Genomic DNA, 144179 nt, shown 5'->3' on the forward strand with positions numbered 1-144179 from the left:
CTGCATAGTAACTTACGTGAAAAAAAACTACCATCAGTCCTGCTCCTTGAAGACAGAAATCTGTGTTAAAGCAAAGCCACCTTCACAATTCATTTTAGCTGTCATCCTTGTTAGTAGTGTCAGCAGTGAAATAGAGGCCTGCATGGACATAGGGACTGAACTATCTCAGAACAAGTATCTTTGGATCCTGGTTCGTGCATATGGGTGAAGGAGGCCTATGGTGGTAACTTGGAGATTAATCCATCTCATTGTCAAAACAGTCACATTAGTGCAAAACACTAATGCTCTTTTATGAAAGGGAAGATGGAACAATATTGCTAATTTACAAACATATTTTGATGTGTAAATTTTTCATTCACTTAACTATTAAAGCTATGTATGACCACAGCACCTGGAAATAGATCTGAGAAAACTTTAGGACTTTTCATCACAGAAGCCATCAATAAGCAACTGCACTTAGTACACAGGAGGTCATAATTACATGTATGCCAGATGATAAGTTTCTAAAGACAATTTAAAGTTCTGGAATTTAATATTAAGTAGCATTTGAGACACATAAGAATCTTTGTTACTAGTCCCTGAGGATTGAAAACAAGTATGTATGTGCTAGTAGCTTTCAATAACAACTGCATTTGGTAAGCTGTCAGGATGCCTTTGATACCAGCACTGTTACTTATGTTCAAGATAGTGATAGTGCTTGTGCCTGGGCCTTCTGCCTCGGGGAACCATTCTGTCTTAGAACTACTGGTCCATGTCTACAAGACCTTTGGGGTGGAAGCAATGGCTGTGGCCTTCTTGTTAACACAATCTTACTTCATAACTTTGTGGCTTTATCTGATTTGTCAGTTGAGAATAAGAGTATCATTAAACATTGTCTCTTTTTGGTTTTGGTTTCTTCTGACTCTAGATTTGCAAAAATGATTCCCTTCAAACTTCTGCAAAGCACTGTTGCCTGAAGTGTTAAAAACTGCATGCCACATAATCAATTGTCACGTATAGTTGTGTCACCTCAAGTCAGTAACCTACTGAATTTCATACACTAAGTAGACTTGCACTGTTCTAGGACTTCAAATATGAAGCTTCCAGCAAAAAGTCTAAGAACATTGTTGTTGACATTCCTCTGAGCCAGAACTGAACTGATGTTTTACAAGGCATTGTGGTAGCGAAGAGACTGTCTTCTTGAACAGCATATAAAACTGACTTTTTGCTTATCCATGACAAGGAATAATTCCTTGGAGCTCTTCACCAAAAAAGATGACATCAATCATGTTTTCCCACACCAAATATAGAATGGGAATTTCCTCTCTGCTTTCCTCAGCTATGACTGAACTATCCAAGACAATAGTTTCTACTTTCTGTTTTGTAGTACATAGTGCTCTGCTCTGTACACAATTAAACAGGTGCTTAGTTTCAGTCTAGAGGTAATAAATTCCTGCTTTTGTAGATAATTAAGAAGAGATAATTGCCTGTGTCCCCTTTGCTTAATTTAAAAAAAAAAATCATTAGTTGCTAAATAGATTTTAGGTATTTAGAAAGGTGCCACTTACATGAAATAAACTATTTATTAAAGGGGAATATAATATAATACTACAGAAAACTCCTTGCTCGGTGGAACTGACACTCCTGCAAGGACAGGCTTTTCAACAGGATGATAATTATCATTATTAGTTTCTTCTTTTTCTGTTCTATTAAACCGTTCTTATCTCAACCCATGAGTTTCACTTCTTTTCCCAATTTTCTCCCCCATCGCACTAGGTGGGGGGGGAGTGAGTGAGTGGCTACGTGGCGCTTAGTTGCTGGCTGGGGTTAAACCACGACAGCAATGGTGAGAAAAATATAAGTAGTAATAATAGTCTGATAATCAATTTCAGCACATAGAGGTTGCTTGATGTTAGACCTTTAATCAGAAATTCCATTTCCTTTTTGCAGTATTACACCACAAAGTTAGTCTCTGTTTCAGTGAGGTTGGGGATGATGTTTTCCCTCTTAGACCTTTCCAGTTACCCAATATAATTATACATAAAAGCAGATTGCTTTGTAATTTACAAAGAAGACTTTATACTGCATTTCTAGCTGTTGGCATTACTTGGTCTCTCTTAAATGACCTCACCTATTAGATGACACGCTTGTAAGCTGGTCACATGCATTATCAGTTTTCCTGTTTTTCCAATGATCATGATGTTTTGTTTAATATGGTAAATTTAAACAAATCCTTTAGAAGCAGTTCTCTATCAAGTTAAAGGGCCTCAATACATGGCCTACTGGTCAGATAAAAAAAACCCAGTTCCCTATTAATCCATCCTCAACTTGGTATTGGAGCCATCTGAGACTGGGGAGATGGCTTGCTTGTGTGTCACTCACAAAAGCTCCAAAAAATATTTTAAGAAAAAAAGAAAACAGAACAGAACACAAATCTAACCAAAGTCCCTTTTCACCTTTTCTTCTCCTGACTGTCTTATGCCTATGTTTTTTTTTTAATTTATTTTACAAAGTAATCTCATTTTCTTAAGAGGAGAAAGCTCCAATCTTGAACCAGAAGCTTCCCTAACTGTTACTTTTACTTCAAAAAGGACATGAAGCTGCTGCTGTTTCCCATTTTATAAATGTCAAGCATTTTAAGATTCACCTAACTCACTGAAGAATTTGCAAAGCCATTTTATTCTGATACTTTTTTCTCCGTTAAGTGATTCACTTAGCAATAGAATCTGGTTTTCTAGGCAAAAGAAATGCAACATGATTTTTCATTAGGTATAAAAGCATCTGGTTTCCTTATTTATCAAATATACATGGAAAACTAAACAGTATTCACACCAGTGAATAACATTTTCTTTAATCTATAAAAAGGAACACAAACAAACAGGTGCTAAAAACTAAGCAAATAATTTTGTACCTCTTTTTGCAAAATGGACTCATAGTTGGTAGGCAATTCTTTACATCACATAAAACTATAATCTAGCAGTGGTGGTCTTTTTAGTACTGCATGGTGAACTAAGGAGAAATGCAAAAGAAAATTAAAAAAAAAAGGAAACACACAGTTCACTCAATGTGTCAGTATATGTATAACCCATGCAGATATTTTTATTGCTACTTTTTTTGTCCTGCTTGTATATATTTATTCTGTGTTATTTTTTCTTTTAGAACTCTTAATTTGTATAATTTTTATTATTATACTACAAATAGTTAGGCAACAGAATTCTCGTACAAGATCCATATTTACATTAATATCCATGTAGCAAACTTAATTGAGCAACAGAAGAGCTGTTATTCCATTATTGATGTCTTTGCTGCATCATGAAGGCAGCAATTTAGCACTAAGCTAAAAATAGAAAAATACAGTGGATGGAACTGGCTGGTCTTGTGTTTTTAATATTCCCTTCAGGGTAAAGTATGACATAACCTAATTACAGTGGTAGAGATTTCACTGCAGGGAAAACTGTTGTTATTCCATTTGACAATCAAGTAATTATCTTCTCTACTGGATGCTTTACTGGATGTTACTAATTAAGTCATCTACAAGAATTTATTTAAAATTTAGGAAATGGTGCTACTCTTACAAAAAGTTGGCCTTCAATAATGCCAATAATTTTTACAAAACCAATTTGGGGGGCGGTTTTTCACAGTTACCTGTCAGAGTGATTACTTAAGCAGAAAGCAGACGTTCTTTCTGACTACAGCCCTGCTCATTTCAGGACATGGACTCAGCCTGCATCCCTTCATTTTCCTTGGGGCCGTAGGGCTTCTGCTTAGTGCTGGCAGCAAGTTCTTAAGAACAGTAACAAAAGTGATGACAGAGCTGTATAAGTAGCAGGGTTAGTGGGAAAATAATGGGACTCAAAATTTCATATTATTGTCCAGGTGCTTCAGGAAAGGGGAAGAGAGGTAGCACAGTATCTGTCCTTATGAGAGGATGTGCAAGCAACCCTGTCCTAACCCTAGTTCAGAAGTTCAAAACATGTAATTACATACTCCATCCTCAGCTTTTTTTTTTTTTTTTTTATTTCTTTTCAGTTTTCCCTTTTATACCTATAGGATTTGCACATTTTTTCCTGATTATATAACTTGTAAGAAAAGCCAACCATCTGATCACATGAAAAGGTATAGTAGGCCAAATTTCTCAGTCTTTTTCATGAAATGCAGAACTTTCCACTCATGAACTTCATTTTATTTGGACTTCTTATTACGAGTTAATAGTTAAAACCAGTGGATTATAATTTTCATTTAGGTTACCAATGCTGTCCTCATCCATAATGTCCTATTGTCCCCAAGAATGGATTTACCTTGCAGAGAATAATTTTTAAAAGATTACATCCAGCCTAATATTAAAAATAACAGAATTTGCCACTTATTTTCCTGTACTGGTATCCTGAATCTCTACTGGTACAAAATTAGAAAGAATCTTTATAAAACTATCAGCTGCATCTTAGCAAAAAATTATCTCCATATTTAAACATATTTTAACACACATTTCTTAATTTTATTTTTCCTTAACAGTATTTGCTTATCTTTAAACTATCTTTTGTGTGGTCACATTGATGGAAATATACATTATCAAAACGTTCATTATATAGAATTAATGAAAAAATGAAAGGATTAAAGAGAAACATTACCATATTTGAAAATTAAGCTGCCTGAAACATTTCTACACCTATTTTCTCAGTGTCAGAGAGCTAAAAAAAGGAAACATGATTCCCTGAAACTAAATGCTGGAAAGGGTTCTCCTAAATTCTTGAGACATGTCCACAGAAGTTATCAATTATTTCTCATCTATACATGCTACTTATACACATGGCATATAGATGCATTTTGTTGTACAAATATAAAACACTTTAAGCCATATGAAAATATGTAGTCACATATTCACACTTTAGGCATTTCCTGTTATTGTAGCAAAATCTACATTACAGCTTGTAAGAAGTTGTCTAACGTTAGGTGTATTTAAAGTTGTAGGTAATGACTATTTCTGTTTTTATCACTGTTCTGCTTAAATCTAGTCAACACAAATTATACCTGGGCTGAGTCTGCAGTATTTGGAGTACTTGAGTGTACCATTCCTTTGATAGTTAGATTACACTTGTCTTGCTACTTCAGTGTAAATGTAATTTGCAGGTCTTGCTGCTTGTTTCTGGTAAGTGTTGTGACTTGAAGACGAAAATATGCCGTGCTGGCTTGTTGGTTCTACTTGAAAAAGACATAGAACTGTCACTGCCAAGAAAGAAGAAAATGTTTCATCATCCCCATTAAACTCCAAGGGCTTAGGAGATCTGCTGTGTTTATAAAGTTTCAAGTACTTTTTGTTCAGCAACTATGTACAACTTCAAAGCAAGGATAATACTGGTTCTTATTTAAAAAGAAATGATATAGCATTGGACAATCTTTATATCAAACCACAGAGATTTTTCTCAGACACAGTAGAATCTTTTTTAATCTCATATTAACAAAAAAAAAGCTAAATATACCACCTGTAAAAGAAGTGGTGAAAATAAATGTATTATGATTCAATTTCTTCTTCCTAACAACAAACAGGCTTTACCTTCCTCAACTTTTTAGAAAATAGCTTTGAACTTCATACACAGGAGAGAATCTAGGAAGGCACTAGAAAGAAAGCATCCACTCAAAGGCCTATCAAGTTAAACCAGAGATGCTCATGTCAGACTGCTGCTGCTGCTACTGAATCTGTAGCTAGTGAATCTATTTCTTTCATGTATGTGTTCTGTCATCAAAAATAAATAAAAGCAACACAAAAAACTCTGTGCTCATCTGCTCTGAATTGCCTAATTCACTAATGAAGGGAATTTTCACAGCAGCTCCCATTAGTATCACTTTATTTAAGATCTGTCCTATTTCTATTCAAAACCATAAATATGGCTGTATGTGGAGTAGTTTAGTAACTAATTGAATCTCATTTTTATTCCCCCACTAACATGTTTGTGGATATAAAAATGACACCAATTAACTTCAGTAGTGGGCTGGAATACAAATATTCCACTACAGGCATTGTAGATGGAGCCCTCATCATGCAAGTTAACAGACCCTGGAAAAAAATTCTAAGGTAGAAAACCATTTAATTTCATGGGAAACTTAAAGTTGTTTTAACCCTTACATTGAGATCCCAAATACTCTTTGTTCTTATAAGAAAGCTAAAATAGTACTAAATAATATCTAGTATCTATTTGTGCTGAAGTGGTGAAAGGTGATTTCAATGTGAGTATCAAGACAGAAAAACCAAATCATCGCCTACTGCCTTAAAGAAGTACTTTTCACGTGGAACACATTGTGATCATCCAGTTTGAGGACTTCATATAGCAGTGGTAACTATCCCAAGTGCAACAAATCCAGGTCCCTAATCCATTGTGTACTAACTCCTGTAAGGTAACCACCATCTCAGTCACTGCTTGGGATTGAATCTTCAACTCAATAGCTGAAAGCAGAAGCCTTTTCTGATAAACTGGAAAAGGCAGCTGACAACAGTAACAAAATTATTTGCTCAGTAGTAAATTATTTTATGGATAAGATTAATGGCTCACAAACCATGTGTGTTGTAATCACACATTCAGCAGAAGTGAATATTTGTGGTGGTGATAGGGGAACAGAAACTGATAATGAGTTATTCCAAACCTTTCTCTCCCATACCATGATACTGTCAGGCAGTATACTGCCAGTGTATATATCTTTAGTTCATTCTTGAAATTTATAGAAGTTAACGTCTTTTTTATCTAAGCAAATTCTGCTAAAATGAGCTATATCATCTTGATATAACAAAGTAACCTAGAATCCAGTGGAATTCTCTATTTACTTATCTATTTTTCTTCCAATATATAAAATGGACAACACTGAATTTAGTGACAGCCATGCTTGGCCAAATGCATGTTTAAGGGGAGGCTTAATATTAATTACTTCTACTTCTAACACATTTGTTTATCACTCATGTAACACTTATGTAGTGATAGCTATTGTACTATTTGTATGATAAAGCACTTTCTATCTTATATTTCTAAATATGTGTGTTATATGTCAAGGGTATGCTAGCACTGCTCTACCTTATTTTGCAGCAGTAAGGAGTTTTTAGATAAAAAGAGATTAAATGCTTCCTACTGCTTCAGTTGTGTAAATTCATGTGGTCAATATTACCCTTTCTTAATAGTATGCAATTTAGACACATTTTCTGCGGCTTCCCAAGGTTAATCTGTAACTGTGGAACATGGATAAATGACAGTGTCCAAGTAATTTCATTTCAGCCACTGAATGGCTTTGGAATATAACACAAAAGGCTCTGCTTACTTATTTATGACCCATCTATTTCCACATTTTGAAAAATTAAGTAAAAGCGTTGTTTAAGATATCACTCCACTCTCAAACATCACAAAATCAAAAATATATACTGGGGTCATCAGAGTAAATCAAGTAGTAAAAAATACAGAAATATATGGTGCTTTATTTCAAATACAGTTGTTCTTTTTTTTTTCTTTTTAACAAAAAATATAGTTTTAAACATGTACTTCTACAAGTGATATTAAAAAATGAGAAAAAGAATTTGGTGAGAATTCAGAGGGAATTCCCCTCCTCCCCCCGCCAGGGTTTTCAAACTTTTCCCCTTATCGTGGTTTAACCCCAGCCAGCAACTAAGCACCACGCAGCCGCTCACTCCCTCCCCGCCCCCCCCCCCCCCCCCAGTGGGATGGGGGAGAATATCAGGAAAAGAAGTAAAACTTGTGGGTTGAGATAAGAACAGTTTAATAGAACAGAAAAGAAGAAACTAATAATGATAATGATAATGATAATGATAATGTTAACGCTAATCAAATGACAACAGTAATAATCAAAGGATTGGAATGTACAAATGATGCGCAGGGCAATTGCTCACCACCCGCCGACTGACACCCCGCCAGTCCCCGAGCGGCGAATCCCTGCCCCTTCCCAGTTCCTGAACTAGATGGGGCGTCCCATGGTATGGAATACACCTTTGGCCAGTTTGGGTCAGCTACCCTGGCTGTGTCACGTGCCAACTTCTTGTGCCCCTCCAGCTTTCTCGCTGGCTGGGCATGAGAAGCTGCAAAATCCTTGACTATAGTCTAAACATGAATTAGCAACAACTGAAAACATCAGTGTTATCAATATTCTTCGCATACTGAACTCAAATCATAGCACCATACCAGCTACTAGGAAGACAATTAACTCTATCCCAGCTGAAACTAGGACACCCCTCCATCATTAGCTAGCAATTCTTGCAAGCAAGTCCTAATTAGATTTTAGGTAATCATCGTTTCTGCATGCTTCATAACAGAAGTCTAATGAAACTAGAGACAAAACCCTCAAAAAATCTAGGCAAACAACTATTGTATTACTTAGGTGGCCTTTTTTGCCTGTTCTCGTTACTTTTTTTGTCATATCTTAATTCTTCTGTAAGGACATAGGAACTTTTAAATGATCTGATATGAAAAGAAAAACGTATAAAGTATATACTTTATATATACGTCTAAGCATGAAGAATGTTGTAAAAAAACCCCTCTCCTAAGCAAGCAGATCTCCTTAGATAAAATGAATGATAAATATGCTGTACTTTGTTTTAGGAAAAGATGATGACAAGTCTTTCATTGACATTGTCTAGGAGCAATATTAGAACAAAGAAGAAGCCTTGCTTTTCCACAAATGGTGAAAATAGACAGTGGAATACACTGCCAAGGAATCATGCAGAAGCTAAAAGTGCTTTTACCAAAAACCTGAACAATATAGTCACTTTCATCCTATTGAGATATATGAGCATTGCTGTTATCATGAAACCTTGGGCTTAAAAACTCCTTAAACTGTTCACTGCTATAAACTATACCACGGAATATTAGCTCTTTCCTTCAATACCTGCTTTCTGATTGCCATCAGCAATAATATACTGGACTGCTCTGCATTACAGTGCTAGTTTTCTTTTCTTAACCTGCCGTTAGCCAGATCAAAGTCTGGCTTCTCCCCATGGGGAGGGAGCCAGGAGCTGAGGGGGAATGCAAGGCAGCCAGGGTGATGCCCTCATCCAACAAAGAGCCAGGGCACTGAGGCAACAACTCAGGGTCAGAATTAGGCCCAGAGACAGTGGCCAGGACCAGCCTCAGTGCAGTGATAGCACTGATAGTGGTAAGTCCACTGGGGCAATGCACGTCCAAGGCCAAGGGGTCATGCCATGTACGTGGGTCTGGGTTGGGTCAGGATTCAGGTGGTATGAGCCTGAGCACAGACACGGCTGCTAAGCAGCTGCAACGTAGCTCAGGCAGGGGCAGCAGGGCCAGCCCCTGCTGAAAAGCAGCTTCCCAGGGAAGAAGGGCAGCCCAAGCTTCTGGCTTCTTATGAGCAGTGGAGTTGACCTCCAACTCATCCCATTGAGCCCCTTATGTCAACCCACTGAAGTTGTAGAGGAGTAAAAAGGACTCAGTGTGCTGACACCTCCTCTAAATATTGAGGCAGTCCTTTTCCCTTTTTTTTCCTACCTAACACAGCTATTAACCAAGTTATGTTTTACTAGTGAGTGGCTTTTCATAGATCTATATTTATAAAGGGGGTGTGAAAAGAGGCAGTGAAGTTAATCATTATTTTAATGACCTGAAGAGGTTGCCTACCTTTTTCATCAAGCAGGTGGCCTTTCTTTTCCATAAAGGTATCATTACAACTGAACACATTTGAGTTCAGGGGATTTAATGCAATATTCCTTACAGTCCATAATAAAACTATCACCCATAATTAAAATCAATGAATAATATTTCATTAGAAAACAATTGTCAAAAATCACATTAAAAAAAAAGAAAAGGAAAAGAACTGATAAAATATGATTAAGTTCATGCATATGAAGAGAGAAAGACATCCTAAGCCCATTGAGAAAATCAGAAGAGCTTAGACTACATTTATTAAGAATTTGCATTTTAGAACACTAGCCTTTCTGAACTAAGCATATTTTTATATAAACTACATAAAAATAATAATCCAGTGTTTTTAATTTTTTTCCTCATTTTTAAGGGCTTATGCATCAGGAAAGACCATACATTTTATGTAAGGATTCTGTCATGGTTTAAACCCCAGCTGGCAACTAAGCACCACACAGCCACTTGCTCAGTCCCCCCTGATAGGATCGGGGAGAGAGTCAGAAGAGTAAAAATGAGAAAACTTGTGACTTGAGATAAAGACAGTTTAATAGCTAAAGCAAAAGTCATGCATGCAAGCAAAGCAAAACAAGGAATTCATTGACTACTTCCCATCGGCAGGCAGGTGTTGAGCCATTGCCAGGAAAGCAGGGCTCCATCACGCGTAATGGTCACTTGGGAAGACAAACGCCACCACTCCAAACATCCCCCTTCCTTCTTTCCCCAGCTTTATATGCTGAGCTTGACATCATATGGTGTGTAATATCCCCTTGGTCAGGTAAGGTCAGCTGTCCAGGCTGTGTCCCCTCCCATCTTCCTCTGCATCTCCAACCTCCTTGCTGTTGGGGTAGGGTGAGAAGCAGAAAAGGCCTTGACTATTGCTGAATGCTGCTCAGCAATAATGCAAACATCCCTGAATTATTAACACTGTTTTCAGCACTGTTTTCAGCACAAATCCAAAACATAGCCCCATACTAGCTACAATGAAGAAAATTAACTCTATCTCAGTCAAACCGGCACAGATACAATAAGCAGTGATAGAAAAAGTGGAATTTAAAAAACCCCAAGCCCCACCCATGCCTTACATTTTTTTATACTCCGTGTCCATCTTTACCTGAACTACTGGAAGTCAAACAGTTATCAATAAATAGATTCACATTTAAAACAATCATACTTTTTTCCAGCAAAGGTGTGATTTCATTCTTTTCTATGAAAACTAGCTAATAGTTTAAATTATTTATATAATACTACTGCATAGACCTAAGAAATTCTGAATATGAGATTTGTACATCACAACCCTGTATTCAAAAAGCTGTTCTAGTGAGCTAGAAAAATCTCTCAAACAGCCTTCACAGGAAAGTGTCAGAGAAGCTAAGTAGAACTGTCTTTTCCAGGAAAATCCTGTTTCTGAGTGAGGACTTCCAATATAGGTGCAACATGACTCTCAGGTTAAAGTCTTTTTACCTGATTTACAACCTCTCTTTTAATAACCTATTATGCATATGATACATACTGTAGTGCAAGAAATTACATTCAGGCTAAAATTATAGTACCTAGTAACTTTCACTTAAGTGAAATTTAATTTAAATGAATTACATTAATTTCTTTTAAGAAATACTAATGTCACCAATACCTCCATTCTCATTTCACTTTTACCAGGTTTGCACTGAATTTGCAAACCTTTTCTCTGGTAAAAAATCATGAAAGTTGGCTTTTCCTTCACACTGAAATGCATTTGATGTTCAAATGTACTCCCTCCATCAGCTAAGTTATGCCGGCCACTGACTGTAATGTTATTTCATAACTTAAGAATCACTCTCTGTTCAACTCATATGTTATATACTTGGTAACCTGGTAGAACAAAAATAAAATGATGTTTATAGCTTTCTTGTGATTACTGAAATAATTACCTCACAAGTGTAGACCTGGTTTCAACATTGAGTTATGTCACAAGGGATCACCAGAAGGCTTTTCTGTATTACTTCAATGTTACATATAATCATTATGAACTTGTGCTTCTAGGCATTCTCTAGATCCCAAATATTAAGACTCAGAGTTAAATCAGATGCCCAGAGTGAGTTTCAGAATAATAATTTGCAAATATCAGAATAAACAAATGGAAGGTAAGATTCTCACTCATTTTAGGGAACGTGGTAGCTGAGATTCTGATACTAATTCCAGTACTGATGCTAGAACAAATTTACAGGAGGTGGTCTGGAAATGAAAAAGGACTTAGTGGAAGAAAGAAGTGAAAATGAAGAAACTAATATATTATACTTCAAGTTAGAACATGCTAGGAATGGAAGAGTATGTGACAAAAAAAGGATTTTTTTTTTTTCTCCTAGAGATGGAGGTCAAGAGTATGCCAAGCTAATGAAAAATGTTATATTCCTCATGAACTGGACTTATATGTATAGTTTGGGATGTTTGTTGTTTAGAGACATTCACAGATAAGGGATGCCTCTTGAAAGATGAATTTACTACAGGGATAGAGGTTGGTGTCGTGGTCAAACAAATAAAAAAATCTCAGACAAAATGTTTACATTTTGAAAGTTTTAAAAAAGTTAAGAAGTTTTGAATTTACTTGCATGTTCTCTGTGTCAAACTAATATATCACAAAACATAAACAGATTTCATAAAAATAGACCATGAAAAGGTGACATAGGACAATGAAAGTGTAGAAAGAAACAGTAAAATAGTAATTCTGAAAGAAACAGTAAACAAAAAAGAGATATAGGGAAAGGACTGTATCTTACATTAGCTAGGAATCTGAGACTGTTACTGCTGGGCAGCGCTTACACAGAGTGAAGGCCTTTTCTGCGTCTCACCCCACCCCACCAGCGAGGAGGCTGGGGGGGCACAAGAAGCTGGGAGCGACACAGCTGGGACAGCTGACCCCAACTGACAAAAAGGATATTCCAGACCATATGATGTCATGTTTAGCAATAAAACTGGAAGAAGAAGAAGGGGGGGGGGGGGAGCGATATTTGGAGTGATGGCATTTGTCTTCCCAAGTAACCGTTACGTATGATGGAGCCCTGCTTTCCTGGTGATGACTGACCACCTGCCTGCTGATGGGAAGTAGTGAATGAATTCCTTGTTTTGCTTTGTTTGCACACACAGCTTTTTATTTATCTATTTAACTGTCTTTATCTCAACCCATGAGTTTTCTCACTTTTACCCTTTTGATTGTCTTCCCCATCCCACCAGGGGGAAAGTGAGTGAGCGGCTGTGTGAGGCTCAGCTGGTGGCTGAGGTTAATCCACAGCATTTGTGAAAGTCTTTTTTTTGTTTTCTGTACATCTATTGAACTGACTTCTGTTTTGCTTTTTCTTTCCTCTGCATATGTTTATTTTTTTACTTTTTCACTCTATAAAAACCACTAACAAAGCATACCAGACCAATTTAAATCTTCCCTTCAAAGATACTATTTCTTACATCAAGTCCAAGCAAAGAGAAAGATGGTAAAAACTGTTAAGAGAGCACATCAGTGGATTTCATTCTTCACTCAACTTCTGTGCCTTCAAAGGAAATTTAATACATAGAATTCCAGAGAAATAAAAAAATGAGTTCTTACATGCTTCACCTGGATTTGCTGTGCTTTTCTGTCACTGTGTCTTAATTCACCACCACATCAAGCCTTTTGTGCCATAACGGAAGTCTGTTACGGGATAGATACTGTTTCCTCATATGTTGCTTTTTAAAGTTCTGCGTGTTTGAGGCACTTAGGGGACTCCATATACTCTCATTTTCTGAGAGGAGTCAGGAGAAAGTTAGTGGAAATTAGTTAAAAAGAAATGAGTGTCCAAATCCCAAACCTTTATTTTAATATTTATGAAAGATTTTAAAATCCACCTTTAATTTACTAGGTTTTGTAAGAATTTTGAATTTTCTCATGATATATCTTTTTTGTCATTTTACAGAAAGGTCTGGCATAACTTCTATCAAATGCTGCAAAAATAATAAGATGATGCAGATAAACTAAGACCATATATTTAATATCAACCTCATTGTTAAAAAGATCACAGAATCACACAGCCATGAACTTACACATATTTTAAATTGAAGTTTTAGATAAATCACAAACAGATTTATCACCAGCAGAAATTAGAGTTCTTTCCTTGTTTGGGGTTTGTGTGGTGGGGTTTTGGTAGCAGGGGAGAGGCTGCAGGGGTGGCTCCTGTGAGAAGCTGCTGGAAGCTTCACTGGCTCCAAGTCAGACACACTGCTGGCCAAGGCCGAGCCCATCAGCAACAGTGGCAGTTATCCTCTGGGATAACATATTTAAGAAGGGGAACCTGCAGCAAAGAGGGAAGTGGAATGTGAGAGAAACCCCTCTGCATGCACCAAGATCAGTGAAGAAGGAGGGGAGGAGATGCGCCAGAGGAGGGGATGCCCCTGCAGCCCGTAGTGAGACGGCAGGCTGCACCCCCCCAGACCATGGAGGAGAGCAGGGAAGCAGATGCCCACCTGCAGCCAGGGGAGGACCCCGCGCCAGAGCAGGTGGGTGCCCCCAAAGATGTCTGTGACTCTGTGGGAAAGCCCGTGCTGGAGTAGTCTGTGCCTGAAGGACTGCAGCCCGCAGGAAGGGACCCACACTGGAGCACTTCATGGAGGACTATGTCCCGTGGGAGGGACCCCATGCTGGAGCAAGGGAACAGTGAGGAGTCCTCCCTCTGAGGAGGAAGGAGCAGCAGAGACAATGTGTGATGAACTGACCCCAACTCCCATTCCCCATCCCCCTGTGCTGCTTGGCGGGGAGGAGGTAGATAAAATCAGGAGTGGAGTTGAGCCCAGGAAGGAGAGAGGGGTGGGGGGATGGTGTTTTAAGAATTGGTTTTATTTCTCATTATCCTTGTTTTGATTTGATCTGTAGTAGTAAATTAAATTGATTTTGTTTTTTTCCCCAAGTTGAGTTTGTCTTTTGCTCATGACCACAACTGGTGAGCGATCTCTCCCTGTCCTTGTCTCAACCCACAAGCATTTCTTTTTATTTTCTCCTCATCATCCCACTGGGGTTAGGGAGGAGTGAATGAGAGGCTTTGTGGTGCTTTGTTGCTGGCTGGGCTTAAACCATGACAGCCCTCCATGAACAATTTTTTTCTAAAGTCTTCCAGGACCATTCTGGCCTGGCTTAGTCTACGTATTTGTGACTTGGGGGTGCATTCTGTGTCTGGGGTTCTCCATTGTCAGAACAGCTGACAAAGGAGATGTCAATGAGAAGCAAGTGTAAAGCATAGTACTTTACTGAAATTAATAATGTTTTCCAGTTACAAGGTTTAAAAGACAGGAGGGAGTTTTTATTTTTTTTAATTATTATTATTTTTAATGATGCTAGCACTAAAATTAACTGGACATATTTGATGAGACTTTAAAATTTCCTAATTATCACAGCCATACAAACTTCTTTCTTATGTCTTTTACTTCCATTTCAATATGTACTAAAGTTTTACTTCTACTTTCAGGTTCTGTTATTTTGTTGAGATTTTGATATTTTTTTTTGCCTATTTGTGATAAATTATATTTAGTAAGAGTCAGGCATCATTTAAATGTTGTTGGTTTGGTTTTTCTTTTTTTTTTTGAGAACTTTCTGAGTTTTTCCTGTTCTTCTGTAGTGTTATGCCCATGGCCTACAAGAACATCTTTCCCCCAGCTTTTCTGCCTCATTAGTGTACTCATGAGATCTGGTTCATTCTTTGTTAAAGTTTTCCGGTCATGTTGATTTTTGTGTGTGTGTTAATGACTTCATTTTGTGTATATTTCCTGCAAGATATATTGATAATTTTCTTCTTTAACAAATGAATTCTCTAATTTGCTATAGCTTTTTTATTATTATTATTTTTTTAATTCTTGCTTTTTGTTATCCTCTCATCTAGTTCAGCCAGAACTTTCTTGGAGACATCCTGAGTAAATATCAAAATCTTGTCTCTATCCATTGTATCTTGCAAACTTTAAAAGAAAAATATTTTTTCTCTGATGATAATTATAGTATCTGATGATACCAGGCTGAGTGGTGTTGCTGACATGCCTGAGGGACAGGATGCCATTCAGAGGGACCTGGACTCTTAAGAAGTGGGCCCATGTGAACCCCATGAGGTTCAACAATGCCAAGTGCAAGGTTCTGCACCTGGGTCAGGGCAACCCCTGGTATCCATACAGGCTGGGGGATGAAGGAACTGGGAGCAGCCCTGCGGAGATGGACTTGGGGGTACTGGTTAATGAAAAGCCTGACATGAGCAGACAATGTGCAGTCTCAGCCCAGAAAGCCAACCATATCCTGGGCTGCATCAAAAGAAGCATGGGCAGTGGGTCAAGGCAAGTAACTACTAAACACTACTCCATACTCATGAAACATCATCTGGAGTACTGCATCCAGCTCTAGAGTCCTCAACACAGCAAAGACATGGACCTGTTGGAACAGGTCCACAGGAGGGCCATGAAAATGATCAGACGGCTGGAACACCTCTCCTTGAGGAAAGGCTGAGAGTGTTGGGGTTTTTTAGCCTCAAGAAGAGAAGGCTCCAGGGGGATCTTATTGTGGCCTTTCAATACTTAAAGGGAGCTTATACGAAAGATGGGAACTAACTTTTTAGTAAGGCCTGTAGCAATAGGATAAGGGATAATGGTTTTAAACTAAAGAGGATAAATTAAGACTAGATATAAGGAAGAAATTTTTTATGATGAGGGTAGTGAAACACTGGAACAGGTTGCCCACAGAGGTGATAGATGACCCATTCGAGGAAACATTCAAGGTCAGGTTGGACAGAGCTCTGAGCAACCTGATCCAGTTGAAGATATCCCTGCTCATTGGAGGGGTTGGACTAGATGACCTTTAAAGGTCCCTTCCAACCCAATATATTCTATGATCTATGATCATATGATTTGATTCTATGATTTTATAATAGTAGAACAGGACAAACTACTCAATGAAACTTACGCAAGGCTGCAATCTAGAGATATTTTCCTGCCACAGTTAGAGGATCCACATAATTTTTGGGTTAACTGAACAAGGCCACAATGGTTAAATGTTAGTTTTGTGTAAGTACAAATAACTTAATGAGAAGCCAAGCCTGAAAATGTTCTGCATGCAGGAATCCTGTTTCAGTAATATTTTTGTTCCTAGTGTGTTTCTCAAAATTCCCAGGAAGGCATGTCTTGTGCCTTTTTCTGCTGTTTAAAAAAAGGAACAAAATAAATTAAGCTAATAAGAAACTGCCTTAAGGTTGGGCTAGTGATCACTCTCTTCTTTGATGTTCTTTTCATGGGGTATGGCCAAACTACATTTGCACCATCTTCTGTATCTGTTGGAGAAATTTTGAAGAGCCAGTCTTCCTCTGTCTTCAAATAAATGTCATGCACATATAATAGAATGGAATCTCCAACTTAATATTTGGGAAGCTATTTCTATATATGAGTTGAAAGGCATTAATATAAGAATAAAGCATACCATTTCAAAATTCACCCCCATGCTTCTTCAGTGTTTAAATTTTTTACTCCCTCTGACAGCAGTTTTCTTACACCATTGTAATATTTCAACATGATGGAGCAATTTCACTTCCAAATCCTTAAAATTATTTTAATTTTTGCTTCAGTATTAAGAAAAAGAAACTGTTTCTTAGGAAAAAAAAAAAATCAACCAGGTACACTCTGTTGGGGTTGGAAACTAATTTTGATAAATCTTGGAACATTTGTCACACAATAATAGAAAAGTAATTATACTTTTCTGTAATGGGCTCAGTTAACAGTGTAAATGATACCCATTAAGGTCCATAAGGAGACTTTCATGCTGATCTGATCTGATACAGATTATATAATTGTGTCACTTTTATTTACCTTTTATGCTTCCAACCTATATTTATATTTGAAGAAGATACTGCTGTAGATTGTTAAAAATTAGTGAAGCAAACATGAAGGGATGAAATACTTCTGACTGGTATTGAGCAATAATCTAGTACTTCAAGGTCAGACATGACAAAAGTCAATGGCACTGTATGATTATCTTTATCATTGATCTACTAATACAAAAGGAACCCTGACCTTAGATCTCTCTCTGAAAACCAAAAGATACTTTTTTCCCAAAGATGTATTGAAGTTTAGACGTTTCACTCTGATGTGAGATTAAAGATACCTGAATGGCTTAGGTATACTGAAAACCTTGCTAAAAGAAATAGATTCTAGATGCCAGTAAAGTCAAAGTGGCAGGTGCTGCTCTAGTCTATTAGTGAAAAATGACCTGTGATGAAAGCAGGAACTAGTTATTCCTTTTTTTAAAGCTATTCAGGGTATAATTTTAATACTGATTCCTAGACTTGCTACTGTATACTTCCGCCAAGTCTACTACTGCAGATGACAGGTGACCTTCACAAATTACTCATATTTTTCACTCTTTTTCTTTGTGAAAAAATTTCATTGCCCTTCCTTCCTGTTGAAAGTGTAAGATTTTGAAGTAGTCCTAAGGAAGCACATTTGTAAATGAATACACTCTGTGCATATGGGGAAAAAGCCTACAAAAAAAATCTTTTTCTCAAAACCAAAAATAGTTACCTCTAAAAAAGTCCCTTCCCTGATCTGAAAATCCCTCAAAAAGCCATGGACTTTAACTTCACTCTGATTTTAAATATACAAAATTTTCAACAGTTTCAAAAGTAGAAGATAATAAAAGTGAATGTATATTATAATATAAAATCTTACCTTTGCATTTTTGCTTTTCAGACAGACATAACTTTCAGCCCTGTGAGTAAGTCCCACTAGTTTCAGTGTGGCACTGTCTCTGGTGTACCTAATGAGGTATGGAGGCAACCTGGATTCAGTGGCCTCCTCTACTGCAAATACCACACTATCTTATGAAAGCAAATGAGGAACTGACTGTCTCCTGATGCCAAAGACTGCCAAACTCCAAATTCAGGGTGGAGCCTGGGGAACCATTTACAAGTTATGAGGGTTGTCCCACCCCAGTCCCAATCCAGGTGATTCCTAGAGAGGGTAAGGACTAGCACTAATACAGAGTACAGCCTTACATGAAGCCCTTAATCTTTTTTAGTTTAAAATATGAGCATTTTTAAACTGAACAGTAGTACCTTCTCCCTTTATCTGCCATGTCTACTTATCCCCATGCATTTTGACATGGTTGTATGGTGCTTCACACAACAGGATTCCTAATTGGTTTCAGTGGGGATACAGAGACATAGTGCAGTAAAGCAGCATAGAAATACACAAGCTATGAAGAAAAATCTGCCTCCCCAAAGCCACAGATGCTTGGTCCTGTATATGGGTGAAAGTCAGAACAGTGCTTTTTAGGCCTGCTACCAAATTAACAAGACCTAAATAAAGGCAGAGCCTATTAGCTTGGGCTGGCAGCTGAATTAACAGTGTCACATTTCCAGTTTGAACAATGGGAAGAAACCAGCTATTTCAGTATTTGATGGCCAAGAACTTAAGAGAATTCTGCACTGCATGAAGCTGACATATCTTGAACATTTCCATAACAAAGTGTTAAAAGCATTACATAATCATGTAAGCTTAGAAATATACTTTTTACTGACAACCTTATGATAACACTTTCCACTGGATATTTACTTTTCATTGTTTCAATTTATTTCTGGGAAGAAAATCAGTCATCTTGTCAAAATTTTTTTTTTTTTTTTTTTTGAAATGTTAGCCCATCTGTGTATCTGAGAAGTATAAATTTTCTGGTATGACTTGGAGAAAGGTAAGTATAGTACCAAATCCTGTATCAGCATTAATGTAATTTTTTTAAATGTACATTTCTTTCTACCCACATGTTTTCTAGGGAGACAAAATTCTGTTCAGAAGTTAAAGCCACTTTAAAATTATTATTGTCTAATTGTTATTCTGCCACTTATTGTGGCATCTTCTTTTACCAGAGAATTTGTTTGCCCTGGTATGTAAGAATTCATGGAAGCCTATTTTAAACTATTTAAACAGTTTGGCTAACATTAGAATATTTTGTTTTGTTTTGACAAGGGACTTACTCCCTTTAGGCCTGAAATGACTTTCATATTGTTTGGCTCTTTCTCCCACTTTCATGTAAAACATGTGTAATGCCCCATTTTTTTTAAATTCAATTTTAAAATAAGGAATGAAACAGAAAACCTAGTATTTTGAAGAGAACAGAAAACAATTAGAATGACTAGATGGATTTTATTCTTTTCAACATTTTCTTTATTTGATTGAAGTTTTCCTTTTTTTCATACACATGCAAGCTTTCTTCCTTACACTTGTTTCTCATACTGAACTCTTGATTATATGGCTAAGTTACAAGAAACAGAGGAACTGTTACAACAGGAAAGGTTACAACAAATAGAAATGAAGACTTTCAGAGGCTTACTGAAAACAGAAGCTTGTTTCCTTTCTACTATCTGTGCAAGTATATAAAACCATGGGGAATCATGTACAGTAAATTTGAGTAGAATTTCTTTTATAGTGACCTTACATCAGTGCAACTCATTTTTTGCAGTGGGATTTTTTTCTACCTATTTATGAAGAGTGTGTTCCAGTTTTGGGGTTTCATTATATAAGACAAGTTTGCACCTTCTGAAGGTTTGTATTAATCAAAACTGTCTAATTCAGCAGAGAGGAAGAATATAAAATTAAGTAATAAATAGAACTGTCTGCTATTTTTTAAAAGATATGTTTCTAGCAAAAATTGGTGACTGGCCTAATTGTCATGCTTATATCCATTTTTACCCTTATTCTTCTATGTAAGTGAAACTAGCACCAAATTCTATGCCAATAAATTTCATGGGCAAGTCTGATTAGAAAAACAATTTTACCAAATTTTGCACAATTAAGTTTTGCTACATGAGAACAGTATTCCTGTTTCTAAATGGTTAAAATGAATTCCATATAATTTAAGATACTTCAATGTTTTTTTAAATTAAGCCTCTTAACTGACTGAAGTAAAAGTTCCCAAACAGGTCAATAAGTAAGGAATACATCATACTCAGAACTTGTTAAATTATTCATGTAAGTCAGAGCAAAAACTATACCTTGTTTTTTAAAGATCCTGGTGGATTACCAGCAGAAAGGCTGATGTATCTGTATAGATTCTCAGTGAATGATCAGTGCCACAAAGCTGAAGTTGTTAGTAATTTAATCTGACCTCTTCCCCTCAAGAACATAATGTTAAGAGCAAAAAGACAGCAGTGGTGTGTTAATAGATCCAATCAATAAGAATCCTGGTTTTAGGTTGTTCAGTCATAAAAAATGTGAACAGCAGGTCAAAATGTACTAAATTCAGTTTCCAACAAATGGATTGAATTTTACAAGAAATCTTTCCAATTCATAATATTACAGAAAAAATGTTGACATTAATTGGTCAACAATAAATGATGTGATGGGTAGACAGAAGATTTTAAATTCAAAGAAACAGTATATATCTGTATGTCTGTTAGATCAAAGATTAGCATAAAAACTAACCAAGATTCTGGGTATATCCTTCTCCCTTGCAATTCACCTTTAATGTCAGTGACAATTTACTTTTTCTGTTACTCTATCCTGGCAAAGTCTTTCTCATACTGTTTGTAAAAATTCATGAAGAATCTGGTCTTCCTGGCAAGGTAAGATCTGATTATTTTGATGTCACCTGGAAGAATTTCTTTACGTAGTAATAGAGCAGGTAGTGCAAAAGAATGACAGACAAAGGTGGATGCTCTTTCTCTCTCTTCCTCTTCAACATCTGCAGGAAGGCCTGAAAATTGACATAATTCAAAATGCACACTGCCAAGAATGTATTTTCTAACAAGGGTGAATTCCATATAGTTATTTAAATACTGTGGCATTTCACAAGATATATTTGCATAGGTCAGCAACTTTTTCAGGTAAGATAGGAGACTAGCTGGAGTAATTTTGTTCTCTTGTTTCATTTAAAAGACATTACACATATACGTATGCATGCAGTGTTGCATAAGATTATTTTTTTTTGCCTTTACGTGCCTGGTACTTACCAGATGGTTTTGCCTAATGTGTATGGAGAATGAAATAGTACTCATTTATCTTAAGCTATTAAAAAGTACTGAAAAATATTACATGAGACAAGACTAATGTTATGTTTTAATTGCAAATACTAGGGACAGGTCTTAGATTTCATTCACAGTATGCAGAGTGACAGGATGCTTGTAATATGGACTGTAAGTGCCACCACTGTATCAATTCTTTAACGATATCTTTAACAGTGATCTCACATATGGCACTGTAAAACCCAGAAGCCCACATAAAAGAAGTGAGAAATGTTAACTCTCTACATGTAGCTAAGCCTGTCATGAAAAGATAGTTCCATACTGCATGTGACAATCCAGTCCTGAGGGGATCAGATGCTCTGCATTTTCCAGACCCTACATGCCTGTAAGTTACACCATGCCATAGTAATCAAAAACCCCATGGAACAAACATTGTTTCTGCTGCATTCAGGTTCTACAGTCAATCAAGCTCTACATCATCTCAGGCTGAGTCCATGAATACAAGACAATCTTGCATCCTGAAAACAAGGCCAAGATTTCACTGTGTTTTTTAGCCGACAATATGAGTACTAACATATAAAAACCTATTTTGTGTCAAAAGGACATTAAAGCTAATCAAAAGGATACTAAAACAAAATAAAATGGATTGTAGCACCTCTTTCAAGCTCCAGAATCAAAGAAGGTTTCACTGGCTTCTTGATTGTTTTTAAGTTCTTCTTCCAAGAAGATTAAAAAAAAAATCCAAAAAGTGCATATCGGTTGCAGTACCTAAACTTACATATGCTCTTGACAACTGATCATGTTCAAAAGCTATCCCAAACTCCATTCCTCTGGACATATGCAACAAACCGCACTAAAACACAGAAATGGACCACTCAAAGGTTCGTATGCTTAACCTTTTCTCCAAAACCCCCAGAACTATTGATTTTAAAGCTAGAATGCTATTAGACTAAAATTATGGGGCAGAACTGGTAGTCAAGGTAATGACAAACCTACTACCGAGTTTCATTTTCAGAGTCTTATGATCACTGATAATTATAATAATCCTTGATTATAGCCTCTGCTGAATCAGCTGACAAAATGTAACACATTATAAAAGTGCAGATCACTGTTACTTACTAAGCCTCACAGAGGATGAGAAGGGTGGCAAGTCACTCATTTTTAATGACCTCTTTGAAGAAAGAAGAAACACCAAAAAAAAGAAAAAAACAAAACCAAAACCCCAGAGAAACTGAGTTGCTCTTAAATGGATTGACCACACTCTCACTAATTAACTCTCCTTAAGCCCCTCATTTATTTCTATCCCATTTGTCAGTGTTAGTCTTTTAATTATCAAATGGTATCTAAGCCTTTCATACAGTATTTTTAAGCTTTCAGAGAGCTCTGCCAAGCTTTACCACTCACATTTTCCTTAAGCAAAGATAAAGAGCTCTTATAACAGACCTGTTAGTTCTGTTAATTAGTGTACAGTTGATGCTTTTGACACTCTCTCTCCTGCCTAAACAGTTGTAAAAGACGTCATCAGATCTTCCTCCTGCATTCTAACGTATTTTCCATCTGCATGGCTACTGGCCCAAACGAAAGTAAAGCACCTATACCATTCTTTGAGCATTTTTGAAGTACTGAGGGAACAAGATGAAAGGTTAGCACATCTACATGCAGGCTGCTGTACTCTAAGATGAGGCATATGGCTATCTTCATGAGAAAAATATCCTGGACAAACTGGTGAAACATGATCTATGAAAAGAAAGCCATGGAATCCAGTGGGGAAGTGATTTTCTTTACCTTTCATCTCTTTTAATTAGGATGAGAAAAATCTTTAAAGGTGTATTTACAGAGTAGTAGTGATGTGCTAAACACAAAAACCAGCATAACCCCAGCTGCTGTGCAATGCATGTCCACACTTGTAAATAAAAGCTGCAACCTATATTCAATCCAATTACTTAGGTATCCATGCCATCATTTCATCAGAGTCATGACAGTGTTTCTGCCCCAGACAGTTTGAACTGTTCAAATCAGATTGTCTGTGACAAGGCACAAAACAGCAAAAAATAAATCAGGAGATGGCTGTGAACTTAATGGTTCCACTGAAGTCAGAATCTTGCTGAGCTATGCTAGTCAAAGTTCTTGTCTTACACTTTGATTTTGAAAAAGGAAACCCTTATATAAATAATGTGAAAATCAGTGGCAAGAACAACAAGAGGGCAGGGTAGGAAGGATACTGGTTGCAAAAAAAATTTCTTTGTAGGTTTGCATTTCTATGTTCATTTTCATCCCCAAACTAATTTTCATAAATAAATATAATTGGCTATGTAGTGTATTTACAAGAAGCATGTCTTGGGAAAGGATTTCAGAGGACATGGAGCAGAATCCAAAAGACTTTGTATGCAGGCAGAATGGAAAAGAAAACAGCAGCATTTAATAAACCATGTTATCTTAATACTGTCTTCTCTCTAACTCCATCTTTCAATACACATGCTAAACACAAGGGCTGCACTCTAACTCCTATGCCCAGAATTGTATGAAAAGTGGATTCATCTTAATAAACATCATAATTTTTTAAAACTTTAAACCTGTCCTTAAAGTTCTCTGTAGCTTCTGAAACTCTGTGGATATAAGTATACGAGGAAGAATGATCAGGTTAATTTGCAATTCATGGGAGAAGTTTCAGAGGAAAAGCAGGAGAGTTACTATGACAGCTATCTTTTTCCTAAACTTCTTAGCAAAAGCACAGCATTTGGTGGTTGATGCTTCTAAATTCCAGTCTCTATGGCAAATTTATTATTGGCTTCTAGAATCAGAAATCACACAAGGCCAGTCAGATAATATATCTTCCCTGAAGAGACATCCTTTAAGAAAGCTCAAGAAATTAAAATTCTTCTCACTAGAATGTACCATCTTACCATATTTGTATGTTTCAGTGTATTCAACATATATGATGACAGCTTATTTTTTGTGGTTTGAAAATAGTAGACTTGAAAGACTCAGAAAGAACAGAAGGTAGTCATTGCAGGACTGTGGGGTTTTTTTTGGCCAAGGATCCATTAAATATTCAGATAATCTTCCAAACTGCACTAATCAAAATGACAATTTGTGGTGATACATAGAGTAATACATATCACTGTCAGTCATAAGATCTTAATGAATGTGACTTAAACATCTATAATAACAGTCCAGATCTATGAGTGTTAAAATATGTTCCGATTTATAAATACTAAATACTGTTAGTACTTCTCTCTGTGATACTGTTGATCCCAAGAGGCTTACAGCAGAATCTTCCATTAGTCAAGGGTTTAAATATGAAGGAAAAAAATCCAGACCTCTTGTTCAGTCATTTCCTGTTTTCATACAGTCATTGAAATGCCAATCTAATCAGGTATCAATAAGGACAACAAACTCTCCTTCCAGCTCCAGCTCCTCAATGCAGCTAACAACTTCATATATTATTGTCATACCAATACTGCCTAATTACTTCTTTCCCAGAATAAAAAAATTGTACCTTACTTTGTCATCCTTGACATGATAATTTACATTACCTCTCTGAAAACAACTTTTTCTGTTCTAGTACACCATTTTTGAGACAAGGAGGATTGAAATGGCACATGATATATAAGACATGGACAAAATTTAGATGTGTACAATGTCATGCTGATATTACCCATTTTACTGCCTGAATCCTGAATAACAGTCCTTGAATTATTCTGAAGATCACCTTAACACTGAAGAATTTCTCCAGTCTGAGGTACTCAATCTTCATATAGTCAAATAGGAATATGGTGGTGTTATTTGTGTTGTTATAATGACAACAAAATAGATATCATATTTATCACAAACGTTTTCAGCCTGCTACTCATATTTTGTACAGTAGCCACTAGCAGGTTGCATGCACTTCTGCTATGTAGACCTGCTTCCCTGATCACATGGATCTGCTTTTGGCACACATGACTTTTAAGTGTTTTTCCACCTCTGTGTTCTTCATTCCCTTGGCATGACTTCTATCTTCCCTTTCATTTCTACATTAGCCCTTAGGTTTTGTTCATACTGATAATTTCTTCCTCTTTTGCTAGAACCAGATTCTTTTATGTTCCCTCATGATAGCAGATAATGGTTTATAGTATGCTTGATTCTCTTCTCTAGTCTAGAGAGTTAGAAGTTTTTCATTCTGTTGCTAGCCTTTTTCCACTGGTCAGGGTATTCTACTGCTGCTTCCTTGTACACATCAGTTTCCAAGCACTTAATTCAATCTTCTACTAGGCCTTATGGGCGCTGCATTCAGTTAAATAAACTATTTAGTGTTTTTTCACTAGCTCTTTACATCTCCATCCCTATGTCTCCATCATAACTTACCAGAGGTATACAGGAAAGGGTAATATTTCAGTCACATCTTCTCTGTCCAGAGACACTTACTGCCCCTTTTCCTTTCAACCCCACAGTGTTTCCTCAAAAAGTTCATTGGCTTTTACCATAGCTTTCAAGAAGAAAGGACAAAAAGTGTATAGATAATGTTACATTTAAAGTATCCTCTCTGCTACCCATCATTTGTTGGCCCTCTCTGATACCTTGAGATTGACTGACAGACTTTTTGCTCAAATGAGATCTGGCACCAAATAGAGGGCTGACTGGGAAGCTGTGTGCCAAACATGATCAAAGGCAAATAGTTTCTAACACTTCCACTTAGTGAGTCTCCTTTCTCCCCACGTGACATGGTCCCCAGACAGAAGCTGATAACTAGCAAGCAGAGGAAAAAAAGTAAAAAACATATCCATCAAGAAAAAATTACTCATCTGCTTCTCCTCAGAGGCAATTCCTGTTTGCTGACAGATTTGTTCTTATCTATGCTTTCTGTCTCCTCTGAAGTATAATTTATCAATTAAATTGAAAAGTTGTGAAATACAAGATGCTGCAATGGTGCTACATTTTATTTTCTACTAAAACTTTTCTAAAGTAAAAATTAACAGATTCTTGCAAGATTACTTCTGGTCTACATAATTCAGAATTCTCACAAAAATATTCTGCAGTACACAAAATCACAGTAGGTCCCTGGGTAGGATGTTATTAGAGTTTTAGGAACACATGGCCAAGTTCAGAAGCATTAGCAACCCTACTAACCTTAAGAGTGCAGGAAAAAAAAAAATTAAAAAAGGAAAAGCTGAGCACATGTATGCCAGTAGATTAGTTTCCTTAAAATTAGCTATTATGTGATTTAGGCTATTTTCTGTCATTGATCAGGTAATAGATTTCTGTCTCCCATAAGAAACTGTCTGACTTCAAGGCTTAGCATTTCTGCAGGGTGGTTTTGACCAAAGGTTACCATTTAGTCCTCTCAGAAGGGCAGACACTTGAAGTACGTGCTCTTCGATTAGACAGATACACCCTGAGGGCTTGAGATCCTTTTTGTTATGATCTTTCATTTACCTTTCAGCATAAGCCTCTGAGTCTGCAGCCCTGTTCTACTGGGTGAAGAGATAATGCAACTCTCTTTAGTCTCTCTGGTTCTATGTCTTTGTACTTAAATAATGTTTCATAGCAAGAGAAAAAAAAGGAGAGAGGAGAGGAGAGGAGAGGAGAGGAGAGGAGAGGAGAGGAGAGGAGAGGAGAGGAGAGGAGAGGAGAGGAGAGGAGAGGAGAGGAGAGGAGAGGAAAGGAAAGGAAAGGAAAGGAAAGGAAAGGAAAGGAAAGGAAAGGAAAGGAAAGGAAAGGAAAGGAAAGGAAAGGAAAGGAAAGGAAAGGAAAGGAAAGGAAAGGAAAGGAAAGGAAAGGAAAGGAAAGGAAAGGAAAGGAAAGGGAAAGGAAAAGGTATACAAATTTTCATCATTTGAAATTTAAGCAACTCCTGGAAAGTTACATTTGACTTGTTAACATATAAGTGGCCAAAATAAAGTCCAGAATAACATTTGTCTGTACTAGTAAAAATTTCTAAATGGTGACGAAAAAATCAGATTTATAGACAAAGCCATAAATGTTACACTTGTTCTTAATTGTACACTAATAATTTGCTATGATAGACGCTATTGACCAAGTTCTTTGAAATTGACAGTGGTTCCTCACTTTGGTTTATGGACCCAAATGTGATCAGTCTTTGTTGGACTTATATAAACTATGTCACCACATAGTAATGAAACTGCCATTTTTCTTCACCAAATTAAATGCCATAGAGTCAAACTGTTCTTTCAGTTTTTATTGGTAAACACAAATTACTGCTAATAGAATTTGCTGGCTAAATTTCTAAATTTTCTCTAATGTCTTTGAGAAGCATTACTACAAGAAGAGGCTTTATGAGGCTTGAGTTAATTTATCATACAAATATTTTCAAGTGTTGGTTGCTTGTAAGACTGATTTTTGGATGTAAAAATAAATAAATGACTGAGTTCAAGCACTTGTCATTCAGTTCCAATTACAATCAAATAGACGTTTGAACATACATAGTTTTAGGTGCAAAATTGCAGCATTTCTCAACTGGCACCGTGAAAAATGTTTCAAGATACAAAACTAGATGGGATATAAAATGAAGAATATATCCAAGTGGGATTTTTACTTTTTGAATTCTTATTAATATTCACTGAATTCTTCTTCTACTATAACTAAGATAACAAAACCACCCTTAGAAGTATTTGGAATCTAAATATTCAGAATGAATGCACATAAACAACACAGCCTCTACAAAATTAATATGTATGAATCATGTACATGTATAAGAATAATGTACATTAAGCTTACAGTGTTCAGTGTTTTGTTTTATAATTCAGGGCTCTGAAGAATAGCTTTTTCATGAATGCTATGTGACTTTGGAAGCCATGATCAACTTAATGTTTTTAGAACCTAACAAGGAAACAAATCCAATTTTTTTTTTTCCCCACAAGAAACATTAAGTAGAATGATAAGATATTTTACATGATAAGGAATTTTACAGACTACAGTTTAAAGTCCATCAGTTAGAAAAACCTTAGGGATGCTTGACTCTCTGAGTTTGCTGTTGATATTTTGTAATGGAAACACACATTTTTATTTTATTTTTGTGATTTGATTTATGATCAAAATGACTTTTCATTTCACAGCAGAGGATTGCTCTTTTGTTTAAATGAATTTTAGAAGATTATCATTAAAACATCATACATAAATTAGATTGTCTTTTTGGTGCAGAATTCTGTTCTAAACCTGTGCAGTAAAGTAAATCTAAACTTCAAGATTAAAGAAAATATGCTGACAAGAAGTAGAACCAACTAGTTATTTTCACATGCCTTATAGTAAATTTGTTATAAAATACAAGATCAAAATTAATTAAGTAAATAAGAGTTAAAATACCACCCCCGGAAACATGAAAAGCATGCATTCATAAGCAATATAGACCTCCTTTTATGCTCGATTTGTATATACCACAGCAAAACTAGTCAAGACATTTGTTACTTATAAGCCCTACCAATCACTTTTCCTTATGGCATGATTTCACTGTTATGTGCTGGTTATAACTTTCACTTAGAGATATCATAGTGATGGGATAGGATATTTGTTATTAAAAAATACTTGGATCAAATGCTCTGATTGCTGACAAGTTGAAAAAAGAATAAGTCTTTGGAGGTAAGTGATAAAGAGAAAGGTAAGGAAAAATAATCTAAATGGACATTGATGGGGTAAATGGAGAAAAATAAAGGAAGAAGCTTCAACCTATTTACTGTTACAGTCATAATATAAGGTTTTGAGTAGAGAAAAAATATAAAATAATCACTCAGATATAATCAGTTTATTCAAAGAAAACAGCTGCAGCTATAAATTACCATTTAGCCTGAAAATGAGGTACTGAATTTCCTATGAAATTTGTTGCTGGAGGGTCAGATATGAAGAAGCTTTTCCCCATTTTTTTGCCACTTGGAATAAAGAATCAAGATATGCTCTTGTTTTGAACCAGTTAAAATACTTAGGAAGTGTAATGTTTTATGCACTGCTCTCCACAGAAAATCTGAGCAAGAAGGCTTTGATAGTAGTAGAGGGGAGAAAGCTTAACAGTATCTGCACACTTGGCATAACCACAGCCCCTGATTGTCTTTGAGCCTTTTTGGAAGTCTAAGCAATTTAACTAGTATCACAGTGAATTCATACACTTGCAAAACACACTTCTAAAACTGGTATGCTAGTGAATGCGCCCTTTACATTTCTGCTTTCTGCCTTTCTATTTGGAAGTAATGGATGTAGGAGCACATGCTGACTTTGAACCTCACATTGACCCAGACTGTCTCACCACCACAATTATCAGCTGGGAAGGACATGAATGCACAGATTTACCTCTGATTGTTTGTGTTCCATTCATTATGAAGGTGGCGCTAATGAGCTCTCAGAAATTCTGTTACAAAGAGTTATATGTGTGATTATAGCAACTAAATTCATGATTGTTCATATCACCAAAAGTGGTAGTGTGTAATTTATATAGATCATTAGTAACCAGTGAAGCTGTTAAGAAAAGACATAATTAATTCTCTAATATCATGTCATACAGTGAAGGTGCTGTAAAATGTAAATAGTTGGAAGATCTTTGCAAATTTAATCCTGTTCATACATTTTAGAATCTGCTGTACATGTTCAAGGATCCTAACACATACTCATTTTCTGGGGTCTGATATTTGAATTTATTCATTTTCATGATATTAAAAATAGCACAATATCCACAAAAGAACAAGGATGGGAGATAAAAGTACAGTGAGAGGCTTTAATTAAAGTTAGGCTAACCTTGGGAAAAGTAAGAAATGTCAGTTTGCTCTGTGTGCCACAAAGATGAGACTGAGTTTAGTCTCCAGATCCAGAGACAAGCAATTATGATTTGTTTCTTAGGAACAGGGAAATTTATAAAAAAATGGGCTTTCTTCCATCAGCATCTGTGCAACATGAGCTGATACTGAATATCACTGACACTCATAGTAATAAAAGTCCTGATCTTAAAACCATAGAAATCAATAGTGGGATTGATTCAGGCACTACCTGTCAGCTCGCATCATTGTAAAAGTTATGTCAGTTGCCCCTTTCCCACCAAAGGAAGATTTCTAACTCGTAAGACACAAACACTGGGTAGGCAATCATGTGATAAGCTACCAATACTTTATTTTTGCTTGTGTGTAGAAAGAGATTCCTTTTAATATCAGCAAATCCTACTTTACTTGCTTTCCTTTCTTAAATACTCCTTTTTTTGTCTAACAATGACTAAACAAAAAAATGTGATAGCAATTGCTTTAAGATAGTTGGAACTGGCTCACATTTAAACAGCTTACTTTTCTGCTTTTATACATAATTCCAATATGGCAATCTTATTTTCATTAGTTGCATGCAAAGTACCTTTGACTGGACTCAGCTACTGAGTCTTTATGAGAAAGTTATTATTTAGCTGATTTTATTGTCACAGTTGGAACCTGATCTTTTCTATAAAACTCAAGAAGATGTGTATCAGATCTTGACTGTTGTGTGCTCAGAATCATTTTCATAACAGATGGTGTACAGATCTTTGTCATATTCTTTCTACTTATGCTGTAGTAATTTTCATTATCTGTATTTTTACATTGCAGTGGCATCAGGCCACTATTGGTTTACATGGTGTAAAACAGAGGGATGCTAGTAAGTAGCAGGGGGAAAGGTAACAGTAGGACAGGAATGCCTTGGTGGCTTCTGTGGTCAAAAATTGCTCAGTAACAGGTAGGAATATGTCCACTGCTAGACAGTAGCTGATGCTTTAATCTCACTGCTATTCAGGTATGTTCAGTTCTGTGCTGCTAGGGTAATAAATAATTGTTATTCAAGTGACATTTTGAACTCATGTATCAAGGCACTTTCTGAAATCTGTTATTCATGCCCGTTCACATCCCTAGTGTCTACCGCTGCATACAGGATCTTGCAATTACAGCTGCAGAATCACCGTCTGAAACTGAGGTACTATTCACTGCTTAGTAATTATTATTTCTTCAGAAGTTTTAACAGATTCTTTCTCAGCTTCTCTATAAATCATTTGTAAGACATTGAATAGAATAGTAAAAGCTAAATTGCCTTTTAGTCTGCAATAAAACTGCTGCTAGGCACTAGCAACATTAATCAATGATATCCTAATATGCTATGTATAATTGGTGTTAATCTTCAAGTGTTTAAACCATTACAAACTGCTCAAACTGTGTAGTCATAACCAGCTATTAATCTGTAAAGCCTGCTGCTGGCAGGGAAATGGTTCTAATCTCAACTGGAACCCTCCAGGTAGGGTGACTGAAAAAATTCAGCAGAGTACCCCATCATTAAAGAAGAGAATCTTATTTCTGTGCAAAGGGAAAGAATATGAAAGCTGAAATGAGATCTGACTGTCACCATGCTCTGGCAAGAGTTTGAGTAAAGTTGGTTAGATGAGGCAAGCAGAGTATCACCATGACTATCAAATTCTACACAGGAGCAGACGCAAAATTTGTTGGCTAAAATAGGTGTTAAATTTACTTTACTATCTGGACTTTCTTAGAAATGGTGCTTTTGAGATGAGGTTAGGTATTGTACAAGGGAGAGGTACTGGACCTGTTGTGCTGCTTTAAACAAGGAACTTGGAAAATTCTAAAGCTGGAAATATTCTACATGGGCTGTATAAATATCTAAAGAAAAATAGGGAGGTACAGTGGATCATAATGAAGCAAGAAAACTGATTGATACTCTCTCTTTATGAAGAGGTGCCAAACTAGGACAAACACAAAAGAGGAAGAATAAAAGTAGATACATGAATATTTATATATACAAACAAACAAAAACACAGGAAACACTTTTCACTGAGCATAATCTTTTTTCATCAGGTATAAATTACTTCAATGACTTACACAATGCAGTTATAGTCAAAATAAGGAAGCAAGGAAGCTTTTTTTTGGCATCGCTGCTTCTTTGATCCTGTCTATTTTAGCAGTGAAATACAACTGCCTACTTTATGTTCCCCACTGAGTAAGTGTGGCAAGACTAAGAACTCTAGCCTGTACTAATTTATCCATCATCCCAAAATGATTAATTTAAATTACAGTTGCAGTACCCTTCCCAGAAAATAAAACTTAAGTTTCATATCTTATTTCAAAATTCTAAGCATTAAACTGAGGACAACTTGATAACCTTTTGTTTGTGAATGAATCAATATGAATAAAAAAATGTGAAGATATAATGACTACAATATATTGCGCCCATTCAACTCCTCTCCTGAGTCTGCATTCAGCCTTACCTTAATAACTACCATGTGGGACCTGGTTTGCATGCCTTTTTCACAAGCACAACTCCCACATTACCTACCAGAAATAATAGATGGATGGTCTACTAACAATAAGAATTGTTTTTGGTTGTTTTTTTTTTTTTTGGTAACAAGTTACATGATTCCAAAATAATTTAACTGTTACCTTGTGAAGATATTCTTATTTCTGCAGTTTCTGACTTAAAAAAAAAATAAATCCTTTTACAAATAATAACAGCAAAAAACCTATGGAAGTTTTCATTGCAGCCTGTATAGGCCTACTTCTGCTAGCTGGTCCACATGCACAAATTGACAAGACCACTGTTTTAAGCTGGTCACCCAGTAGGTAGGAAAAAAAAAAAAATTCACCAGGTGTTTTATTGTAAAATCTTAGGACAGTAATTCTGTTTACTCCTGTTTAACACACACTAATGACCCGCATGTAAGAATTAAAAATATGCATGAAGAGAAGTCAAAAAATAAATTTAATTGCAGGAGAGGCAGGCACATTATGCTGGATTCATCCAAATCCATGGAGGTATAGCTCCAAGCCAATGCTGACACAACACCAGACCTTAAGAAAGTCTATTCACAACAGTTCCTTTAGGTAAGTGTGTTAAAGGTAATCTCAAGAATCTAATTTAGGAATGAAAGCTCCTTTGAAAATCACTGGAGAAGTGTGTTGCAGTACCATTAGTTCAGAATGCTTTAGTTAACTGCTTCTGGTATATAATGTGAATTACTTTTATTTTGCTAAATTTTGTTTTGGTTGAGGAAATTATTAAATAATATGTCTTAGAACAAAACCTAAAATTACAGATATTATGTACCATTGATTTCCAGAGCATAAAATATGCAAATATATATTACATGTGTGTTACATATTTATATTTAATATATATATACAACTATATATATAATATATACATTTGTTACAAGCACATACACGTTTTTATATATATATATAATATTTGATAAAATATTTTGAAACTTAGAAACAAATCTGTCAAGGCGAAATTTAGAAATACAGGCATTGACTGTTTCCATAATATGGTCTTTTCTTCACAGCCGACATAACTGGAACAGCAGTGACCTTGAAGCCCAGACACGATAGAACAGCTTAATTCAGAGGACTTCCTGTTTTAATATTTTTTTTAAGTTGTTACTATTATTGTGGTGACACCTGGTTTCTGATGTCATTAGGGTGACGCTACATAAACACAGATAAAAAATACACAATAGAAGAAGTGGTTATCACCCTTGTCCTTTAGAGCCTGTAAGCATATCTGCTTTGCTGTATAACTGCTGCTTTTCAGACATCACATCAGAAATTTTTTTCACATCACACTTTGTCTAAACAACTCTGCATCACCTAGTTTGTCTGAATGAGACTTTCAAAGCTAAAGTACTAAGAACTCTAGTTCTGTAAAGATGCATATATTTACTAAATCTGATTACTATTAATTATTATGAATAGCTCAATTGATTGGTCTTGGAAATCTCTAGAACTGGGACTATGGATTGCAAGTTCATGAGTAGCTTCAGCTCTGCAGTGCAGCACTTAGCCCAGTGTTGCATAGTCTTTGTAAAGGACTCTAAGCAGGAGAATGTGTTAACTTACAACATAAAACATAATCTTCATTTTGGTATATGTGTTGTAAGATCTTCAATGTACTAAGATACAGATACCTGAAAATAAAATGCTTACACAACTAATTTTCTTCTGATTTCATAGTTTGGCTAGTGTTCAACAGTAATATAATATAATAGTAATTTTATACTGTGTTCTATCATGCACAGTAAATTAAAATATTCCATTAACTAAACAAATTTGTGGTGCCATAAATCAAAGCACACTAAGTAAATCACAGTTAGTGAAAACAGAACTGTAATTCCATCACAGTGATTAAGCAGAGACTAGAAATAGTAAGATTTATCATATTTAATGGGCAGAGTATGATAATGAAACATACAGTTTTGGGGTTCAGGTTTTTTTGAGCTTTATTTTCTTTTTCTGAATTGCATGCATAGTACTTTTTAATAAATTTTCTGCTACCTCAAGGCATTACCAAAATTGAGGAAGACCTTTTTAAGTTTGTATTTTTGGAGATTTATCACAAAGCAGGTGATTGTACAACTTTCAAAACAGATAACAGTGTAATAGAATCATATTCATGTCATGGAAATGAAAGAAGACTGTTATTAAACAAGTGATGTTTACTTTGAATATGTTCTCTCCATACTCCAATCAGGACCTACTTTGTGTTCTATAAAACAAACACCACAATAAGCTGATGAGAGAACACACCGTATAAGTGTATGAAACAAAATACTATCCCATGTGGTACTTTCTTGTGTTTGTTTAAATTCATGGAGGTGACAGCCTATTGCACTCAGCTGAGCAGGATACTGATATGAATTGCAGAACCATACTAGGTCATTGTACAGATGTCTCTATCGAGGATGTGTTAATAATGGAGAGCTCATCCAAATGAACCAGCCAACTTGAACATTGTAGTTGGGCTACCCAACAGTATTCTTATTCATTGAAGTATTTTTAATGTAATTTAGATTAGGATATTTAAATGTGCAAGTGGGTCAAACATGGAGTTCTTGTAATTTTTTATCATTTTCTTCTGTAGAAAAATTTTTTTTTCTTATAGGACTGAGGAATACTGGAGGATTGAGGCATACCTATTGTAATGCAAAAATCTGCATTATGACATGTTGACATATTAAATTATGAGATCCAATGCTTTTGTTCTCAAACTTGTTAAAACAGAACAGACAGGAAATATGCTGCTTAGCAGGTTAGTTTCAGTCAGTCTCAGGAGTCATGTATTAAAATTTTGGGTTGAAGTCTTCAGAAAAATGTTACTTGTAAGGTTTCTGAGTTGTCCAATTGAGATCTACTTCAGGTAAGCATTTTGTGATAATCTTAATTTTTAGATACTTTTAAATTGCTACAAGCTCTTATGACATTAGCCATAACCATCTGCTTAAAATAGTTAGATGTCTGTTTCAAGATCTTCCTGAAAAGTTTTAGGGCTGAATCTCCTCATTATTTTCTGTATTTCCTTCATAAGCTGTCTCATATGTGTACCCTGCCAGCACAGCTGGAGAATGTCCAATCCTTCTTTGTTTAAAAGCTGTTTTCACTAGCTTAGAATTGTGTCACACTTTAATTATTAAAATTAAACTATTTATTATCAGATACCAGCCTTACAGAAAATTATATTTAGTCAATAAAATCTTGCCAATTTTTAGAGCAGTATTAAGGGAAGCAACCTTGCTTTCTCTACATTATTGCTAACATTTAGTTAATAAATTTAAATCTCATTAGGGTTAAGACTTGAAATTTGGCATATGGAGAGGAAGTTGCCTTTCGGTAGCTCCCCTCTGTGAAAAATATGTTGACATTTGTAAATTATAAGACTCTGAATATTCTGTTTGCAAATACCCATTAGAAATTTGTCATGGCTGCACAGCTGAATTCTAAAAAATAAAAAATAAAAAAAAAATCTACTGTGAACACACCTTACTAACTTCCAGATCCAATGTGTAAGTACCATTTCTGCTAGGTCAGTAAACATTCTTCCCTCTAAGGCAGTAATTAAGTGAACTTCTTGTCTCCCAAGTTCTAATTTTGCCAGCCAGGAGCAACAGACACATCAGGTGCAGGAATGCAGACATGCAAATTGCTCTCCTAAAAAATTCCCAAAGGCTTTTGCCTGGCTTATAGCCACATGAGGAAAAAAAGAAAGCCAGATTGCTGAAGTTGGAAGGCACCTCTAGAGATCATCCAGGGATTTTATATGATATTTATAATACTATATAATTTTCATAGAAACCTTTGTAATCTTCATGGCCCTTTGCTGGACTTGCTCCTGGATGTCCACATCTGTCTTGTACTGTGGAGGCCAGACTTGGACGCAGCACCTAGATGTGTCTTACCAGCACTGAGCAGAGAGTAAGGATCACCTCCCTTGACCTGCTGGCAGCACTCTGCCTCATGCAGTAAGATGTTGGCCTTATTTGCCACAAGGATTCTTTTCTGCGTAATGGTCAACTTGGTGTCCATCAGGACCCCTCCTCATACTTTTCTGCCAATCTGCCTTCCAGATGGTTCCTCCCCAACCAGTGCTGGTGCAGGATTTATTCCTCCTCATGTGTATGAAAAAGACTGTGCAACAGAAACAAGATCTTACAAATGTTAGCATTTCTCTGCCTTCAGGAAACAGCTGCAAAATTTACTGACAATCATCTGCATATGACTGATGGACAAAGAAGGTGTTAATCCAGCATCTCTAATAGCGATACTTACTTTTTAATGTGAGAAAAAGGTCATTTCTCCTTGAAGTGTACAATTATTACAAAACCATAATTTCTATATATCAAATATAAATTTTGGTTCATACTTCAGTTGAAATGTATAAGTTTGAAACTATAAGTGATATACTAGCACAAAAAGATGCAAACATAACACACTCAAACTTTTCATCTAACTACTCTGCCATTAGTTGAGTTGAAAGTTAAGCCTCATCAATTCCTCTTTTTCCTCATTTTCTAAATATTCTGTCTGCTGTCTTTTCAGATTCATGAGTGTGTTTTTGCCCTGGCATTCCCTTCAATCTTCATAGTTAAATTGGTATTTCCAAGAAAATTGGAATTAAAAGGAAAATTACAAGGAAAGTTGTCTGTAATTTTCAAATACAGATCTCTGCATGATTTAGAGACAGTGACTGGATAGTGTAATCCTCAAATTGCAAAATAGAGTCACAAGGCAAGAAAGCTTATGGCATCCTTCACTGCTATGATTCCGAATGTTTCACATCCTCATACAGCATTAAAAAAAAAAAAAAAAAGAAAGAAAGAAAAACAAGAAATCATTAAGTAATACATTGTGAATAGCCTTTACAGTCAGTGCTCATTGGAAGGTTTCTTAAGGTTTTTGCAAACTACAAGCAGTGACAGAGTTGCTACAGGAGAGCTACTGTATCATCTCTTAGCCATTCCCAAATCCTTTAGTAATCCATTGCTCAGATTCTATCAGATGTCAATTTTGGAACAAGCATAACTAGAAAAAGTCTAAGGGTCAAAATTAATAAAGTAAACAAAAAAACCTCAAGAAAGAAATGACATTTCTTCAGTGTCCTTTACAACTTTTTAAGAACCAACACAGTTGTATTGGGTTTATGTGGCAAGGTTTTAGTAGCATGGTGGGGGCTGCGGGGTGGCCTCTGAGAGAAGGACCAGGAGTTTCCCCCATGTTAGACAAGGCTGGTTACAGCCAGCTTCAAAGTGGACCCACCACTGGCCAAAGTTGAGCCCATCAGCAATGCTTGTGGCACCTCTATGATAACTTTTAATAAAGGATAAAAATTACTGCTTGGCAGTTGTGAGAGAAAGGAGGGAGAAAAATGTGAGAGAAACAACCCTACAGACACCGCCAGTTAGAAAGTAGTAGTAGGATGTGCTCCGGGTGCTGGACCAGAGATTCCCCTGCAGCCTGGGGAGAAGACCATGGTGAAGCAGGTTGTCCTTTTGCAGCCCATGGAGGACCAAACTGGAGCAGATATCCACACTGCAGCCCAAAGAGGACCCCACACCACAGAAGGTAGATGTGCCCTGAAGGAAGCTGCTGACTGTGGAGATCCCATGCAGGAGCAGGCTCCTGGCAACACCTGCAGCCCATGGAAAGTAGCCCATGCAGCAGCAGGTTTCCTGACAGGACCTGGGGCCTGTGGGGCATCCACACTGGAGCAGTCTGTTCCTGAAAGGCTGTACGCCATGGAAAGGACCCATGCTTGAGCAGCTCTTGAAGAACTGCAGCCTGTGGGAAGGATGCATGTTAGAATATTTTAGAAAGGATTCTATCCTGAGTGAGGGACCCCACACTGAAGCAGAAAGCAGCTTGAGGAAGGAATGTTGGAAACAAACTCTTGTGGGCAGATCCCAACCACAATTCCCCAGTCCCCCTCTGCTGCCTGGGAAGGGGAGGAGGAGGCAGAGAAGGTAGGAGTGAGGTTGAACTTGGGAGAGAAGGAGTGGAAGGAAGGTGATTTTAGTTCTGTCTTTGCTTCTCACTATCCTACTGTATTTTTAATTGGCAATAAATTAAATTCTTTTCTCTCAAGCAGAGTCTGTTTTGCCTGTGATGGTAACTGGTTGGGCCATCTCCCTGTCCTCATCTGGAACCATGAGCTTTTTCATCTTGCTTTCTTCCCTTATCCTGCTCAGGAGGGGGAGTGAAATGGTGGCTTGGTGGGCACCTGGCAGCCAGACAAGGTTAAACAATAACAAGAGCTAATGTTTAAATAATACAGCTCAGCTTCATGCAATAGAAGTACCCACTGACAAAACTCGTGCTTCTAAACAATATCTCCACTGCCTTTTGTATCATTCTCACATTGTCTCCTTATCAAAACAAGCTTGTTTTGTTTTGTTTTGTTTTGTTTTGTTTTGTTTTGTTTTCCCAGAGTGCTCTATGTGAATTATTTATTTTTGCATCATATATCACTATTTATTGCTATCAATAATAGCCATTTTGGAAATGAACTTTTAGATTAGCCAGCCATAGCTGGTGATGACAATGTAGGAATTTAAAAAGACAGAAGTTTATTTTCTTCAACCAAACTGACTCTGTTGGATTAGCAGATTTTTACAGGCAATGTAGTGTGGTCCCTAGTGGATTTCTATCTTAAAAAAAAACCAAACAAAAACCAAAAACAAAACCCCAAACAAAACCAAAAGCAAAAAAACCCCTTTAAAATTACATATAAATTAAATAGAAGAATTTGGGAATTAAACTTTCTTACAAAACAATCAGCTTTCAGCTTGAAGTTATTGTATTGCATGGCCTTTTGGTTGCACAGAGGATCTATCCATGCTTACAAGCAGTTTATAGGAAAACACTTTAAAAATATGAACTAGAGGAATATTTTTCAAAACTTTGCTATGGTGTAATCCTGTGTGCAGCTGAAATAGCTACATAGAATAGTTTGCCAAAAAGCACATAACAGGTCAGAGTAAATGTATATGAACTGGGAGGGGAAAAGTTTCCCTTAATATTCATACAGAGATTGGTACTTTAACCCTGCCTTGGTTACGCAAAGTAAGCAGTTAGAAAGTGTTTATGAACACAACCCCTTAGACAAATCTGAGAAACAGATATCTCAGTCACAAATCAGACTAAGTGGCAGTTAGGTTTCCAAACAAGGAAACTGCATTTTTTTCTTTATTCTATTTGGGAATGGAAGCTTTTGCTATTTATAAGTAAGAATACATGAAGTAATGTACCTGATATTTATAATCAATTTCTCTCACTAACAGAAACAATCCTACAAAGTTCCAATTATTTTATAACAGTGTGATAGATGCACTCTTCCTGTTTGAACTAACTGAACTTTGGTTCAGGCAGATGCTCAGCAAGTAGGCCTAATCAAAGTTAATCCTGTTGTGTGAGGCTATGAGAGCAAATACAGCATCAAAACCAAAAAAAAACATTTTGGATGGAGATTGGGCCGATAAGTGGCCGAAACTGCATGAACACAGCAGAAAAACTGACTACAAATCCACCTCTTTGCCCTATAAATATCTGCAGCCATCAGGGACCATTGAGATCTCCCTTTACCACAGCTGGCTGCATGGTGGTGATCTCGCCTTGAGTAGGGACACCTCTCAAGGTTACCCTTCAACACTGAGAGATCCATTACCTGACACCAGACATCGATGGGCTGGTGAGTTACATTTTTTACATGCATGTAACATTTAAGATACATACAGTAAGTTTACATGATAATCTTTGTATCCCATAGTAACTTCAAGTGTAGTAAATAGTACTGACCCCCAATCTGTCTGTACTTATTAAATATTTTACATACCTAAATTTACTAATTAGAATTCAATAAACTAACTACTAGCTCAGATCTGCCCAAATGGTCTCTCTGACTTTTCTCCTGCAGCACAGTGTCAGCTAAAAGAGCAGCTGTTGTAACTACTACTCTGACTTCTACATTAGCAATGTAGAAAATGTAGAGAAGCTCCCTGCTCCCCAAGTCTAGTTCAGGTTTAGATCCTACTGGAAACTGAAATGTGTATGTTGGCATGTGCTATATTGATACTGATGCAATTTTGAGAAATTGCACCTGAAATGATTTGGGAGTGTTTGGGAGACAAGTCACTAGAGATGTCTTAAAAGGAAATTGCTTTGCAGATAATGCTATCCAATCTTCAACTGAAAAGAGTTTTCCTACAGGGAGAGCAAAAATGGAAGGATGTTCCCTGGTTGAATTTGAAAATGGAATGGCTAGGGGTGGTAGTGGTAGCATTGATACTGTAAGTGTCATGTAAAGTATCCTACACGTACTCTCTACTTAACCAGGTGGAATGTTTAAACAATAGACAGACTTTCATTTCTTATATTAAAATTTTTTTAGACATAATTTTATATGTAGGCTATATATTATGAAAATAATCCCTTTCACCAGCAGAATATAGAAATTTCTCATTCTTTGAAAGATAAGTAGCATACTTGCTTCTGAAAAGTGTTCTTGTTCTTTTCTTAAATATTTTCATATCTTTTTTGACTACTACATTCAGGGTGCATCTATCTAAATATATCACAGAAAGTAAGAAAATATGATCTGCAGCAAGTCTAGAAGCTCATATTGTACCTCACTATTTTTATGGTTGTTACAAGTAAAGTTTCCTTTAAACTAATTTTTATCCTTTGGGGAGGGGAAAGATACAGTAGACACTGCCTTTTGCTTAAAAAAACCCCCCTGAACCATATTTTAAAATATTCTATCCATGCTGACCATTGCCAGATGCTTGAATTAGGCTATTATTCTTCATCGTATTCTTGTAATTTTTATGATTGTCAGCTACAGAAATGCTAAGAATATTATCCAAAGAAACAAAAGATTCTGGTCTTTGTCATGGAAAATCTTGCAGGCAATTTTCATTCATTTGAATTTCCAGAAACACATATATACTATTTATACCAGAGAGAACAGGCCTTTCCCTTCCCTTCCCTTCCCTTCCCTTCCCTTCCCTTCCCTTCCCTTCCCTTCCCTTCCCTTCCCTTCCCTTCCCTTCCCTTCCCTTCCCTTCCCTTCCCTTCCCTTCCCTTCCCTTCCCTTCCCTTCCCTTCCCTTCCCTTCCCTTCCCTTCCCTTCCCTTCCCTTCCCTTCCCTTCCCTTCCCTTCCCTTCCCTTCCCTTCCCTTCCCTTCCCTTCCCTTCCCTTCCCTTCCCTTCCCTTCCCTTCCCTTCCCTTCCCTTCCCTTCCCTTCCCTTCCCTTCCCTTCCCTTCCCTTCCCTTCCCTTCCCTTCCCTTCCCTTCCCTGATGCTACTATAAAGCAATATAAATAGATAATAATTCATTGCTCTATCCACACAGATAAAGTTGAGAATATTTTATGAATTTTAAAGTAGTCTTATTTTCACATAGAGTTTCATCCTGAAAATATCCATCTCTCATTCTGCAGTTTTGGAAAGTGTTTATGTGCATCCTAATTTCAAGCTTGTGTTTCCCTGTTCTACTGTAACAGTGCTAGTGTGTTCACATCCTGCAGGACTTAACTCCAAACACATTTTCTGGACACTGTTGACAAAAGTTAACAACTGTGTCAAAAATAGCTATTTGGAAAGCTATGCTGAAGTTTATCTGCATAAATTCTGCTAATCCTCCATTGATATCCTTGAAAGATTTGGATATGAATGCAAAGTATGTCTAGACCTTATATTATGAGCTTTCAGTTTCAACCTTCCCTCAAAAATATTAAAAGAATATTTCCACTTTTCCTTGTATTGCTGTGCAATGTAAGGAAAGTCCAACCAAAAGTCTGGGTACAGTAATTTCTTTGATGAAGGACAATGTTCTAACTGTCAATTTATGGTTGGGAGTCTTCTAGATTACTGACTAGGAAGCATTACTTCTAGATAAAATATACTCATCCATAAGAATATTTCATACTGAACATTTAGAGAAACAACATTTTGCATAATTGAGACCATTGCGCAGCATGGAAACCTGAATGTATCTTCTATGGACTAAAAGTTCAACCACCCCCACAAAAAGGTAGAAGTTTCATATTATCTTACTTTTAAATGGCAAAAATTCTGTACAATTGTATATCCTTCAGTTCAAGCTGATGAAGCAATGAAAAAAAATAATAATTTTTTAAAAAGACACCCCCCCCCCCCAAAACAACAATAGAGAAAGTGTATGCCAGGCAAAGTTGTTATTTTCTCTGGATTGGAAACAACAGCAACAAAACAGCAGGAAGAGTGATCTCCTAGAGCCTCAAGAATGTCACAACTTAATTCAGCTAAGGCAGTCTCAGGCTGATAATCTTGCTGTTTGGGATACTGTAAGCTTTGGACTCAGTAGGGGTAGCAGCTAAGATGTGGCATGAAGATCATACGGCTAGATACTATTATGTGAACGGGAATTCCCATCTGTCTGTCTGAGGTAGCTTTAATTGCACTGTAAGCCATTGAAACAGAAGAAGAAGTTACTGAAACAGTAAAGTACTCTTTCAAAGTTTAAGGGGAGGAGATTGGTGATGGAAACCATTGCACCACTAAAAGGAGAACCAAAAATAAAATTAAGAACAAGACATTTCACAGATTAACTAGATGATCTGGTAAAACCTAGTAAATCTTGAAAAAGTTTTGTCTTCTTAGCAGTTGAATATTGTGCCTGGTATAGGTATGTAGTACACATACATAAATATAATGATATATAACAATCACCACCACCAGAATGTCACCAGGCAGTCAACATAATAGATTTTACAGCTAAAACTGTACTACAGTCAGCTATGTTTGTGGGAAGCAGATTCAAGATATATCTGTTTGCAAAGGTCTATGTAATCTCTTTGGACAGTGTCTTGAGCCCAGAAGATTTTTTTTTTTGCAGTAGATTGAGATCTCAACATTTTAAAAGACCTTGCTTATGCTATGAAAAGCACCAGAAAGAAACCCTGAAACCTAATCACAGACTCAGAGAAGGTCTACTTAGTTTCATCAAGTCAAATAAAGTATAAAATATTATAATATAGTTGTTCTTCTAGGGAGGTGGGGGTGGGAAATGCCAGGAATAGGTCCTTCTGAACCTTGACCAGGAGATCAATTGGCCACAACTGGCTTCATCTTCTATAGTGGCTTCATCTTCTGTATTGGTATCATGAGGTTAGGACTGCCTGATTTAGTCTCCTCAATCAGGAGGAGCCTCAGTTCGGAGTTTTTTAGAATGCCAGTGGTACCCCAGTGAGATAAACAGAGGAAGGTCCTCCAGCTTCATTTATTAGTGTTGTTAAACTGCAGTTGGAAAAAAATATACATTATAACAACAACAACAACAACAAATCAAAAGGAGTCCAATGGTAACTCACTGAGGTGCCTATATGTACAACTTAGAGGAACTCTGCAGTGGACTTAATTTGTTCTTTTTACGCCTTTTTGTGCCTAACTGTACTGCTGAGGAAGGTAATGTGAACTGGTAGGTGATTGGAAGGGTGCTCTTATTGCTGTTTAGCAAATAGAAAATACATAGTGTGCAGGAAAGGGGTGTACCTTAAAGTTCAGAGCCTTGGTGAATAGCTGCCCTTAATGAAGAGGGCACTGTACACATATCAACACATCTTGATAAATAAAGTCCAGCTAGAGATTTTCTGCTCCTGAAAAAAAAGGAGAACATGAGGAAAGTGACTGTTTTTCAAGGACAATATTTTGACATTTAAATCAAATAAAAATATTTTTACATCAAAATTTACATCAAAGTTGCCTTCACTTTAGCATATATAATCAGAACAAACTTTTTTTTCAAGGAAGCCGAAGCAGATTAATTCTATCCATTCAATAGCTTTTTTAGGTAAAATTATCCAAAGTCCCAAAGAAAAGAATATATTTTTTGTCATTATTCAAACAGTATGAATAGCAGAGATTAAATTCAGTGACCCTTACAATAAACTAAGAGTACAGTTAAGTGGAGGAACTAAAAAAGAACAGAGTTTATGAGAGTTAGATTTTTGGGGGATGGTGAAAGAAAACAACACTGACCAAACAATGAAACACCAAAAATACATATTTAAAAATATAGCCATAAAATAATGGAGAAATTAAAATTAATAAAAAGTAAAATGATTTCTTAAAGGAAGTGATGAAAGCCATGTCATATATGATCCCAGTGTAGGTGATTAAATTCAAGTAGTGCAAAGCATTGTTCAGCAGAAGTGTTTCCTTCCTAGGAAATAAAACAGGTCTTTTCCATTCTTAACCTCTCTGACTCTACCATAAGATATTAACTGGAGTTTTTTAGGTTATGTGATAAATAAACTTGTTTCTACACAAGCAGCACAGAGGGGCAGAGACAAACAACAATGGGTGAGATAGTGCCACTGCCCCCATGAAGGACCCCAAAGGCACCATGGGGGGGTGAGGGGTGTCGATACCCCAACCCCCACCTGGCCACTCCCCACAGTGTCCCAGCGAGCTTCCACCCTGGGGGCTGGGGCTCACCCAGCACAGTGAGTTTGTGTGTCTCATCACAACCTGAGGAGCCACTGCCTGGGTGAGCGGGACACTTCTTGGGGTGCAGGGGGCGGGACGAGGCTTATTGTGGGATGTGTAGGGGAGGAACCAGAGGCAGGAGGCGTGGGGATCAGGGTGGTTTGAGGAGGAGCAAGCATGGGAAAACAGAGGGGAAAGAGGATACAAGGGGCCGGCGAGGTGCGAGCAGGGACTGGCCGGTGTGCTCGTGGGGCCATGCCCTGTGCCGGATCGGTGCGGTCCGCCCTGTCTTCTCTCTGATCTCCATTTCTGTTTCCCGGGCGAGGAGCCCTGACCCATATGTGTGCGGAGGGGCAGGGGGTGGCTGTGGGTGGGGACCGTGGGTCAGGGTCCCTGTGTCCATAGTGGCAGCCACTGGAGCCAGCGCGGGTGCGGGTGCTGGTGTGAGATCACCAGCGAATGTGCAGCCCGACCAGATGGAGAGCGGGGCGAGCGGCCCAGGACTGGGCTGTGGGTGCTTCTGAGGGTGAAGCACCCGGAGCAGCTGGATCCCAAAGGGACCAGGGGTCCGAGCCTAGTGCGGGAGGAACTGGGGGGATGGGAATCGACTGAGAGACCTGCTGGGTCGGCGAGGGGGGTGGTGGTGCACGTGCCCACGTGTGCGTCAGAAAGAGACGGGAGGATCCAGGGGAAGTTACTGGACAGACTGCGTGTCTAAGTCCACCTGCCAGAAGCTCACATTTGTGCATGTGTGTGCGTGTGTCTGTTCAAGGGACTCTGTACCAGTGGCAAGGATGAGGTTGTAAGTCCTATCTGTGTCTGTAAAAGTGCTGTGGTTTCTGCCTATGTGGATCTGTGTGGCCTGCTGTGTCTATGTGCATATATGCATATTGTGTATGTGTGTTTGTGTATGCATTACTGGACTACATGCTGAGCCTCACCAGCTTTCCCCCTGAATCTGGTGGGGTTGGAGGCATGGCGTTGTGGCAGCCTTGTCACTATTAGGCTGCCAGATGCAGCAACCCCTAACTGTATTGTAGTTGTCAAACAACTCTTCAAAAGTTCTGAGGTAAGAGTAATGATTTTGGAGCTTTGTTAGGCTTCCAGGGTTAAGATGACTAATGACAATGTTTAATGGTTAATAGAAAAATAATTGCTAAAGCTGCTGAAGCAACAAAATAAAACTGGTTTCTTCCTCTACTATCTCCAAAACATTAAATACCAGGGGGTAGTAACAAGTGGAAACAAAGCAAGTAGATCACTGATAACATCTTCCCAGGAACTCAAAGAAAAAATGAAGTACTGTCACACTCTTTCTGCCTCCCTTCTCATCTTCTTTCTTTCTTGTTCTCATTGTCACTTTCTTCCCCACAGCCCAAGTCTTCTTTAGTTTAGCTTACATAAAATACAGCTTTGACCTTCCCAAGCACACAGTGACAATTTGAAAAATGGATCCATTTTGTCCAAATGAAGTATCTGATCACAAAATCCTTAGTGAAGCAAAACTCTGATTGAAGTCAATGAGTTAGAGGAGTGGAGTGACCACTGAAATCAATGCAACCTTGTTTTGGCATGGGCTATGGAGGTACAGTTAGATTTTCCCCACTTATCCCACTAACAACCCACCTTTTTCAGATTTCAAAATTATTGACTCCTGTCCACAATAATGCTTCCACAATGGCATGTTCAAGAGAGACCAGAACCACAGCACAAATTGAAATAAGAATAACAGGAAGAATGGCTGCCAGCTTGGAAGAATTCAGAAAATTTTATAGGTGACTAAATTGTTAATTTCATTTGTAACTCTCATGATAAAGGAGTGGCATTTCTTGAGTATTATTCAAAATAATGTAAATTATCTATACTGACCGTTCATTTTCTTGATTGTAACATTGATGACTATAACCAGGGAAAAAAAACAGGTGTAAAGATTTGTGCCCGTTTCCTTCTCCACCTTATGCCAGTAGTTCTCTCACTTGATTTACTCCTACAGAATGGTTCAGAAATATAGCAGCAGTCTCTGAGATGTTTTCTCTGTTATATACCATTTAATCTGCTAGTGCTAGACAGGAGTGTTTCAATTTGAAAGGTGTTTAACTAAAAAAAAACCCAAAACCCAGAATATCAGGATTTGCGAAGATGAGTATCCAGTTTTCTTGTTTTAAGAGTGGCAGGGCCAGACACAAAAGCAACATAAAGAAGCAGCTGAAGCTTTATTTCTCTTTGCAGAACAGGATTTTAATTTCAGGAAGAATTTGCTCTGTGATTGAGTGGCAATTACATTCAATAAGATATGTTGGGCTTGAGTTAAAAAAAAGGCCTAATTAATTACACAAACAACTGATAGTCCTGTCAAATTGTCAAGTAAGTTCATTGATCTTAAAGTTAAGCTGAAAACAAATGAAGAATTGACAAAATATTACACATACTACAATGGAAAGGCCATTAGAGATAGGTAATAATTGTGCAGATACTGTAAGGAAGGGAAAGATTTCTCTATGGTCAGAGTTCAAAGAATGCTGTGTTGTTGTGGTTTAACCCCAACTAAGCAACTAAGCACCACACAGCCACTCGCTCAGTCCCCCCTGATAGGATCGGGGAGAGAATCAGAAGAGTAAAAATGAGAAAACTTGTGACTTGAGATAAAGACAGTTTAATAGCTAAAGCAAAAGCCATGCATGCAAGCAAAGCAAAACAAGGAATTCATTGACTACTTCCCATCGGCAGGCAGGTGTTGAGCCATTGCCAGGAAAGCAGGGCTCCACCACGCATAATGGTCACTTGGGAAGACAAACGCCATCACTCCAAACATCCCCCTTCCTTCTTTCCCCAGCTTTATATGCTGAGCTTGACATCATATGGTATGCAATATCCCCTTGGTCAGCTGAGGTCAGCTGTCCTGGCTGTGACCCCTCCCAGCTTCCTCTGCACCCCCAACTTCCTCACTGCTGGGGTGAAATGAGGAGCAGAAAAGGCCTTGACTCTGTGTAAGCTCTGCTCAGCAATAACGCAAATATTCCTGAATTATCAACACTGTTTTCAGCACAAATCCAAAACATAGCCCCATACTAGCTACTGTGAAGAAAATTATCCTAGTCAAACCCAGCACATTCTCTACCCCTTATTTCATACTATTTATGTCATGCTCAGGTCCCACACTATCCAATATATCTTCATTAAGTACCACCCCCCTTCCTATACTTTGCTATGATACACAGATATCGTTCCCTTAGTCTATGGACCACCCCTGTAAAACGTCCATAAAATGTCCACAAAATGTCCATCGAGTTCATTTAGTGCATGACTTTGGGCTCCGTTTGTTATGGTGGTCACTTAGGACAGGAAAGGTGGTGTTGGACTTGCAGGCTAAGCCGTTTCACTAAAGGTGCAGGTGGACATGAGGAAGATACACGAAAGGCACTTACATAATAGCTTCAAGTGAAGCAAGACCACTGCCTGCTCCTTAAACTTTTGAATTCTGCCTGGAAAGAAGCCTTTCTGCAAAGAAGTCTAGAGTTGTGGAACCCTTTATTTGCCTAAATGAAGTTGGTTTTGACCATTTGTAGTTTTTTTCTAGTGACTCTTCATAGTGTCAGACCCAGTTTCTCCTACTGCTTGAGATTATGAAACAAGTTGTTCTCTGGGATATGCAGAAAGTAAAACTTAAAAAGAATTAAAATGTGAATTTTTCATCTACTAGTGCATGGATTACCCAAACCTTAAGTCTATCAGACCAAGGGCCATATAATGTGATTTACACCCACAGTGGTAGGTGGTTGCAAAAATAATGCCATTTTCACAGGATCACAGGACAATTCAGGCTGGCAGGGACCTGGAGATGTGTCCAGCCCCAGCACCTGCCCAGAGCAGGCTCAGTGGTAGGGTCAGATGCATCTGCTTAGGCTTAACCCAGTCAAGGCATGAAACTCCCCAGGTCAGAGGTGGCCCAGTCTCCCTGGTTCTTTTCTCCACCGCTGGGCTGTCCACCTAGTGAAAAGGCTTCTTTTTATCTCCAGCCTGAGCCTCCCATATTTCAACTTGTGCCACTGCCTTTTGCCTTCCCACCACACACCGCTGTGAAGAGCCTGGCTGTGTCTTCTCTATCCCCTCCTGTCCCCTCCTGTTGGTTCTGGGGATGCCCCTGAAGCCTTGTCTTCTGGTTGAACCAGCCATGGTGCCACAGCCTCTCCTTGCTGGAAAAGGGCGCCAAACCCACCTTCTCAGTGGTCTCCCCTGAACCCACCCCAGACTGTCAATGTTTATACATATTGCATACATTGTGTATCTTCTACATATTCTATATGTTTCCCAAATACTTCAGGCTTCCTTGAGTGAAATATACTATTCCTTAAGCCAAATTGTCTTTTGAGGCAGGAAGAAAACTCAAGCAGACTTTCAGTTTTTAAGGCCATTGGACATAAGACTATGGATGAGAAAGTGCCCAGAACAGATAACATGCTACCCAAGATGAGCAATAACTATCTCTGCAAAGGTTTACTTAGGCCATGCTTTAGGCGGTTTATTGTGCTCTGCTTGGTACTGTTTAAAATGATATCAAAGTCTGAAGTAAATTTGTGTAAGATGCAGAAGAAAGGCCCAAGATGTCAAAAGTAAAACTTCATATGAATTCAATCTACACAGAGCTATAAGAAAAATGGCTTCACTGGTCAAAATTATTTAGGATCAAATGGAATATTTAGTTTGATCTGAAACTAAATCAGTCTTTTTTGGATGCATGTTTAGAAACTCTTCTTTAAAAATAAAATTAAATGCAGCTTAAATTCAAAAAGTTTTGATGAAACATCTAGAGTTTTCATTTGATTACAAACTCCATTTTTGTAATGAAATTTGTCTGAACAAGTCTTTGCAAGCCTAATGGGCATGTGCTAATGTTAACATCTTGTAAATATGAGCAACCTAGAAATTTTAAAGGGCAAGTAATTTCATATCTGTTAACAGAAATTATATATTATATAAAAGACTTTCTTTTTGATTGTATTAAAAAGAACTATAATCATGGTTTCATGGACCATAGACAAAATAGCCTTTGTTGTATTTTTCTAATTAATCTCTCTTATTAAATGAAGTTCAGAGTAGCTGTCCCTCTTCCTTCTGTCTCCTCTTGATCTTTGAGGAATAATTTATATGCAGGTGAACACATTATGCTAAATTATATAGATTCTTGTACAGAGCCTCTTGAATTCTGTGGTGCATGTTTATGATTTTTAATAAATCATTTATATTCTATCCATTCATCCAGAATCTTCCTTGCTATTTTGTTATTAAAGGAAAGGGTGGAGGAGGAGAAACTGTCTTTAATATTTTCATTCTGGGGAAAAAAAAATAATCAGTTTTTAGCAATAAAAATTGCAAAAGCATTTGGAAGAACAAGTGAATAGGCACAAGAAACACTAAATAACTTACTCTTTATTTCCTCTGGATCCCTTTCTTTTCTTTGCATTTAGTGAGATATACAAGTGTCAATACAGAGAAGCAGCATATGACATGGTCGTTGTTTTGATTTCCTTTGATAGAAAAGTTGAGTGCTTTCTACTTTCCAGTGTATACCAGGCATTCTGAGTGTATATGTCACCCTAAAACAGACATACTTCTGCAGTGAGATTCTTAAATCACAAAGAAACATGTGTGCACACGTGTGTACCTCTGTATCTTCAAGCTAATTACAATGGAGTCTAAACTGACTTAATAGAAAGACTTTGCAAATGTGAGAATTACAAGGATTGTTGAAACAAACCATTGACTGTTCCTGGTTTACAGGGTAGAAACTTGTTCCAAATGTGGGAAGCAGTTTAATTGAAGAAAAAGAACAGGAGAGGAGAGGAATAGACAGTAATATAGTGTATGAATTGAGATGAAGAAACTGAAACTAAGATAAGGAAAGTGTGTTGTAAGACCTTGAGGATAAAATTGAAATGCTGAAGTTGATACACATGTATGCATGCTCAAATGGTGAAATCCCTGTGCTTACCTAATTAGAAATGTTGGAAGGACAAAAGGTGAAAAAAGTAATAGCAAGGCTTAAAAAAAGAGATATTTCAGTTACTCAGGAAATAATTTCAAACTTCCCAGTACAAAGCACTTAGTATGCAAACACATACGTTCATCTATGTATTTCTTTTTGTGGGTCCAAATCCCAGTGAAAAACATCTGCAAAGAAAATCTGTGACACATATGGTGGTCACATTAATTATTTGTATCCATTTGCACTCCCAGTAGGCAACTTTCTTCCATTACTGTTCTTTTCCCAGGAAACAAAACAATCAATCAAACAAACAAACAATTATTAAAACAAAACAAAACAAAACAAACAAAACTAACCCCTTGCTTTTCAATATAATCCTGTGCCAAGACACAGGAGAAACTGGTAATAATGCTGTTCTTAAAGGCTTATGAGTTCAGTGAAGGGGATCCATACTGTGAGATGTGAATATGAAATTACACTTTTGGAGAAATTTTTTAAACATGACTCCTTTCTTTAAAATGCAGTTGAAAAGCCTTTAAGCCAATGCTATACAGGAAAGGTTCTTTGGTTATTGAATATGGACTTAACTATACTTTTAAACAACTAGTAAGTAGTAGCTGAAAACTGCCTTTAAAACAAACAAATAAACAAACAAATGAACAAGCACCCCCCCCCCCCCCAATCAGTTTCACTAAAATGTGTGCATAAAGCTTTACCCAGAAGCAATTTAAAAAGTAAAGCACAGTGTATTTCCTACATTCGTTACCAGTCCACACTGATGGGAAGAGCAAGAGCCCTGAGGTCTTGCAGGAATCTATGTTTACAGTGTAGGTCTGTGCTATACTACCGCCAAATCATTAAGCCACCTTTAAACAGAAGTCCTGGCTGAGACAGGTGTTAGCACAGTGGGTACAGAGGAGAATAGAGGGAGTGTTGGATGCTGTAAAAGACAAATACTTTACAACTCAAATTCTGAGCAGACTACTACAGACCTTCCTACAGCTGAGCAAGGCTGATGCCAGCCATTGATTTAATGCTTGCACACACTAGCCCTCACTAATTCAAAGACGCAAGGTCATTTTAATTCACTTTGTCTGTTTTTTCTATTAAAGCAGCAAGTGCTCCCAGGAAGTCTGAAAGAATGTTAACTATTGTGGTTACATTTTAGCCTATCTGCAAGAACTGGAGGACAGATTTCCTAATAGAATAGATATTACACACATGTCCTTTGACTTATGAAGCCATTGACATAATTACAAAATTGATTAAGTAAGGATTTGTCCATAATACACTAAGTCATGGAAATAGATTAGTTCATTCATTCTTTTTGTGAGCTGAAGTCCTGGTCTTTAGAATCCAAGATCCTTCTGTTTGTCATTCTGTTAGACCTATTCTTAAGAATATCTGTGGAAAAATTAGATTTTTCAAAAAAGAAAAGAATAATAATAGTACTGACAGGACTCAGGTTTCACTGTGCTTTCCTGTCCAAAATGTTTCTATTCTTATTAAAGCCTCCATCTGCACCCACAGATATGAGATAACAATCCAATGATAGACAGAGTCCATATATATCGAGAGTACTAGCTAGGAATGTGAGTAGGACTAAATGGAGGGAAACATTTGAAACAATGGGAATGTGTGCTGAAACCAAAATTTCTATTTTCCTATTCTATAACATGAAATCTTCATCAAGGGGAGAAGCAGCACACCATAAGTTTGGGTTTCTAAAATGTGATGCAGCACTAAAAGGCACCATTATAGGGATTAACCATGCAGTGGTAGGATGATGGAGTGTATGACATAAGAGCACTTTTTAATCTCTAAGATATCTGTGATACATGTTCTGATCTTCTCCAGATGTGTTTAATTTCATTGTATTATGACCCAAAAGGGGTAGATTTGTCAGCTGGGCCTATATCCACATGAGGATTGGAGTAGGCTATAAAATTTTTTTATTTTTGGAATCCACACAAAATTTTAACATTGACTTATTAAATGGCTAAAAGGGAAAGACTAATTCAGTAGAATTCTTTACCTCTTGCTTTCTTATCTAACGTCTCACCTTTAGAAAACATGCAAAGAAAGTTAGTAAGGATGTTAAACAGGAGCAAAGGTATTTAGAGTGAATTATTACAGTATTTCCTGGGCCAGAACCTGCTCTTCTTTACAGAAATTTATTATCCATGAATCCACAGAGAGATAGGAATCCAGTTCATTGCATGTTTGTAAATGGTTAGCAGGAACTGGATCATGGAACAAGGTGTGTAAGGCTACCTTCAAAGGCAGAAATACTCAAGTGCACAGATGCCAATCACATGTCATGCTTTGGATTCAGTGCCACAAGTATAGTCAACATTCCTCTTCCTCCAAGCTTGGCAGCACAATGGGTCACGTTGTTTCTAGATGAGTGCATATGCTTTAGTTTTATAGTGTACTTGCAAATCTGTAATGTATCTTTTTTTGTAGGATGTGGGTAAAGCACAGTTAGGACCTGTCCCAGAGAATTTTCATCTTGTAGAGGAGAGAATCTCCCCTGTATAGTAGGTAGAGGGGTATTACCTGAAATGTTAGAGGAGAGGAGAAAAGATACATCCCATGAAAATACAATAACAACACTTGCCTCCCTAACAATATATAGAAAAAAGAATCATCAAAATACCCATCAGCCTAGTTCAGGAAGTTGCTTATTTTGACTGGCAACAGAACACTAACATAAGGATTTTTTACCTACATATTTGTATTATCCGAATATGAAAACAACGTCCCTGTAGAAAGGGATCTGAACACTTTTTGTAGGATCTTTTTTATTATTCAAGCAGGAAAATAAAGGCTTTATATATTGACTCTGGCAGATTGTAATACACAGACTGCTTCTGATATATTAAGGAAGACTGGGAACAGTAGTCAGCATGACAACATCAGGCAAAATTAATGTTGCATGTGGAAAAACATTTAAGCTTTAAAGAGGGAGCTCAGAAACAGAGTCCACAAAGGCATTTGTGGAAAGAGCCTAATAAAGTCATCTGATTGCAAGACTCTCTCAGATGATGCAATTGCTAATAATTGCTAGCTGCTGATCACACTAGTTAAGAAGATTTTTAAGACAGAGATAAACTTAACTCTTCTCAAGGAAGGAGGTCTATGGAAACTTCCTTCCCCCCAAACAATGCTGCTTCAAACTAATCAGTGAAACCTGAAGTTTGGAGACTCACATAGACTCAGAAATTGTTGAAAGGGGCATTCTGCATCAGAATTTTGATGGAATCACCTGTAAACTTTAGCAATCATTCTGTCATAAGAAATTAAATATCAAATTACCAAAAATTTCAGCAATTTTTAAACCAAACAGAATAAACCTCTGTGAAATGATTTGTAGATAATACACATCTGATAATAATATACAGCATGTTTCTAGAAAAGGCTTTTCACAGTATGTCTTTGCCCATCATAAACTTTTTAGTTCCTGTCTTGCAGAGCCAATGGTCTGACTGTCCTTATATTTCTGCAGTCTAACACACTTAGGCTTCAGTCTTGACAGGATGCCAGTATACTGTAACTAATTGAATATAAGAATGATAAATGGAGGAAGCTGAAATACATCAGTGAAAAATGTCAAGCCAGTTTATCCTTTTTTCCATAAAAAATTACTAGCACCACTTATCTCACCATTTCAAGCCACACCTTTGAGAGTTTGGTACAGACTACATACAGATCAAGTATAATTAGGAAACAATGTCCAGTTACTCAATGAACCACATTTAGACTATAGATAATAAATCCTTTATTTCTTCTTGAAAAGTTAGAATAGAATAGAATAGAATAGCATAGAATATTTCTACAAGGATTGTTTCCCACCTTGTATTTATGGAGTTGATTATGTCTGAGTGTATATCTATTCACTTTCACCCTTACAGGAATTCATTCAGTATTTTCCAATCTAGTAATTTTCCACCATCCTTTCAAATTTCAGCTTACTTGAAACCCTTTTGTGCTTAGTGTTAATTGCACATTTAGGAATTGTATTCTTTACCATTCAGGTTGCTGATGAAAATACTAAGTATTATTGGACACATGGAAGATCAAATTTTCCTTTTGACATCAAGCCATCGATTGTGATTCTCCTGTATTATCTTTTTCAACATGTTTTATGGTTGTTTCATGTAGGCCATATTTTTCTTTCTTGACTATAAAACATATGACAGTGTCAGAATGATTACTAAACAATAAAGACATGACATCTACTGCTTCTATTTAGTCTAGAAGAGCTGACAATTTATCATACTCTTAATTCAGTTTTATTTCACCATGTTTCCTTTTAAACAATTCTCAGTTACCACTGTGTATTGCCTGTTGTCTTCTAATTATTTACAGATAGTTCAAAATTTTGCTCCAACTTTTTTCTAGAAATAAAATTTAGGCAGAACAGGCTGTAACATTAGTGCTGTCTTTTGTGAGAAAAAAGCTAGCTAGCTGTTCCAAGATTACTTCAGCTAAATCTTTAAGAAACTTATGAAGAAGTTCCTAAAAGCAGTCAATAAGAAAATTTTTCCAACTACTCTACAAACTATTCACCATCACTACTGGTAGAACTTGCATAAGCCTCCTGATTATATTTGAATGTTTTAGCCTATAAATAATAGTGTCATCATTAGGAGTATCAAGACACAGGATTTGAGCCTTATCAACTACAAAGGTATAAGGACTTGTTAGATGTTATCTGAACTTGTCTTGAACTGCAGGGAGTTCTGTTTAACTTGTTCACCTGTAATGACAACTGTCTAACAGCCATGTGATGTTATTCATACATATTTAAGTTTCCAATACCTATAGATACATAAAGAAAAAATGGGGTTTAACCATATTAAAAATACCACAAAAGAACCCTTGAGTACAGAGAAAGAACCCCTCACCCCAAAGTCAATATTGGCCTACAAGTGAGAAATGTTGACAACTCACTGTAATACCTCCCTGCTTCAAACAACTGTCATTACATAAGGACCGCATACGCAGTAAAAGAGTGACTATAGGTCATGCTACACTCACTAGGCAGTGTGTGTGAGCCATTGTAACTATCCTTATTGACACTTCTGTAATAGTATTCTTGTTTTTTTCTCTAAGCATCGCATCTGGGAAAACAGTAATTCTTTGATTAGACTGTTATAATTTCATTTGGGATAGCAATAAATTTTTGGCTTTGTGTAGAAAGTATGTTACTTAGGCCCACAAAATGAAAATGTGGCAGTCCAACAAATCAGTGGAGAACACAGGTAACAAGATTTATTTTTAAATTGTTGAGAAAGTGAAGACTTGTGGCATTTTTGTGCACAGACTTCTGCAAAAGCTTTTTTTGAACGTTAGGCTATGGTAATCAAACACCAAGAATGCTGGTAAAATGTATGTGTTCATATGGTCCTTCTTTATTGATTAACATACTAAAACCTTCCTAGTTCTTCTGTCCCTATGAATATATTTACAGAATCATTTCTTATTAGTAAGATTAATCACAGATATTTCATTTTGTATGTTCGCATTTCTGATTTTTTCCTTACATACTAATGCTCCTGGTTAATAGAACTACTGGAGATATCACTATGCTGACAGAAGCAGATTTTGGACAGCAGAAATAGATTAATATCACTCCATAAATATCTGATAGGTCATATGAGAAATAAAGAATAGTTTAGGACAGGCTGCGATCTATTTAAGAAACCTTGCTTATATCCTCAAATTTTAGAATTCTCTGTTTTAAGTCTTAATGTTAATTTTTACAGAAAGTAGTACTTTACCAGTAGTAACCAGTAAAGAGCTAATCATCTTCTAGAGTAACTTGCAATCTATTGTCCAACGTGAAGGTATGTTTTCTCCTTTCCTCCGCACTTTGTAGCAGCAATAAACAATAAAGAGAGAAAATATTTCTGCATTAGTACATTCTGTCACTCAGTGTTTATAAATGATATTTATTACTGGCTAGTTAATGTTAAGATTGGCAACATGGCACTTACAGGATGGAGAGAATCACAGCAATGACACCAAGTAATCTAATTATCCCTTTCATCTTAGTAGAAGTCCTGTGAAGTACAGAAACTGATTCTCATTTCATAGGCTTCCACTCATTCAGTCAGAAACATGTATTAGTTGTAAACTAGAGAGTTCTGGAAAGATCTGTTAAAAACCTTTAACTCCACTTTAAAGCAAAGAAGTTTTTACAGATTGTGCACTAGTGACTTAGACAATGTAATTACAGAGTGCCTTCCCCACTGCCTTTACTTCTTTGTTACACTTAATATTTTAAATACAGATTTTTTTCATGGTTTTATGTAACTCCTGTGGAATATTACTGTGCTCATACAAATAAATAGTAACATAATTACCCAGAGCTTTGCAATAAAATCAATAAAAACATTGGAAAAAAAAGAGAAAAGGATAGAGAGAACAATGCTATCATTTAACCAGCAAGGCCTAAACCACACAAATGAGAATAGGCAATATTCTGAAATATCCTTTAAATATATTTATTATTCCCACATGTTTGCAAATAAATATGCCAGTTCCTTCAAATACCAATATAGACCTTACAGACTTTACTGGTTTTAATTCACAGGTATGATTAGGAATATGGAAGACAAATACTTGCTTGATGTTACTTTCTTAAACAGTCCCATTAGCTTTAGGGAGAATATTGTATGTAATAAAATTAATACTTGTATCTGCAGATTAGAGCAACTTTTTTTTTTTTTAATATAAGAACAGACCTTTTGTAGTCTTTTAATTTCTTTTGAGAGAAGACATGGAGGGAAGGGGGACAAAATATATCTCTTTGATAACAGAGCCTAACTGCAAAAAAAAACCATATAGAGCTTTCCCAGATTCTTGTTTTCAGAGATTTTCAGTCTACTTCAAGAAGTATCTTTAACTAAATCTAAGACAAGCAAACTGCCAGTGGAGAGCAAAGCACAGAAGATGGTCTTTACCCATTTACAGCTACAGTATCTGTTCTTCCATAATCTAAAATGGAAAGCACCCATTGTGATCAAGGTTGTCCCTTTAACACAATGCATTCAATCCTGGGTGTACTGAAAATGTTTTTCTTTTGTGATTGCGTGTAAATACAACATTTAACACTTTGTCTACTGTAGCTTTTAATCTCATTTGACTATGGCCAAAATAAAGACATAATACTCCACTGCTACAAAGATATGGCATAGTTTAAAGTTTCCCTTCCTGGCAGTGGTGGTCTGTGCCCATTTGGTTCTTTCAGTCACACAGAGATAAAACATAAAACGTTCAGCCTCATGAGTTGTATTAGATTTCTCTGGTGAGGTTTTGGTAGCATGGGAGGGGCTGTAAGGGTGACTCCTGTGAGAAGCTGCTAGAAGCTTCCCTGGCTCCAAGTCAGACCCACGTCTGGCCCAGGCTGAACCCATCAGTGACGGTGGTAGCACCTCTGGGAGAAGAGATTTAAGAAGGGAAAACCTGCAGCAGAGAGTGAAGCGGAATGCGAGAGACACCCCTGTGCAGACACCGAGGTCAGTGCAGAAGGAGGGGAGGAGGTGCGCCAGAGGAGGGGATGCCCCTGCAGCCTGTCGTGAGACGGCAGGCTGTCGCCCCCAGCCCATGGAGGGGAGCAGGGGAGCAGATGCCCACCTGCAGCCTGTGGAGGACCCCATGCTGGAGCTGTGGGACACTCCCAAAGATGGCCGTGACTCCATGGGAAAGGCCCCTCTGGAGCAGCCAGTGCCTGAAGATTGGCCCATGGAAAGGACCCACACAGGAGCAGTTCATGTAGGACTGCAGCCTGTGGGAAGGACTCACACCATGGAAGTTTGTGGAGGACTGTGTCCCATGGGGGGGACCCCATGCTAGAGCAGGGTAAGAGTGAGGAGTCCTGCCCCTGTGGTGGAAGGAGCAGCAGAGACAATGTGTGATCAACTGTCCTCCACCCACATTCCCCATCCCCCTGTACTGCTGGGGGGAAGGAGGTAGAGAGAACTGGGAGTGGAGTTGAGCCCAAGAAGGAGGGAGACATGGGGGGAAGGTGTTTTTAAGATATAGTTTTACTTCCTCCTGTCCTCTTTTGATTTGATTCTTAGTAAATTAAACTGATTTTGTTTTTTCCCCAAGTTGAGTCTGGGTTTTGCCCATCACCATAAGTGGTGAGTGACTCCTCCCTGTCCCTGTGTCAACCCATGAGCTTTTCTTTACATTTTCTCCTCCCCATCCCACGGGGGGAGGAGTGAGCAAGCAGCCTTGTGGTGCTTTGTTGCAGCTGGGCCTAAACCACGACATGAGTGAAACCTGCTTTTTTTCTCCCTGGTCAGTTTAAGTCCTTTCTTTCTGAATAATAGCAAATATTTTATTCTCACTATGCTAAAAGTATTTATTTGTTTCATTTTTTTGTTTATTTGTTTATTATTTTGCCAAGTAAGTGGCATCAGTTACTTCTATATTGTCTACATGCTTAAAACCCTCACCTTTTGAAACATTTCTTCTGCTGAGTGATAATATGGTGGCAAAAACAAACACCTATGTGAATAAACATACATGCTCACACATGCACAGATATGTTACTGCAGGTTCAGTAATCTGCACTGAAGACAAGTTTGTGAAAAGCTTGAGTTTACATCAGTGAGCAGTATGACTCTTACACACGCTTTTTCCATTGCTCTCAAGTTGCATAGTTCTGTGAAAAAAAGCTTTGATATCTCATATCCTTAAATGCAGTCACACAGATAACCTGAGTCAGCATGAGAGTCTATTTTTCCCAGCTGCACATTTTCCCAAAGTTAAAGTATTGTAGATCATTGTGATGGGTTGACCCTGGCTAAACGCCAGGTGCCCACCAGAGCCGTTCTATCACTCCCCCATCCTCAGCTGGACAGGGGAGAGAAAAATATAACAAAAACTTGCGGGTCGAGATAAGGACAGGAGAGATCATTCACTAATTACCGTCACGGGCAAAACAGACTCAGCTTAGGGAAAATTAGCTCAATTTATTACAGATCAGCCAGAGTAAGGTAATGAGAGAATAAAACGAAATCTCAGAACACCTTCCCACCACCCCTCCCTTCTTCCCGGGCACAACTTCACTCCCGGATTTCTCCACCAAGCCCCCCCCAGCGGCACAAGGGGGACAGGGACGGGGTTTACGGTCATCACACGTTATTTTCTGCCGCTTCACCTCCTCAGGGTGAGGGCTGATCACACTCTTCCCCTGCTCCAGCGTGGGGTCCCACCCACGGGGTCAGTCCTCCACGAACTTCTCCAACGTGGGCCATTCCCACGGGCTGCAGTTCTTCACGAACTGCTCCAGCATGGGTCCTTTCCACGGTGTGCAGTCCTTCAGGAGCACACTGCTCCAGTGCGGGTCCCCCACGGGGTCACAAGTCCTGCCAGAAAACCTGCTCCACGGGCTCCTCTCTCCGCAGATCCGCAGGTCCTGCCAGGAACCTGCTCCAGCGCAGGGTTCCCACGGGGTCACAGCCTCCTTCGGAAACCCACCTGCTCCGGCGTGGGGTCCTCCACGGGCTGCAGGTGGATATCTGCTCCACCGTGGACCTCCCTGGACTGCAGGGGGATAGCCTGCCTCACCAGGGTCTTCACCACGGGCTGCAGGGGAATCTTCGCTCCAGCGCCTGGAGCATCTCCTCCCCCTCCTTCTTCACTGACCTTGGTGTCCGCAGGCTTGTTTCTCTTACATGTTCTCACTCCTCTCTCCCGCGGCTGTTTCTCACTCTCCCAACTTTTTTTCCTTCTTAAAAATGTTATCACAGAGGCGTTACCACTATCACTGATTGGCTCGGCCTTGGCCGGCGGCGGGTCCGTCTCAGAGCCGACTGGTATGGGCTCGCTCTCTCTCGAACACAGGGGAAGCTTCCAGCAGCTTCTTACAGAAGCCACCCCTGTAACCCCCCCCGCTACCAAAACCTTGCCACATAAAACCAATACAATCATGCATGGACTTTAGCAACACAGTGAGATCCTCTGATACAATTTTTGAGGGTACAAAGGAACAACAATCAAATTGCTGTAGGTTACCAGTGTCATACGCATCTGTCACCTACAGAAACAAAATTTGAAAGGAATCTTATCTGGAAATAATTAGCAAACTAACAGCTTCTGTAGAATATCAACATCTCAAATCTGTTGCATCTTTCCACTGAGAATCACAAATTGGCCATTTCTCTAGTTTCATCAAAACACCTGTCTGCACACCTTGTATTAGTTAAGGCTTCATGTGACTAGCACCAATCCTCCTGGCGCTACCTTTAATAACTCATATTTCTATGGTGTTGAAATCTCCATCAGGCCAGAATGTTCTTGTCCTTTCTCCTTGTTTCTTGGCTGTGTACATTAAGTGTCTTACTTCAGTTGGCAACACAAAACCAAAACATGCACCCACAGACATGTAAATGGGCCACTTTTGGGGGGAGGATGGAGTGTTGTTTTAGCACGCTAATTTGGATTCTACTGCTAGTGCCTTGAAAGCACTAGAAAGTATGTTTGTACCTTCTCTGCTAAAATCCTATACACACGTACCTTCAAATATAAAGTATACTGATTAATATAATTTATTCTTTTATAAAGAATGTTTTGTCACTCCATGCAAATATATATATCTGCTCTGCAACAGGCATCACTTCATACAAGCTCTGTAAGTAACAATAAGGTTTTGAAGTGAATCAGGCAAAATATTCGGACTGGCAGTTTACCTTTTGTTTGGGTGAATGAGAAACTTAAAGACAATTAGCATTGAAAGATAATCACCTTACCTAGAGAATTATTGATCTGACAGTCCTATCTTTTAGGACCATGCATCATATTTGAAATGAAATGTTTTGTCCAGCACCTACAAGCAATCAATTAATGCAAATTATCTTCAATGCATTAGTAGTGCAAACTTGCCAAAGGTACATATTTACTTAGGTTATTTTCATAGAAGAAAAGAAGGTTTTTCTGTGTATATGAAATCAAAAAGCCAGAAAAGCAAGAGATAAATAAAGATTAAAAGCAATACAAACCTTCTAGAAAATGGTCATCCTCCAAATAAAAAGTGGTTTATTATTTATATTATTACACAAGCTTATCTGTATTCTCTTTTTGGTGTTTTTTGTGGCATCTGATTGTCTCACAGTCATTACTGGATTCAAACTTTTCAATGATACTTTGTGGTAAGGAATCATCACTTCCATTTCACAAAAGGAAAAACAAAACCACAAAATTAACTAGACCTCCTAAATTTTCAGAAGGATTTTCTTTCAGTTTTTACTCCAACATTTTTAGCATTTTTTCCAGTGACTAGCCCATAAGAAATATTTAAACACTAAATGTAGGAAAGACTCAAACCCACAACTCTCTCCTTCTTTTACCTGTAGGTGAAACTTGCCTTAGTCAACAGGATGCCCAATTTATGAGCCTTGATGGGGTTTAGGTAAGAAATAAGCACTGACTTGTCCAGCTCTAGCAAGATGCATTTGGGACAAACAAAGAAATTGAATTCCAGAAACCAAGAAGCATTTTAAGGTTGGAAATGGAATCTCTCAGTTCTCAAGTGTTGTACATACAGCCCTTGTAACTCAAGATTTTCTTCCTGATGAAAAATCTAAACTTTACTTGAAAAAGGATAGAAATAATTCAAATGATAGGACTTCTGAACTAGTCAATCACTAACACTCTGTTTATTAAATTTACAGTTTATAGATTATTTTATTACTTTGGTACATATTTATATTTTCACATGATTAATTATAAACGTAATGTTTATGTTTTTATATTTTTCCTCAGCATCTAAGAATCTTTAGGATGTTAATCTCTTACAACAGTTGTACTTTATTCATATCAAGAAAAATTATTCATGTCTCAAGGAAAATTCCTGCAAATCTAAATTAACTATCTTCAGATTACAAGTAATCCCTGTTAGTGAATTTTGATCAAGCATCAGCAATTGCTAGTAATCTGTCTCATGAAATGGCTAAGGAAATGTTCTCTGTTGTTACTTCAGTGAAGCGTCTACCATGTATGCACAATATTGTCTCCATGAAGATAAAAACTAGCTGTCTGGAATCTAAGTTTATAGTATATTATTAATAATGAACCTAATGCCACAAAAGCAGAGCATGATGACAAAGTACTGATGGGAGGCTGCAGGTTGTAACAAGTACATAGGGCACCTGGCTATTAGCACAAGTGTTTGGAGTTCCATCTGTGCTCTGGAATCCTACTGCAAGTTGCTTACCCACACAGAAATATATATCTGTATCATCTTATTCAAGCTGGAAAGTCAAAAGCAACTAGATATGATACCACTCACATCATGATCTGAGTGCTGCTTGCTACAGAGACAGATATGTCTTCAGCAGACTAGTTCAAGTACTCCATGAGATGATCACGCCTTACTCTTTGTATGAAAAACACATATCTTTTCAAGTTTTTACTTCCACCCTAAGGCCTTATATAGGTACCATACAGAAATGCAGGGCTATAGTTGTCTCCCTATTGTCTGTAATCACTTTTATTTCACGGGTGACTACATTGGATTTTGTATCAAAAAGAAACAAAAATGATGCTGACATATAATTGAATGTGGTTTAATTGCTAAAATAAAAATTCCAAAAAAAATGACTACTGCACAGTGTATAAGCCTATTAAAAATCACTAGCATTTAAAAAGCGCCTATAATAACTAGATAAATTCTTAAATAATTTTGAAATCAGCAAAAATAGTTTATTTTATCACCATGCTGAGGAAGATTTTATTGAAACTTAATCCTGTTTTTTGGTAATATAATTAAAGACAGATAGCAGTAAACCTTTGAATTTCAAACCCTTGGTTATACCACATTCAGATGCACATTTATCCCCCCCCCCCCCAAGAAATTATAAATGCATTTGTGGTTCAATTTAAGTTGTATTTCCTTTTTTTGTGATGATACTGGGAGAAGGAGAAGAGAAAAAAAAATCACAGTAAAATGTTCCATTTATAAAAGGTAGGTGAAATAAGTGTGTTGAAAAAGAATAAAAAATGGTGTCAGTTTCTGAGAAAGCACATTGATGTGTTTTTTATACTCAGTACTTTGTACTTTTGTTACGAGAGTTGCACAGACATTTCACACTAATCAATAGTGGAGTATTGATCTAAATGATAATATGACCTCCCATCAATGAGGAGGAGTATATTATGGAACCTAAATTTCTGTAAGCACATGGTTTTGGTTTGGTTTTTTTTTGTTATACTATCATAAAATGTGGAGTCAAGTATTATTATCTGTAACCCTTATGCTCTATACTGTTACTACTAAATAAGAGGATTCTCTAAAAATAAACATCACAGAATGCAACCTAAATATGCCATCAGGAAACTGTGCCCAAGAGAAGATCTTCAAAGCTCTGTCTGTTTATAATCAAGCTCTTTGTACCAGACATTGAAGCTTCCTATTAACATTCTTGTGCAGAAAGTTAACAGTTCATTCTCTTTTACATACTATAGTATTCTCCTTATGTTAACTGTTTTGTAAATGAATTCTTATGTTAACTGTTTTGTAAATGAAAGCATTTTAAAAACAATTTCCATAATGGATTTATTTGTCAAGCATTTTTGTTAACATTGGTTGACTCATGATCCATGTGATGCACAGCCCCCATAAATAATATAAGTTATGCCCCTAGCTCACTGTAATTGCACTGAAAATTGACTCTGCTGTGGCTGTATATGCTATTGCATTCATAATAGAGCAACCCACAAAAATTTTATTCTAGGCAGAGCACTTAGGGAAAAAAAAAAAGAAAAAAAAAAGGGAAGAAAAAGCATGTGGAAACAGACACATTCAAACAGGGACTGAGTAATTCACCAGAGGCTGTAGAAGGAAATGGGACACAATCATGAACAGAATGGAAGTCTGCTGACTCCCACTACCTCCCGCTAACCACTACAACATGATGCCTCATACTTCTGATGTATGAGACAGTGCAAGCTATCTTAGTGAGAAATAGAGCAAACTGGGATACTATTCCCTCACCCCCTATTATTTAATTAAAAATTGTTTATTCATAATGCACTGAAACCAGAAGATAAATATTTAATGAAAAGGATGCTTAAAATAAACTGAAAAGTCTTTCAGGTATTGTCAGGCTCCCTTCTTTGTTAACTTTCCTGAAAGTGTTCTTCTGAAAAGTTAAGCAAGATCCGTTATGCTCAGGGGATTAGCTCTATACCTATAAAACAACTTTTAGTAGCATTATGAGGAATTACATAATGTAGTAGAAGAATATATATAAAAGTCTCGAAGTCTTCAGAAAAAATGAATGCTCATTAGTTTAGTTAATATTGAGGAAAGGAGCAGAGAAATAAATTTAGGTAGGGAAGAGGAGAAAAGGCAAAGAAAGATAGATACATGAGGAGGAAACAGACACCTTAATGAAAGCAAATTAAAAAGAAGAAAAAAGCAAAGAGACTGAAAGACAACATGATCAAGGAAGATGTGTGAGAAGTGATAAATAGGATGACCATGAAGATAAAAACATGGGATGTGAAAAATAACTTGAGAACAAGGTTAAGTTTATTTAATACTTGGTCATAAAATTTTAAACTTAGTGCTGTTAAACAGCATGATACAAATTTACTTTACACCACATGTTTATAGCATTGCTTGATAATACTTGCACAATGTAAAAAATGTTTGCATATAGCCACAGTATGAGACATGTCTCAGTCCCAAACTACCAACTACTACTTTTTAGTCAGCAGCTTATTTAGAAACTGGCATCAAAGTGATATGTGATTTTGTGTGGTCTAGATAGAAATCTTAATTATTGAATAAAAGATCATCAAAATTTCCACTGAAAACAAGGACTACTGAGTAAAGACAAATTTTCATTGAAGGGTGGCCTTAAGTTATGGAGGAGAGGGGAACATACATTTCATAACATAATTCTACAGCAAACCATCCTCATGAGTAAAAAAAAAAATAAAAAAAAAATCAGAAATCTTTCCATTGAGTGTTACACAATAGTGCTATAACTACTTAAGAAAGCACTATTTCATGCCTTTATTTCCTTTCTCCAGTATATCTTTATGCTACTTGTTAGTAACTAACATTTACAGATCTTTCTCTCTCCTAGTAGAGACAGAGGCAAAACAACAGGAGACAAAACTTCTCTCAAGAGAATAGTCCAGCAAAAACATAGACAGGTAAAACTCAGACCTTGTGAACTTTGTGCCACTTAGCAGTACTATGCATCATTTCTCTTCACATTTCAGATAGTGAGCTCTCTGGCTTTATTAGATGCATTTAATAGGTGTGCCATTCTTAAAATAGTGGAGCTCTAAGAACTCTTTGAAATTTCCTAGACAACATCTGTAATACCTTGAACGCAGGCTGATACCAGATATTTCTACTTTGTTTTCATGAAATTTTATGAACAATAAACTTGAAAAGAAAACACAAATCATTAAAACAAATTAAAAAAAAAAAGGGGGGGAGGGGGGGGAATAATGCCTCCGCTACTTCTTAAGAACTTAGCCTGAATCCAGATCAACAAAGCTATGTTGCCTATCATTCCTCTCTGCCAGCGCTGAACAGTTTTAAACACATTCAGAAGCAATAAGCATAAGACAGGAACATCTGTCCAAGCTGCCCTCAAACCCTGTCTGAGTCTTAGCAGTTCCTCTACTGCTAAATCATTTTTCTTCTTGACTCAGCTTTCCAGGAAGGCAGCCCTGAAACAGGATCTAACATGCTACTTCCTTGTCACATCTGAGCCACAGATCGCTGATTAAAATCATCTGTAGTCTCTTCCTTTCTCCCATCTTCCTTCCTACACAGTATTACAAATTACCCTAGGAAAAAGCTAAGGGAAGCTGAGTGAGTGCAGTGCTGTCTGAGGGAGACTTGAACCCTAAACACTAAAAGAGGCTTAGCAGGACTAAATTATCATTGCAGGTTGGATGATTCTGCACTAGAATAAAATAATTCCTGTAAGGATGTCTAGAACTGAATATCAAAGCTGCTGTTATTCCCTTGCATATTGCATTATGGCTCATCCACTTGCTTTGGAGGGATGATGTCAGAGACACCTCAGCAAACTTCCTGTTTCAAAGTTCCCATTTCTGCCATGAATTTGTCTTGAAAGGAAAGAATGTGTGTAGTTAGAGAGGGTGACACTGCAAACATTGCTGACACTCTAAGCAGGGCCAAAAGGATGACATATATAAATGATATATTGTAAACTGAAATTTGAAATTTTGAAAGGTCTCTCACCCACAGTATGAGCTGTAAAAAGAGAACTTAAAGACAGCAAAACATAGGCTTAAAGCTGGACATCCAAATGTGTTTAAGTTCTTACTTATTTTGCACACTTGTCCATTTACAACTATATGTTTCTTTATATCATTTAGATGAGCTCTAACAGGTTAAATACTGAAAGTCAGGTAAGATTAAGCTACACCAAAAACTTTTTCATTCTGCAGGAAGAATACAGAGACAAAAATAATTTCTGGTTATATATGCCTTGTTTCTCTATATTTCTCATTATTAATCAGTATTCTAGTCTCTTATATTTGGAAGAGTTTGAAAATATATCAGATCAAAGGACAAGAACAACGGAATAAAATATTGACTGTCCAGAAGATGTAAACAAACAAGTAGATTTAGTTTTATAAAAGTTTCCATATTACGAATATCAGAGAGTTGTTTAGAAGTAAGTCAACCAGGCTTCCATGGGCAGGCTCAAAAACTTTTCTGTAACAGTAAGAAGGCCATGAAAGAAATCTGAAACAGCACTATTAATCCTGAAGACTTCACAAAGAGGAAGAAAGGTATTTTGCTTAAATCCCAAAGTACCATTGATTCTCACTGATGACAGATGCAGGCAGCAGAAAGAAAGCATTATATCTGCATTGCACTCTTATCCATAATTTAGTTCCAGGATGTAGGGGCACCAAAAGTCCACCCCACTTGTCCAGTGACATCAAATGAGAGTGAGTTACTGAGCAGCTTGCAAAATCAGGCTACTAAATGTCTTCATGGGTTAAGTTAACAGTTAAAGACACATGTCAAGGGTAAAATGTGTTTCCTTATTCTGAAGCCTCTGCCCTCAATCTCAGTTTTAGTCTAATTTATGGGCAAACTATCTGCATTAAATAAAAGTGTGACAAATGTCTGAAGAAAAGACTGTGTCGGTCTTCTAAGAGCCCAGGCACCGCTATTTCCATGGATGTAATTCACTTCCAGGTGTCATGAGACAGATTTCCAGAAACCTATTTTGGTAGGAAGCTTCTGGATGAGAATTTGAGAACACAGCTGTTGTTGCTGCTGGCCCAGGTGCCTGCTCTTGCATATACACCCATGAACCACAGGAGGCTCACAAGTGTAGGTTTTGCAGCCAATGATCCACAGACAGATTGTTGGTGTTTTTGCAGCTACAAGGCAGAGGGACCGCATGTAGGGATACAACAAAGGTTATCATTATTTAGGCATACACAGGATTTTCACACTGGTACGAGAACTTGAGCAGAATTTGTCTATTTACTTTGTGCACAAGTACACTTCCTCCCTATGCTCACACAAAACATAAGACCTCAGACAAACTCTGATTTCTGCAAACTCTACCTCCCTTTCTGGATCTTTTCCAGAGCACTGTTGTTTAGACATTCACCTCACGCCATACATTGACCACAAAGGAGAAGCCTGAAAGCCTAAAGTTATATTGCACAGATCCAGCTAGTAGGAGAAGAATAATACCCTGTGTTAAAGCCACTTGTAATTATATAGAACATTTTCTTTTTTTATTTGTATCTGACACCTATGCTTAGGAACCAAGAGATTAAGTGTTATTATCTACAGAACATCTGTACCATAGCTACTGACAGAGGGTCACCTACCTTTACAGCTTAGAAGAAATCTTGGTAAATGACATGATTTATAGAGATGACAGAACTGCTACTGACTTACTCTGGACCAATGTTATGCCCTCATCTCTAGGCTGGAGCATCATTACTATAGAGGTACAATAAAGATGCTTGAGTCAGAAGAAGATTGAAAAACATAATACTAAATACATCGATTAAATAAACTCCTTAGAAAAGCACTAACATGTTTGAACTCTACAGTGATGGGTCAGGGAAGCCTATTGATGTGCTTGATCTGCAGTTTGTCTTAATTTCAAATGTAATTAATTACCAAGAGTAATATTCTTAAGAAGAATTAATCTCAAAGTATGGGAATATAGATGTCAATCCTACTCTAACTTTTTGTTTAAAAAACCTAGAGAAAGTGCTCTTATTTCCCTGATATTTTCATAGTCTCAGTCCTAACATTTTCAGAATCTTGCTTCTTATATTTTGTGTTACCAGACAATAGCAACAACAGGAGAAAAGTGTATGAAATCAGACTCACACTCAGATATTGATTAATGTCTTAGTTATCCATCAAGGATTTAGGATGCTGACTGATGGAAAATGAGATGCAATTGCTTGATATTGATTGTAATAGGCTTTGCATCAACTTGTAATACCAGAGGGATGAGGGGGCTTTGGTCAAAATGGTAAGTTTTGGCTTTGTCTGAACAGTGTGACATGTCTCCCTCAGTTACTCATGAGGGGTTTTAATAGCATATGTTTGTAATAAAGCTTTAAAATAATATAGTAATGTTACCATATGAATACAAGTGTTCATTGGGTCATTTTCCACTCTTTTCCGTATGTTTTTATTAGTATCAGACTACATGCATTTCATTTAGTACACTTATTAATAATTTTAGGCACCTCGAGTTACAGCTTTACGAGAGTGTACATGCATACATCATGTATATAGTACACTTGCAAATGCATGATTTTATATGTGCTTGCAATTATACGTTGTTATTATATACATTGTTATTCAGTAATGCATACATACATTTTCAGTCCTGTTTATTAGTTATACACATACAAGTAAATAATTGAAAAAACAGGAAAATGCAGATTGATCAATTGATCTCCCTGTCAGAGAACTACAACAAATAAAATGAAATAAAGGTGTATATGAATCAAAAAGGAAGAAAGAAAAGGTTAAATAAATGTATGGACCAAACCTTTAAACCCCTCCCCATGCAGTCCATACTAGACCATTTTTCAAAGTGTGCATTAAACTATTTCCTTAGAGAAAAAACTCTTGCATGTGTGTTGTAGTTAATCATTTAAGATCTATGAAGAGCAAGTGATCTAAGTTACACCAACTATAACTGTTCCATATTACCCTGGTTTTAAAGTGTATCAAATGTTTTAAGTAATGTAAAAAAGTTTTTACTCATTCTACAAGACCTCCAGTTAGTTCCAATACCTAATCTCAAAGAACCTTATAGAATATGCTCTGCATGTCTGTGACATATATTCTGTAGCATACCAACAACTCTTGGACAGGATTTATGTCAGCCACACAATTTCATCAAGCAGAGCTGCAGGCAAGAGTATTTGTGCTGACATAAATACCACAAAGATTTTATTATGATGTGAGTCAAGGAAATATGTTTTCAAATTTCTTTTAAGCTTAAAATGTAATTTTTATTTAGAAATAAAATCATACACACAAAAAGATTAATTTCAAATGTATGCATGTACCTATGCACGAATGTGTGTCTGTATGCAACTTGCCAGGAAAGTTTGTACACAAAATTTGTAAGTCTATATTGATGCTAAAATACTGACTTACAGTTTACCTGTAGATAAACTACAGTATCCAGACTACACAGATTTCATATGCCTCAGTTCCCTCATCTGTAGAAATCTTACCTTGCTTATGCAGTGTTGTGAAGTTGATTAAGCACTTGCGACCTTCCGATAACTGTAAGCATTGTTAAAAGATAAAAATTTATAGCTGTGAGGCACATACTTTTTCTCCAACTAAAAGAATAATATCAGAATTAAGTTAATAATTTAACAGTAAAAACATTTTTATTAGAATTCTGTTCAGGTAGATTTAAAGTGAAACAGTTTTTCTACAGGTGGAGGTGAAGTATATTTCAAAGCAGTTAGTCCACACTGAATAGCATAAAAAGCATTACATATTTTAAGACTTGAAAAAGAAATAACACTTGCAACAAGCACTCTCTGAGGCAAGGACCTCTTTTTAATGAGTGTGAGTGGAAAAGATACTCTGTAGATTGCTTTTTCTGTAATTTTCAACTTCTGTATTTTACACTGTGCAACTCATTTGTAACCAGTCAGAACTGCTGTTTGAGACAAAAATAGGGCAGGTATGCTGCTGGTCTTTTCTAATGTAGCAATGTCAATGTTCCTATGAAATGAATAAAGTGAAGAAAAACTTCAGTACTCTGAAACGTAGATAACATTGATGAAAATGTAACTAGCAAGTCAGTAAATTGTTCATGAGGAGAACAAAATGGAGTGAAGCTATTTAAAAATAACCATTGATATGACTTTGAAACAAAGAACTGGGTATACCAACAATAATAGTCACATTTTCCTTAACACTGCTGGCAGTAGTAGCATATCTGTCTAACTGCATGTGGCCAAATATCCAAATCAAACTGCACAACCACACAGAGATTAGTGAAGCAAGCAGAATATTCTCCCTCGTTCCTTGACTACCAACATCCTTATATTTTCTTTCTGAAAGACCTCAGGTGATTTTACAGGATTTGATTGCTAACATTTCCGCCCCTTCTCTGGCCCCCAATTGCTACTCAAAGTGTTAAGACAAACACCCTTTTTAAGGCACACGGTTTAATTAAAACTTGGTGTAAATTTTCTTAGTAAATTATAACCGAATTTTTCAGATTTAATTTCTTCACTAATCCCAATTAAAGTGCTTTTTAAAGTTCCTTTTCTAGAACTTACTAGGTGAGATGTCCCAGATTACTCTATTAATCTTACCTCTCTTGGATGGCATGGCGACAGGGATAATACATCAAAGGTCTCTATTCTAAAGCTATTTAGTGACATATGATTAGCCAAATCAGATCACAGTCTTGCAGGTTAGGTGAAAGAAAGATCCCTCCATTATGTCAAAGAGACAAAAAATAGAAAAAGTGTGTGATTTAACCTAATGAACTACTTCTGTCTTCAGAACAGACAGAATCCTTAAGTTTACAGGGGGTGCAGAACGTGATCCTGCACCTGTTGAGTCTGAGTGTTCTTGGATGCAAACAATTATTTTGAACTGATCCAGTGAGAGCTATGTGGGGAAAGACTAAAGGGTCAATCTTATCTGAACAGCACAGACCAGACATTACTTTTTAACACAGTTCAAAGCAGGGAAAAGTCTTCTGAATATGTGTAATTTCTGTAATAGTAATTCTTGAGCTGTGGTCTACAAAGGAGCTAGCTCTTTGTCACTATCTTACATTAATACTGCAACATCACCACTCCACAAACAATCTCAACATTAGTATATTTGCAGATTTTGCTAACATTCATACTTAGCTTTAGGACCCTGGATTTTGTGGAGTTATTCAAGGGATGGTTATTTCAAAATCCTTTCTGTCAGAAAAGAAGACTGCAGCTGAATGAGCAGGGGTTGCCAAGCTTCTGGTACATCTTTTGAGGGTACCACACTTGGAATAATTTGCTAACAATTGTCTTGTGTGAGAGATGAACTGCATTACAAAATGGTTAGCAAGTTCTATTGAAATAATTCTTAGATTTATGTTTCCAGAATAAGCAACTTTGTAGAGGCTGGGCAGTAGACTTTAGATAAGAACTATCTTTTTTCACACTTGTGTATGTATTTTCTGAATATTTTCCAAATTAAAATCAAATATGCTCTTTCTTCCTTCTGTATTCTTGAAAAAATCTTTGTATGTCAAATTCTATCTCTATCTTTTTTTCCTTTTGAGAAAAAGAGAGAAGAGGAAATGGAATATCCACCACAAAAACACTTTGAAAACTGTAGATTAAGAACAATGTGCTTTGCTTTGTTTTGTATTAAGGTATACATTATTTGTATGCTTTTTGTTGAAAAATTTTAAGTGAAGTTGGAGAGAAAATTATTGCATTTGAAAATCTTCTAAAAAGATATTTGTATTGGGTTTGTGTGGTGGGGTTTTGGTAGTCGGGGAGGGGCCACAGGGATGGCTCCTGTGAGAAACTGCTAGAAGCTTCCCTGGCTCCAAGTCGGACCCACTTCTGGCCAAGGCCAAGCCCATCAGCAATAGCGGTAGTGCCTCTGTGATAACTTATTTAATAAGGGTAACCTGCGGCAGAGGGGTGTGTTGAATGTGAAATACCTCTGCAGTCACTGAGGTCCATGAAGAAGGAGGGGTAGGAGGTGCTCTGGAGGAGGTGATTTTTTTTTTTTCTCCAAGTTGAGTCTGTGTTTTGCCTGTGACCATAACTGGTGAGTGATCCCTCCCTTTCCTTGTGTCAACCCATGAGTTTTCCGCATCCCACTGGGGGGAAGAGTGAGTGAGCGGCCACAGAGTGCTTTGTTGCCAGCTGGGCTTAAACCACTACAATATTAAATTTATAGTCTGTATATAAAAAAGATAGATATATAGCCAAGAAACTTGTAACTGCCATGGTGAATAGTAAGTTTGAGTAGTATTAGCATGTGCACTTGCTGCCTAACACAGCAGACATGAAAAAAGTAAAATATTCCAGTGGTCTTCTGAAAAGCTAAGCAAGGAGACGTCCGCATGCCTTGTGATCATTGAAAAAAATGAAAAAAAACATTGGCATTCCTCACAGGGCTAAGCAAGGTTAGCTCTGGAAAAAATCCAATTTGGTTGATTTCATTCATTTTTTGTTGTTATTTTTTGGGTTGATTTTTTAATTTTTATTTTTATAAGACTGACTCATGTGCAAAGTGTATTTAAACAGCCACGGTTCCATTCTCCATAGAAAATACCTCATGGAATAATACTTTTTGGAAAGCTTTCCAATTAAACATATTGTAGAAATGTAATACATTTCTCTTTAAGTGAGAAATGAACAAAGTACCATATCAGCCAAGCAGAAAGACAATGAGTGAGGTCATTCAATTAGGCCATAATGTTGTTAACTCATCTGGGAATTTCACATCAATAAATCATATAGCCCAGATAGTTATTTATCTCTTAATAATTTCACCAGGTGAGAGCTGCCATCAGCCTTTGTCAAGACCCCACTGCCTTCCTACTCTTACAAAGGTTAAAGACACAGAGACAGATTTACTCCTTCCTCTACTGTGTCTTTGCTTGTGATTTCTGCTCACCAGCTTTCATACTCTCTTTTCATTACAGATTTGTTTTCCCCCAAGCCTATTATAAAGGTAAATCGATCAGGGAAACGGACAAGTTCTGCCCACAGCTCAGTGTCTGCAGCGAATACCTGTCCTGGCTAGTAAGTGAACCCCACCCAGCCCTTGCAAACTATCAGAGAGGAAAGATTCTCTCCTAGCCTTCAGAAAGTCTGCTGGCAAGGCTGGGTCCTGCCCTGATGCCAGTAATCAATCAACAAGGCTGAATCTCCTGGCTTAAGAGTTTGTCTCTCCTCTGCCAAGAGCTTCAAAGATAGGTAATGGACTTTAACCCTAGCAGTTAACCTCTTTATCTGTTGTCCTGTCTGTCTTGTCTCTCACTTTTGCTAATATAAAGAGATGCAGAAAGGAGCTTAAAAGGCCAGAGTTTTTACCTTTTCTTATCAGGGGAAATTTCCTAAATATGCTGCATTCAATATGATTGAACTCCATGGAATTATAAGGGATTTGCAACTAAAAGCATAAGTTCATCTTCCTGGAATCACAAATACTTATATATTTAATAGCATGACACACCCCAATAAAAATACTAATAGGAGCTGTGGTTCCTAGCTTTCTTTTGTGTTCACTTTTAATTAAGAAATGTGTATCTATATGGATTTCACAGCAGCCAGTGTATAAAGTTTAGGCAAATCTCCTGAATTTTCCAATGGTAAAGAGCTGGCTTAAACACCTTTCTTTCTAGTAAACAACTAGTAATGTGATGTCCTTTTACAACTATATTTTGAAAAGAAGGCAAAGAAGCTATTTTCTCTATGGGCAAATTAATGAATCAATGCTCTCAGTCTAAAGAAAAAACTGTAAGTACTGTTGGAGTTCAGATGTAAGGTACACATATAGTAGATCAACAGATGCAAAAATGAATGGTTGGAGGCACAGTCAGGAACACCTCTAGGTTTAACCAGCAGCTGTGAGGAGCTTTTCTGTGTCATCATTCAAGGGATGGACTATCCAAACCCTTTCGCTCTGAACCAGAGAGATCTGTTTCCACTCTTCGCTTTCCCTCTAAAATACTGGTAGCCTCTGCATATTGTGCGAGAGCCAGAGAAGAGACCATCCAGTAGGTACTCAGACCCAAGCCCATGATGATGTAAGATCATCAGGGCATAGGTTCAGACTGGATTGGAGCATCTACTGCCAGAGGTCCCCAAAACAGATTCCGTCATATTTCTATAAGTATCTATATAAAAACAGTGATACAATGATAGGAGAGCTGCTTACTAAGCCAGTATGTTCAAATACCCATGCTGCTAGCATTACTCCTCAGAGTGCACATTTTATATTACATAATGTGCCTAGTTTCCCGGGGAAATGAGATATGTGTATTCATAGTATTTTTCTGTCTGTCTGTTTACCCATGTCTTATGGCAGCTTTCTAATGTGTTGTTTAATTTCAGTCATGTACAATGAAGGGATGCAAAGTTTAAAAATGTCAGGTTCCTACACACTTCACAAAAAGTCGGGTACAGGAGTCTGATCCTATTAGCATCTCCCTGGAGAAAAAGGCTGAAGTATGAGTTTAACTTTTATTAGACATAAAAGAAACCACAAAGCAACTCATGACAGTTCCTCACAAGACAATTTGATAACAAATAACAATAACAAAATCGATTCTGCTCCTCCCACAACTACTTTTTTTTTTTTTTTTTAAGATAATTACTCCCTTGTGTGTTTCTCAACCTCTAATTTGTAGACCTGATTAGGTAAGATTCTTCTATCAGGTATAAACATTGTGTATTAGTGTTTCTGGAACAAGCCTATAGTTCCTAAGTGAATAATGACACTATTGCTTGTTGTTTATATTAGAATACAGATTCCTTGCAGATATGCAAAGTCATTTAACAAGATCTCTTTTTGCTAATTGCACATATATGATTATCCAAGCAAATCCGTACTGGTCATTCAATTATCTTTTTCCAAAAGAAATACCCCTATGTTGCGCATTACTCTAGGACTTCCAAATGTTTAGCAAAGATAGCACTGGGTATTTGCCATATCAGAAAGAATATCATAAATACTCACTTTTGAAATTTTCATGCTTTCACTTTTCTTATATCATAAAGGACAGGTCCATCATAAAACATTTGAGGATTGTGGTATAAAATATATTAATGATGCTGTAAATCTTAACCATATTAACAAACACTGCTTTTGTTATAGGCAGCTGAGTAGCTCCAAGATAAAAGGAACAGGATAGGGGTCCTAATAGCCTAATTAACCAAACCCATGGAAAATCAAAGGAGATCACTCATAGCGCAGTCACTTTGTGCCTGATCCCCTGTTTGCGCCTTAGTATTGTAAGTGAAAGTCAGTTATGGAAATAGTCATGTTCGTTGTAATCATCCATACTCAAAGAATTCATGACCAAGACAATCATAGCAGACTTTTTCCTTCTAAATTAACAGCAGTTAAATATCTTAAATTTTACAATATATTTGTTCAGGTAGCCTCTGATTTATCTTCTGTGAAGGTCTATAAAAGAGATTTTAAAATAATCCCTTGGAAAAAGGTTGATGCCCTTACTTTCCTCCAAAACTAGTGAGTACTGAATGCCACCAGATTTACTAGTAATTTACAGAACTGGAAGGCTGCTCTGTCTTTCAGAACATTTCCAGACCAAAAGCTTACAGATTAAGGTAATATGACAGAGAACAGTTTCTTGACATGATTTCACACTGAGCCAGTTTGTGTAATTTCATGAAAGGAATTTAAGTATGAGTTAGAAAAAAACCCCGTATCACTCAGACTTCTCATATCAATTGCACTTTATTGTATGTTTTGCTTTAGAAAACTTTTCTAATAAATTCAAAAAGTGAAATACTTCCACCAAGTGCTTTGTGACATTTAAGAGGAAATCTTCCAAATTACATCATTTTAAATGAAACACATAAAAAAAATAGAAAAAAAGAGAGAAGATTTTAATATGAAAAAGTTGTTCTTGTAAAAAGTCCTTCACTTTTTACTTTTCATTAGCCTGTTTCTGGAGCCAAGATAACAATTTCTAGCATCTCTGAAATTCTCCTTTTGTGCCATGATATTAAAAATAGAGAGGTGGAGGAGTTAAAATAGAGTTCCTCACCTTTACATCATCCATACTATCTACTTTAACTATTTTAAAGCACAGATATTTGCTTTTATTTCTCTCTACGTCATGTTCCAATCTCAGTTAGAACTGTTTCGAAGAGAACTGAATTAGACTCCCTCCATTTTTTTCAAGGGAAAACCCCCCCCCTAAAACAAGACAAGTGGAGAGAGATTGGAGGGGGCTAAATTTTTAAAAGACATTTACTTTTTTATGTATCATTTAATTATGTGTCAGGGTTCTCTTCAGCGTTGTTTTTTTATTTTTGGTATTTCAGGAAGAGTTCATTATCTGTGGGTATCTATAAGCTAATTATAATTATAGCTGTGTTATTTTCAAGGGCATACTTTACATCTCAGTGAAGTTTTACAAGGATTCTCTTTCAAGAACAGAATGCACTTGTGATTCTGTCATATGGAAGGGAAAAGGAATTCTGTAATGGTTTTCTGTAATGCAGCAAATTTTTTTTTCTGATAGTGTAATTTATGCAAAATTTGGTTTGCAGTAAACAAGGAAATGAGCAAAACATTAAGATCAGATTTCTGTTAATTGTTTATGATTTTTTAACATGTGTGACTGCACTGTATATGAGCCAAATTTTTCTTTCATTTAAGCTATTATTATTTAAAGAATCCTATTGATTTGAACAGAATTATTATAGAATTGTAGTTATGTAACAGCACATGACTTGCCCCAGTCTTATCAATGACATTATGATAACCACTTAAAATATCATTTGTACTTGTCTTGGCTGGGACAAAAAACCCACTACTGAAGTCAAATCATATTAAATCTACTCACACCTGTTATGAGTCTCTCCTTTTTATGGTCTGACTAACCATATAACTTTGACTCTTTTGAAATGTAGCTTAGGCAAAGGCAAGTTTCAACCCAATTGGACATCTGCATGATGCTTTCTCAAGGCTATCATTGTTCCATTGCGTGTTAAAACCTTGTTTTCTTTTCTAAAAATATTCAAGTACCAGGAATTGGCAAAGCACACTTTACAAGGCTTAGTGAAGAATTTCCTCATTTCATATCAGATCTCATATCTATCCTTTCCTGTGAAATAATTTTCTTGACATCTATGATTTTGTCTTATGTTAGTCAGCAGTGTGTATCTTTGTACCATACAAATGAATTCAGCCAATTCCTTTTTATGTTTGCAAAATCTGTCCTGAAACAGATTTTCAGAATGGACAAGGATCAAAAGTCTAACCTCAGTATAACTTATGACAGAAAATGTATTTAGTTCTGTTCAACAGCCAAAAGTATGAAATAAACGTATTAAAAGGAGAGTAAAGAGCAAATTTTTAAATAAACAAATATATTCTATGCACATTGTATGGTTTTTTTCATTTAGCATTCTACTGAAATTTTTCTAGTTATAGTGTTTTGAACCATTTACTCTCACAAATTTGTTCTAATTATATCCATCAAACGTGATGCATGTTTAATCGGATTTTAATAGGATGGTCACTCCTTGTTTAGCAGCAAGTTTAACAGGAGTGTAAATTATTGTTGATAAAGTACGGGGTGCCAGATCCACCTACTAAATAAGTGCTAGATCTGCATTTAAAACCCATGTCCTGAATGGCAATGATGCTCAGAAGGTAGATACATCTAAATCGAAGTAGAAGATAGCTTTGTACTTGTATAGGATACGCAAGAAGCTGGTATTCAAGTGTTCAATAGGTCCTAATTATGAAAAATGTGTTTTTTCTATTAAAAAAATGTTAGTGTAATTTTCACATGAATTACTTACGGGACACAGTTTTTAAAGTACCTTTATGCCAGCAAACGTATGTTCTGAAAAAGACTATCAACCATTGAGAAACATGACTTGTGAAATGTGTTTAAGCTCAGTTGATCAGATTCTTTGTTAAAAGAGGCAATGGACAGAACTTTTAGATAGTAGCGAAGAGGCAATCAGCTATGTTGTCATTATTATATATAACATGATAACTGTGCCTAATGTTTCTGAGATACCAACACCCCCCCACACACACACACACCCACACACCCAAACCACAAAGGGAATAAAAAAAAGGAAATAGGAGAGAAAGATGACTGCAAAACTGAAGTTAGAGACCAGACTTGCACAATAAAATCAGGACAGATATAAGCATGTAGTGGAAGTGTCCTAAATCTCAGACCAAATGCTACCCATCAGGTGATCTGCATTCAAGAGAGCACAATTCCAGGTGCATTTAGAATCCTCTGATTGATGAAGCTGCTAAAAAGACAATGTGAGCAACCAGATTTCTCTTCAGCACTTAATGGGAAAATGTAAGAAATATATTTAAATTAATCTGAAGTGAATTAATATTTTTTTCTTTTTACACTCAAGTAAATGAGAAATAAAAATTTTTTAAAAAAGTTTAATTTTTATAGGAAGAAAAATTTAATATGGCTTGGAATTGAGTGATTGATGTTGGGTATTTATAGAAATATCAAAGCAAATGAAATTCTCTTTGTTTCCAAACATTCAGTGGTGCAGATCATCCACTTTCAGCATAAAAGATTGAGGTCCAGTACCTTCATCCCACATCGGAGAATGCCTCAGTCGTCAAACTACAATATTTTCTGGAATATCCAGAATGTCTTCATTTTTTCTGTTTACACTGGGACAAGGAAGAGTACCTAGTTGCTTCACCTGTGGTGTAGCCTTACTGCAGAGCTAATTGCGCTACTCAGCATGGTGACTGTTCCCATTCAATAAGTGGAACTGGTCCAAAGAAAAAACATTGACTCATTTTATAGTCCCCTATAGTCTAATTACTATGTCATTTGATAATTTCTGGCTCATACTCAAATTATTTTCCTAACACATTTCTGTCTGGGATCTGATCCTAGCCCATTGGTACTCTGGTGGAGATAAACCATAGATAAAAGGTTTGTAGAAATGTTTTCAAACTTTTAAAATCTGAAAATAACTAACAAATTCAGAAGTGACAGAAAGCACATTTGTAGTGAGTGATACAAATAAAAAGAATGACAATTTTCTGAGAAAACTCTCAAAGTCTAGGGATTGCATTTTGCTTCTAAAATACAGTGAGTTTAGAATTTCCTAGAAAACTGAACATCCCAATAGCTTTGACTTTGAATTGGACCAAAATCTAGTATCAGAAGAACAGCTTTTTCAGTGAATCAAATGAAAAAGAGGTCTACAGCAATTATGAATGAGATTATTTGTACAAGATGTAATTATGCATAACTATATTTGGCTGCAATTTTCAAAAATACTCAAAGGCACTGGAGAACTGATTTCTGCAAGCACACTTGAACATGATATTTTAATGTTTTGAAGGGGAAAAAATATATTCTTTATAGTTTCAGGAATATAGGAAAACACATATTTGGTAAAATCTTTGCCACCATTATATCATGCCAACTGTGTGTTTTGGTCAAATAAATAAAAGATAATCAAAGCCTGTCAATCTCACTTCAATCATGCTTTTCCTTATATTAGCATTTCTATTAGGATTGAAAACTTCCCAGTTTTTCAGATCTAGATTTATAGGGTCTCCATCATAGTGTTTGGAAAATATGTCTGCACTGTTATAAATATGAATATTATCAAAATCACATTTACCTGTTAAGAATAGTAATACAAAATACCAGCAAACTTTAATTATTAGCTGTTAGTTGAATTTAAACAGGTTTTCAATTGTGATTTCATATGAGATTAAAAACACCCTTTCATTCTTGTGATTACTTTTCACTAGCCTATGTCACTAACCTAACAGATTTTTTCAGCATGTATCACGAGCTTACAATTAAGTTTGTGCTTTAATATTACAGTGAACTGCTGTCTTGAAGAGATACCTTGCATTTATGGAAACTGTTCTTGGCAACTTTCTACTCCTGACATCTTTCGATACACAGTGTGAAATACACATTTTCTAGCAATTTTCCTGTAGCAAGTTTTGTTAGTTCCTCTCAAATAAGATCTGTATAGTGCTTTCAGTGTAAATTATCAGTGTTGATGAAGCTGAAACATCTTCACTGTTTCTCTGGATTTGAAACCAAAGGTCTTGGCTATCCCTTAATAACCAGAGGATCTAGATATCACTGTTGGAGATTGTAGAATAGTCTTCCATTCCTCTTACAAACCTTTTTGACAAGAATTTGAGATTAAAATTACGTACTAGGCAGCTCTAAAATGTATTCCTTAATTTCTGAGAAAAGAATAACATAAAAACCTCAACTATTGCATCAAGATTAGTAATACTACTACAGCTGCAAACACGCTAAATGTGAATTAAGGCCAAAAATGAGAACATAGTCTCAGACAGTGACTGCATGCTATTAGCAATATCAGAAATATAGATAAACTTTTCTGAAAGACAGTGGGAACAAAAGCCACCATTTACAGCATATTTTGTTTCAGCAACATGCTCAATGAATTTCTGGAGAGACAGAAAGTTGTCTTCTTTCCACTGACTGTGTTGGCTGAAATTCATTCAATTGGCACTAAACTGACATTGCTAGTCATTACATGGATCAAGAGAACACAACTTGGCAACAGCAAAATTCACTCTTCAGTCTCCATGTACTGCTTGGATTAGAGGCTGTAGCCTTCGGTGCCAACTGGAAAGGATGTGAGGGCTATATTCCCTGTTCTCAAACTGCATATTAAATCACGTATACAGATCCTAGTCCCAACCTTTTGTAAGTGAGCTTAGCTGTATATACCTCAGACACCAAGACCATTCCTAACCTCAGGTTGTGTGATAAAGTCTTCTTTTTCAGAGCAGATGAAAGCCAACATTTAGTCATCCTGAATGGATTAACCTCCTAATGTCCTGATAACTGTCACCATAATATCATTGTTTTCCATTGTTTTCTTAAAATTGTTGTATCAATTGCTTCTATAATAGTTCATTTCAGAGTTTGGAAGTTTGCACAGAATAAATAACACTATTTCAAACCAAAAATACACCACATAACAACTGTGGTGGTTTTTCTCTTTGAGGCTAGGTGAAAATTGAATACAGAATAATAAGAATCAGAACTCGAGATAATTTCTCCAATTTTCTAAGTTAATTGCACAAAGTAAATATGTTACATGTTAAAAAAGAACCTTCTTTCTTCTTCTGCCTTATCTCTTTCTCTCATATTCTTCAATTTTCAAAGGGAACAAACTTACCTTTCCTCTCTTGACACCAGTAGGCATATCTGCACTCCAAAGATATAGATAGGTATACAGGTATAAAGATAGGTAGACATATATGAAAGTAGGTAGGTAGGTAAGTAGGTAGGTAGGTAGATAGATAGATAGATAAATGAAATAAAGTATTTTTTATGTCTAACATGTACGAAATAGATCCATCTACCTACCTACGTATTGGTAAAATATATTTATGCACACATACTATTTCTTAAATTTTATTAGGGCATAAATAGGAAATTAAGGTAGTATATTCAAACAGTATTTTCATATAAGAGAATGCGATTTAGAAAGACTATTTTGTATAAGAGTTCTGAGCATAAACATATTAACACCTTCATAAACACCTGCAAAGGAGTTTTTCTCAAATGATTTAATAGGCTATATTTTTCAAGACACTTTTTCAGAGATGACTAAATGGAAAAACAGTGCAACAAAAAATTAATTACATCTCCCCCCCCCCCCGCTGCCAAAAAAAAGAACCCAACAAAACACAACGCACCCACAACTCCCCAAAAACAAAATAAAGAAAACAATTTTTGGTCTCTCATCAAGGTACTGGAAATAGAGAAGTACTTTCCAAATGCTAGCAATGTGTAAAATTATTACATCACAAAAAGTAATGTTGATATTGATGGGAGTGACTTGTTGCAGACCTGCCTTATGCCAATGTCACAAAAATACTAGCTTTGTCACTACAGTTAGCATTGAATCCCCAACTTATTCCCCCTTGAAACAGAAGACAGAAGGAAAAATAAATCTCCTCACACATCTTAAGCTGACCCATGTAGAAAGAAATGGAGAATATACATACACATCTTGCTTCCCACCTTAAACAAAAGCCAGCTATGCACATTTCCTCTGCTTAAAATAGCCAGGGAGGGAGGATTCAGATCAGATTGAAATATGCAGTCTCAAGAAGAGAGCAGCCTGAGCTAATAAATATTGAGGCCCTTCCTTTACCCTCTTCTCTGGTTGCAGTCTTTCCAACACACATGTGGGAAAGGGAGAGCACAAAAATAGAAAACCCTAGGAAAGCCAGAAGAACACTAGTACATGTTTTCTGTAAACAAGTAAAGGTGGGAAAACTATGTTAGTTAGGGACAGTTCCATGTCAGAATAATAAGACATACTCTGTGAGGCTTTGTAGGAACTTAGTTAAATCTGTTAGTATGCAGTATTTCTATTTAGTGAACTGAAGATTTAAATGAAGCATATGCTCATCACATTTACTTAGGACTTGAAGTTCGGAAGGACTGCAAAAAAATTGGATTACAGAATTGAAATTAAATTAATAAGAAAGGAAAAGGAAAAAAGGGAAGGGAAGGGAAGGGAAGGGAAGGGAAGGGAAGGGAAGGGAAGGGAAGGGAAGGGAAGGGAAGGGAAGGGAAGGGAAGGGAAGGGAAGGGAAGTGACAACTTAGTAACATAGGTGATTCTGCTTTCTGGTACAGAAACGCAGTAATGTCCCCCTGTAGGTCATGTCTGATTATTCTTTGTTTTTTTCCTAAAATGCTATATTTCTGTAATACATATCTTTTCCTCATTGCCATCACTGGAAATAAAGGAAAAGGTTTAATACATGGATAGACATAGATTCTTCTAGCACATGAAATCTCCATATCTATTTGCATCCTATGGTACCTTTACCTTTTTTTTTTTTAAATTAAGACTTTTAAAGGTTTTATAATTTTTCTGGGGAATAATGAGATCCTTTGCTACGTCTGTTTCATTTCTTAAACTCAACATTTCTGTGAAATACCAGAACATAAGAAAACGTCTAAACACACTGAAGTATTTTCTCCAAGTCCTGGGATTATATCCTTTCCATCCAAAATATCTTTCTCAGTTTAATTAGACAGAATTTCTTCTCTAATACATATTCATATTCAAGAGTTATATTGTTATCCGAAAATCCTGTATAGAAATCCTAATGCATGGTTCTAATATCGAAGTCTAATTACACTGTTTTTGAATATACATTGTGAGGTAATTTTCAGTAGGTGAAACTGCAAAAGAGATTTATGTTAAACTAATTTAATTTCACATACCAGTCTTTTGGTGAATTGTAGTTTTTTTGGAGATCTGTTTATTTATGACAGGTAAAGAAAGGAGAAAAAGGAAAAAATTAATCTGAAAGGTGTCAATTGGAAGTTTTATTTTGCTCTTGTCTCATTGCAACTTAAATATAAAAAGATTTTTGAAGAAAATTCCTTCAAAGAATTTTCATCTATGAAGTGTTTTTCTTTTTTTTCCCCACTATCATTTAAATGGAGCACAGTAACTAACTTGCCTAATGTCAAAACCTGAACCTGGAAACTTTAGATCTAATATATAATACATTCTCAATAGGGAATATATACTTTGTTAATTTTGTAGAGAGAAAGGAAAGAAACTGCAGGCATTAAGACAGGGAAATTGCAAACATTTATGTAATACTGCACTTCTCTGATTTAATTACTTAATGTAGCAAAGGTCTTGTTCAATTTCTCAAGTATCAAAGATTCATATCTGCAGCTCTGCACAAACATGCATCATCTGAAGAGAACAGAGATGTGTTTGTAACAGCTCATCACTGAGATATGGATACAGACAAAAAAGTTACACCACATAAACCACACATTCATAATTACGCAGAAGTCATATGATATACCTTTATTTCTGTCAAAACAGAACACAAAGCAATTTTAAACTGTGTACAAAATTCAGAATGTAGAATATGTTGAGATAGAAAGTTTTGAACTAAAAGAAATGCAACAGTTTATTTTGTATCAGCATCATTTTCTGACTACTGTGGGAAGAAGCTTGATGTCATTTCAAGCTGCTCTAATAGCAAGTAGAGTTTGACTGTAGAGTGTTATGTTATTAGAAGTTCCTGTTTTCTTCACTTACATGGATGAACCGCCAGAGTATTAACAAGACAAACACCCACAGATGCTTCCCTTTTCATTGGCAGGCAGTGTCCATGATGAATGTCAAAGGCCAAGGAGAATGTTCTTGTGGGGAGCTGGAGTGAGAAATCTATAATTTTGTTTGTATATTTTAACAAAGATGTTTTTTCCTAACCAGAGACAGTATAAAGGTAATTCTAAAGACAGAAAGTGAAATTTCTAAAAATGTGATATCTTAACTTTTTTTTTTTTTTTTTTTTTTTTTTTTTAAGAGAGTAAACCAATAGTTTCAGGCAGTGTTCAGGAGTCTGAAAAGAAAAGGCATTGGAAGGATACACTGCCAAGAACCTGAAAGCTGATGCAGCTTGCTGTAATTTAAGAAAGTGGAGAAAGGGAAAAAAACTTTTTTTTTTTTAAATACTATATTTTTATGCCTTAGAGATGAATCATTTCTGGCTGGGAAAATTAAGATGTTGCCACAGAGAGGTAGAAGAGCACAAGGCAGCAGCAATTCTCCTGAGCTCTATTCAATTCACTGGTGCAATTCTAATAAATGGTTTCATGAACCCCCAGGTAGGCCACTCCAACATATGGATTTTACAGTCATGTCTTGTCATAGGGCTAACCTGAGCCTTTTCTCCAAACACTTTGAAGAAAGCAGTATAGATGTAAGAGTGAACTTATAGCACCATGTGCCTTTTCCCTGATCATCTTATCATAAATATCTTTTGATTCATGTCTTAAATTGAGATGTAACATCATTTTGTCAAAGACTTTGTATTAATGTGGTATTCAGTGCAAAGTCTTGCCCCCCAGGTGTTATCTTTATGCAGAGAATAAACAAAACCATCTCACTTTGGAAAAGACCTCCTATGGAAAATGGGACGGAAAATGATCCCCTATTGTCCATCCATTTATTCACTTTGTTATGCTGTACATGAGATAAGCAAAGCCAAGGGTCAGTCGGTTTCCACTCCCTTTCTCCAGCCCTTTTGTCATTTAATCTCCAGCTGGAAATCACTCTTGCTTTTCCTACTAGGTAAGGCTCAACAGTAGATATAGTTGCCTCAGTCTTTCAGATTAATGAAATAGACAGAGTTTATTTCTCTGGAAGGATGGTTGAAAACACAGAACTGGACCGTGAAGTTGATGCCTAAGTCCTCAGAGTATCACTTTTAACTGCTCACATCTACTCTTCCATAGACCTGTGGGGCTGCCATCATCTGAAACAGAGATGGCTTTATCTCAGGCATACATCATTGCATCAGGTGTGTGTGGCACATACTTTTACAAAATCGCTTCAGTGTGAAATCTTAATTATATGAGCTCTGAAAAAATGCCACCAAAAGAAGGGGGAAGGCAGAGATATTTGTCTTATAAAAGAAAGCAAACAAAAGCAATTTATAATGCAAGCGTAGCACAGCAGTAACTACAGATGTTCCCTAAACCCTTCACTTAAATCTAACATGCTACAAGAAGTGAGAAAGCTATTTTGGAGAAACAGACATAATTTCATTATCATTCCTGGTTGATTGTACAAGCATCCCAAATTTCAAATTATGGACCTCTTAGCATTTTAATAATCTGCTTCAATATTGCCATGCTATACAACACACTTACTACAGAATCTCTAGGCAGGTACATGTGGGAGCTATTTTATCATCATTCACCTCTGTGTGTTTTACTTTCATTAAAAAATCTGCAGGCACTAACAGCACTGAAAGAGACTGAAGACGCTTAGTCCTGAGCATATATAAATGCCTTGAAACAGCCATATGCATGTTTCTTTCAAGCAATGATTCTCTTCCTTTGGAAGATCTTGGTACAGTCCTTCTCTTTATTACTTTGATATAATGATTTAGAACACATGTTTCTAACACAGGTGTTTCGGGGTTGTTTCTTTGGGGTTTTTCGTTTGTTTGGGTTTTGATGGGGATTTTGGTTTGTTTGCTTTTGGTTTTGGTGGTGGTGGGTTTTTTTTGTGGGGGTGGGAGAAATATTAATAGATGTTAAGGCCCAAATCCAGCTTTCAATTATGTCTAGGCAATATCAGATACCAAAATCTTGGCAAGACTTGGAAAAACCTTCTGGGATGTGGGAACATCATAGTTTCACTAACCAGATCATGTTTCCACTGAAACATATAAAGCAAGCAAAACATATAATTCCACAACATTAGTAAACTGCTAAGTATCACTGCTTAGATGCTACAGGAAGGGTTATTGCCTCATGTGCATTGCACCAAACTCCTAGCAATCAGTGCAAAAGGTAGGTTGTTCCTCTTGACAAGTTTACACTGTCAATCCCTCTGTTATTAAGTTCAGAGAAGAAAGGGTGAACCTGGTGTGACAGATCTGAAAAGTCATTTGTGAAATAAATATAATGTATGACACACTTCAAAGAAGAAGGATATTGTCCTACATGTAGCTGCTCTCCATCACTATTGTTCACAGAATCAGTGTCCAGGAATGTGCAACAATCACAAATGCAGCCTTCAGAAGGAATGTATGCCAGATTTTACCTGAGTTTAGTAAGACTGAGGTTAGAATTTGGGATCAGAGACATGGAGGGATCAATGAATGTAGTATGAAACCCAAGCAGCCTAGACTTGATCAATAAAATTTACATGATGTACCTTACTATCTTATGTGCCTTAGTGAAAAGGAACTTCCAGAAAATAGGGACACATTCAAGGTGAAAGAGGGACATAAAATCAAATTTGATTCCCAATTCCTTTCTTTTCTTGAAGAAAGTCTAGTGGGAGGGAAAAAAAAACAAATTAATTGGCTTTTGTTTTCACAGAGGAAAAAAACAAAACAAAACACCCCCCAACCCCCGATCTTTCTTACCTATATCAAAAACTTTCCTTCAAAAGTTACAACTGAGATGGCTGTCATCTGATTAGATGTACCTCTGTGTAGAGATAAAAAATTTACATTAAGCATGATTAATAAACATTTCCTTCTCTACAAATAAATAAAAAATCCAAACAGGGCCTGAGGGTTCTACATTTTGAAGCTTCTCTTTTAATTTTATCGGCTACACTGATCTGCCACAGTATTCTACCCGCACATTATTTGCCTTAAGAAAAGAAAGGGAAAAATAAAAAGAAAAAAATGAAGAAAAGAAAAAAAAAGACAAAAGGAAGAAAGGAAGAAAGGAAGAAGGGAAGAAAGGAAGAAAGAAAGAAAAAGAAAGAAAGAAAGGGAAAAAAGAAGGAAAATTCTGGCTCTATAGCAACAAATTATGTACTCTTCATTGTTTCCACTTAGCTGCCTGGTCTTCAAGTACCTGGTTATATACCAGACAGAGCACAAAATTATTGCATTTTTTGTCATTTAATTGGCCAAAGCCACAACAGCTGTCACTTTTTGTGTGAATCAAATTTCTGCCTCAAAACTTGTATTAGAGCATTGGCACCTTCATAGTAGTAGTAGTACCATGATCTCTTTTTTTTTTTAATCTGCTTGGCTTCCTCCCCCACACCAGTGCTTTTTCCTTTTATTGGATCTGCCACAGAAACTTGTCTGGCTATTGATTCTGTAGAGTATGCCAGTTCAGTATTGCAAGGTCACTCATAATTGCATCTAGATTGTTTTCTTTTCTTCTCTGTCCTCCCCCTTTTTTTCCCCAATCCCTCCTCCTTTCTCTAAGAAAGGCAACTGTTCTGAAAAACAGCCATGCTGGCATACTATGAACTGGAATTTTACCAGTAATAAAATGAATTGTGATGATTGAGGGAATAAATGTGGAAAGGGAAATTAAACCTACTCTGGAGTGGTAGTTTTTTTGCAAATTAGAGACTATAAAGAGAGGGGCACAGAAAGGTAATATCTTTCAGAAATAAAGGATGCCTGAATGGACTAGGTCTGTAGTAAAATAAAAGCTAAGGCAGACAGTGTTTTACAGCATCAAGGGCCTAAAATTTTGTCCCTTTGGGATTTTGTTATGTCAGTGTTTCGTACTTCTCTTTCAGCTACCGACAGGGATGGCATTTGCAGCTTCATGCCCTCTAGTCACATTCACACCTAAATGACAAAGTCAGACTTTATACTTTTCTTCATTTCCTCTTCACAGTCCACAGTAACCTTACCATAGATCTACAAAGAAGGAGAAGGGACGTTTTCTTCCTTTTGCCCTCCAGTTATGTCTTGGGTTAGCAAGACAGTACACTGCAGACATACTTAATCCCAGCAGAACCAGCTGGCACTTTTGCCTTTACTTTATTTATAATTTAAGTATTAGAGGAGAAATTCCTGTGGTCTCCAGAATCTTAATACAGTATGTAGGGGAAACACTGTCAGGAGAGTATGCATTGTCAGTAATCTAATGGCTCCCAGGGCAAAGAGAAAGTCATCTCCAGGTGCTTTATGTTGGGGCAGTCAAACCCATGACGAGCAGAAACCTATATGTTGGTGCAGCAAATGACTTCTGGGGTAGTGTATATTGAATGAATACTGCCTACTAACTTCCCTGCACAATCTGTAACTCAAGGTTTTCCTGCGAGTGCAAGGTGAGCAAGCTGTCATCAAAAGGCCAAAGTGGCTGCTGGGGTAAAAGGGGAGAATTATTTTTCTTCAAGTTATAGACCTGCAACAGACACATTTGTTGTGCACTACATACTTGTAGGGATCGCTATACATTAACTATCCAGTTCGACATATTGTTTGTTATACTATAAAAAAAAGGGGTGGGGAAAACCCCTCAAAACTCCCTTATGCCAGAACATAATTACTCCTTTTCCTCCTTCAGCACACACTTTCATTCACTACCACCTTCTTTGGTAAAATTGTGCTTGGGGAGTAGGTTTCTGCTAATCATCCAGTTCATAGAAATTACCTCTTCTTCTGCTCCATAGCAAGTGCTAAATGGTTTGGAGTGCACTGAAGTAAAGGTGCATACAAATATTATGTTGGAAATTCCTTGTTAAGAAGTGCCATTGTAACCATAATGAAACATACGATAAAATGTAACAGACATATTTGGAAAGAAAGATCCTTCTTTCTAAACATTGCATTTACTTTCTTAATTGCATTTGCTTAGTAACAGATATGCATGTATTCTGACTGGTCAGCTAAGTGCTTGAACTACCTGCCTGACCCTCCAGGGCAGCTAGCCAGAAACATGTGTGGTGTGGAGATAGAAGAGCCAAAAACGTTGACTAAATCCAAGATCTATAGCACAGTCCAGCAGGCAGCTGCACTTCCTTTTCTCAGGCATATCTGGATATGCAGACCTTTGCATGTTGAGTACTGTGATCACACCAATTCTGTCACCTGGTGATACAGGAGAAACTGAGGTGAAGCATGATTTTCTGGCTAAGATTTACTTCCTACATAGCAGTAAAATTTATTAACTACTCAACACTTAAATCCATAAACATGCAGACACACAGTAGCTAACCAAAATCCATACAGAACTAAACCTTGAGATTCATTACAGAGTAAATATGAATCCATATTTCTGGTACACTTTTAGCTTCTTTATTTTATTCCCCAAGCCAAGGATTTTATCTCAGAACTATTAGTACTTTGCACCCAAAACCACCATCAAGTGGTTCCATCAAGTGTCATTTCCAGAAGAAACCCTCATAAAGTTGAGAAAAGTAAAACGCATGCAATGGGCACAAGAACTGTGACTTCTTATTTAATTTTGATCTTTTACCAAATCATAGCAAATGCTGAGTCTTTACAGAGTAACAGACCAGTGAATTGGAAATCAGTGACAAGGATGCTTAGTAAAGCATAAGGAAAGCTTACTTTAGCCCCAGATGAAATCATCCTGGAATAGATGTAGTAACAAAGAAGAACCATTACCTGCCAGCCTAGAATTAGTTTCTATTTTTCAAAAACAATCTTTTTTTCCCCATAATTGTCTTGACTGAGAAATCATGATGGTAACAAATTCCTTAACGGCTCACATCTTTCCCTGTACAGCTTCCACTTTTATAACGAAGGACTGATATCTTACTCTTACCTTTGCAATACTACATACTCACAATCTCACCTAGTAATTCTTCCTATAAAAGTATTTAGTACTAAATATTCTCTCAAACTATTCAAATGAAATCTGTGATTTCAGAACAAAACATAGGTGCAGATTGCACACATGCGAGTAATTAAAAACACCCAGAACAGTTTTGTTTATTCCACTGCTCCACCTTACTTTTAAAGAGGTCATGCAAAACTCAGATTAAAATTTCATATTGAACACCTTGTCATCTAGGATATTGTGAAGAGGACAATCAAATTCCATAGCTTAACCTCTTTAACACAAATTCATAGAATTTAATGTTTCAAGTTCATTGAGTTTATCTTACTTTTTCACTGTGCAAGAACTGGACTAAAGATCAGCCTCTGTGAAACAGCTTTGGCTCATTGGCCATCAGACTGAATTAATGTGCAGAGCTGTATGGATTTTTTAAATTCACTGTTTATTTATTAAGTGATCTGGCAAGTTTACTTGATAGATGAGGTAATTATCTGCATTAACATGTTCATTAAAAATATATTCTTCAACTTCCACAGTTTAGAGTAAAATGAGAATATTAGACATATAGCAATTTAAAAAAAAATAAAATGAGAGTCTACATTACTTCAAATTTTTCATTTTGGAGTCACTTCGGCCCAGAAAACATCGTTGCGAGGTATACCATTTTACTGGGTAAGCAGTAAAATACAAGAATTTAGGATGAAAGCAAAAAGATGTCCTGTGTCTGGTTGCTGTATACCACTCAAAGATCCTATGTTAAACTAGTTGAAATAATTTACTTTCTTTCAGACTGTCTTGGCATCTTGAGATATGAAGAATCCTTGATCTCATGCTCTTATCTGTTTCATTTTTTCGCCATCGCATTTTTCTAATTTCCTATTGTACTGCTGAATAGTGATCAAGCTTTTCAAGGGTCCTGAAGCTTAATGCATTGCTGACAGCAGCTTGCTGCAATATCAGGGAAGTTGTAAAGAAATTCTTACTGAGTTTATGTTGGTATGTCTATGAGAAATGGGAGTGGTTTAACTTTGGCCTGCCAGTTCAGATCCAGTCCACAGTAACAACCACCTTCAGCCCTCAGTATCAGATGTGTTGTTTCATGGTGTAAAAATGCACTTTGTACTAGTGAGGCCTGGGAGGGCTGAGATGGGGGGTAATCATTTAGTGGTAATATTGTGGATTACAGAAGTCAAATAATTAGCCAGCATAAAGTGTACTTAAACCCTTCATTTTTACCAGTAATCCCTTACAGCAACCCAAACAGTTTACTTTTGAGACTACTTATGGCCCTTATATTGAAATATTATTTCTTATTTTAGTCAGACTAACAAAAGTGTAACTCCAGGCACACTGGTACATATGCACCATTTTGGTTGCTGCAAAACAGTTTTTAATGAGACCAGAACTTGCAAAATAATTTGTACACATAGGGAATTGTTATAGAGGGTTATTTGCTATAAGCTTGCAATATTTCAACCAGATCTATAATAAAGTGTGAATCTTTTGGGAAGACATCCATTCTTGACTTAAAGTTAACAGCATTGAAAGTTGGCACACACTTCTTTATGGATTGAATGGAACTATGCCGATTTACAAACAGGTGAAGAGATCTGGTGCTTAGAATATAATGTACCTTATTAAGAAAAGAAACATGAGAAGCCTACACATGAATGACTGCTCTGTTAACACTGAATACTCCTTTAGACTCTGATCATGTGAGGTTTTTCAGTTTTGCTACAAGAGGTCTTTCTAATTGTAAAAGATATCGAGTCCCAGTGAAGTGAAAGCAGATATTACCCTTTCTGTTAGGGAAGTGTATCTCAACTTTTTCAAGACATGCCTGTGCAAACTATTCCTTTTAGCTAAATATCTATAGAATCAATATATAAACACAAAAAATACGCCAAAGGCTTCATTGTATATACTGACTATTATACTTGCAAATGATTAAAATAAAATGTCTTTTGACTGTCTAGAGTCTTTATTAGGTTTTATTTGTTTAGAAAATCATAACTTTTGATAATGAATGTATGATTTTTTTTTTTTCAGTTCACACAGAGGAGAAAACTGGCAAAATTATTCTTCAAGTTCAAAGAGTAAGATAATTTCATAAACTTTTTTTTTTTTTTTTTTTTTAACATATAACAACATACCTCTATTTCACCCAGCTTATTTTACTCTTATGGACCTGGCAATGTTATATGACACAATTTTGCATATGATCATTCAATTACCCTGTGTGCATTGTCACATAGCTTTTTTAGTACAGAATTGGGGATATTAAACATGTTAGAAATGAAGAAATTTTATTTTCTGGCAGAGAAGACAAAGTTATAAATCCTCATGTGAACAGTTTATTCTTTAAAAGTTTTTTAGCTTGATTGAAAGTTACATGCAGCTTTGAAGAATCATGCCTTCCTACGGCAAAGCTATTATTGATATAAATGGAAATATTGCCTGTTGATGAAAACAGAATTTAGACTACTATTTGCAACATACTCAAAAGTCACCATAGGTCTGTCTTGAAAATTAATCTCATGCCTTCTTTTTCCAATAGCTGAGTAGCTGTTATTCAGACCAATGGAATAACATATGAGTTTAAGTATTCTTGAAGGTTAAACCAAAGGTCATAACCTTGTAATATACATTTCACTGAGCTTTCTCATTGTACAGTAAACAGTATAAAATAGCTGCCTACTCTCTTGGTTATTACCTTTATAAATTTACTGGAGTTCTAATAGTCATTTGTATTGAAATAATGGTTAAATTTTGGTTCACTTATAAAGTGTTAAAGTCATGTGCTGTGCAAATGGGAAGTTTTCCATGGTTTAAAAACAAACTAAAAACTTCCATGTTTTTATTTTAGTTTTTGCTGGTTTTTTTGTTTTGGTTTGGTTTTGTTTGTTTGTCTGTGTGGGGGTTTGTTTTTTTTTCATTTTCCACAAGAGTTTTATAGTACAGAAACTCATGGAACACCATGAACAACAAAAAATCTGATTTGTTTTTGTCATTCAGAAAATCTTAACATCTCTACAGAATCATGGAGGTGAAAACATTTTTTACTATATCAGGCACTCGTTAATTCCCATTTTACATTTATATTGATGTATTTATTTCAATTTTAATATTAGAAATGTTAATTATGAACCCATTTAAAAGAAGTAAAAGGTAATTATTTCTTACCATCTTATAAATAAAGATGTTTTTAAGCTAAATACCTTATTAGTTTAAAAGCCATTACAAGTATGATTATGGCAACTATTAAGATTACTCATGGAGAATAAGTTATATAAAGCTGTAACTGAAAACTTTAATGTTCATTAAAACTATGCAAGTTGGAAAAGAAAGGGTCTAAGTTCAAACACATTTTTAAGTATACCTGAAGATGCCAGTTCTGTTACTTTTTCTTATAGTAGCAGTAATGAGAACATAAAGTAAGGAAAGCAGTAGAGGAAGAAAGGGATGAAAGAAAAAGTGTCTACTATATTGTGCTGGAATTGAAAAACAAATGTCATATTGAGGTCTACCATTTGGCTAAATCAGTATTAAGGATTTGTAACAGCTTTGAGTCGGCTGTTAACAGCTGTGACAATAACCAAAACAAAGAGTCATTAAAAAGGAAAAAATTTGCAATTAAATAAAGAGGGAATTTTGATTACCCAGTCCATCTGTTTCCCAGAGAAGGAACATTCCACATTGCACTTACTCTGCAATTTTACCTATACCATTATTAAATATTGTAAATGATGGAACCTTAACAATTTCTGTTGCTCATTATTTCACAGATCAAGAGGCAAATCATCTTATCTTCCTGTATGTAATATACTTTAACTTCTCTTTGATTATGGTTATATTTTTAAGATACATAATGATAAAAATTGTTGAAAAATGAAGTTATTGTATGAGCAGCTGTATGGGAAAGGAAGGAGAAGTGGATTTGTGAACCTCAGTGCTTTATTCCATAAAGAAAACTTGTAGTAGTCAAGAATAGAATCTGAGCTTAAAAAACAAGTTAAACATAGTAAATAACTTTTATTAACACAGATTAAAAAAGTATTCCCTAGTAGTTTTAGCCTTGATACCATGAAAACTCTCACATCGTGGTCATGGCTTTTCTACTGACCTCTCCCTTTTTTCATCATTTTTATCTGAGCACAAAGTAAAGGGGGTAGGAGGGGTGGGGGACGGGGGGAAGAGATATCTAATCAGGTATATGTTTTAAAACATCTTTACTTAAAGAGAAAGAAAAAACCTCTACAAATCAAAAATCTTGCAAAAATTATTTAGATATCTAATGATACAGATTTAAGAATGTGACATTAAGATATTATTTGAACAGTATTTAAAAAAAAATCCAATCAAACAAGATCAGGATCAATAAGTCACTGAAAATTCTCTATGCAACTGAAAATCATGTCACTCTGTGACAAGCCTTGCTTCATCTTTGTTGTTTTAAAGTGTCATATCCCACAAAACAGACAAATATGTATGAATGATTTAGAAAAGGCAGGTGGTTCATTGTTTTAGCAGAAGATTGATTTCTTTCAGCTGTGTTGTGTATGTTTGGCATTTGGTTTCTACAAATAATTAAGAAACTGGACATTTTTCCTACAGTGATCTACTGGACTGCTGTTTTTTTTATCAGGGTCTTGCCAGCTCTGAATTGTGAAGTCATGGGAAAAATTACATATTTGACAAAGTTTAGGATATTCAGTGGTAATCATGTCAATCCTAAAAGAGATAAATGAGTCTTTGACTGTCTCTGCATTCTTAAATGCAGAATGCCTCATAATTGCAAGAGAAATACAGATTTCTAATGTTTATTGGGAATAGGTATCAGCATAGGAAAAGTTCTTTCTCCCAGCTCTTCGTCAAATTCCTGACATAAAGAAAAGAGGCACGTAACCAGTCATAACTTTTCTACTGATTGTTTAAACACAAAATAGCTCTTTTACTAACTTTAATTTTAAGGCATATGGATATCATGTAAAACAGAATTTAGAAAACTGAGAGTGGTATCTCTAGCATAGTTCATCTGCTTCTCTTCCTATACTACTGTTTTCTCTGTAATAATCCAAATTCCACATCTGTGCCAGTGGATCCTTCCCACAGTTCATTAAGTGTTAATCACCTCTTTTTTGTGAACAAAAATTACTATCTGTTGTAACAATGCAAGTGATCTGATCAGAGACATCAAGACTGGAGGCAGCCTGGGCTGCACTGATCATGCACTGGTGGAGTTTACAGTCCTGATGGAAATGGGACAGGGAAAGAGTAAAGTCAGGACCCTGAATTTGAGGAAAGCAAAATTCCAGCTGTTCAAGGAGTTAGTTAATAGGACCCCCTGGGAAACTGCCCTCAGGGACAAGGGAGCAGAACAGAGCTGGCAGAACTTTAAGGAAGCTCTCCATAGAGCGCAAGAGTTCTCAATTCCCAGGTGTAAGAAATCAGGAAAGGAAGGCAAGAGACTGGCATGGATGAGTCAAGACTTGCTGGTCAAACTAAAAAGCAAGAAGGAAATGCATGGGCAGTGGAAGCAGGGACAGGTATCCTGGGAAGAGTACAGGGATGCTCGCTGGTTGTGTAGGTATGGGGTCAGGAAGGCCAAGGCGCAGCTGGAGCTGAACTTGGCAAGGGACACAGAGAGTAATAAGGGCTTCTACAGGTATGTCAGTGTCCTGGGTTCAGCTGGGATAGAGTTAATTTTTACAGGAACCTGGGAGGTGGGGGCCATAGCCAGCACAGCTGACCTGAACTAGCCAAGGAGCTATTCCATACCGTGTGACACCATGCTCAGTATATATATAGGGAGCGGGCCAGGGGGTGGTCTCTTCTTTCGGTGGGGGAAGTGGCGGAGCATCGGGTCCTGGGTGGTGAGCAGTTGCACTGTGCATCACTCTTGTTGTATACTCGTTCATTAGTACCATTCTTGTTGTTGTAATTCCTTTGTGTTGTCCCAGTAAACTGCCTTTATCTCAACCCTCGAGGTTCCAGTTTTTTTTTTCTTTCCTCTCCTCCGTCTTCCGCCCATCCCACTGGAGGGGGGCGGGAGGAGTGAGTGAGCGGCCGCGTGGTTCTTTGTTACCGGCTGGGCTGAAACCATGACAGTCAGCCAGAAAAGGAAGGTAAAAGACAGTGAAACCCTGCTGATGAAGAAGACTGGCAAACTGGCAACAACAGATGAGGAGAAGGCTGAGGTACTCAACAACTTTTTTATATCAGTCTTTACTGGCAACCTCTCTTCCCACAATTCTCAAGTAGATGGACCTTAAGGCAGGGACTGAGGGGGCGAAGTCCCTCCCAATGTAAGAGAAGATCAGGTTCATGACAACCTGAGGAAATTTGTGGGTCCTGACAAGATGCAATCCAGGGTCCTGAGGGAATTGGCTGATGTAGATGCCAACCCACTCTCCATGATATTTGAAAAGTCGTGGCAGTCAGGTGAAGTCCCCGGTGACTTGAAAAAGGGAAACATTGCACCCATTATTAAAAAGGGTAGAAAGGATGACCCTGGGAAGTACCGACCTGTCAACCTCACCTCTGTGCCTAGGAAGATCATGGAACAGATCCTCCTAGAAGCTGTGTTAAGGAACATGGAGGACAAGGAGGTGATTTGAGACAGGCAGCATGGCTTCACCAAGGGCAAGTCTTGCCTGACCAACATAGTGGCCTTCTGTGACAGTGTGACTACATCAGAGGACAAGGGAAGAGCTACTGATGTCATCTATCTGGAATTCTGTAAGGTCTTTGACATGGTCCCCCACAACATCCTTCTCTCTATATTGGAGAGATATGGATTTGATGGATGGACTGTTTGCTGGATAAGGAATTGGCTGGATGGTTGCATGCAGAGAGTAGTGGTCAATCGCTCAATGTCCAGATGGGGATTGGTGATGAGTGGTGTCCCTCAGGGGTCCATACTGGGAGTAGTACTGTTTAATATCATCATCAATGACATAAGCAGAAAGATTGAGTTAAACTCTCAGAAAATTTGAAGACAACACCAAGCTGAGTGGTGTGGTTGACATGCCTGAGGGATGGGATGCCATTCAGAAGGACATGGACAAGCTTGAGAAGTGGGCCCGTGTGAACATTATGAGGTTCAACAAGGCCAAGTGCAAGGTCCTGCACCTGCATCAGGAAATCCCTGGTATCAATACAGACTGAGGGATGAAAGGATTGAGAGCAGACCTGCAGAGATGGACTTGGGGATACTTGGGCTTGCTGGCAACAGATAGAGTCCAGCTATCTCAAAGGGGGAAAAAGATTCTTGCTCATGAGCTGGCGGGGCTCACAGAGAGGGCTTTAAACTAAGTTCGAAGAGGGAAAGGGATAAAACCAGGCTTACCAGAGTTGAGCCTGGGGGCGGTGTGCCAATTTTGGGGGTGGAATCAGTAGCCCAGCTCAAGTGCATCTATGCCAATATACACAGCATGGGCAATAAACAGGAGGAGCTGGAAGCCGTTGTGGAGCAGGATAGCTATGACTTAGTTGCCATCACAGAAACATAGTGGCATGACTTCCATAACTGAAGCGCTGCAATGGATGGCTATAAGCTCTTCAGAAGGGATAGGCAAGGAAGGAGAGGTGGTGGGGTGGCTTTCTATGTTAGGGAGTGGTTTGATTGTACAGAGCTCCACACTTGTGATGATAAGGTTGAGTGCTTATGGGTAAGAATGAGAGGGAAGGCCAACAAGGCAGATATTGTGTTGGGAGTCTGTTATAGACCACCCACCCAGGTTGAAGAGACAAATGAAACATTCTACAAGCAGCTGACAGTAGTCTCACAATCGTGTGACCTTGTTCTCATGGGGGACTTCAACTTTCCGGATGTCTGCTGGAAATACAACACAGCAGAGAACAAGCAGTCTAGGAGGTTCCCGGAGTGTGTGGAAGGTAACTTCCTGACACAGCTAGTAGGTGAGCCTACCAGGGGAGGAGCCTCGCTAGACCTACTGTTTACAAATAGAGAAGGACTGGTGGGAGATGTGGTGGCTGGAGGCCATCTTGGGCTTAACAACCATGACATCATAGAATTCTTGATTCTCATGAGGTAAGGAACAGGATCAGCAAAACCACTACTGTGGACTTCCAGAGGGCAGACTTAGGCCTGTTCAGGACACTGGTTGAGAGAGTCCCTTGGGAGACAGTCCTGAAGGGCAAAGGGGTCCAGGAAGGCTGGACATTCTTCAAAAAGCAAGTCTTAAAGGCACAGGAGCAGTCTATTCCCATGTGCTGCAAGACAAACCACCAGGGAAGATGACTGGCCTGGCTGAACAGGAGGCTTTTGCTGAGACTCAGGGAAAAAAGGAGAGTTTACCATCTTTGGAAGAAAGGGCCGGCAACTCAGGAAGAGTACAGGCATCTTGTTAGGTCATGCAGAGAGGAAATTAGAAAGCCAAAATGTCAGCTAGAATTCAATCTGGCCACTGTCATAAAAGACAACAAAAAATGTTTTTACAAATATGTTAACAATAAAAAGAGAGCCAAGGAGAATATCTGTCCCTTATTGGATGCAGAGGGGAACATTGCCATCGAAGGTGAAGAAAAGGCTGAGGTACTTAATGTCTTCTTTGCCGCAGTCTTTAATAGTGAGACCAGTTATCCTCAGGGTACTCTGCCCCCTGAGCTGGAAGACAGGCACAGAGAGCAGAATATACCCCCCATAATCCAGGAGGAAATACTTAATGACCAGCTACATCACCTGGACACTCACAAGTCTATGGGACCAGATGGGATCCATCCAAGAGTACTGAGGGAGCGGGTGGAGGAGCTCGCAAAGTCGCTCTCCATCATTTATTGGCAGCCCTGGTCTGGGAGGTCCCAGATGACTGGAGACTTGCCAATGTGACTCTCATTTACAAGAAGGATCAGAGGGAGGATCAAGGGAACTACAGGCCTGTCAGCTTGACCTCAGTACCAGGGAAGATTATGGAGCAGTTCATCTTGAGTGTGCTCACATGGCATGTGCAGGACAAACAGGGGATCAGGCCCAGCCAGCGTGGGTTCATGAAAGGCAGGTCCTGCTTGACCAACCTGACCTCCTTCTGTGACAAGTTGTCCCAACTAGTGGATGAGGGAAAGGGTGTGGATGTTGTTTACCTGGACTTTAGTAAGGCCTTTGACAACTGTCTCTCACAGCATACTCCTTGAGAAGCTGGCATCTCATGGCTTAGACAAGTGTACTCTTCGCTGGGTAGAAAACTGGCTGGATGGACAAGCCCAGAGGGTTGTGGTGAATGCAGTTAAATCCAGTTGGTGGAGGGTCACAAGTGGTGCTCCGCAGGGCTCAGTATTGGGGCCAGTTCCATTTAATATCTTTATCAATGATCTGGATGAGGGGATTGAGTGCACCCTCAGTATGTTTCCGGATGACACCAAGTGGAGTGGGAGGGTTGATCTGCTCGAGGGTAGGAAGGCTCTACAGAGGGATCTGGACAGGCTGGATCGATGGGCCAAGGCCAATTGTATGAGGTTTAACAAGGCAAAGTGCCGGGTCCTGCACTTGGGTCACAACAACCCCATGCAGCACTACAGGCTTGGGGAAGAGTGGCTGGAAAGCTGCCCAGCAGAAAAAGACCTGGGGCTGTGTCCTGGTTTCAGCTGGGATAGAGTTAACTGTCTTCCTAGTAGCTAGTACAGTGCTATGTTCTGAGTTCAGTATGCGAAGAATGTTGATAACACTGATGTTTTCAGTTGTTGCTCAGTAGAGTTTAGACTATAGTCAAGGATTTTTCAGCTTCTTATGCCCAGCCAGCGAGAAAGCTGGAGGGGCACAAGAGGTTGGCACAGGACACAGCCAGGGCACCTGACCCAAACTGGCCAATGGTGCATTCCATACCATGGGAAGTCACGTCTAGTATAGGAACTGGGAAGTGAGGGCGCGGAATCGCCACTTGAGAACTAGCTGGGTGTTGGTTGGCAGGTGGTGAGCAATTGCCCTGTGCATCATTTGTACATTCCAATCCTTTTATTATTACTGTTGTCATTTTATTAGTATTATCATTATGATTATTAGTTTCTTCTTTTCTGTTCTATTAAACCGTTCTTATCTCAACCCACGAGTTTTACTTTTTTTTTCCCAATTTTCTCCCCCATCCCACTGGATGGGGGGAGTGAGTGAGCGGCTGCATGGTGCTTAGCTGCTGGTTGGGGTTAAACCACAATAGGATGTTGGTTGACAGCTGGCTGAATATGAGCCAGCAGTGTGCCCAGGTGGCCAAGAAGGCTGATGGCATCCTGGCCTGTATCAGAAACAGTGTGGCCAGCAAGAGCAGGGAAGTGATTGTTCCCCTGTACTTGGCACTGGTGAGGCCACACCTTGAGTACTGTGTTCAGTTTTGGGCTCCTCACTACAGGAAAGACGTTGAGGTGCTGGAGCATGTCCAGAGAAGGAAGAAAGCTGGTGTGCGTCCTGGAGCACAAGTCGTATGAGGAGCAGCTAAGGGAACTGGGGTTGTTTTGTCTGGAGAAAAGGAGATTGAGGGGACACCTTATTGCTCTCTACAACTACCTGAAAGGAGGTTGTAGTGAGGTGGGTACTGGTCTCTTCTGTCAAGTAACTAGTGATAGGACAAGAGTAAATGGCCTCAAGTTGTGGCAGGGGAGTTTTAGGTTGGATATTAGAAAAAAATTCTTTACTGCAAGGGTTATCAAGCATTGGAACAGACTACCCAGGGAAGTGGTGTTGTCACCATCCCTGGAGGTAATCAAAAAGCATGTAGACAAGGCACTTCAGGACATGGTTTAGTGGGTATGGTGGTGTTGGGTTGACAGTTGGACTCCATGGTCTTAAAGGTGTTTTCCAACCTAAACAATTCTATGATTCTATGATTCTATGATTTTTTGAAGGGGCTGTAGTGATAGGACAAGGGGTAATGGTTTTAAACTAAAAGAGGGTAGATTCAGACTAGATAGAAGGAAGAAATTTTTTATGATGAGGGCAGTGAAACACTGCAACAGGTTGCCCAGAGAGGTTGTAAATTCCCCATCCCTGGAAACATTCAAGATCAAGCTGGTTGGAGCTCTGAGGAACTTGATCCCCTTGAAGATGTCCCTGCTCATTGCATGGGGGTTGGACTAGGTGACCTTTAATGGCCCATTCCAACTCAAACCATTCTATGATTTTGTAATTCTTTTCTATGATAAATTCCGTTCCAACAGTTGGAAGCCACAATCCAGTCTCACTGCAAGAAGGACCTGTACAAAATGCCCTATGTTTTATCAAAGTTTTGTTTGTTTGTTTGTTTGTTTGTTTGTTTTATTTTAAGTCAAACCCTCAGTCTTTGTAGTATGTCTCAGGGTACTCCTTGAAGCAAGTTCCCAGATTTTTTTAGGAAAAGTTGAGCTCTATGGCTCTGTGTACTCAAAAAATGGGCCTTCAAAGTTAAATCCTGTATTTATTCTATGGTCTGTCCAGATAGTAAAATAATAAGTTCTAGTGCTGAGAGGGACTTACAATATAGAGAAATAATGAGATTATCATTATATGTGCTGATACAGCTAGTCTTTAAAAACAAACAAACAAACTAAACCCCAACAACAACCTGCCCATTTTCGTTTAAGCTAGAATAAAGTATGAGTAACCTGCTTCAAGCATGCCAGAATTAATGCACACTTCATAAGTGTACACTTGTCAGATTTCCCTGTGATCTATGCTAGGTCATGGAAAGAGGTGAAATAAATAAAAATAATGAGTACTCACACCCCATCTAAACTTTGCAGTCATTCTGATTTATTTATTGTCTGATTACTGTTGTCTCCACAATCTTTGCCAATAACCTGTGTATCTGAATAGTCTGATACAAGACAATACAAATATTTACATGATGGCTATCTTAAATTTCAGTTTCAACACTTGTCCTGCTTTCAGGTGGGTTGGAATTAACTTTCTTTCTAGTAGCTGGTATACTGTTATGTTTTGGGTTCAGTATGAGACAATGTTGGTAACACTGATGTTTCCAGTTGTTGCTGAGCAGTGTTAAACTCAAGGATTTTTCAGCTTCTTATGGCCAGCCAGCAAGAAGCTGGAGGGGCACAAGAAATTGGGAGGGGACACAGCCAGGACAGCTGACCCAATCTGGCCAAAGGGGTATTCCATACCATGTGACATCATGCCTAGCATATAAACTCGGGGGAGTTGGCCTAGGGGCATTGCTGCTCAAGAACTAACTGGGCATCAGTCAGTGAGTGGTAAGCAATTGTATTGTGCATCACTTGTTTTGTATTTTCCAATCCTTTTATTATTATTATTGTCATTTTATTATTGTTATTATTATCATTATTAGTTTTTTTCCTTTCTGTTCTATTAAACTGTTCTTATCTCAACCTATGAGTTTTACCTTTTTCCTTCCAAATCTCTCCCCCATCCCACTGAGTGGAGGGGAAGTGAGTGAGCAGCTGCGTGGTGCTTAGTTGCTGGCTGGAGTTAAACCACAACAGTCCAGAATATCAATAGACCCCCTTCTATACTATTTAGCAAGTGTAAGGTTTTAAGCGTCCTTTAAAGTTGGTTTGGAATTTAACACATCTTTGTTAGAAACAGAACATTCATCCACATTTCATATTAGAATGCAAATTTGAAGAAAATTTAACAATTTCAAGTCAAGATCCTTGGGTATGGTGGAGTTTCAGATTTGACTATGTAAGAAAGGAGACCTTGGATGTAAGAAAAATATGTAAAAGTTAAGTATTATCTTAAAGTTTTATTAAAAAAAAAAAACAAAACAGAAAACCTGAAGAGTTCCCTAGGGTGCAGGAGACATAGTTCTCCCTCCTGCATTACAGCCTGTCAACTAAAGAAGATATTAACAAATTCTTACTTAGCTCATTAAACTGTGCAGGTAGTCCCCTAAAAACGTCTCACAGCATTGCTGAAGTAATATTCTTACTGTTTTCTTACAATAACCAAGAAAATTTCCATTTTCTTGCAATAAAAGGACCATCATCTGCACAACATTTCACGGTCTAAGCAAAGTGAATTCTTGAAAAGAGTTACAAATGGGACTTGATTTTCTGCAGTTTACATGTGGACTCATTAATATAAGATCAGCAAGGCAGACATGCATTCATATCTCTAAACCAATATCTTTCCCAGCATACCCTAATGACATTTGATCTATCCTTTATCTGCGAGTAAAGCCAATGATCTTCCTTACATATCTATGTTCTCTACTTTATGTTCTCAGTGGATAACAATAATCATATGCTGCACAAAAGATTGTCTCTCCTTTTCTTCTGAACCAGAATCCTTTGCTCCAGTGTAGAATAACTCTGCACAAAAAACTACAATGCTAGTGTCAGACTTAAGACTTTATTCAAAAGCTAGTAGTTGCCATACTTCAAAAACTGATGCCTCTGCCCATTTATGTTTCACTGTCCCCATGTGTTTTCATATAAACCATCTCTCTTGAACTCTGCATTTTATATATCATACACCAGACATGTTTGCTTCTAACAGAAAAAAAGGTTTTTGTAGAGAGGAGGAACATGTATCATTGCATGATAAAGAGTCCCAGAGGTTAGGAGTAGTCCAAACTACTGTTTCAAATGGCTTGTTGTTACACCTAAATATGTGTATATAACTATATATATGCTTACATATAAAAGTGTGGAAATTAGTCATTACTGTGGTAGGAGAATTTGGAAGACTGTTAAATCAGGCCAGCATTAAGCTTTAAAATAAACTTTACTGGCCTACCACATTAACAGCATCCTTGGCTCTAATGATTTGTTGGTTTGTTCTTACACACTATCAATCTTGATCACTGTAGCAATGAATCTTTAATGATCAAATCTACATCAGCTAGTGCACAACACCACATAACTGAGATAATCTGGTTTACTGATGTCATCACTGATGGTCTGAGGTGTCAAGGCTGAGGCTGCCATATACTGCAAGATGCCTAAGTGGTGTTACTTTCCAAGGTGGCAACAGGTGTCTTACCCTTTTGCTTTTCTGTTTTTCTTCCCCACTTTGCTGCTTATTGTTTTCTGAGAGAAAAAAACTGTCATGGTTTCAGCTAGGATAGAGTTAACTGTCTTCCTAGTAGCTGGTACAGTGCTATGTTCTGAGTTCAGTATGCGAAGAATGTTGATAACACTGATGTTTTCAGTTGTTGCTCAGTAGAGTTTAGACTATAGTCAAGGATTTTTCAGCTTCTCATGCCCAGCCAGCGAGAAAGCTGGAAGGGCACAAGAAGTTGGCACAGGATCCAGCCAGGGCACCTGACCAAACTGGCCAACAGGGTATTCCATACCATGGGATGTCACGTCTAGTTTAGGAACTGGGAAGTGGGGGCAGGGGGGATCACTGCTCGGGGACTGGCTGGGTGTTGGTCAGCAGGTGGTGAACAATTGCCCTGCGCATCATTTGTACATTCCAATCCTTTTATTATTGCTGTTGTCATTTTATTAGTGTTATCATTATGATTATTAGTTTCTTCTTTTCTGTTCTATTAAACTGTTCTTATCTCAACCCACGAGTTTTACTTCTTTTCCTGATTTTCTCCCCCATCCCACTGGATGGGGCAGAGTGAGTGAGCGGCTGCGTGGTGCTTAGTTGCTGGCTGGGGTTAAACCATGACAAAAACCTTTTTTTCCCTGGTTCTGTGGCTATGTTTTTTCAATGACCTGTAATTAAGCATCAGTGAATTTTTTATGGTCAACAATTTTCCAAATGTACCCATATTTTCAAGGTCTTTGCTACTATCATCCATTTAAACTATATATCATAAAATCATAGAATCATAGAATCATAGGATGGTTTGGGGTGGAAGGGATCTTTAAAGATCATCTAATCTAACCCCCTTGCCATGCACAGATACATCTGTCACTAGATCAGGTTGCTCAAAGCCCTGTTCAACCTAACCTTAAACACTTCCAATGGTGGAGCATCCACAACTTCTTTGGCCACTTGTTCCAATGTCTCACCACCCTTTTCATAAAACTTTAATCCTAAGGTCCAATCTAAATCTTTCAGTTTAAAACCTTTACCCCTTGTCCTGTCACTACAGGTGCTGGTAAAAAGTTTCTCTCCATCTTTCTTAGAAGCCCACTTTATATATTAAAAGCCTGCAATAAGGTCTTCTTGGAGCCTTCTCTTCTTGAGGTTGAACAGTCTCAACTCTCACAGCTTTTCTTCACAAGAGAGGTGTTCCAGCCCTCTAATCATTTTCACAGCCCTCCTCTGGACCTGCTCTGTCAGATCCATGTCTTTCCCGTGCTGAGGACTCCAGAGCTGGATGCAGTACTCCAGGTGGGGTCTCACCAGAGCAGAGCAGAGGGGCAGAATCACCTCACTTGACCTGCTGGCCACACTTCTTTTTATGCAGCCCAGGATATGACTGGCTTTCTTGGTTGCAAGTACTTGCTGGCAGCTCATGTCCAGTTTTTCATCCACTAGTATCCCTAGGTCCTTCTCTGCAGGGCTGCTCTCAGTCTGTATTCATATTGGGTATGGCCCTGACACAGGTGCAGGACCTTGCATTTGGCTTTGTTGAAGCTCATGAGGTTCTTGTGGGCACACTGCTCAAGGCTGTAATATCAATAATACAATATCAATAATATTGTCTGTAATATAATTTCAAGCTCTCATTCACCTAGCATGTTCTCGTAACAAGTTGGTAACAAGCCTGACAGGGTGGGACGGGGTCCCTGCACAATTAACATAAGGCACAACTAACATTATAGCTGTGGCCTGCTACAACTGTTACTGTGCCACTGGGTACAAAAATGCTTACACAGTTATGCTACATTAGTGTACTTAAGATTGCATTTTAAAAAAAGGTAATGATAAAGCCTGCTTCATGATGCTTTTACATTTTTGGGTGCAACAGGTGCTTATTTTTACTTCATGAGTCATTGCTAGCTAGTACTCCTAATTTAGACATAGGGTGTCCTTTTAGGATGCATATGACTTATTGTTTCAGACAGCAAGCATTCTCACAAGCCAGGGTAAGCAAATTAATGCGCTACATTTATTAACATCTTACAGCTGGTGTGTATAACAGGAGCTGTGTATTTTTAATATGGGACTGAACGAAAATAGGTGAGCAGTTCCCAAACTCAGAAGTTTTTCCACCTCCTTTCCTGCACACTACTGAAGCATCCTTGGGAGATGTGTAGTCTAAGAGGAAGAATTAGATGAGATGGATTACTAGGCAATCAGAACTAACAGAAAACAAAAGGAGAACTGTCATGACAGAGCACAGTTCTCAGGCTGTTAGCAAGATCAGAGTCTCAGAAAGCAAAGGCACGTTTAAAATTTAACACATCAAGGTTAAAGGAAGAATTCAGAAAAGATAACACCATCAGAACGACACAAACTTATAGTTTGGGTGGGCAGGGCAAAATTAGTAGTGTCACAGTAGACAGATATTGTCTCAGTCAGCCCAGTACATTGCAAGGTATCTCAGAGAACTAACTTACTTTATTCTTCAGAATATGTATAGTACTAAGCAACTCTTATTAAGAGATCTTCAATTACCATGCAATTCAGACCTTTTTGAAAACTATGATTAATATTTGCATGATCTAAAGGCCTAATGCAATCAACTACTATTGGGTAGGAGACTGTATGATGCTTATACCTGTTGTGGTTTAACCACAGCCAGTAAGTAAGCACCACACAGCCACTCTCTCCCCGCCCCCCGCCCCAGTGGGATGGGGGAGAAAATCAGGAAAAGAAGTAAAACTCGTGGGTTGAGATAAGAACAGTTTAATAGAACAGAAAAGAAGAAACTAATAATCATAATGATAACACTAATAAAATAACAACAGCAATAATAAAAGGATTGGAATGTATAAATGATGCGCAGGGCAATTGTTCACCACCTGCTGACCAACACCCAGCCAGTCCCCGAGCAGTGATCCCCCCTGCCCCCACTTCCCAGTTCCTAAACTAGACGTGACATCCCATGGTATGGAATACCCTGTTGGCCAGTTTGGTCAGGTGCCCTGGCTGGATCCTGTGCCAACTTCTTGTGCCCCTCCAGCTTTCTCGCTGGCTGGGCATGAGAAGCTGAAAAATCCTTGACTATAGTCTAGACATTACTTAACAACAACTGAAAACATCAGTGTTATCAACATTCTTCGCATACTGAACTCAGAACATAGCACTGTACCAGCTACTAGGAAGACAGTTAACTCTATCCCAGCTGAAACCAGGACAATACCCAAAGATATTAAAACAGGCAATAGAGGCAATACAGAAAAAGGGAAAACTGCTAGCAGTGTGGTTAGCAAATGTCAGGGCAGTAAAATTAGATGTTGGTAGGCAGTGACTTCTGCTTCTGGTATTAGAAGACCTTTGTGTTCTTCCCAGAGCCTGCTGCTGGAATATGGAGAGATCTTGGGTAAGACTTTTACTCTCAATGAGCACTGTACTCGTCATTCAAAGGCAAGAAAAAGTTAAACATCTTTCTCAAATGCAATGGACACATCTGGCTCCTAAAAACTAGCCGCAGAAAAATGATCGGTGAGGCAAACAAGAAGGCATAGTGACATTTTCTCTCTTGCGATCAGTTTTAAAATAGTTCCTTTCTGACTATACACAGCTGGCTGATTAGCAGCTATGATTTGAAACTCATTTTTGACAGATATATGCAGCTACATGGGGCACTAAAGCGGACCTAGAACTCTTCAAACATTAGTTGTTTTCATTTTAGGATGCAAAGCAAGTAATAGTCCTGTTAAAGTATAGTTTACTTTATGTAATACACAATCTTTTAAAAGAAAGAGCAGGGTAGCTCATTATTCTAGAAACAAGGGATATCCAAGAGACAACAGCTCATTTAAATGACAGTTTTCAGCCCTCATGCTGCATTTTTTCCATTTTCCAACATGTTCTATTCATCTTCAGTGGTCATAAACTGTAGACAAGCGAGGCAGAGACTGGAAAAGATAGATAATACACTCTAGGATAAACCAAGAAAATGTGTAATTGTGTTAAGCAGTTTTATTTGGTTGGCTTATGGGATATGGAGGAAGAGAGTAGGTGTGAAATACAGGAGAGCCTGAAAGACTTTATTTCAGAGATCATCTTGCTAGTAACCTCTGTCTGTACTGGTTGTAAAACAGCCTTCAGCATATTTTTGGAAAACGAACAGCTACCATATGAAAATTCATTAAGAAATCATTTGAAGTGCAGAGCAGGTTGTATATGTCCATTCACCATGTGTCATTACATTAATTGTTTTGATACCATTGCCAAATAGGGAAAAACAAAACCAACAACACAAACCAAAACAAATAAGGAAACAACATCCCCAGAAATATAAGGAAGACAAGTTATACTGGGTTGTGACTACAACCTTCAACCATTATAAGAACTTAACAGCTTCAAACTTCAGGAGAGACAGATTTTGGAAGACTGCTAAATGCAAGTTACTATTTAAGCTGCTTCAGAAGTAATGTCTTTGATAACATTTTTAGCATTTTTTTCCCTTTCAATACTTTGAGTCTTTGTTAGCTGAAAGCTTCATGCTGGAGTTTTAACTCTATTATTACTTGTCTTATAGCAACAGTTTTATTTTTCTCAGGCAACCTTTGTACCAGCAACCACAGGAACATAATCTATTGTCATTGTTTAACTGAAAGTAGTTCTGGAGGTGTTTAATCCAAAATCCATGTAATTAATCAAGGGAAATATTTGTACTAATTTGAATAACATTAGGATCAGGTCATAAGAGAGCTGCAGGCTTAAGTATCAAAAATCCTCCTTGTTACTGTGGTTATCAGTAACAGCTTTTACATCTGCAGGGTCAGCACAGTTTGCCATAATACAGCTAACCTCTGCTTTACTACTTACAGCTAAATTCAGCCCCAAGTATTTTGCTTTGGGCACACACACTGGCAAACAGAAGGAAATGCTTAGGTGACACATGACCTGGGCATCTGAGGTGTTTTGATATGTTTGTGTGTTTTTTCTAGGCAACTATCACAAAATGAAAAGACAGTATTGTGATTATAACTTGTGCTAATAGGAGCACTGCAAGACTCAGCAAGTATCCGAGATCATTTCAGCTTATCTTGAAAGAACTGTGAAATGGAAAAAATATATCTGTCCCATACTTAAAAAACTTTACACAATGATTTTCTAACATTGCCAATACTTGCTACATGCACAGGATGTTCAGCTACTGCCAGACTTGCTCAACAAACTTACAAAAGTTTAAGATGAGATAAATCTGTCCAATTTGTAACACCTCTAGTGCAAGCTCACTGAGCTGCACTAAAAGAACACTCATTTGAATTTGTTCTAGTAAAAGAAATCCAAGTATGTTGGCAAATACATTGAAAACTTATTTTCTGCTATCTCCCAGAACTGACACTATCTTGTTTTTTGTCTTTGTCTTTTTTTTTTTTTTTTTTTTTTTTTTAAGGATACATTAACAATATTCCACATCTGGAAAAAGCAGAAGAAAATAATTCAGGTGTTATTTTACTTTTGTCTAGGTATCCTACTACAGGAGTAAAAACATCATTATAAAAAGTTCTGTATTTAAAAAGCAGCACAATAAAGAACAGGAGTAAAACCAAAAAAACAAAACCCCTAAACAACCATTTTCTGTTCTGGTAAGTATGGGTTTTTTGCTGTTATTGGTAAGAGGTCACAGGGTCTGTATTGGCCTAGTAGTGTACGGTCTCAGTTCCTGGCTGGACTGGCTGTGGCCCCTGTCTTGTTTTAGCTTGGTTTAACAGGAGGATGGCAACTTGTTTTCACCCTACCCCTCCTCCCTTGTCCTTCCTGAGAAAATCTAAGCTGTTAGCCTTAGGACCTGGAGAGTCACAGGAAAGGTGATCTAAACACAGAGACAAAGGGTAGAAAGTATGAAGTTTCTGTATGACAATATTGACCGTTATTAATGAGACTTTTATGTTTTACTGAGATAATTTTGGATGACATTGTGCTGTTGAAACTTTAATGTGACTGACAGCATACTCTTTGTTCAATGTGTACGGTTTGTTCCCTTTTGTCAAAACAAGGTTCTCCATGTAAGAACTGAACTTCTCTATCATAGGAAAAAAAAAAAAGAAAAAATACAGTGTTCAAACTAATCATTTGAATTAGCAAGTCACACTTACCCTTCGTTCAATAGTACTCATGAAATTAAGGCCTTCTATTTCTAATTCATCAGCTCATTCATCAACTTTAAAAGCATTTAAAATCTTCTGCCAGAGCACTATCACTTCATGAGCATTGGAAAATTCCTGTTTCCTTTGGCAGAATTGCATTAAAAGGTGAGAATATCTAATCCAAAAGTTAAAAAGTTCAACTGGTGTTTTCTTCTATTATTTGAATCCTGTACTGAACAGTAGAATAACAGGAAAAATCAGTAACTTATCTGTTGTCTTCTAGGTCTTTTGTCTGCTATCACAGAGGTAGAAAAAGAAACAGAAAACCCATTTGACTCTCAGGGGAGTGACTTGGCTTTCACGAAGCTGCTGCTGCTGCTGCTGTTGCTGCTGTTGCTGCTGCATCTTGACTCTAGCTGATAGTAGAACTAGGTAATTTGTAGTGGGTAATTAGGTGATGTGTCTGAGTCACAACAGCTTGTAAGAACAACTACAGAATATACATCACTTCTTGAGAGGGTCAATGACCTGCAGGTGGGTTGCGTAGAAAAATTAGAGACTAATCTTTCACAAATGAAAAGCAATCCTCAAAATGTTAATTTTACAGATCAGAGGAAAAAAATGCACACACAGTTAAAACTGGAGGCCAATAATTTCCATTAAGCATATGTAACAGAGAAGTCTGGATTTCCCAGTCACAGCCAAATTTTCATCTGTTACTCCTTCTTGGTAAGTGTAGATTATTAACACTGTCTGCTGAGCATTGATGGTTGCTGATAACTGGAATGTGTTGTTAACCTGACTGTGGGTTGTACCAGTGCTTGGAGCTAATGTGTTCTCAAAATGGCACAGTATGAGCACAGCGGGTGCAAACTAAAAGCAATAATAAAAAATTGAACAGGCCTTAAGTGCTATGATTATTATTGTGGTCTAGTTTTTATCTGCCCTTTGGAAAGTCTGTTTCTTGAATATCCTTTGTTAGAAGTATTGATAGCTATGTTAGCCTCATATTTTCTCTCCTGGCAGCAGAATACAAGAACGTGCTGGAGGAGGAAGTATTCTAGCTATTTACAGGCTTTAGGTGATTTTTTAGTTCCAGATGGTTGAACAAGAGAAAAAGGTAAACCCTTTTAATCTACAGAAATATATCAGAAAATGTCCATCTAATTTGATAATGTTATTACATCCTTAAAAGTACTGATAGGACCTCTAATGGATAAGTACTTACCTGTAGTAAACACATAAGGAAGCACACTAGAGACAGCCTTTTGTCTTTACTCACATCAAAATGTCCACTACAGGAATAGCCTTGCAATGAAATTTTAGACAAAAAAGAAGCCACTAATTTACTTTAGGGAAACAAAAATAGCAGATCTAAGTCCAAGAAAGGAGAGAAGGGAGATAAAACAATCTCTTCACTGAGATGTGCACTGAATATCACAGGAGCCAGGTGGGGGAAAGAAGCCAACAGCATGACATGAAATTCAGTAAGGATGAGGCCAAGCTCTGTACCAGGAAGGCAAAGACCTGCAGGGGTGCAGGATGGGGCTGGTGGGACCAAAGAGCAGCTGTGGGTCATGGTCATGGTCCCTGGTGGGCAGTGACCTGAGCAGGGGCCAGCCATGCACCTAGGCAGCAACTAGGGCCAACTAGAGCCAATTGGTGAGGTATCAGTCAGAGTGTAGGGGATCCCTCTTTAATCAGCAGTTATTAGACTCCGTTTGGACACTGCATAGTTTTGGACACCCCCACCTCAATACAGGTGTGTACATCAATATTATTTTCACATATGGTAGAATTTCATTTTCCTCTTCCTGAGGGCAGCAGGACACAGCTTTTGAGGAACTGAATTCACAATGTTTATACAGTTAAGTAGCAGCACGTAGTCTATTCAAACTTCAGTCAATGAAACATTAAGCTTTAATGTTCCCCTAGGGTTCTTTTTCAAGCTCTGGTTTTAAGAGAACATGTTACTCAACAATCAAGCAGCCTTGCCTTGATCAAACATGATCCTTCTCTCAACCACACACATGTATAACCATAGGATATGGAAGTCTGAATACATAATGTATGTATTTGTATGTAAATGTATGTATTTAATAGAGCTAGTCATAGACTACTTCTTAGCTTCCATTTCCAGTAGAACAAAAGGTTTTGGGGTTGGTTTTTTTTTGCATATATTGTGCTGTTGAAACATTAATGTGACTAACAGCGTAGTCTTGGTTCTATGTATACTGTTCCCTTTGCTCATAACAAGGTTTTGATTGTAACATTAAATCTAAATGTCCTGTCCCTAAATGTCACACAGAACAATAATTATATATTTATTATTATTATATAATTATAATGATAGTTATATGTGAGGTGCTCAGAATGACCAACACCTTTTGTAAACCACTTGGCCAATTATTTAGCTCAAAAGTTGACACAGAAATGAAGTTTTTCTCAGGTAAAAGGCTGGGAGACAATAATGAACCAAATAGATCATATATATATAAACTTACTACTCCAGAAAAAAAAAAAAATTCTACCAAAGTTTAAAAGAATCTCAAGCCTATGTTTAAAATAGAAATTAATTCCTTCTCTGGGCTTACAATGAAAAAAAAAACCCACAACGTTGTTTTACTACATAAAGCACATCAATAGAATTTTACCATTTTTAAAGGTATTTATATGCATCTGCTGTCAGAGAAATATATAGGTACTGACAACTGTGTGTGTAATTGAGCATGATAATTTCCTTGTTTTAGGGAGATGGATGCTTCCTCTATTTCTATGACTGGGTAAATTATTCTCAGTTGCTATCAGAATAGGAAAAACTTCCCCCCCCCCTTAAATGTTTCAATTTATTTATCATATACATTCTTATCTTTGCTAACATAAGTTACATTTTAATAATATTAAAATAGCTCATAGAATAGCTCTGTTTCTTTTTTTTTTTTTAAATATTATTACTCCTACTGCTTCAAAGAAGACACATAAATAAGCAGATGTAGAGCTCAGAGAAGCATGTATATAAGACTTCATATGCCCTTTTTTGGAAAATGTAACTCTTGAACATCTGAAGTAATCTTACCAAAATGAAGAGGTTCTTTAGCATTTATTAAATCCCATGAAAGTGGTCTATTATTACAGTTCTAAAAAAATATCTGAAGTGAACCCTGATCACTTAATTCAAGCTTTTTAATTCTATCCTTTTAAATACTTCTGTCTCCATTGGAAGTCAAAGATATAAAAGGATCAACCAAGCAGGGCCTGGCTGTTTATTTAACCCTATTCTAACCTAACTATAGCACGGTAGATTATTTACCAATATGAATGCATATTAAAAAGATAAAATTTACTTTTCTACTTATTGATACAATCAAAAGTGGTTTCAAAGAACTCTCAAAATTCTGGTCATGAAAATGCATTTTGAGAGGAGACATCAAAAATAAGAGGCATTAAAAAGAAGCCTACAGGTGAAAAAGAAAACATTTGCCATCTTACTACATAACCTTACTCCAGGTTTCCCTAGCTCTGCAAAACATATTGCTGCGTTTGTAAGCTTATGTCCCCTAATTCCCATTAGTTACTATTACAATTGTTTGTAATTCAATTATTTATGAAAAACTTCCCCACAAAGCATTTGGCCTTGATGAGGGGAGTCATTTCACTTTGAGCTTGAACAGTAATCACTCATGTCTGTGCAATTAAAGCAGAGTGTTTCAGTTTAACATCTTTAACACAAGAGAACACTAAATATGCCTCTTTCATTAGGGATCAAAAGTAAACTATAGCAATAAACAGGAAAGCAATTTCAACAGTGCTGTTACCGTATCAGCTGTGCTGTTATCACAGATACATAGCATATGGGGCCTATAGCAGTCAGCTCTACAGTGCTTGGTGAAAACAGAATGAGTGAGAAATGGCACCTGAGCAATAACTGGTTTTGCACTTCTTAGGCTCACTACTACACTGTATTTGACCTCAATTGGAAAGATTTCCCATCTGGTTTTTTTGCTGGCTTTTGTTGTTGTTGTTAAGTTCTAATGTAACACCTGACAATTCATTAGTGCTATCTGTATCTTCACCACTATGTATAGAGCTTGAAAAAATAGGTATTATGTTTATTTAGCATTATTTCAAATGACACCACATTGTACACATTTAAATCCCTTTTTTTTTATACATTAGCAAAAATAGCTGATCTGTCTTAACAAACGTATTCTGATCATTATGTTTTGAGTAACCTTGAGGTCAACCCTATAATGTGGGTTCCCCTGGACTTTCTCTGCTAGCCAAACCACTGTAGAAAAGCCTGAGAGACTTAACTTTAAGAATACATGATTTTTCATCTTTCACCATTTCAAGATATGGGTCCAGTACTTTCAGGCAAATTTCTAATCAATAGCTTAATTTGGAAACAAAATCTTTTAATTTCAACACAACTTCTACTTCCCATTTACTACAATATTTACCACCAGAGATAGATTTTTTCATAACTCTTCAGGGAAGAATAACTTAGAAAACAGAGCCAGTCTCCATAGACATAAAAGTGCACTGATGACATCTGGAGCCTACCAAACAAACATCTATCTTATAAAATTTTAGGTCTGTAGAAGTGTAATAACGCCAATATTAATGTGGTTTCTTTTTTGAACAATAGAGTCTTGGCCCATGACTGCCTTGGGGAGCATGATTTCAAGTGTGTTGCACAGAATGGGGGAGTATAGAATATGTTACTGAAGGTCATTCAGGGGCTTCTTAAAAATATGACAGTAACCTGACAATGGAAATAATATTAATGAGATGTTGAATCAGTCTATTTTTCACCTGCCCCACTTTTTACTTTCAAGAATGTACCACTTACTCTTGCCTCTTAGACACTTCAGTGCTTATAGAAACTCAAGTCTGTGAGCCTTTAATCCAGTCAGACTCCCGCTCCCAGGTCACGCAAGATCTGGTTTGAGTTGGTAGAAAGTGTAAAACTTTAACAGAGAAAAACTTCTGCATATAAGGCTTTAAAAAAAAAGTAGATTTTTTTTTAAAGGGTTATATCAGTATAAATGAAAATTTTTTTTCACTTAAACCCTACTTGAGTGCTTTAAGTTATGAACAGTGAATTTCAAAAGAAGTTGCAATGTAAATTGAGCCTATATGTAGTGTCCAGTATTTGAGTACTCTGGATTATCCTTTAACTGAATGTTATTCGATCCCTTAGAAGTACTTACTACCTGTATAGAAACAACAAAGACCAGAAAACTATGAAGGATTCATGTAGAAGAATCAGAAATATCACCTGTAAAACTGAGAATCTTCATTTCCCTTCTTGGAACATGAAGTTTATTTAAAAATTAAAGAACTTCTGCAGAATGAAAAGTGACTTCCTAAAGTATGAAATAATTTCTGATGTTCTGAAAGGCTGTCGTGGTTTAACCACAGCCAGCAACTAAGCACCACGCAGCCACTCACTCACTTCCCCCCCACCCACTGGGATGGGGGAGAAAATCAGGAAAAGAAGTAAAACTCCTGGGCTGAGATAAGAACGGTTTAATAGAACAGAAAAGAAGAAACTAATAATCATAATGATAACACTAATAAAATGACAACAGTAGTAATAAAAGGATTGGAATGTACAAATGATACACAGTGCAATTGCTCACCACCCACCGATCGATGCCCAGTTAGTCCCCCAGCAGTGATTCCCTGCCTCCACCACCCCCAGTTTATATACTAGATGTGATGTCCCATGGTATGGAATACACTGTTGGCCACTTTGGGTCACATGCCCTAGCTGTGTCCTGTACCAACTTCTTGTGCCCCTCCAGCTTTCTCACTGGCTGGACATCAGAATCTGAAAAATCCTTGACTTTAAACACTACTTAGCAACAACTGAAAACTTCAGTGTTATCAACATTCTTCGCATACTGAACTCAAAACATAGCACCATACCAGCTACTAGGAAGACAGTTAACTCTATCCCAGCTGAAACCAGGACAAAGGCAGAATCCTACTATAAATGGTGATGCAAGATTAGTCACTATGGATAAAGAGATGTTTTTATAATCCATATTTAAAACACCCAAACTTTCGATAGTTACTGGAAGTATGATTAATTTTACTACTGGATCCTTCCTTGAAAATTGATTAACTCTTTTCCCCACCAGTATTCAGAAGCACCTTTTAGGATTCAACTTAGGAAAAGATCTCTTTAATCACTTTTCTGCTAGATCTTGAAACTCTAAATTAGCTTAAAAATCTGTAGAGTTACTGGTGGAGCCAAGCACAAGGCAAGTCTATAAGAACAAGAATATTGGGATGTTCTGCAAGGTATGCACATGGTCTTTATTAAGTTTTAGACAGGTTTTATATGTTTTATTAAGTTCTAAAAATCTTGAAATATTAATGTGTCTGCTTCTTATTGCTAGGACATCTTTATAAAAGCAGCAGATTACTGAAGAGTCTAGCTGGTTTTTTGTGTTGTTTTTTTTTATTCAAAACTGTACACTTCTGCAGAAACTTAATTTAACTCCTTCTTAAATTCAATTAAATACAAAGTACTGTAGAGTCCTACCTTTTGCTTTGCCTATACAGTCAATTCTGTGTTCTGTTATGCAAACTAACAAGCATCAAATGTTTCAAACACTTCCTCACAGCAACACTTGCAGTCTGTAAATTAAAGACATTAAATTCTCAGGAGTATTTTTAATAATGCTTTGATTATTCTATTTCATCCTATACTTCAGTTTTCAAGGTTGTGTAGAAAGAGCAAACGACCCAAGAAATTAGAATTTAGGTCAATCAAGTTTATACGTGGCAGATCTCTAAGATTTAGTGCGCTAAAAATTACAAAATAAAATATAGACAAGAATTAAATTAAATTAATGCAAAGATATTGGAATATCAAACAACTGAGAAATTAATGGATTGAATGTAGACTTCCAGCACATTATGTAGCTGGAAAAGTTCCCAAGCTATTTCCAAGTCTATGTCTTGTGTTTTTAAATTAACTGAGGAACTCATGAGACTTTGGACAGTTAAGCTTCTGTATAACTGTTTTTTCTTCTTCTTTTTTTTTTTTTTATCCCCTTCTTTATTCTTAATTAGACAAAACTTTGAAATTACATTAAAAAAACCCTGTCAAATTAATCTCTGGTTTCAAAATTGTGAGAGCTATAATCATTATAGCAGAAACAGCAAGTTTATACTTTACCCTAATTCATAACAATCTTTCCCAAGAGTCTTAGTAAAACAGGATGAACTGGTTTTAGACTTTGTCATCTTAAGAGAAAATTGGACCTAATCCCAGAGTCTGATGATGCAAATGTCAAGTCTAAAAAGATTCAAGTAACTTGTTTCAGTGGAATGTTTTGGAAAGCTTTTATATGGAGGAGCAAGTTTCTAATTTTGAAATGTTAAAACTGCATTTTTAAAGTTCTTACACTCAACACCTGAGAGGCATCATGCATTAGAAGGTGAGCTGCAAAGATAGAGGTATCCAAGAAAGAAAGTAGTTAGCCAATATTAAATCTTAGTCAAAGTCAATCCAAAGCTAATTGGTCTTACCAAAACTTCTGGAAAATCCCAAGTATTTTTACCCTGGTGACATTTGGAGAAGGTAGAGAGAAGCCTGGCTTATGAGAAATTCAGGTATTTAACTGTACTCCTGAAACACTCATGAAACCTTCCTTATATCCGCTTTACCCCTTTTCTGGGCAGTATTTAGAAATAAAATTTCCCAGGTGTTAGAACGGTAGATTTGTTCAACACTATCCCAGCTGTCTGAGAGGTAAGAATGTCATACCTAAAATGAACTGAAACCTACCCAAGACTTCTAATTCCCACAGTGTTCTGCAGCTTATAGCATTGTCACAGTATGCCTAACACATGTTAACAACCAAATGTCATTCAAACATCATACAGTTCTCCAGTACATTTTTAAATGGCTCAAAATCATTGTGTTTCCCTTTTATCTAAGACATCTGGTGGTTAAAGTACATTAGAGGTAGGCTTCTGTGCCCATCTGAGTGCCTTGTCCAGATAAAGTAATACTCACTCCTATATATATATACACTATGTTTTCCTTAGAGAATCTCAGAATTTTTTGCAAGCAGTAGCACAATTTCAAAGAAAAATTTGGAGCATGTCTCTGATCAGGTAAGGCTGCAATGATTTTTTAAACTATTCTACATGCTTACTGTGGGAGACCTCCTCACTGGGCTTCTAATCAACTTAGCTGATTTTACAATCATTCTGATGGTTGCCAGTGTGACAGGTGAATATCCCAACTTTGTGTTAGATAGCACCAACTGGAAATAAATGAAATCTTTTTCACCCTTTTCAACTTCAACATTTCTGGAGTCATTGACTGCCCCATATGAATGAATCAATTCTTACATGGGTAACTGTGATTTATAGAGATGGACAATCAACTTAAACAAGAGTGAAGTGCTATATTGTCTGTGTTGTCTATCACAGCAAAGATTTCGTCCAGACACCTTGGGGTTTTTTGGCTGAAAAAAGGTATAGGTATTTATTTTCAGGATGATGTCAAGTGGACAGAACATTTATATGGCTAAGCTATAAGTGAGTTTCTTATACAGTGTTTTCTCTATCAGCTTGCTTTAGGTGGCTCATTCCTCCAGATCACATCTGGAGTTGCCATTGATCAGTGGACTCACACAGTAATAAATCTCATTCAGTTATATGTGAGGCATCTTGACACCCCAAATTTGGTCAGTTTGGAAATTATGTCCTTTTTGGATTGCTTCTATATGGTCACACAAAAAACAAACCTTCCCAGCTGTTGAATCGTAACATTGCATTTTTATATTATTATCTTCTCTCTCTTCTCTTCTCTTCTCTTCTCTTCTCTTCTCTTCTCTTCTCTTCTCTTCTCTTCTCTTCTCTTCTCTTCTCTTCTCTTCTCTTCTCTATTTATTTGTCTATTCATTTAATTATTTATTTTAAGGAGGGAATTCTGCATTCTTAGTGCCCAAGAGGCCATCAGTGCCTGCCCCAGTGATGACACAGGATGTCAGTCTTAACCTCCACCACAGCCCTAACCTACCCTGCCCAGCCATTGGCCCCACTGGTCTTGGCCTATTCCAGTCCCCAGGGAGGTGCCTGGTGACAAGGCTGGGGCTGTCCCTGGCTGTCCCCCAGTCTGTCCTGCTCTCTGGGCAATGGGATGGGCTCTGGCTGGCCAGGTCCTGACCTGTCACCCTCCCTCCCAGGAAGCCCCCTCCATTCCCAGGCCCTGTCACCAGGACAGATTTATGGGTTTATTAGCTTTTATTGTCATTACTAAGTAACTTTTTTCTGCTTCCTAAGACGTTTCCTGGTTAAGACCTAGAACTGTAATTTTTTTTTTTTGCATTTGTTTTCTATAATACCTTCAATGAAAATTCCTCTGATAATCTTGAATGTTATGCCAATACTGACAAAACATTTGTAAAGACAATTTTCATTCACAGAATATTTTAAATGCAAGCCATGTGAACAAGGTACACTGACTCAAGCTGAGTGGTGTATATAGTGCATATATAAGAATGATATACCAAAACAGCTGGATAAACAGCAAATGTTTCATTTACATGTTCAATCTGGTAGTCAGCAAAATACCTCATTGGTAGAAGCAACATGTTCTTTGACTCCAAAATAGAATGGAAGCTCATATGAAAAGAAAACTATACATTCTTCAGTTCTCAAATGGCAAAACAAACAATAGGTAAGAACCCAACCCGAAGCACCAAAGTGTTAGGTTTCTTGTGTGTCAGAGCTAGAGCTACAAAGAGGTTCTGTCATCAGTATTTACCTTCTTTCCAAACAAATTCCAGTGGATTGATGTGGACGAAGACAGAGGAAAGGTCCTATAGAAAAGCGAAATGCCTAGTAATAACTTACAATAATAAAATCATATATATACTAGGGAACAATCACATTTTACACAGATTAGCAAGAGAAGGGGAGGGACAAAACATGAACATGCTTTCAAGTAATGAAAAACCTGTTGGAAAGTTTTTCTTTTACAATTCAGATTTACCAGCGCAGTGAGTGTTCTGCTGGCCTTGATAAATGAAAATAGTAAGGTACTAAATCCATTTCATTCTGATGTAAATTGATAGAAGGGAAAACAAACAATTTCTCCCCTCCATTCCCCACTCCAAAATAAAAGCAACAAAAAACCAGAGGTAAGCACAGTAAAAAGCAGATGTTGAAAGAGCAGACAATAATTGAAATGTGTATCAATTAGCTGGGTCCCTCTTCAATGTCAGTTAACACTACTTAAGACCAAAACCTCAAATGATGTCAACTGCTGCAATAAATTAGCCTAATTTGTGCGGGGATAGTTAACAAAGATAGAATATCTGTTCCCCGTGTTCTGTCTGAGCATTTTCTTATTGCAGCAGTCTCTGTTTCTCACAGTCAAATGGAGTTAACACAGAACATGGGATGCAACGTATTCATTCCCTTACTTTGTTTCCCGGAATTTGTTTCCTGTCCCAGTGCTACAAACTTTTACTTAAGAACAGTTCTGTAAGACAGAAAGTTCACTCACAAGGCAGGAGGAATAGTCGCCACACCTGAGTACAGTATGATTCCTTATATTCATGGCTCCTTTGTTGTTCAAATGCACAGGCACATACACATGCATAGACAGTCACTGTGTGAAGTAGAAAAGCCAAATTTCTAATTTGGATACAGATGGTAAAGCAATTTGAAAAACCACTTTCCTGTAAAACCCAGGAATTTCACACTGTCCAGTTTGACCAAACACTTCCAGTTCCTCCCTGATGTGGCTGAGAAACCCCCAGGCTCTTTTAAGTTTTCAAATGCTATACAGATTTTTACAGTTCTTGTTGATATGTAGAGACTTTTCTGATGTATAAAATACAAAGAAACAGTGTAAGACAGTACTAGGAGGAGGAAAGAGTGAAGAAATGTCTTATATTCATCCTAATTTTGAAATCATTATTTATAACACAGCAAAGAGTTACCTGAGAATCCAGGTAACCGTGATTTACAGTAAAAAGTGTGGTTGGCAAATATTAGAATTAAAAAACATTTATAAGAAATTTACCTAATCAGAATTTATCTATTTCTGAATTAGTGAATAAATATTCATTTTGCTTAAAACCAACATATTCCTTGAGAAAAATCTCTGATTTCTAATTATATTTCATAATCTGAGTAAATAAAAACTGCTACCAAGTCTGCCTATATAAATTCTCAACAGTTTCATGTGTTTTAGTTATTGGTACTGATGAAAGTAGGGGAAGCAAGATTTTTTTACCCAGTAAAGGCATGTAGACAAAGTCAATATCAAATTACTTTCAGAGAAAGTAGTATTTTAAAGCTTTATTTCTTATAGCTTAATAATTCTTGACAGCGCACAGTAACTCTTTATAGAGAATTAAAAGAAAAAGATTTTAGGGAAAGAAATACCAATTCAAGAAACTAGCATTTGCATCTAAGCACCACTACAAGCTGATTTTATTTACTGCATTGGTCCAAGAGGTGATTGTTTTCTTGAACAAGTTGTAGCAACTGAGGGTGAATTCAGAAAAGAAATACAAAATAAGTTGATGAATAAAAGGTTACAAACTATATGCAATCATAAGGAGGAAAAACATGACTTTGAAGTGTTTTGAAGATATTTTTATACACGTAAATTTTTAGACATGTATCCTTTTTGATGGGCTGTTTTAAATTCTTTTAGTGTAAAAAAAATAAAGCAAAATGAAACACAGAGTATGGCTGTAAGGATTTGGACCTGAAGACCAAATGCTCTACCACCTTTCTATCTGGTGCAAACATGGTATATCATGATGTGTTTGTACTCAACGTTAACTACATTTTTTCAAATTTTGGTATACAAATTTTGGTAAGCGTTTTCAAATAAACTTTTTAAATACCAGAATTTGCTTTGTATTTCCTGGAAATTTTCATCAGAACTATTCACTGATTTGACATAACATCACAAGTAGGCTTTTTTCTACTTGTTTTGACACTTCATATATCAGCAACAGAAGTAAAGAGCAAATCCAGAAAATGGTCAGCTCTTCTTTCAACAGCAGCAGTAGACAGTTTCAGTCCTTATCCTTACATAATAATCTGTGAAATGGAGTGTATGGAAATCTGGCTTATTACATGAAAACTATTTTTTTGCCTACCTTTATATAAACTTAACCTCCCATTTCATTCATACCAATCCTTCAGCAGACCTGTTCTTTACTATTGAAAAAATCAGCATAATATAATGGACACTAACACCACTGTCCAGTGAAAACCAAATTACTTCTTTACATTTAGAAATTTCCTGCTAATTTCAGTGAGAAGAATGTCAAATAACACCATTTTAACTACAAATCCCCTTCATGTTCTAGCTAAATAAACCAGATAATCCACAGTTTAGAATATGTTTATGCCACATTTACAGTTATTTTTTTTAAATCCTATGCAGTTAAGTTTTCAAATCCTGGAGGCACTAAGGAAAATAGGATAGTTCATCATAATTCTGCTATTGAAGCAGAGATTGCAGTCCACAATGACAACATGATGAAGAGGCACATTATATCTTTAATAAAAAGTCTAGGTTCTTAAGTGGCAGAAACATTTCTACAAAATGTCACTATCGCCTCTTTTAATATTTTTTGATGAATTATATCTATTTCTGAAGACAGCTCACTATGTGAAGCTGTATTTAAAATTTATCTTATCATTCCATAGCATTATTCTTAAATAACTCTGTCCACAATTTAATAGGTGCCAAAATACCTGATTAGTGTTCAAGATCAAAAAGATCACATGAAAAAGAAGGATCAGACTTTTTTTATATATACATTTGCCTCAAGGAACCCCACACTGAATACATTATGCCATTGACTGGATCTATTAATGATGGAAGGTGCTGCTTACTTTCAGCAAGAGATCAAAATTACACAGGATTATTAATAGGATAATATTTAACCACTGACTATTCTTAGATGCTTACATTAACAAAAACCAATTATGAATGACACATTGAACTACTGAAAATGTGATGATAAAGCCAATCTATCATTAGCAACATGCATTTTTTTCTTTAAGCATTACTGGATTGCATAAATTTTCACTAATTTTCTACCACTTCTTCAAAACAATTAATTCATAGCATTTCAGTGCCAGAGATGAACATTATTGTCTATTGTTCAAGTAAATCTATAAATGGATGGATTTTACCCTTGAAGTTTTGTTCAAAATGTAAAGTACTCCAGATTCTTTTCACTAATGTTGAACCACATCTGTAAAAAACGTCAAGAGTTTTAACACAAACAATTCTGCCCCCCATACCCCCAATTCTTTGTGTCTTAGTCGTGATGGAAGAAATGTGAATTGAAGCAGAATTCTTTGGGTTCCTTCCTTCATTTTGAGTCACAGCTAAATTTGATAGTGGATTTGCAAAACTTGGGAGAGATTATCATTAGTCTTTTGGAGATTAAAGAAAGCAGAATATTTGATAACCTTTTTATTTTATTTTTCTTAGTTGGTTTGGCTTGATTTTTTCCACAGGCATGAATTTTAACCTCATTAGTGAGAAACGTTTATCTTAACCTTACTCCAAGTCTGAAAAGCTACCAAAATTTAGTTTTCTTATAAGACATTGAATTGCTGTGTGTAAGAGAAACTACTAACATAGCTTTCATTGTAAAACAGACAGAACACAAGGAATAAATGACAAAGTTTGTAAATGTAAAAGGATGAAGCAATTGGCCATATTGGACATGTCTTCTGGACAAATAAGCTGATTCATGACCCCTTGGAGGACTATAGATATTTATCCACTTACTTTAGCAAGTTTCAGATTTTTTTGATGAACAAATTAAGAGTTTTCTAGTGCACTTGTTACACTAAGTAGAAAAGTCATAATTTTTTTTCAGGGGTGAAGCATGTGAAATCTAGGGTAAGATGACTTAGCTACTAATACATTTCTCTACACAGCATTAGGGAGTGGTAGAGTCTGTTGGATGACATCTCTGACCTTCAAGTAACTGCAATACAGGTGAGGTCAGTGTTCATGGGGCAAAAGGTTCTTCTAAACTTAAATGCTACAATAAATCACATAAGAGTAGGCATAGTAAACCAGTTGTGCAGTTCACTGAATCCGTTATCTTGTCTCAGTGGCCTGCAATAGTGGTTTCAGAGAAGGAGCCCCAATATACACCATTTATTCCTCAGAAGTGTAGGTTGTAAAAGCAGCCTTTTACTCTGTCTTCCCAAAAGCATTCTCCCTGGCATTTTGAGAGACTGAATAAAGTGCCTGGCACTTGGACAAGATCTGTAAAATCTTCTTGGACTTTATTTATACTTTGCAATTAAGGTGTAATTAAGCTGCTTTTGGTCAAATGCTGATATTGAGCTGAGCTCTTCACAGCTGACAATACATTATGAATTTTTTTTTTTTCCCTATTAATAGAATTTTGGAACAGCTAAGAGAATATGTTATGATTGAAACAGGGGGGTGGGGCTTAAAGTGCTTTTGGATGCTCTGAAGACTTCTGACATAACTTTAGGCAAAACACTGTCTCAGCGTTTTTCTGAAGTAAACTGAGTCTGAAATTTAGTTTAAGTAAGTCAAATTCCCCTATGACAGCTTTCTACCAAATGTAAAATTTCTGGAGGTATGAATTTTAACCATGGAATGTACTGTTCTCATTGCACAGCCAATACAACCATGAAAAGAATTGTGGACTCTTTTCTGCAGGCAGTTGTGAGCAGATTTCCTATCCTAGTTTTCAATTTGAAAATCTTTAGTACCAATGGAGGTGGGTGAGCCAGAAACAGTTTGACTTCCAGAATCCAGGCAGTATTTGAAAAGCTGAAAGCAGCTAGGGAGTAGAAGAAAGCTGAATAAAATTAATCTGAGACCCATTGTGAGATTCCAGGTTGGCTTGTCATTCTCACTTCTTACACTGTTATTACTTAGAGTACAACTGCACCTCAAGTTTTTCTATTTTATAACATGATGCAATTTTCTGACAACAGAGTGAATAATTTGCCTAGCAGTTGCACTCCTGAACAAATACTTATAGCAGAAGAGTTTATAGAATTTGCCGCATTTTTTCCTTGAGCACCATATGCCTTTTCTATCTCCACTGTAGCTTTGTTAGCAAATTAGAAAGAAATAAACAAAGGCTAGGCAATGCATTAGTTGGACTCATGCCCTTCCATAGTCTAACTTTGCTACAAGATTAATAATCATACAATTGTTCCTTCTGTTTAATTCAGAATATTTAGGGCAATAGCTATAATTCTGAGGAATTAGAACACTGGTTGCTGCTCCAGAACTTCATTCTGGCATTAACAAACCTTATGGTTAATGGTATCTGGTGGTAGCAACATGCTTTGCAGTCTTTTCTATCACCTTCCATTTAAAAAAAAAAAAAAAAAAAAAAGCAGCCTATTTCCACACATGTGACTGTCAGCATCTTGTCCAAACCTCTTAGCTTTATTTCTGTACAGAACACTGCTGATTGCTTTTCAACACTTTGAGAGTTGCTGCCTAATTCCAGCTATTGCCAGTTTTCCTTATCTCTTGTGTCACATATTACTTTCACTGTTGAAATGCAGTCATTTGGATTGGAGATAGATAATTCATAGTTTAGGACCAAACAGTAAGAAATATTTACCAGAGGGTTTTTTTGGTTTTTTTTTTTTTTTAATGTTGTTGGTTTTTTCTTGTTTGCTTTTTTTTTTGGTGTTTATTCTTTTTGTTTTTAGATAAGTTTTATGGCTCTTTAATGCTTTCTACAAAACAGATGACAACCATGAGTCACACATGTAGGAGGGAGTAACTCAGGCACCTGGTTTCATCAGTGGTCATTGGGCTAATAATTTATTCTTTCCTGATTGACATAGTACTAAAGTACTTATCCACTTCGAACTCCATTTTAGGCAAGATGACATTTGATTACCCTTGGAACTCACCTATTGCTAGACATATTATATTTACCCACCAGAATTCTTTATAATACCATTAGGTCTTCCTTAAGGTGACCTGCCAAGTTATATTTAGATGGGAAGATTAAGATAATTTTTTATTTTGCCGTTATTGCTTTCTTTTCTTTTCTTTCTTTTCTTTTCTTTTCTTTCTTTTTCTTTTCTTTTCTTTTCTTTTCTTTTCTTTTCTTTTCTTTTCTTTTCTTTTCTTTTCTTTTCTTTTCTTTTCACATGTAAAAACGATTTAGAAGAATGAGAGTATTTTGCCTTGAATTGTTTTCCCATTCCTGTTTGGGTTCAAGTCATGGTTTTAAACTCTGGTGTCTCCTGATGATGGTTTGTTGGAGCACACATATCTAAACAGAAGAAATAGGAAGGCAGAAGTTGAATCATTTATTGTACAAATTAATAGTAATTTCTTCAGAGTTATTAATAAATCATTAAATTTACAGTTGTCAATAAACATAGCCAAAATTTATACTCCGAAATCAGGCTCAAGACTCATGCTGAGCACTGACATCATGGTAAGTACGCTACACATCTTAAAAAGCTCAACTCTTTCAAGCTGCTTTCAACAGACATAATCAAAGTGGCTACCTAATAGTACAGTAATTTCTGTGACATAATTTTGTTTCTCTCATTTCTTTCTAATGACTGAGACATCCAAGTTAGATAGGGTTTTAATATCTATTACAAAAGAAAAGAAAAAAAAAGAAAAGGAAAAAAAGCTATTGTTTTCCTTTTTCCTAATCCTATATCACTTACAAAGGACATGGCCAAGCTTTTCTTTAAGGTGTTAACATTGAAAAATAGAGGAATTTCTTGGTAAACTGCAAACAGATAGAAAAATACATGTAGAGCCTGTCTGTTGGAAGTAAGTACCAAAGCTCTGACTGCCTTCAGAAGTGCAGTATATGGTCTGGTGCTGTGGAGAACTTCTCTACATAAGTGTATGTGGTAAAGTGAGAGGCTGGGCAGAGGCCACTGCTAAGGAACTCCGGTGAAATGTAACACAGGTCAAATCATGCTGGTTGTTTTCTTTTAATGGAAAGTTGAAATGGAACTACAGTACAGACGTGTAAGAAGAGGTTCAGCTGATCACCTCTTCTCTGTGCACTATAAAAGGGTGCAGAAGACAAAGAATAAAAAACACTAGTCTTTGATCTGGGTTTTTGTTTGTTTTCTCTCCCTCCCCCCCCCCCAAAAAAAACCAAAACACTTGAATAAGCAATCTTAGAAAATGCATAATTAAAAATCTGAAATTCTAATGTTTTAGAAGGTGATTCAGCTAAAGTTTACATGTTCCTATCAATTCTTTCCAAATGCCACCCTTGAAAACACTTTAGGGGTAGTAATGAGTTTTTGGAGACTTTATACCTTGTCCAGTTGTAAAAATTCAGGACACCTTAACTTTTAGGCAACAATTTCTGGAAAAATAAAGAGGGAAAGTCCAACATACGTACTGTAATGAATATTACAAAATTTGTCAGAAAAGTCATCCACAGATAACATTCCTGTTGTAATTCTAACATCGTAGAGTAATTTGATAATTTATATTTAGTTTAGACAAATACTGTTCTTTTGTGGTGACATCACAAAAGTCTGTGCAATGAACTCGAGTTCATATTCATCTACTACCTCTGCTCCCCCGTGAAATGGTGGTGGCAGGGCACTGCTTTGCACTGCTTTGATGGACTCATGGTAGGCTGCTCAGAAGCAGTTTTGATGGGGTGAAGGAGCAAGGTTTTTACAGACTTTCCAGCTACAGAAAGAGTCTCTGATGTAGCAGCTGTCCAGGGAAACATGTCAAAGAGGAATGCAAGGGCTATCCAGGGGAATATATGACCAAAAAACCCTTGAGGGAGCTTCTTAAATACAACCCCAATCTGCCAAACTTACTCTTTTCAGATCATTAGCTCTAGAACTTAACCCTAATCAAACTTTCTGCAAATGAAGAGACCTCTTTCTCACCTCTTGCAGTCAACACAAAACTAACATTCAGACAGTAATATCACAACAGTGATTTTAGAAGGATTTCCCAAGGGATAAAAGAGCAAAATTGTGTGGCGCACAAATTTTCCATTGAACTGTCTCTGTTAAAGCAAGTTCTCCGTTGGTTTCAAAAATTGTATCTGAATTTGTAGCAACTAATACTTAAACAGCTTAATAATCATAACAACAGTATACGCATATAAAATGATTTTCTCCTTGCAGCAAATAAGATGACATTACACATCCATGTTGAATTGCAATTGAAAATATGTGCAGTCTCACAGGAATTCCAAAGTAAACTATTTACAAATTTACCCAACAGTATGGCACTGGGTTGAAAAGACAGTAATATTGTGCTAATTTTTGGCTGAAGTATGTTATGTAATCTAGATCCTGCAGTATATGTATACCTGGGTAAAACTATTTTTCAGTGCAAACCACCAACCTAATCGTTATCATTCATGCTAGATAGGAGAAGTAGGGGAAGTGTAACTATTTAAACATTGCAAGTTTAACTATTTAAACATCACATTTGTCATATACTAAATTTGTATATTTGACTTTTTTTTTTTGTCATCACTTATGTTTCTCGTTTTCAACATCAACAGCAGTAGAGTATGTGGCTTTCTTCTACAGTGTAGCTATTCTAATTTCTTAAGATAGAAGAGGGGAAAAAGAAAGCAGAGCAATCAGCAGTTCAATTAGTTTCAGAGAGATTTTGTTTGTTTGTTTTGTTTTCTTTAAATTCTAAATGAAAAGGAATCAGTATTAATGCTAAGAAAGGCTCTAGAGAATCAAAACAATACTGTTAAGATATATTTCAAACTGTATTTTTTTACCATCCATTCTTAGTGCTTTGGTTTCTTCAGCAAGAAAGACTTCACCAGGAGTTCACCAGGAGTGGAGGCACACTACCAGTGGGGAGAACAATTAATTAGATGATAATATTTGGTTTTGTCCAGAACTTTAGTATATATGATTCTTCACTTCCAAAATAATTTCCACAAATACTAGCTTGAGAAAATTCCATAAGAAAAAGTAAAACAAAGTTTCTCTTGGGATTCTGTGGCTCTGGAAGCTGGGTATTATAACAAAACCCAAAATATTTTCGAGATCAACAGTATCATGGTACTAAATTAGACTCATTCTAAGCAAGAGCAACAATGTTTTCTTGAAAAGGAGGATTACACACTTTTTCCAGATTATTCTACCCTTGGGCAGAAGGGGGAAATGCTCAAAATATTTATTAGATTTCACTTAAAGGGAAATCTTTGTCCCATGAGAACACTGACAGCTCATACCATTTCTTTTATCAAATTCTCATTTAGATACTGACTTCATAAAACTGCTTTTCTTTTTTTTAATTTGTTTTTCATTCCAGTGGTACATTCTGAACAAGACCTCATGATATAGAGTAACTCTACCTCCTACTGTAGCCAGATTACAGTGTCATTTCAGTTTCATTTACTGGCAACCAGATGATGCAGCATTCTTTTTATTTCACACAAATCTTTATGTGATCTCCAAGTTCTGACCAAGTGTATTCAAATCAGTGTCTCAAAAGCTACACATATTTTTAAATAACATCATTATATTAAGGAACTTGAGGGACGATGCACTTCCAGAAAGGCAGAGTTTATGTGACTCCTCCCTTTTCCTTTTACCATGGTTGATGGGAAAATTAACAGTATTAAAGTTTAGAAACCTTTGCTGGTGTCTGAGCCAACCTTTCTCAAAAATAAATAAAGTATATCATGCTTCAAAGAAATTGCAAACTCTTTGCAAGGCCATGTGGTTTTCTTCTCATCAGCTACATTCTGATTGTTTTGAAAACACTTTACGGCAAACAGTAGCAATTACAAGCTTTTTCGTTGTTAATTGCTTTTTTCTTACAGATTTTGAGGTTTGAAATCAGAGGTCTATTTTTACTTCTCCCAGAGAGTTTCAGAAAGTAGCAAACACCACCTCTGTACTTTTGGAAACAATAGTGTAGAAATGTGCACAAACAGTATAATTTCATGTTTTACATGCAAAGAGAAAATTCATTAACATGATCCAAAATAAAACACATTCAGAAAAAGTAAATGACAAATGAAAGTGTCTGAAAAAGCTGCATAACATAGGTGTCTCACAAACATGGATGTAAATGTGACAGCAAAACAGCCAAAGAGATCACCATTGGTGTGCTTGCTTTGTAATTTCTGTATATTTCCACACAAACTATAACCATCGTAAACTTTCAAATGTCACTCTTTACAAAGTTTGGATATCCTAAAGTCATGACACAGATATGAGTAGAGAAAAGCAAAAGATACCGAATTACACACCAAAATGACACTTTGTGATGTCTGACAGATGACCAGAAATGAAAGACAGGTTAGGTTTCTTGCAGCAGATTTACAGTCCTTCGGATCACTAAAGCATTCTGAGAATAGGCCATCTCAATAGCACTGGAAATTTTTCACCTTTATAAAGCATTAATTCAAGCTTCTGCTTGTATAGGATGGCTAACTGAAAGCAGAGGAAGCATAAGACAAGAAGCCAATATTACAACATGTTTAAGAAAGGAACTATGGGTGATCCCTTAATCTACACAGCCATAAGATTAAATTCAGTAATGGGTAAAACTACTGGAAATGCTAGTCACTCAAGAGATGGGGGAGAGCTATAGGACTATAATTTGATTAAAAATAGTGAGCATGCATTCACAAAAGGAAGAGGCAATACCCAGGAATTTTCAAAGAACAAGAAAAGAATCACTTAGGGAAAATGCATGTGTATTTTTCACGTGAAGATTTATGCAGTTCTTCACACAATGTGGCTTGATATTTCTTAATCTATATATATACTCTGTATACATTCTGCATACATTCCGTATACATTCCTAACATTGTTGTCCCAAAACTGGTGGGCATGTTCACCCACTGTGCAAACCAATAACAGAGTCGAGGTATTAGCTGTTTATTGCTGATTCTGCACAGAAAGGGGTCCTAGGAGGTATCCCTGCAAAGCTAGCACACCCAGCACTAAAACAGTCATTCATTTATAGATTGTAAATTAACATAATTACCATACTCATTTAGCAACCTTTTACTGATGCCCATAATTCCATATGTTAAAGCTGATCAGTGTATAGTGTCCTCATCTTCATTTAAAGGTGCAGTAACTTTGAATTTTACTGCACAACCTCAGTGGGTGAGTGTCTTCAGGTGGAGGTGGGTGTTGTAACTTCTAGAATTGTGGTCTTCATATTATAATTAGTTAAGTTGACCTAAAAGGCACGTTTTTAACTGATTTGTGGTATAGACAAGCTTCTTGGGAAACCAGCTCACTAAAGTTTCTGGTTCCTAGTTTTAAGTCGATATATTTCTTCTACTCCATTGTCTTGTCAAGAATTACTTACCCAAGTGATTTACATCAATTACTTATCTTTTGTTCCCTAAGTTTGTAAAAAATTACAATCATAAAGATTTCAATATCAACATAACGACTTGATTTTTTAATGTCTATATTGTGTTTGAAGGAGGCAAAATATTAAAAAAATAATTTCCCCTTCAGAAACCAGGAAAATCATAAACTACATTTCTTCTGACTTAAAAGCAACCCTATCCTTCAGTATCTGAGTGGAAATAACAAAGCCTTTCAAAGCAATTTAACATTTAAGAATCTGCATAACATTTTTTTGTTTGTTTTTCTGTAAGCATATTACATAGTAGCTTCCAAACAGGCTTCCTTTTGCTGTCATAGCTCTTTGCTTAAACTCTGTGTATCCAAACTGTATGTTTGGAAGACAGCAGCCTCAGATTATGAAATTGTCATTTTGGTGAACATAATTTGAAGAATTAAAAAAAAAACAACTTTCAATTTACTGCCTCAAGACACTCTACCTATAATCTATTGTTACAAAAAAAGAATTCTCTCAGTGCTTTTAGCTCTGTAATTGCTCTTTGCGTATACAGTCTTTTCCCATATACATTCCCTACAAGCCCTATCCTCACATCTTTCTAGGCAAGGTACAGATGAGGTCAATCACTGCTTTTCTTGCAGAAGGTGTTTTACCTCCAATAAACTGGACTACACCAGTACAATAAATCAATACAAATTGAGAATTCTCATGAACATTTTTTATTTTAATGGCAGGTAAAATCAGTTGCTTAGCAGAGTGGAAAGACAGAAGGCAAAGGACTAGAAAATTAAGTACTAAAAGAATGGTAAACAAAATGCAGTGCTGGAGACAAATTACTTTTTGAGTGAGTTGATAAGTACATTTGACTCCTCAAACATTTGCTTGTTTACTGCTATTCCTAATGACTACTGAGCATCAAAATTATTTTTAAAAAATCCTAGAGCAAGTAGGGAAAGGAAATAAGTAAAAAAAAAAAAAGTCTGGCTTTGCAGAGTACCATTATAACTAAACCTTATAGAATTTTTTTTCCTTTTTTTTTCAGGCAAGATTCTATATGTAAAATTTACTTTCCTATGATATTTGTTCTCTAATCACAAAAAGACAGAAAATATATGTAATGCATACAGATACAACAGCAGGGTAAATGAAGCACTGCACTGAAGCAAGACTGAAGACGTTTATTGAGTGCTATCTTTAGAATCAGACACCATTACCCTGAAAAAGCACAAGCCATAAGGTAAACATAAATGTAACATTAGTAAGTTGCTATTTGGGAAGCCTGCAGAGAGCCTTTTCACCTTCAGAAAGATTATGCCTATTTATGAATTCATTCATATACACATACAATTATATACACATACACATACATATACATGAAGACCCTTATATATATATATATTTTGTGTGACTACACATATACACATATTTGGTTATACACATAAAGTTTAATACTTATGTTTATTTCTAACCCAAGTTTTTAAGCTTTATTCTATCTTCTTTTTCTTCCTCTCTGTTTTTTCAAACAATTGCTTGTCACATACCCTCCACCCTCTGGGAAGCAGTACTCATGATTTTGATGAACTATTGTCAATTGTTCAGACCTCTCTTCAGATGCATTGTTATTGTGTTTCCCCTGTGTTTTTATGAGTTAAGTCTTGTTTGAGGTCAGCTGAGCAGAGGTTCAGCATCATTAGAAAAATCACCTCAGAAAGGGAAAATGTAACTTACATAAGTGACACATAACCTTCAGAACATGCTTCTGAAGCAACTGCTGTAAATTGACCAAGAACATTTTAGGTACAACAGAGCTATGAAGATTTGTACCAGATTAATAGATGAGCTTAAAGTTTAATACTTTATGGGTTTAAAGATGAAGAGAAATGAGATTCATTGTACAGAGCAGCACACCTACAAAAAGTGTTGAACTTTCTACCAGCTAATTGTAATGTAATTATGTATGGTAGAGTTTACTTTTGTTCTTTGAAAGAGTCAGTTATTCCCCAAAGTTATAATTGCTACACCTGTGGCATCATCAGGACATAAGTCAGAAAGAAAAGGGTCTTTATGGAGTTTTATTGAACTCCTGATGGGTTTTGGGATCATGAAGTATCTTGGAAGTGTGGAAAAGCTGACATGGTACTTTTTTACCTGAAAAGCTAGGGAGGCTTTTCACATCTCAGGGTTTTATTCAATTATTTTTTTTCTTTCAAATTTGAGGGTTCTATCATCTTCAGATATGGATGCCTTCTTTCAGCCTCTCCAGACAAACATTATTAGAATTTAATGATTAATATCATTAATCCTTTTTGGTTTTGGGGTGGCCTCTGAAGAGAGTAGAACATCTGCTAAAACAACATGTGAAGTCTGACAACTAGTAGGTCACATTACAATAGCTCCAAGTTTCTATTGCCTTACATCATGTCATCTGTTCCACTATTGAAAAGACTGGATCATCTTTTAATTTCCTAACCAGTAACCTGATGTTACCCAAAGATAAGTCTCCAGTCTCAATCTTTGCTCTGCATAAAGTATTCTCATCTCAGACTCTTGATTTATTCTTTGCCTCCCCTTTGTTCTGTAGGGAATTGATCTATCAAAGTCTTTGTGCATGATGCATTTCTCCTTTTGAATTTTGTAGTATGTTTAGAAACAAAAGGGTGCAATTTCTCATCAATAGGAAGGAAATTAAAAGACTGGCTTTAGTTTTTTTTCTGTGGCTGACTAGTAAGCAGACAGAAATGTTAAGGAGTAAGAATAGATTTAGAGAAAGTTCATAGCCTGGTCCCCACTACTTAGTAGACAGAGAAGATAGTGTGCATGAAGATACCTTATAAAGAGATTTTTCTACATTTTCTTCCTGGGTGGGTGGCAAAGCTTTTAAAAGAATAGAAACAATAAGGCTGAAGAACGATTAAGAGTGTAGAAAAAGTACTCTTCTCTGCAGTGATCAAGAACATTATCTCTGGGATAAGTCTTTCAAATCATTACATGAACTTCTGTTTATTTTAATACTGCCATAGTTCTTAATTTTATTGGAAGTATACATTAAAGAATATTATCAAGTTATTTGTTAAGCTTGAATATCACTTGATAGACTAGATACTGGCAAAATCATTTTTGTGAAGACTGAAAATCCCCCATAAAAATACTTCTAAAGATACAGCTTGGAAGTGGAAAGAATTTTTATTACATTTTGTTAAAAAAAAAAGAATTTAACAGGCACAGGATTACATGAAGGGATAAGCTTCTGTAGCTAGGCTTGTGGAATTGACTATGCAGGGCTTTCGTAGCTGGTCTTGTGGAATTGATTATGCCTGTATTCACTTAGATGACCTCTTAGCACAGAAAATAAATTATGAATTACAGTAATAACAGAATAGTAACACGGAAACAAAACATTAACAGTATTTTCATGTTAGAGATACAAAATGGGAGAAGCTGGCTAAGATTATGGAGGAGTTTGCATCACTGGAGAACTTCGAAAAGCAGATTTGACAAAATTCCATAATAATCTATTTCAAAGTTAAATTATTTTTTACTAATATTCTAGTTTCTGAGCATCAAGGCATTTGTATCTAGCCCCACTGGACATACAAGTTGAGTACACTGAGAATAAGTGATTAGAGTACTTCAGTTGTAGCAATCTTGCCAAGTCCAGTTTTCCTCTTGATTAAAGTATATGAACAAATTCTATAAAGAAACTAGAACAAATGATTCCTTAATTTCTACTCTGTCAGCACACAAAAATTTCTTGCCTCAAACAAAGACTATGAATGTATGATCATTGGAAAATGGAGAAGGATTCTTCCAGAGGCCTTTTTTTAAGTCTTGGAGAGAACATTGCCAGAACTCTTTCCACTTAAGCAATAATTGACTCAGCTGGGATTTGTTTATCAGGCTTTCAGAGAAGAGGAAAAGAAGGAAGGAAGGAAGGAAGGAAGGAAGGAAGGAAGGAAGGAAGGAAGGAAGGAAGGAAGGAAGGAAGGAAGGAAGGAAGGAAGGAAGGAAGGAAGGAAGGAAGGAAGGAAGGAAAAATAACCTAAGAGAGCCTATTTTCTCTTTTTAAATATGGATACTTTCCTAAATTAAGTAGATTCTCTGTTACATTGCAAGTAAGTTATTATACGCATGAAAATCATGCTTTCTGGTCTAGCGTTCCAGAATGAAGCAAAGAATGCTTTTCTTTTCTGGACCAATGGGGAAAGAAGGCTAAACCACAGTTTGTCAGTCATTGGACAGAAATCTGTCTCAAAGTTTATGCCACTCAGTTTAATGCAACCCCTTCATTTGCCTCCATATATAAATTTTCCTTTCCTTTCCTTTCCTTTCCTTTCCTTTCCTTTCCTTTCCTTTCCTTTCCTTTCCTTTCCTTTCCTTTCCTTTCCTTTCCTTTCCTTTCCTTTCCTTTCCTTTCCTTTCCTTTCCTTTCCTTTCCTTTCCTTTCCTTTCCTTTCCTTTCCTTTCCTTTCCTTTCCTTTCCTTTCCTTTCCTTTCCTTTCCTTTCCTTTCCTTTCCTTCCCTTCCCTTTCCTTTCCTTTCCTTTCCTTTCCTTTCCTTTCCTTTCCTTTCCTTTCCTTTCCTTTCCTTTCCTTTCCTTTCCTTTCCTTTCCTTTCCTTTCCTTTCCTTTCCTTTCCTTTCCTTTCCCTTCCCCTAAAAAAAAGGAAGAAAAGAAAACAAAAAAAGAAAAAAAGTAGAATTAAGATATTTGTTTCAATTTTGAGTTAAAAAAAAGGCAACATGTACATTAAGAAACCTTTTTATTTTTTTTTTCTTTTTTTCCTTGCAGAATTCCTTTGGGTTAGATAGAACTTCATTTAGATTCAGCAGCCAACTCAAGAAATTGTAAAGAAGCTCACAGCTTCCTACTAAACTAATGCTTAGGTAGAACAGATTTCTATTCCATCTTAAGAGAGTCATACAATTAATATAAACCAAAATATACTTCTCAAAGATATATTTAAAAGGCCTAGCTATATTTCCTATATTTCAGCTTGGTGTCGGTAGAGAAGAATCAATCTTTCTCCCCAGCCAAATTCAGATGCCAGAGTTGTAACCAAACCACACGGCTGTTGCAATTACAAAACCCGCCCAGGTGGAAAAAAAATGGTTTAATTTCCTCACATATTTTTAAAAGAATGGTATTAAAATAAGAGTTGTTTATAAAAATGGTCAAAAGTTCTCATTTTGTTTTCCTGATGTCTACTACCTTGCAGCTCAGATGGTATGAAAATAGATATAGAGAAATGTTCTCAAGCACTAATTGCAGTTAAAATGTTAGTGATTTCTGTTTGTGACTTAGCTGATGTACCTTCAGATGTAGGACTCATTGCTTAACAGTTTCTAATTAAGTATTTGGACAAAAAAAATCCAACTAAACAAAGCAATAATAGTTCTGACAGTATGACATATGTAATTCAATATTACCTACATGCTTCCTGTAATAAAACCTAGTATAATTAAGGCAGCTCATACTCTTACATAAGGTTTTATTCAGGTTGCAAACATGCCAAAGAATGATAGAATTGTGGCTGAAGCTATGGATGTTTTAAATTTTTAAAAAATCTGCCAGGCACTTTGTACTGGTTTTGTCTGGGATAGAGTTAATTTTCTTTATGGTTACTCGTGTATGATTATGTTTTGATTTGTGGCCAAAATACTCTTGGTAAAACCAATTTTTCAACTATTGCTGAGCAGTGCTTACACAGAGTGAAGGCCTTTTCTGCTTCTCACCCCACCCCACCCCACCAGCAAGTAGGCTGGGGGTGCACAAGAAGTTGGGAGGGGACACAGCTGGGACAGCTGACTCCAACTGATCAAAGGAATATCCCATACTGTAAGATGTTGTGCTCAACAATAAGAGCTGGGGGAAAGGGAAGAAGAGGGGCTATTCAGAGTTATGGTGTTTTTCTTCCCAAGTAACCATCACAAGTGATAAAGCCCTGTTTTACTGGGGATGGTTAAACATCTACCTGCTGATGGGAAGTAGTGAATGAATTCCTTACTTTGCTTTGCTTGACCACACAGCTTTTGCTTTACCTGTTAAATTTTCTTTATCTCAACCCATGAGTTTTTACACTTTTACCATTCCAAGTCTCTTCCCCAACCCACAGTGGGGGAGTCAGCAAGAGGCTGCATGGGCTTTAGCTGCCTACCAGGGTTAACCCACTATACACTTTTACTATTATTAGGTCATGCAGTTAAAATAAGTAGAATCTGTGATTCAGGATTCTTTCACCGTTGAAGACCAACATTACAGCCACAACTCTAGTGAAGACCTAACTTCCAGATGAAATGGTGCTCTATAAAGATATAACCTTCAGGAAATTCTCATAAGGCACAAGATCTCTGGTGGTGTTATCAAGCAGATTTCACCAACAGTTGTTTTGTATTTTTCATTGAAGAGACTAATTCTGTGTGAATTCACATGAAATTAGGACTTGTCTGCTAACATTCCTTTCCTTGTTTACTAGTTCTAGTAAAATAAACCATTTGTAATATATCTGCTGATTATACAAAGTCTATAGCATACATGATAAGTAAAGGTTTGAGGATTTGAGTTTTCACATCTTCGAAATGTTGCTTCTTCTCAAAAGCATGTTTATGAGAAGGTTGAGCAAACTTAGCCTGGCTCTACCGATCTAACTGAAAATATATGGTTTAGTCAGAGTAATGTTGAGAAGGATTTCTCAAAGCAATGTTATGAATTACGTACCCAACTTCTGCTGGGTGGTCACAGGGATTTGGGAGTCTGAACTCCATCTGTTATCTTTCTATAAAATTGTTCCATTTTTAGTGTGGTTGTAACTGAAAAAGAAGGATTAACACATCAAGACAGGAGAAGGGTCAATATTCATGAGAAGTTGGCATATCAATTTGTAACTGTTGCAAGAAAACGCAGAACTGTTGTGAGTTCTGTAAACAATATAAAACTAAGTGTAACTATGTACAACTATCAGTCCAGCCATCAGCTTTTAAAATTCTGCTCTAGGGGCACTGACATACTCAAATCAACTATAGTCTGTCTGGAGGTCTATGATCTGTATTGTTTTTTATGTTTTACTCAATATCATGGGACAAAAACTTACCAAAATGAAAATATAGACAATGACTTGGATAATTTTAATTTGTGGGCTTAAATGAAATAATAGTAAAGATTTCAAATAAAGTATATTGCACATCAGTGCAGAGAAGAGCCTGCTGCAGTAAAAATAAAAAGAATTCTTGCAAGAAGAGAGGGAGGAAAGAGCGAGCCAAGGAATTGCTCAAATAACAAAAGTAACAAGTCTGCTTTCCTATGCACAAAGTAAGCTAGCAATAGCTCATTTTCCTGTAAAGGAAGAAGGAAGTCTACCCAGTGTTAACAGAGTGACTGGCATCAGTTATGTGCTGCTCACTAGCTGGATGATCCAGCCTTACTGACTTCTGCCAGGGTTATAAGTAAGGAGTCTGAAAGCAGCTTTAAAACAACCTTGTTTATGTACTATGTATAAACCAGTCCTTCATGTTATATGTCATTTAATACTCCTAATATATCTTTCCCATTTTGACTGACTTCAAATCCTTCTTAAAACATTTTCTTTTTATTCACTATGTTGTCTGCCTAGTATTGAGAGACTCTTAAACAATATAAAAAAATGAATTGGGATGAAGCTGAAAATGTTTCACTTTCTCTCCAGATATAGCAAACCCAAAATGCATAAATGCATACACAGACACCTCCCACCCCACGTGCCCCATACACATACATAAGCACATACAGATGGGTGAGAAAACTGACCATAGAACCAAGACCTGAACATCACTTCTAGTCAAGTTGCTAACAAGCAGTGTACTGCCCAGTGTCAACTTTGAGGAATTAATGTATCTCTGTGAAACTGAATTTCCTCAGGCAAGAACACAGAATTGTATTTTCTATGAGGAACTGTTGGCTAAAAAGCACATTGTGGCTGCTGGAAATTTTTGAAGTGTTCCCATAGAGAGAAGCCATGCTTTATACATGTACTTAAAACAGACAGAGTAATCTTGACATAAAGACAAGCATCAAACCTACCAAAACTGAGATTTAAAGCAGGCCTGGTCCTTCTAGAAGTGAAGTGCATACATTTTGGCTATTTTAACCAGGGAACATAGCTTCTGCATGTATAATTAAATTCCACCTGAGATTATATCAAAATTCTTCTCTACACATTTGTTTTCTGCAATGATCACCATATGTTTCCTTTTTTTCTGGAAAACAACAGAGAGCGCGGGGGAAGAAAGACCACAAACTGTCTTGCTTTTATAGAAACTGACAAAAAAGTGATTTATTTCCTCATTAGTTTTGACAATGATCTATTTGTTTATTATTATTGCTAAGGGGGGGGGGGGGGGGGCGGGGTGTAGGTTGTTGCATGCTTATGGCTGATTGCCTTCACAAAGTCCTCAGTAGGACTAGTTCCCTACATCATTTTGGGATCACTAGCTATTTGTAAGGTCATGAATGTCGGTGTATTTTATATCAAAGCTGGACTTGAATTTTGTTCAGTAATCCTCCTAAAATACATTTATAAGTGCTAGCAAAATCCTTCCTGTGCAGCAGACAAATAGAGCTGAGAAAACCTAGACCACAGCAGAAAAAGACCATTTCCCCTACACAATGCCCTTGTAAGATACTGGTTCAGTATGCACTGGTTCAGCTTAAACAGAATATTAGAAAAGCAGTGGGTTGTGTTTCTCTTACAACTTAGATGATGAATGCCATATTTGTAAAAGGAATCACATCCTGTATTTTCTCTTTGAGATGCTTCATAGCTGGGTATTTAGCCACAAAGAGCTAGTGACTTGAGCCTCTGTCTGAAGTTAACAAAACTCCTACAAGTAGTTGATATCATACTTGACAGTGGTCACATAACTAGGGTCTTGTAACATAAGTTGTTCAGCAAACTGATACTACGTCTACTGAATTGCATGATACCGTTGTTGTTTTTCTCAAATCAATCAACACACAATGCTTCTTGTTTTCTCTGATAGTCTGTGGCTTTGATCTGATCCTGGTGAAGATAGCAGACGAAAGTTATTAGCATAATGTGCTGTAGTAAGCACACAAACAATTGTCCAAAAAGTCAAAAATCACAGATGATAGGAACAAAAAGAACTTGATCACTCATGAGGTCATGCATGACTGCTCTTTATACAACTATGAAATACTATATCATATTTTTGGTAAAGCAGGGTATCCCAGAAAAGATATGACATTGCTAGTCTTCTCCAGCTATGAATTTTTCACAGTTCAGTAGAAATCATGGGAAAAGGTACCATTGGCTTCCAGGTTAACTCCAAAAAGTTTTACTTTATCATATCCACAAAGTGAAATGGAGGGTATTCTTTTGAAGAAAACTTCTGCTGGCTTTTAACTGGTAGTAGCAAAGCCCTAAAAATATATTAACAGAAATAATTAAAAAATAATACAATTTATATTGTAAAGCAATGTTCTGAATTGCGAGAAGTGTCAATGATAAGTTTCCTAATTGGACTGCTGACATGGGAAAGTAAATGCCAGTTATGTAACAGATCTATTTTTATGCATGCTGCAAAAAGCATGGAAAGCTTTCTGGCATAGAAAGTCATTCTCCTTTTCCAACAGCTTCCACAAGCGAGAAACTCTTTTCTCTACATCCAGAACTGACAAGACCATTCCTATGTTCAAAATCTGATATTCTCCTATAGCTCATGAACGTTGTTGCTAATGACTAGAGATGGTGAGTTATTGCATTCTGAAGGCTGTAAAAATTCACTTTAAGAATATTAAATAAACTTGAATTTTCTCTGAAGTAAACATTTACTTCCATTAATTTTTAGCCTTACATGACCTGCTGGGTGCTGACCACTCTAAGATTTTGTATTAAGCAGTCCCAGGAATGATTATTGCATATGCCAGAGGTAGAGTATGAATAGATATATATTAGTGCAGTTTCTCCTATTTGAATATATTTAAAATCTATTTCATGGGAAATACTTCTATGTGGACTTTGCACTGTCAAACACAGAATACCAGGAAGAGCATGGCTTCATGTTCGTTACTTCATCTCCTCTCTCTTCTTTTACAAGACTCGGAACAGAAATGAATGTTCAGTGGAGCAGGTTTAGATGAATTATTTAATAGAAGAACTTTTGGACCAAAAAGTACCACATCTGGTAACTGTTTAACTATGCCTTGTTAGAATCACAGAGTCATTTAGGTTGCAAAGGACCTTTAAGATCATCCAGTCCAACCCTTAACCTAACACTGCCAAGTCCACCACTAAACCATGTCCCTAAGCACCACATTTATACTTCTTTTAAATACCTCCAGGGATGGTGACTCAACCACTTCCCTGGGCAGCCTGTTCCAATGCTTGATAACCCTTTCAGTGAAGAATTTTTTTCCTAATATACAATTTACTTTAGCTCTGACTCAAGCTGTTTCCTCTTGTTCTATCACTTGCTACTTGGGAAAAGAGACTGACACCCACCTAACTACAACCTCCTTTTTGGTAGTTGTAGAGACCAATAAGGTCTCTCCTCAGCCTCCTTTTCTTCAGGTTAAACAACCAGTTCCCTCATCCGCTTCTCATAAGACTTGCTCTTTAGACCCTTCATGAGCTTTGTTGCTCTTCTCTGGACTTGCTCCAACACCTCAATGTCTTTCTTGTAGTGAGAGGCCCAAAACTGAACACAGTATTTGAGGGGCTGAACACAGTATTTGAGGTGCAAGCTTAAGGATTGAGGAGGAGTACTGAGTTAAAAAAGGATTATGATGAATTTCTGGATACAGTATGGAAGACGTTGATGACTGGTAACAGTTTTACCAACAGAAATCCTTAGTTATAAAAGGAAGACAGACATTCATGAGCAACCTATACATTAGAGATCAAGTCAACATTTCAACTAGTAGGTCCTTCTAGAATGCTTGTCTCACCAAACTGTTTTCTGTCATTTGGGAATATGGCAACACAAAGCTAATATTTTCTTACATGTGACAGTGAAGACTTACTGCTGAACACAACAAAAGCCTAGATCAACTGTCTGTGAAAATCACCTTAAGTTGAAGGC

This window comes from Buteo buteo, chromosome Z (genome assembly GCF_964188355.1).
Source record: "Buteo buteo chromosome Z, bButBut1.hap1.1, whole genome shotgun sequence".
In the NCBI taxonomy this organism is placed as follows: Eukaryota; Metazoa; Chordata; class Aves; order Accipitriformes; family Accipitridae; genus Buteo; species Buteo buteo.